General features: G+C 34.8%; 7 protein-coding genes and 2 non-coding genes across 9 annotated transcripts; 3 read left to right on the top strand and 6 right to left on the bottom strand.

The window, feature by feature from the left end:
• Positions 1-6,922: 6,922 nt before the first annotated feature.
• On the bottom strand, positions 6,923-15,480 carry LOC146141537 (centrosomal protein of 85 kDa-like). Its single transcript, XM_083389642.1, has 7 exons — positions 14,165-15,480; positions 13,404-13,487; positions 12,335-12,844; positions 11,935-12,138; positions 11,369-11,443; positions 10,567-10,677; positions 6,923-9,604 (listed from the first exon to the last, which is right to left on the bottom strand). The coding sequence occupies exons 1-7, from the start codon at positions 15,239-15,241 to the stop codon at positions 9,335-9,337; spliced, it is 2,331 nt and encodes a 776-aa protein (XP_083245768.1). The 5' UTR covers positions 15,242-15,480; the 3' UTR covers positions 6,923-9,334.
• A 3,038-nt stretch (positions 15,481-18,518) lies between these two features.
• Positions 18,519-21,276, bottom strand: LOC146141536 (palmitoyltransferase ZDHHC6-like). The gene has a single exon (XM_083389425.1). The coding sequence runs from the start codon at positions 20,102-20,104 to the stop codon at positions 18,926-18,928; it is 1,179 nt and encodes a 392-aa protein (XP_083245551.1). The 5' UTR covers positions 20,105-21,276; the 3' UTR covers positions 18,519-18,925.
• Positions 21,277-21,653: 377 nt separating this feature from the next.
• LOC146141535 (kelch-like protein 10) lies at positions 21,654-38,519 on the bottom strand. The gene is made up of 13 exons (XM_083390171.1): positions 38,332-38,519; positions 34,754-34,862; positions 34,107-34,249; positions 33,278-33,457; positions 31,396-31,502; positions 30,537-30,691; positions 28,746-28,848; positions 26,243-26,406; positions 25,617-25,708; positions 24,540-24,645; positions 23,263-23,403; positions 22,432-22,649; positions 21,654-21,924 (listed from the first exon to the last, which is right to left on the bottom strand). Exons 1-13 carry the CDS (start codon positions 38,517-38,519, stop codon positions 21,654-21,656), a joined length of 1,977 nt encoding a protein of 658 aa, XP_083246297.1.
• A 2,082-nt stretch (positions 38,520-40,601) lies between these two features.
• LOC146141533 (cilia- and flagella-associated protein 221-like) lies at positions 40,602-68,427 on the top strand. The gene is made up of 21 exons (XM_083389747.1): positions 40,602-40,767; positions 41,066-41,253; positions 42,070-42,165; positions 43,612-43,822; positions 45,761-45,929; positions 46,623-46,726; positions 47,455-47,571; positions 49,766-49,910; positions 51,951-52,131; positions 53,937-54,108; positions 55,178-55,242; positions 56,150-56,281; positions 58,362-58,550; positions 59,380-59,595; positions 60,387-60,472; positions 61,313-61,355; positions 61,989-62,089; positions 64,045-64,140; positions 66,284-66,409; positions 67,075-67,143; positions 68,071-68,427. The coding sequence occupies exons 1-21, from the start codon at positions 40,650-40,652 to the stop codon at positions 68,174-68,176; spliced, it is 2,730 nt and encodes a 909-aa protein (XP_083245873.1). The 5' UTR covers positions 40,602-40,649; the 3' UTR covers positions 68,177-68,427.
• On the bottom strand, positions 55,870-55,943 carry Trnat-ggu (transfer RNA threonine (anticodon GGU)). Its single transcript has one exon. It is a non-coding gene; the product is annotated as a tRNA-Thr (tRNA).
• Positions 68,428-92,151: 23,724 nt separating the features above from the next.
• Positions 92,152-109,903, bottom strand: LOC146141532 (CTD small phosphatase-like protein 2). The gene is made up of 12 exons (XM_083389578.1): positions 109,625-109,903; positions 108,447-108,568; positions 107,258-107,334; positions 106,616-106,705; positions 104,149-104,301; positions 102,450-102,629; positions 101,501-101,640; positions 99,612-99,674; positions 98,669-98,748; positions 97,576-97,702; positions 96,741-96,836; positions 92,152-94,541 (listed from the first exon to the last, which is right to left on the bottom strand). The coding sequence occupies exons 1-12, from the start codon at positions 109,775-109,777 to the stop codon at positions 94,470-94,472; spliced, it is 1,353 nt and encodes a 450-aa protein (XP_083245704.1). The 5' UTR covers positions 109,778-109,903; the 3' UTR covers positions 92,152-94,469.
• Positions 109,904-112,593: 2,690 nt separating this feature from the next.
• Positions 112,594-122,802, bottom strand: LOC146141530 (all trans-polyprenyl-diphosphate synthase PDSS1-like). The gene is made up of 8 exons (XM_083389832.1): positions 122,533-122,802; positions 121,585-121,715; positions 121,166-121,307; positions 120,224-120,335; positions 119,562-119,659; positions 117,025-117,219; positions 114,850-114,930; positions 112,594-113,509 (listed from the first exon to the last, which is right to left on the bottom strand). The coding sequence occupies exons 1-8, from the start codon at positions 122,632-122,634 to the stop codon at positions 113,369-113,371; spliced, it is 1,002 nt and encodes a 333-aa protein (XP_083245958.1). The 5' UTR covers positions 122,635-122,802; the 3' UTR covers positions 112,594-113,368.
• Trnai-gau (transfer RNA isoleucine (anticodon GAU)) lies at positions 114,277-114,350 on the top strand. The gene has a single exon. It is a non-coding gene; the product is annotated as a tRNA-Ile (tRNA).
• A 3,962-nt stretch (positions 122,803-126,764) lies between the features above and the next one.
• LOC146141529 (vimentin-1/2-like) lies at positions 126,765-137,465 on the top strand. Its single transcript, XM_083390169.1, has 10 exons — positions 126,765-126,838; positions 127,851-128,052; positions 129,736-129,833; positions 131,154-131,214; positions 132,510-132,605; positions 133,331-133,501; positions 134,569-134,694; positions 135,606-135,719; positions 136,286-136,392; positions 137,333-137,465. Exons 1-10 carry the CDS (start codon positions 126,765-126,767, stop codon positions 137,463-137,465), a joined length of 1,182 nt encoding a protein of 393 aa, XP_083246295.1.
• The last annotated feature ends 6,714 nt before the right edge of the window (positions 137,466-144,179 follow it).

Here is a 144,179-nt window from a genome sequence, read left to right as displayed (position 1 = left end):
ATTCTATTTACAACATCTTTATTTAAGTACGTCATTTCGATAAAATATTAACAGGGTAAATAACACTGGATAACAAATTTTAATTTTTTGTTTCTATTTTTGATGTCTCTTAAAAGACTTTGAACGAAAAATTACTTTCGTTTGTTCGAATTATCAGCCGTTTTTAAGTAATTTGAGAATTTAGATTTTGCGAACAATGATTTTTGTAATAAAACATTAAGTTCCGGCAAAACATTAAGTTCTTTACTTCTGAAAGTGTTTTAGCTCATTTTAAATTAAGTTTGACTTAAGATAGATGTAGGAACTAATTCTATTTACAACGTCTTTATTTAAGTACGTCATTTCGATAAAATATTAACAGGGTAAATAACACTGGATAACAAATTTTAATTTTTTGTTTCTATTTTTGATGTCTCTTGAAAGACTTTGCACGAAAAATGACTTTCGTTTGTTCGTATTGTCAGCCGTTTTTAAGTAATTCACGAATTTAGATTTTGCGAACAATGATTTTAGTAATAAAACATTAAGTTCCGCCGAAACATTAAGTTCTTTACTTCTGAAAGTGTTTTAGCTCATTTTAAATTAAGTTTGACTTAAGATGGGTGTAGGAACTAATTCTATTTACAACGTCTTTATTTAAGTACGTCATTTCGATAAAATATTAACAGGATAAATAACACTGGATAACAAATTTTATTTTTTCTGTTTTTGATGTCTCTTAAAAGATATTGCACGAAAAATGACTTTCGTTTGTTCGAATTATCAGCCGTTTTTAAGTAATTTGAGAATTTAGATTTTGCGAATAATGATTTTTGTAATAAAACGATACCCTTAAAATCGTTGCCAATTTATGAGAGCTGCGCACACAATGCAATAAAACAAGGGGAACGGCTTAACACATCAGTTATACACAGCGCTGTGTGTTATAGCTAGGGCTGTCCGATACTTGACATTTATTCCGATACCCGATACCCGATATTTTGGACAGATATGACGTCAAATACTATTCTCAAATAATACCGATATCCGATATTTTGGACGAAAAAGTATCACGATCTATACCAAATAACGTCTTTACAAGCAAGGTCTTATTCTTTTGTTTTTTTTTGGTGTAGGTCTTATTCTTTTTATATGCTTTTTTGATGTCTTTTAAAGGATTTTTGTGGCGTTGAGCCTGAAAATGACTTTCGTTTGTTCGCATTGTCAGTCGTTTTTAGGTGATCCACCAATTTAGATTTAGCGAACAATGATTTTTGTAATAAATCACTTAGTTCCGACAATTTATACAGCGTCCATCGGCCAATTCGATACCCTTAAAACCGTTACCAACTTATTACAGCTGTACGTACAGAAATACGGTGAAACAAGGGGAACGGGTTAACACAACATTTACACACAATAATAATAAAAAAAATAATAATAATATAAAAATAAAATGCTAAAAATGAGCGTAAGACTGTAAGAAATGTTCAACCAAGCGATGTTGTTTTATTACGACATCTTAACGGCCTAACAGCAGCCTAACAATAAAACACGTTTGGCAGCAACTCTCAGCGACGTTTTAGAATGCTATACCTGCTCAGTCGCTGCTACAACAATTAAACTGCATCTAAATGAGGCCTGATTAAAAGCAAATGAGCTTCCTGTATGTGATACAAAACGATTTATTCCTAACTTCATTTAAATTTAGCATATTACAGGCATTTAATACACGTGAAGGTGAAATCCATTATAATCTTGGCCACCCCTAAACTATGTTATTTTCCCTTTTTGAAACCGTAAATGCAAAAAAATCGTGCGGTGTCTTATTCTTTTATTTGGCCAAAAGGCGTCGTTAACCCTTAAAAATGGAAGTTTTGGCAACTTAGTCAATATAGGGATGTTTTTTACTTTGCGCAAATCAATAACATTTTTGTAATATACATTTTGTATTAAAAGTACCACCTACCCAACCTAATACTTAACAAAACAAGCTAACTGTGTAGTGCTCTTCACTTCTTTATGACGTCACGTTATGACGTAGCTTTGTGACGTCATCTCTGAACAAATTTGCATACACCCCAAACAAAAGCTACCAAGATAACTTCTTCATAATGTCATGTTTAAATGTAGCCTTGTGACGTCATGTTTTGATGTAACTTTGTGACGTCATAAAAAAATTATGTTCCCCAAAACAAAAATTTTAAATCCGCGCCTAAACAAGAGTTATCAGCTTTCTGCATTGTCCGATAAAGACTGGTATAGGCACGTAAAAGGATCATGTGCCTTAATAGCTTTATTGTGTTTTATGACATTGTTGTTAAGATTGGGGCTATATAGCACCACTGCCCACCAATGATATAGTTATAACTACTTTAAAAATAAATTTGAAAGCCAAATAGGTCAAGTTAAACGACATCATCTCAATAAAGACGATACGCACTTGTATCATTTATTAGTTAATGTCTTTAGTGCGGAATTTATAAGGTTTTAAATTTATTTTTAAGCCATAGGCCTACATTAAAAATTCATGCATCACCTAAGTATATATTAACATTAAATCTGATTCCATTCGAATAAATGAACTGACGATCTCAGTATAGGCGAAATGTTTTTTCCTTTAAAAAATGTCTGATCACGGTTTCATTCGGGTTTATAAACTTAAAATACGCGTCAGCGGAACAGTGATCGACAAGCAGAAACCTGCTGCCAATGGTTTTGGATTCCATAAAGGTACGCCCTGTTTTATAACTATAGGTTTATCTGTTTTTCGATTTGCCCTATAAAATTCCTTCTGTGTGAAACTACGCATGTTACAAGTCCTTAACCAGCATAACAGAGATTTAAAATTGTCCTGAGGGACGAAACAAATCTGGATATACGTATCAAACGTCGATTAATAAAAATGTCCGGTGCTTTGTCCACAAAAACGCTTTGCGTAATGCGGTGATAAGATTGCCGAAGCAATGCAAAAACATGACACATATTAAATAAGTTAGCACTACTAAGAATAATGTTGTAAGTTTTGTTCGCTTACAAAAGTTCTGTGAAGATATTTGCGTCACCAAAATCAAACCCTTTTGAAGTGTGAAACTACACGTGTTACAACGCTTAGATAAGTGGTTCTCAACCGGGGTGCTGTGGCACTCTAGGGTGCCATTTTTAACGCTCAAGGGTGCCGAGAGATATTTCAAATTCTTTACAAATCCAATTTTTGCCCTAATGGTAAGCTTCTTAGTACAATTTTTTGTGTACGATAATGTGCAAAAAAAGTTTAACCTTGTTGCACATGTAATGTGCTACTTCATCTCGTTTATGGTAACGCTACAGTTAACCACTCAGCAAAAATTCGAGCAAGGGTGCCGCGAACTATTTATAATTTCTGTAGGATGCCGCAAGCCAAAAAAGGTTGCGAAACGCTTAGATCAACAAAACTAAGATACAAAATTGTTGCCGTATCCAATCTCAATTATTAAAACTATTTCGGTGTTTTGTCCACACAACTCTTCGCGTAATGCGGTTGAGTAAATTCCAGCCTCAAACAAAAGGCATCAATCAGCTGTAAAATGATACGCCCCGAGTCCCGCCCGTTCTGTAGTGCTTTGTGGTCGGTTTGGTCGAAGGCGGTCACTCCAATATGTCTACAAGTATGCCAAACAAGCGAACACAACACCTCTTACTGGGAAACAATACGATTCCTTGTTGTAGTATTACAGCCTCGGAATGGCGATCTAGTAATGGGCGTGTTTAGGCAACACGCCACGTTTCACGCCGGTATGAATTTTGTTGCAAAATGCCAGTGTTGTAAATAAGTTATTTTGAAATGACTTAAGTCCCAGTCAAGTCATTTGTACAATAATTTCTGTCCAAGTCAAGTCATTTGTGAAATAACTTAAGTTCAAGTCATGTATTTTTGAATAAATAACAAGTCAATTCCAAGTCAAGTCCGTGTCATAAAAAATAAATGTTAAACTATTAAAATTGATAAACTCGTTAGACGATAAGCAATAACTTTATGTGAACAAAATGAAATCAAAGACCCGATTTAAAAGTTAATGCATACACAGCTTATTTCAACCGAAGTCATTTGTCAAAAAGACTTGATCGAGTCAGGTCGTTTGAAAACGTCCATTGCATCCAATACCAAACTAGGTCATTACTAGCCTATGCTTAAACAAACAAAATAAATGAAATAAAAAAGAAGTTTTCTACCAGGTTACTATGCAAAAATTGCTTTAGAATTGATTTGTTTAGTAACCTCTAGTTGTTAATGGGTGGTATCGATACTGTTCAGATACCAAATTAATACAAGAATTTCAGCCATGATTTGCGATCCTTTAAAATGCAAACAGTAAAATTTTACAAAAATATAGCAATTGGAGATAACTAAACTTTTTTTCAATTTGCCTATTTTGATTGTTTCAAGCATAATAGTGAATTCATCAGAATAAAATGTCAAGTATCAGACATCCCTATAGTCCAGGAACCTTTTTAGGTGATGGAGCCATAAAGGTCAAATTTTCTTGGTTGTATTTCCATGAGAGCCATATAACACGTTTTTAACATCTTGTTAAAGGTTGGCAAAAAACAATAAATTAAGCAGGGCCGTTTTATTTTGTTTTCATTAAAAGGGCAAAACATAATAAGCACCAAAAATGGATTAGCCAAGTTTGCACAACTTTGATTACGGAGTTCCGTTAAAGGAACCGGGTCTTTTGGATATTAAGAGATTCCTTCAAACAGGATAACAGTCTAAAAAACAAACAGGATTCGCGCGAAGCGCCGAAAATTTGCTACTATATGTAATAAAAAGGAAATACAAGGTTAGGAATGCGGCCATTGCCACGTGCAGTTTTATTTGAAATCAGGCTGCGAAATGATAGCTTAGATTTTTCTGCAAGCAAGATTCTTTCATTAAAAGAGCCATATGGCGTCACAAAAGAGCCATATATGGCTCGTGAGCCATAGGTGTCCGACCCTGCTATAGTCAAACTCAAAACTGCTGGTAGAACCTAAAACGGACCACGGGTTGTGGTCAGCAATATATTACATTGGTCATCGAGTATTGGTGGCGACAGATAAGTTTCCTGTTGAGAAAAGCTTTTCTAACCGGATGGTGGGCGTTATAAAAAGAACAGTGGGCGTAATATATTAAACGTTGAAAGGCGTACAATGCGAACGACGTCAGATATAGAGACGCGTTGCTGGTAATTTTCGGGCTAGGGGGCGGCGTTGTCAATACAACACAGTCGAAATCAGGAACTGTACAGGAACGCCACAGAAACAGCAGCCTTTGATGCGAAATCTGCTGCGAAAATGAAAGATACACAGGGCGGGTGCTGACGGACAAGTGTTTGGTTAGGCAAACTTTAATCACGGCGTATTTATTTTGCTAAGCCCCCCGTATTAATTCACAATGAAACTGGTTCAATTCGCAATCCTCTAACTGTCGCCAAATGAATGGAAGATGCCTCAATGTCGCGATTTGGACGCCGTCGTGCAAACTCAAGTCAAATGGGGATTACTGAGGTGTTATTCTGTCAACACGAACCAGTTCTATTATATCCATCATAATTTTAGCGTAGTGATGTGTTGACACTTTACAACGCGCAAACTTGGAAATGCCCCTTTAGGAATTTTTTCCAGGAACTCAATATAGTTTTGTCCCATTTTCTCCGTTTTAAGACATCTTTTACAAGTCGACGCCCTTTTTCCAAACGTTTTTAATCGATTTTGAAAAACTGTACGAAAAAAGCGAGAACGTTAAATAACAATGCCAGAAAAACACAGTAGGAGTTCTATGAGTATTTTGAGATATTGAAATGGCCCTTTGCTAGCACAACTTTGGAAATAGTAGCTGAAACTATAAATGCTGAGATTAGGTAAGGTTTTTTCCAAACTGAGTTTTATACAAAGCCCTACTTTTTATCCAAATTGCCTTCAATTATTTATTTTTACTGCATTTTGATTATTTTAACCTCGTTTTTATATATTTTCTTATTCCGTTTTTGATCGATTTTCCGACATAAAAAGTAACACTACGTTATTTAGTTCGATTTAGTTTTACGTTTTCGTTCTTCCCGTAAAAAAAAATTCCTTCCCCTTTTGAGGCCGTATTCTTCTCAGTAAGAATATCAAAGACCATATATAGAAGTAGACAGAATTTTTAACGTTTCAAAGATCTCTGCAACGACATTCCATACCAAAGAAGTTTTGGTCTAAATCCGCGCATAGGCGTAGCCAGGGGGGGCTGAGGGGCCATGGCCTCCCACAAAATTTACAAATATTTTACTTTTAATCATTTGTTTTGTAGCATTTATGAGCCGTATCACAGGCATGCCACACCTTCAATTGCTGTGCATTGTTACGTCACGAACGGTGTAGTTAATATAACGTTTGTTATACAATAATGTAGTTTTACTACTTTTTGTCAGTTTTTGCTCTTTGAGTGTTTTTTGTTTATTACGTTAACACTCGGTCAGTTGCTGCTCGAAACGGTTTCCTAGCATTCTTATTTGTGTTCGTTACGGCATTTAATACAATGACAAATGCTAAACAAAAAATTCCAACTTTTTTGTATTTTTCTAAATATATCAGATTCAGTAAATAAGAACCGCTGAAAATCCTAATTCAACTTGTGAATAGGTGAGCCGTTCAAATAAAAAAACGGTGCTGTTGAGGTTGTGACATTTTTAACCTTTGAACTAATCGTGTAATACTGCTACAAAACGACAGAACATAAAAACATTTAGTTGCACTGCTGAAAACCGTGATTAAATCGAATTTTAGAAAATCCCAATTTAGACAAACTTGTCTATAGGTTGAGCCTTTTAGTAAAAAAACAAACGCTGTTTTTAAGGTAGTGAAATTTTTCAACCTCCAAACTTACCGTGTAATACAAAACGACAGCACACATATTTCAACAACATTGCTTTTATTCTTTTGTAGCGAGAATGACAACAACAATAAAAAAGCAAACAAAGGGATAGACAAGGAGGGCAAGGCCTGAATACGCAAAAACCACTATTATAAGTTTAATATCTGGAAACAAGCGCTAAAAGGGTAAATAAAGATTTTAGATGTATGTGTTGTAACGCAGTTAAAAAATCTGCAAAAACACTCGAGTATAATGATATATTTAACGAGAAAGAAAATGCAGCAACAAACATTTTCACTGATCATATTCAAACAGAGTAAAAAAGTCTGTTGACTAAATATGTCTCACTGTTTAAAGCCTCTGTCTTTTAAAAATGTCTTATTGTTATAAAGGCAATTGAAATGCGATATATATCTTCATAAAAGCAGAATCAGTGTGAAACGACATTTAAGTTTGAATTAGAATGAATATATAAGTCCATACAGAAGAAGGAATCGTTTTGAACGTTTCGAATAAATTTTAAGATATTGGTTGATGGTTTTAGTAAGACGTAGTAAGAATATCAAAGCCTATACAGAAGAAAGTGGCATAAAACATTCCCGAATCATTTCAGCATAAATCCAATAAAGACTTATTCGAAATGTTCGTAAAGTGCTACCTACTTCTGTAAAGGCTTTGATATTCTTTTAACGTCTAACTACAACCTCCAGTCATTATGCAAATTCTTTTAAGTAACACACTTTGCCGTTTTACTATCACAGCACAAAAAAATAAATAAATAAAACAGTTGGCAACGAAGAGTAGTTCTCACTTCTTATACTGAAGTAAGGCTTAAAAAAAAAACAGCGGAAAAAACGAATGGAAAACGCCTTACCTAGATGGTCATGGGTTGACTATAGGTGCTATGGAATCAGACGAAATGCAATATCAATGCAAAGACAAATTCGATACGCGAAAGGGTGCAAACTGGTGAGGGAAAAAGGGCACGACAATACAGCTTACTGGCACAGCGGAAAAAATGAACAAAAAAAGCGAAATAATCGTTAAACAGCCATGCCGGAAAAACACAGAAGGAAAATTTTAGATGTGCTTAAATGACCCTTCGCTAACGTAACCTTGAAAATAGTAGCTGAACATAAACTTTTACTTACATGGGTTACATCGGGAAAATAACCATGCCAAAATACGTAGGACCTAGGAGCATTTTGGATGCTTAAATGACCATTTGCTATCACAACCCTGAAAATAGTAGCTGAACGTACAAATGCTTAGATAATCCTTTTTTTGTAATTTTATACTCCAAATTAAGTAACGTTTCTTTAAAACCTGGTTTTACCCAATGACCCATTTTTAACAAAATTGCGTTAAAAAAAAACTGATTTTTACTGCATTTGTTTATTTTAAACTCGTTTTATATCCTTATTCCATTGAAAACAACTTAATTTATAATTGTTTGAAACCTGGAAGTATTTTGAATTCGGCGCAAAAAAATACTAAAGTCCAATATCATAAACCAGCATTGGAAATACAAAAATCAGTTTTTAAAAGTAAAAAAATTCCAGTTTTAGAGGAATCTAAAATTTCGAATCACCCTTAGAAGCAAAATAAGACCAAAAAATCCTCATTTCTTAACTTAACTGGATCGATACCCCTAAACTAGGAACAAGGTTTGTAATGTCGGTATGGAAAAAAGTGACATTAAATGCACAAGCTCAGTACAATTTTGTTTGTCTTATACTTTTGTTAGGCCTTTAACTAACGAGAATAATATATTTTTGCTACAGAAAACATTCAGGTATTATCAGGGATGCCACACAGTTTTATGGAAAAATTCAAGACCGTTTTGAAGAAAATTTATAGATTTTCCACGACCTAATTTTTTTATGAACTAATTCGAAACAAAACAGTATTAACGCCATGGTTAACATAATAAAAAAAATATTTTTTAACCATACTTAACTTTAAGCTGCACATAAAATAAATTCAAAGATTTTTGGAAAAACATAGGGTTTTTCAAAAACTATTTAATATACAAATTATTTCAAAAGAGTTTTAAAGATTCGAAGAGTTTGTGGCAGCCCTGGTTATACATAAAAAAGTGGTTTTGTTACTATGCAGATAAAATTTTCAAAATACCTTCATTCAATATTTAGTAATTTAAAAAAATAATATAAAAAATTGTTGCTTTCATATTTTGATATATTTTTGACAATCCATATTTTGAACTCCGCCCAAAAGCAACATATCATTCTAACCGTGCCAAAAAAAAATCAAAGAAAAAAAAGCAAGCATAAAATAATACCTTTATTCAATATTTAGTATCTTTAAAAAAATCCACTTGTTTTCATAATTTGTTTCTTTTTTTGACAAAGCACATTTTTAACACCGCCGAAAACAACATTCCATTCGAACCGTACGGCTTGCCACCAGAAACTCAAAAAAACAACAAGAATACGCGCAAAATGGCGTCGTCGTGGGTCACTGCGTTGTGCAATTTTCGCCAATATTCTCGGCGTACCGATTCGTTATCATTGTCCTTAGTTGATCAAGGTCTTTACGCAAGTTACGAACCTCGCCAATGCTCTTATTGGTTCGTTCCAGCGAGAATGGATCTTCAAAATCGCCGGCTTCAGGGCCATTTAGCTTGGTGGGCGATTTGCTGTCTTCACTTACACTGAGAAGATCGCCCCTTACGCCCAAAAGGGCGGAAAGATTGGGGTCTGTTCCCTCGGCCGTTTGAAGAAGTACCTAGAAATTACATGTGGCGTTGAGATTAGGACAACAAGTGTGACCCAACTTTTCAATTGTAAGTGCTAAAATAAAGGCAATAATTTGCACTTAGCATGCTACACCGCCGTTTTAAGCTCATGTTGTTCATTCAGTACAGCCTATTTTAAAGTCCTCAAAGATTGGCTGTATTAAATAGAACAAGACCTAGAAATCATTTTGGCGTTGAGATTAGGACAACTTGCTCCCCTCTTGAGCATGTGTAGCTTAGTTGGTTGGTCGGTAGAGTAACGGTCCCGGTATAACCGAGTTTGTGAGTTCGAACCTCATCAAAGACTAGTTTTGCGAACAGGATGCAGCAGGCCACGGTGCTATGGTTGATTCTCAACCTTAAGCCTGAGAAGGATATTAGCCTGGTATAGCAAACGTTATGGGGTCAACGTCAGCGAATGTAAGTTTTTTTTAAGGATGCCAAAGGGTAATGGTTCTATGGTTAGTTCTCAATTTGCTTTCCTACTGAGCATAGATCGACCTATATCAGTTTTTTGAACCAATGCCGATAACCGATTTTTTATGTTTTTGCCAATTGATACCCGTACCTGATATACTTGTTATAACATTATTTATTTGAGCAGATGGACTTCAGGTTATATCTTCCTATTTAAATATACAACTCCCATATTGACTGTGCATGGAGACCCACTAAACCAAACTTAATGTTAAATCAGTCAGTAAAAAAAATAAGATCGAAGGACAAATTTGACTAAAATTAGAAAATTTGTTTGTTTTTAAAGAAACACGAAATAAATTTCACACTAAAATGTCGAAATATTGGCTGATAATATCATTCTCTCTACCACTGAGCCTGCAATTGGCTCAGCAGTGTACATCGTGCCTAATTTAATGAGTTTGAATCCTATGGCATGGCTTTGTTAAGGTTGTTTTATTTATTAGTATAACTGACCATTTATAAATAAGGTTACCTGCGTTACAGCTTTTAGTTCCTGTACGGCTGAGTGTGTTTCGCGGTGTAACCTCTTGTAAGCTTGAGATTCACTCTCAATAGCAGACTGAGACTTTTCCATCTTTTTAACCTTATATAATGGCAGAAAAAATATTTCAATAAAATATTAAAGTAAATAGTATATAATTTTTTTTTCAATTTTTTGAATATGATGGCTTTATTATTTGTTTCTTACCTGTAGGAGTGTTACCATTTCGACATAGAATGAACATCAAAGCCCATACAGAAGTAGGTAACATTTTGTGAATGTTTCAAATATATCTCTTTATTCATTATATATATATTTTTTTTTCGATGTTGTAAATTGCCTACTTCTGTATGGGCTTTGATATTCTTACCTCGTCTAAATACTAATACTTGCACAATTAAGAAACAAATAATGAAGCTATAAGCCTATAACACTCAATAAAGTCGACATTTCGTTGTTAGCAAACCTTTTGACAATATCTCATGCCACCAGTGTAAAAAGTGAACATAAAAGTGATAAAGCACAAAAAACGAAAAAGAACAAAAGTAATAGGAAAAGAAGACGATGTATCAGTCAGTAAGTAGTACCAAAATATGTTGCTAAAAAGATACGAAACGTTTGTAAACAATGAAATGTCGATTTTATAGAATATTATGGCTTTATTTCTTTTTTACTTAAAAAACCTGTGCTTTGTGTTACTAAGAAACAAAAATAGTAAACATTTGCGTATTTCTTTGATTTGTGTAAAATTTAATATGCTATAAAATATCTATATAATAACAAGAATACACACCTTTTCCTGAAGAGTCAACTTTTGTTCCATTAATTGTTGGTTTTGCGAGGAAAGGTTCATCATTGCTGTGTGCACCTAACAAATTAAACCGGCCATGTAAGACATAATATGCGTAAAACACAATTTAACCCAGCGTTAACTTTACATTTAATGTCTAGCAATCACACATATATATATATATATATAGCTGGTAGGATTGACAATTGTAGGTACATAAAAACTGTTGTGTTACAGGGTTACCAAACATTTTTTTGAGATTAGTTAAAAAGAAAACAATCACACATATAGTTGTAAGATTAAAAATTCTAGGCACATAAAACTGTTGTGCTACAGGTTTGAAGTTTAAAAATACTTTGGAGAGAAAATTTATTAATTTTTTCAGGAATAATAGGTCACTTAATGTGTGTTCAAATATAATTAAGAAAATATTTAAATACCATGTTCACCGCAATAAAAAATAGTTTAAAAAATTGACAAATCTCGCACTGCAGTTTTATACCAACACAAGTTTTACATTATTTTAAACTGCAATGCAAAAAAGATATATAATGTTGATTAGTGTTCACCTTATTTGCGGTTTGTTGTTTCAAAAATTGCTCTCTTCTCATATTTTCGTTTGTTTCTTCTGCGTCATTTAGTTTTTGTTTGAAAACAGAGATTTCCTCGGCGTGCCGTTCTTGGTGTTGCTTCATTCTACGATCGCAGGCCGCCACCATTTTGGTTGCGTTTTCCTGTTCCCTTCGTAAGCGGTCATTTTCAAATTTGAGGTCCTAAGAAAAAAAATTAGGATATTGGTAAAAAAAAAGGGATAAGTTTAGTATTTTAACTTTGGTTGAAATTAAAAAATTGTGAAACAAAGGTTTTAACTTATTTATACAACTAACAACAAAACCTTTTCGAGAAAGGACAAAGCATTGTTTATAGATTTGAGATGTTAAATCAACTTTTTTCCTATATGTTACTCACATCAAATTCATCCCTTTCTGTAGCACCCAGTTCTTGTTTGGATTTTTCAACAGCCGACAATCTATTTTCCAGTGTTTCAACTTGTTCGCGAAGTTGTTTTTCTTTCGAGACATGCTGCTCAATTAGAAATTCCTTTTCCTTAAGCGATTTAACTTTTTCTTCAAGTTTTTGTTTAAGCGTTGTGACTTGTTCCAGCAACGAACCTCTTTCTTCTCCGAGCATTCCTGCTTCTGTCTTCAGTTTTTTGCTTTCTTCTAAAGTCGGCAAATCGCCGAGGTAGCGTTCAAGGCTCTCGACCCTTTTTTTGTATTTTTCCACCCGTTCCAGGTTTTGCTTGTACTTTTTCTTGGTTTCGGCGAAAGTCTGGTCTTTGCTTTTTAGCGTGCTTTCCAGGGTTTTGATTTTGTCGTCGGAGCTCTTGCGATCTTGGAATTGCTTTGATTGCAATTCTGAGAGCTGGTATTCGGCCTTGCCCAACATTTCTTCGAGGTTGTGAATCTTCTTACGAAACTAAAAGTTTGAGAAAATAAAATTATAAATAAAACTTAACTGTATCATATTTTGCAACATATTTTTACGCTACATAATTAACTGAATCAATAAAGATTGTCAACAACTAAGTATTGGAATAAAAAATTTTTTCAAGTGTAAAAGTAAAGATCATTATTCTATCTAGACAAACATAATGTCAGGGTTGCCACACAATTTTATGTAAACAGACATTGAATACTTTTCAAAAGAAATTGTTTCTTTTAAAGACCTAAATTTTGGTTTTTAAAGACCTAAATTTTGGTTTTTAAAGACCTAAATTTTGGAGTGTCCTATTTTTTTTAAATACAATACGAACACAAAACAGTTAAAAAAATGAATTGTTTTTACAGTATTATTAAAACACATAACTTAAGCTGGACATGAATGACTTTTCAATAGGTATTAGGTAAATTAACTCAAAGAAATTTAAAGACTTTCTGGCAAACCAAATATACATAAAACATAACACCATTCTATGTAATGTGTGGATAACAAGCTATAAATAAAGCAGAAGTCAGTTTTGGACAATTTAGCGTACCGCAATATCTGTTGCTGGATTCTGCACACCACTACTGCTGTGTATTGTAACCACATTGGGTGGAATATTCTTTGCTTGTATGACCTGAAAAATACGTTTTCAATTTAAAAATAATATGTTTACATAATTAAATGACTGTGTTTCTTTTTAATATAAAACAATTATTTTACATACTTATAATATACTATGAAACATGTACACACATACGAGTGTTAACAACTGAGATCTAGACCTTCTGAAGCTGCTTTTTGACCAACGATTACGGCTTACTTATATATGGACATAGTTACAATAGAAATCTAAAACAGTTTATTCTGACTGCGTTTCTTTGTAATTGTGTACAAATTTGGGTATACTAAAATTTGCAATAATATAAAAACACATTAAAAATATACTGGAATAATAATATTGACAATGGACAGTGAAAAATAGTAATATAGGAATCTAAAACAATTTATTTTGACTGTGTTTTTTTGTTATTCATTGATACTGAAAACTGAAATTAAAAAAAAAGTTTTATTTTCAAACAATTTTTTTTAATTTATAAAATAATCATAAATTTTACATACCTACATATAATATTTGGAAAAGTTATATGGAAATCTAAAACAATTTATTCTAACTGCGTTTCTTTGTAATTCTATATGAATTTGGTTATACTGGAATTTGCATTAAAACATTAAAGTACAAAAAAATGTATACTGACATAAAATATGCATATATACTATATATATATATATATTAAAACAATTTATTTTTACCTGTCTAAGGGCCGTTTCCCCTTCTTGTACTTGATGCTGCAAAGATGATAACTCTAATCTGAGCTTCAAAATAACTGCTTCTTTTTCTTGCAGCATTGCGTCTTTGACTTTGAGTATGGCATCGTATTTCGAAGGCTGCGAACTGACTTGAAATTGATCAGAAGTAACGGGATTGTAAAACGCGGAGGTCATCATTTGAACGCCGTTCATTTTGGCAGAAGGGTCTCTGTATACTCCAGCAGAAGCATAAATACTATCTGCATTACCAAGGTAGGCAGAATTTCCTGTTATATTCTGCCTGTGAATCTGTTCCAGCGACTTTTTCAGCTGCAAATGGGTAAGGTCGGTGAATTTCATATCCATGGCCTCTTTGCATGACCCTTCTTGAACAACCGAACGCTTCTGGCTCTTGGAAACAGGCAAGCTACTTTTATAAGGAGCTCCCGCCGACAAACCTGATGCTCCTGACTGATCGTCTGGCCGTGCTGACAGCCCGTTTTCCTTTCCATTGATTGGCAGCCGAGCATACAGTCCTTGAGATGGGTAATTGTAATTGTCTGAAACAGGATCCACTTTAGCATTGTACTGGAAATTATCGGCCTGGGCAAATTTACCACCTGTGGATTTTTTCTTGTGACCTGCTGTTTTACCAATGTGCACTCTAGAGATGGCTGTGGCCATGTGACCGGGTGGTGTACAGTAGGAAAAACTTTCCTGCATCCTTAAAGTGTTTGGACTTTGCTTGGCACTTCTCTTTGATTGTCTTTTGTTGTCTGATTTTTCGAAGGACGGCGAGCTGGAGTCATGGTCGGGGCTTTCGGTTAGGCAATTGCCGCTGTCAAAGTCACTGTCAAGCGACAAAACGTCCGGTCGGCTACATGACGAGGAACCGTCGTTGTCATTGGCGTAAAAAAGATTACTCTGCTCTTTTTGGTGGCCGGTTGCCACCGACGCGTTACTATGCCAGTCTATATTCTTCTTCGCCATGTCAATGTTTTCACAAACCGGCGCATTGGTTTGAAATCTTTGTTTGTAAGGTGATAATTCCCCTCTTTGTCTGCAATTCCTTGTGGTCATAATAAATCAAACTTAAAAGTCGAGTCGAAAACTTTTCACAGGTATGCTCTATCATTGGCACTCTCTGAAAGAACTAGGCACATTAGAGCATCGTTTTTATTCTATGGATTAAACAAAATCCACAAGCAGGTCGTTTCAAAGGAACCCTTTTTGAGTCTACCCACAATAAGTGCCAAGCTTGGCTGGCAAATGGATTATCAAGGTACACTTTTTAGTGATTTTAAAACAACAGGATTAAGAAAGAGTATCAGTTCCTGACTGTGGGGATAAATGAGTGGCTATGCGTGAATGAAAAGGATAGCAATAAGTGTCCAGCATTCGTATTGAATTACAGGTTATGCCTGTGAAAAATCAACCAGGAAACAAAAATACTTGTTCTCACACTAAAACAACCATTTCTATGTATATTTAGCCCTATATTTTAAAACTAGTTGTACATGGTAATAAAATATTATATACAAAAATATAACAAAAAGCTATTTAAAAAAACTAAATGAAACTGATTAAATCAAGTTTTGGGGCATTTATATTGGTTGGAGGTTTTTGGAAGATTTAGTTGGATTTTAAAAGTTCATATAGAAGTAGGCAACATTTTGAAAATGTTTAATCAATTTATCTTTTTATTCATTTTTATCATGGTTAGAAGGCAACAAATTATAAGAAATGTAGTAAGTACACAAAGTTACTTATACAAAAAGGCAAATATTATGTACAGCCAAATCAAAACAATGATTTATTACATTTGAATATCTAATGCTTTTTCTAATAATATCCATAATACCACATTTATAAATCATCAAAATGGCCAACATTTTGGCTAATTGTGCCTTTAAATAAATTATTTGTAGGATATCAAAGATGTTTCCAACAATTAGACATCTTTAAGTAGTATAAAACACTTATTACCTAATAAAAATACTATATTTAAGACAAAATTCCATTAGAAATGTTTACTTTTGGATGCTGTAAAATCAAATCTAACAGATATGAGAGAATTTTCCACAACTAATAAGCTATACTAAAGATTTAATACCACACATGTTTTATCTTTACTAAAGAGGTAGTTACCTAAATAGATGTAGTAATAATATCAAAGCCCATACAGAGGCAGGAAGCATTTTGAAAGTGTAGAATAAAAATTTACCCATATTCAATATATGCTCAAAATGATACCCACTTCTGTACGGGCTTTTAATAGTCTTACTAGAACCAAAGAGATTTAAACCACCCCACTTTGCTCCAACCATTATGGTCCTAAATATATGTGTGATATATTGGGCAATAGTTTTACGTGTGGTATGCTTGTCTGCAAACCTATTTGTAATAAAACTAAGTTTCAAAAATATTCCCAAATAAAAAGTTATGCAGCCCCAATGGTAATCCAAGACACACAGTTTTCAAACACCACCGATCTACATACTCGCAAAAGTGTCACACTTTATAGTGAACTTTATTAACGACTAAAATATTTATATAAATGTTTAATCTATGTACAGAACTTAGTAAACCGAAAATCAGTTTGTTTGGATGTTCATCAATATATTTCGCTACTAAAAGCATCATCAGTATCTTAATTCGAATGAATCAAGCTATACTAAACTATCTAACAGACAACGTTTTGCTGTGAAAAGGTTAGGGTAAATTATACGAGTGTTGCTTTCCCGTGCTAGAAAATTTGGAGAGCTAGAAACAGTTTGCGACTACTTAAAGATGTGCTATCTCGTTACAAGCTTATTATCAGCGTTTACCCTCAAGACACTATATTTACTTATCGGCTACTACAGCAAGCTATCAACATGCCGTTGTTTGCTTTTCGAAGCACACTTACGACTGGAATAGAGATAAGATAATGAACACAATGTCAGTTAAAACATCCCCCTAACATGTTGTTGCTGTTAAATTTCGAGTTGATTAGGCGTAGTATTCTAACAACACTAGCACCAAGGTAATCTCGTTATAACAAGCGCAAACCGACGAAATCGTATAAACAAAACATCGTCACTTAACCGCAACGATAAACACTCAGTTCAAATCCGAAAACCGCTAGGAAATAAAACAACCCTAACCCTTAATTTATTACCTGTAACAGTTTAATACCTTTTATAGGGTTCATAAAATAAATATGGTGCATGTTCGCGCGTATTTTTTTTATTCAGCGATGTAAATATGTTAAAAAGGCCAAGTTGAAATATTTTAAATCGTGTCGTTTACTCTTTGTCCCCACCTGGTGGGCCGTTGTTTTTTCGAGCGCCAACGTAAAATCTTTTGTCACGAGTTTCCTGTAATTTCCTCAACCTGCGGTCATTTTGGGGAAGTTTTTATAAATTACAAAGGAAACATTTATCAAATTTGATCCTGTGTAAAAATGTAACCCGCAATTACCCCGAAAAACCTGCTATATATTGACACACAAACCAATTACCATTTTCCTTTTATAACCCGACCTAATTCACCACATGTTAACGGTTTAATCTCGTTTTGTGTGTAACTTGACCTATTTTTCTTTCCGTATACAAACGAAACATTTAAAGGCGCTGGTATACAATTCAACGACTTTTTTGCAGTAACGAAACTAGTTGTTGGAATCAAAATTGTCAAGAAAAAATAAACACAAGAGAATACATATATTAATAGTGGTTGACCCACCCGAATTCAAACGAGAACTAGTACCTTAACCCAAATAATGTTAGCAATATAAACCCAAAACGAAACTGGTAGGATTCTAAACCAGTGCCCATTTAAATTTAATGTACCTGTACTAAGTGGTTCTCAAACTATTTCAACTTGTGGCGCACCAAGCAAATAAAAAATGTTGGCGTCACACTTTTCCCATAACAAAACGTTTTATCTTTACTAAAGAGGTAGTTACCTAAATAGATGTAGTAATAATTTCAAAGCCCATACAGAGGCAGGAAGCATTTTGAAAGTGTAGAATAAAATTATATATTCAATATATGCACATATTCAATATATGCTCAAAATGATACCCACTTCTGTACGGGCTTTTAATATTCTTACTACAACCAAAGAGATTTAAACCACTTCACTTTGCTCCAACCATTATGGTCCTAAATATATGTGTGATATATTGGGCAATAGTTTTAAGTGTGGTATGCTTGTCTGCCAACCTCTTTGTAATAAAACTAAGTTTCAAAAATATTCCCAAATAAAAAGTTATGCAGCCCCAACGGTAATCCAAGACACACAGTTTTCAAACACCACTGATCTACATACTCGCAAAAGTGTCACACTTTATAGTGAACTTTATTAACGACTAAAATATTTATATAAATGTTTAATCAATGACCTGTCTATATTAAAAGTACAAATAATCACAGGAAATTTAATAAGTGTCCGACAATTTTGTGTTGGTCACTCTAACTGCACAGATCACTCATCAAATAAATTTTAAGTAAACGCATAATAAACAAATAAGCCACAATAATCTAAAAAAAATGATTAATGTGTATGAAATGTACCCTGATTGATTAACTAAAAGCCCAAGAATTAAAAAAAATCTATTGAAGTAATAAAAAACATCTATACATAATATAGGCACTCACAGAAAAATATAACATGATTTAACAAACAATTTACTACTTCTTGCATATCAGATATACTTCAATTACTCAATATAAACATTCAAACATAAAATTTGTGATATATAAAAGGTAAAGCAAGTCACTATGATATTTTCTCTTTATGGTTGTTGTAGTAATGTATATCTTCAGTAGATTGATGCTGTCTTGTTGAACAGTTTCTCGGAAACCAACCTCGAACACGAATACCCGATTTAACCTGCTCGGCAGTCAAAACCTTGTCACCGTAGAGCCAGTATTTCTGGCCCCTTGATACAATCACAGTATCGCCCGCTTTCAAAGAAATGCGTGGCTCGTCTGTGCAAGGGATTCTAAGGCAGGTACAGCAGCCGTGGGTAATAGGAAACCATCTCCCAGAATAATTTCTGTGTACTTGGTAAGGCACCATCCGGTCGCGCTTTAGGATTTTTTGTCGTATCTGTTCGATTGTCAAAGTGTATTGATGACAGCCTTCCACTACTGGCCAGGTGTAGCCGTCACCGTAAGGAGCACAGGATAGGTTAATCACTTGGAGAATATTGTTCTTTTTCCCTAAATCATATGGGTAAATAAATGTCGCATCTGGGAATGCGGCACAGCGGTCCTCAGCTTTGTCTACAATCCATTGTTCAATCCCAGTGCAATTGGATATCACAGACTTTAGTTGGTAATAGAACAGAACTCCAACAGCGACTGTAGTGCCAAGAGCGAGACCCATTGCAAACAGGTTCATAAGCAGGGCGTTTATTGAGAAATGAACTGGCATGGTAGCGATGCGCAAGTAGTGGTCTCGATGAAACAATTGGTACCATACAGTCATCACAAAAACTATAAAAGCGTGCATGCAGCCGACAGGCGCAAAGAAGACAAAGCCGACAAAATTTGTGTGGTTAAAATGCCCGGTGCAGTTGTTTATCCACGGACAGTGATGGTCCATCTTCAAAACACACCTCTGGCATGTCCGGCAATGGTGCGCTCTGGGGGGCTTGTACCCTTGACAGATTTGACAGTATTGCATGAATTTTTCATCGCTCTTTTTCGCAGGTCTCCAATTCAACGGAACGTAGCCGGGGCCTTTTAGAACGGCGCGAAAAAAGTTGCCCAAAATCAGTGTCAGCCACAATGTGAGAACAACAAGATTGATTTTCCCTTTTATTGAGGCGTGGGGCGGGGAGAGCCATACCATGCTGTCGATTATGGATACCGTGTAGCAAATAAACACAATTGTCAAAGCAATTATCGGCCCAGGGTGAAATATTCGCCATAAGGAGTTGTACCAGGCCATGGCTGACTGCACAAAAATCAACCTGTTTTAAGGTATTGTTGATGCTGGTTAGTCTACCTACATATGGGTATGAAATAAACATTAACTTGTTATTATACTTCGTAAATTGTGCAGGTATTCCACTTTGCCAAATAGCTTGCTATATCTCTTATTAGGTGAAAATGCTTGACACAGGCTTTCATTTAACTGTAAACAACTTAATCTGGATATAATAGTTGTTTATTGGCCAACCCCAACCTAAATCACTTTTTTAAATTAATTACTTATTTCTAATGTTTTCTCCAACGAATATCTAATACCATTTTTATATAAAAATCAGGAGGTACAGTTGTAGCTTTATTTAATTTTAATTGTAATGTGACTTACATTAGGTTTACCTTCCTATTTATCACTGTGGAAAGTATGGCAATTGTCAAGTGCATCCGCGATTTTTTTACACACGCAACCTGCACTCATAACATGAAATATGCATTCTGATTTGCTATACATTCCACCAGTTTCTCAACGTTTTATGGCCCTCAGAAATAATAAATAGTTTACGGCACCCCCACAAGATTTTTCCGTAGGTAATTCGCTAAAATGTCGCAATAAATAGAACTGGAACAACACACATCAACTCTGCCCAACATAGGAAGTTATAATTGGATTTATATGCACCTTTGAGCATTAGAAATGTCACCCCGGTTGAGAACCACTGCGTTATACTAACAGGGTGCACTTTTGACATTTGGGCAAGCATGCGAAATTTAAATGCACATTACTGTTGGTAAATTAATAGGGTGTATTTTTATAGAATCCAAAACCATCGGCGGCAGGTTTTAGCCAGTTGATCACTGCTCCGCTAACGTGTATCAACAAGTAAAACTCATTGTTAAAAAAGGATCAGACGTTTTGTTTTGAAGGAAAATATATTTCGTGGAATCACCAGTTCCTTAATGCGGATGAATTTTTTTAATTAATGAGTCGGTTAGTGTTTGGGTGAATCAAGTATTATTATATTTATTATTTAATAATATCGCTTAAACTAGTGTGACCCAAACCCAGCACCTTAACTCAAATAATGTTCGTTGTGGTAGGTTTTTAGACGAGCGCCTAAACTGTTATTATTAATGCGGGTTAGGTTATATGAACTCTTACTTTTACCTTTAACAGTAAATACAAGTACATTTGTATATCTAAAGGCCAAAAAACTTTTATGCCCCTATAAAATTTAAAGGTTGTTGAAAAAACTTACGACCTAACAAAAATTTTCAACTAGTGAACCGTATCAAAAGCAAGCACTTTAACACCTACATTGGTTTGTGAATTTATAACAAATTTTATTCGAATTTTTATTTTGGGAATGAAATGAAAACGCAAAATTCAAACACTGTTTTTATTAAAATCAAAAGCTGATATCTCAAGGTTTTCAGAAGATAAGACACAAACCACAGTTATATTTCGCTTTGCAACTGAAGAGAGATAAAAAGGATATTTATTTTTGGACGAAACTGTGAAAGTATATTTTTTTGTTGATTTCAAGCCAAACGTTTTTTTTTTCAATTATGTCTCATTCAATTTCCAGCATAGGCTCTTCGTTTGAATTTTCGTTTTCTACGTCTGCCGGTCGCTCTTCAATTTCATCGTCGGTAGTAATGCCGCTTCGCTCCGACAAAACGCTGTCGTCGGCATTTATCGACGAGGACGCGTCATCACGCTGTTCGCTTTCGCCCGGCAAATCGCGCGGCACGCAGTACTTCTTTATGACGTTGTACTGCAGGGAATTGATGACGCAACAGCTCAGCGCACTGCGGTTGATGTTCATGTCCTTAATCTCGAACCTAACAGAAAAAGGCTCAAGTTACTATTAAGAAACACCCCATTTCTGGAAAGCTGCTATTCCTATTTGATCTCAATAAGTTATATACTTGTTATGGGGAAACTGGTTCGGTTGGCAAAAACTAGTAAACTGAACAGGGCCGTTTATTTTGTTCTCATTTAAAGGACAGAACATAATAAGCACCAAAAATTAATTAGCGAAGTTTGCACCACTTTGATTACGGAGTTCCGTTGAAAGATTTGGGACTTTTGGATATAGAGAAATGCGCGCGAAGCGCCGAAAATTTGCTACTATGTGTAATAAAAAAGGAAATATAAATTCGGGATAGCGGTCGTGGCCGCTTGCAATTTTAGTCACATCATGCTGTGAAACGATAGATAAAGATTTATCTGCAAACAAGATTTTTTCATCAAAAGAGCAATATGGCGTCAAAAAAAGAGCCATATATGGCTAGCGAGCCATAGGTTCCCGACCCCTGGTCTAAGCCATGTCTGAAAATTATATGCACCATTCGTTGGCTGCGTCGTCGTAAGCTTCAACGTCCGACGAAGTTTGATGTCCGTTGTAGCCTCCAACCACAACCAGCTGATCGTCTATGACCTCGATACCGAAGTTGGACCTTGGCTTGTTCATGTTCGACGTGTTTCGCCAAGTGTTGGTGGCCGGGCAGTAGGCCTCAGCGTGCTTCAGTCGGTTAACCCCGTCGAATCCGCCCACCGCGTAAACCTATAGATGCAACAGACACAAAAAGCAGTGTTGCAATGACTTTTGAGGTCAGTAACTTGACTCAATAACTTGACTTGAGCTTAAAGTCTTAAAGCACTGTACTTTATTGCCTTCATTTTATTGATTTTATTCGTCGAATCCGCCCACCGCGCATACCTATAGATGCAACACACACAAAAGCAGCGTTGCAATGATTTTTTAGGTCAGTAACTTGACTTGAATGAGCTTAAAGCATTGTATTTTATTGACCTTCACTTGTGGGCAAAATTACTGTAATTGATTTAAGTCTTTTGGACGAATTACTTGGGTCGAAATGAAGTGTTTTCTTTAAGCATTTTCACTGACTTCAAACTTTCTGACTTTTCAGTTGAAAACACTGTACCGGTACTTTCTATTGGGCACTTAGTTATCGCGCTGTTTGGTTCCCAAGCATAACTGCTACAAACACCATTTATACTTACTCAATTCAGCTCGGGGGGGTTTAACTGAACTTAAACCAAGCTTTTAAATACGCCTTGGGATTCTTTCACAAACTACCCATAAATTTTAACCCTAAGCGGGCCCAAAAATGGCGTCCAAAAGTCGCGGCTGAACAACAAATTTCTCATCTGACCAATCCGTGGAAGCTAGTTATGGAGACTCCCGATCTTCTGCTGCGCATTGGGGTTACTCTCGTCCAAACAGCTGTTTCTGGGTCGTAGAACTCGGCGGTGAAGAGGCACTCCTGTCCGTTAAACCCTCCTGCTATATAAACCTGCCTCGAGACAAAACAGCCTGAACGTGCAATTTAAACAGCAGAATACACCAGCCATTCATCACACTTAACTATAGGGTAAACGAGTAACTTTAAAACATTTTTCGTTCTCGTTTTAAATCGTTTTACGTTCTCTTGTTCAAATTTGGCCACAGTAGCATTTTGACAAGCGTAATATAGGATATGGTTTTGTCAACTTTATGTAATGTATAGGGGTCTTGTAATGACTTAAGTCAATGACTTTGACTTGACTTAAGCCAACTTGGAAAATTGACTTGACTTGACTTAACTCTTTGGAAAAATGACTTGACTTGAACTTAAGCCATTGAGGAAAATGACTTGGGGTGAAATTAAGTGTTTTCATATACCATTTTACTATAAAGTTTTGCACATAACGATTAGATTGCTCCACGTTGTATTTTTGTTATTTTTTAGTTGAATTATTGTTATAATCGGACAAGTTTACCTATTTTAATGGTTTATCGCGTTATTATTACTTTGGTGGTTTGACTTGGAGATGACTTGCTATAATAATGACTTGACTGAGACCTGACTTGAGCAATCGATGACTTGGGCTGGAACTTGACTCGCTTTATTTTTTAACACGATTTGGCTTGGACTTTAGTTATTTCACAAATGACTTGACTGGGACTCAAGTTGTTTTAAAATGGCTTGTTTACAACACTGGTGTATAGTCAATACCAGGGCTGCGGAGTCGGTCAAAAATAACCCGTGTCCGACTCCGGTCAAATGTGCGACTTCGTCGAATCCCGAGTCCGGCCCTGACTCTACAGCCTGTATTCCGCTAATTTACGTAACTAAAATAACGTGGATATTCAGCAATCCACTTATAGGGGTGTCATATAATTCATTCACTCACAATATATCGCTGGAAAACGTTCCACAATGTGCTGTTCTACCGTTACAATTACCAGTTGGCGGCAATATCAGTTTAAAAATTTTGTACTGCGCATGCACATGTCGGACTCGGGACTCGGGTAGTTTTACGTGGTCTTACTCGAATCCCGAGTCCGACTCCGACTCCGCAGCCCTGGTCAATACCTTTTCAGTTTTTTCTCAAAATTAACAGAAAAGTGTCGCTATACAAGTAAATGAAAGCACTATACTAGAAATACCCTTCCGTCGAGTGAAGTAGCGCTGGCGTCGCTTCGGTTCTCGTTCATGTCGGGAAGAGAGACCCAGGTCTTTTGCTCGGGATCGTAACACTCGCCCGAGTTCAACCTAACGTAAAATACGGTCTGTAAAGGAAGACTTTCTGTACAGAAGCACAATACACATCACAAAATTGTAGGCTACTCTTTTACGAAAAAAATAAAGAAAGAATAACACCAAAAATCCGAATATATTATGTCCTACGTTTTGTTCTGGAAATCTTATAAAACCAGATTGACCAGTTTTGCGATTGAAATGCGAGTTTGGTTAAGTTTACTAATTTGCCTAGGCTTTCAAATGGTCCTAGGTTTTACACACTGTAGTTAAACAAAGGTAGTTGTTTATTCTGCCCCGATAACAAAAGTGCTTTGCGATGCTCCTAACTCGGCAGAGTTTAACTGGAGAACAAAAACTATATAGTGGATCCTATTCGATGGTGATTTCTAACACCAATGTTTTGGAGAGATTGCTGATGTATTCCAAGATCTATATTATCTGAGAACTTTTGTGAATATCTCATGTCTCGTTTCGAAATCAATTCGATCAAATAATAGTACGATTAAGACAATAATTTGGGTTGAAGTGAGATTTCATAATAAAGTTGAGCTATTTATATCAAGTTTTGCGCATAAAACAATTATAAGTTTAGCTGTTTTAATGGTTTATCGTTTTATTTTGATATCAGTGATTTGACAAGGAGATGACTTGCTCTAATAATGACTTGACTTGGTCAACTGATGACTTAATTGGGACATGGCTTGTTATTCTTTTAAAAGACTCAAGTTATTTCACAAGTGACTTGACTTGGACTTGAGTCATTTTAAAGTTTGTTTTCAACTCTGGTATCAGAAGAGTATCGATACTGGCATCAGGTATCGGCCAAATCCTAATTTTAATGCTTGCTATAGTAATGTAACATAGCGAGCTACAAAACTTGGTTTAAAGTCATATTCATCGTCGTTTTGTGGCATGCCTGAAAAGAAAAACACACTTCTATGTACATCACTGTTTTCCCAAACCCATAAAATATCGCAAATGACCTCATTTCTCCGTTCATTCCTCCAAGAGCGTAGACCTTTCTATCCAGGACTGCTACGCTTATGTAACATCGCTTTTGTTGCATTGACGGTTCCTGCAAACAAATACAATTTCATTTGTCAGGGGCTATACACCTACAGGTTTACACCTTGAAACTAGTGTTGGGACAGGCTTAGATCTAAGTATAAACCATAAAAATAATAGTAGCGTAATATTCAGTGCTGTAATGACTTAAGGCAATGAATGGACTTAACTGCACACAAGTCACTGTTTTTGCATGAATTGACTCAAGATTTTTTGACAAATGACTTGACTAGTCATTTGAACAAATAACTTAAATTGAATAGAAGTGTTTTCGTTAAAGCATTTTTTTTATAAAAATGGGGCTATATATGATTTTGAATTGTTGGATACAAAAATCAGTTTGCTTGCTAGGCCTATAGGTTGCAAAGGAATTGACTTGAAGTTGACTGCTCTAATTATAACGTGACTTTGGCAACCATTGACTTGGACTGGTAATAATCTTTTATTTATACGAATGACTTGACTGGGACTTAAATCATTTAAATTGACTTGTGTACAAACACTGGTATTATTATTAGTTTATCAACTAATTTTTTTCGTATACCTGAAACCATTCAAACGACGCCACATTGAACTTCCTAACTGTGTTGAAATAATTGACGCCATCAAAGCCGCCTATGACGTAGACAAAGCCGTTTACGTAGGCGACACCGTGGTAAGCTCTCGGGATGTCTGCCAAGGCCCTGTAACCACTTTCACTGTTGATATCTGAAATGTAAGACATTCAATAATTTTAACATCTTAAAACCAGTGTTGTAATGACGAGTCCATAACGTGACCTAAGTACAATGGTTTAAAATTGTTTTACACCAGGGAGTCGAACCGTTTGACTTTTCCGGTTCAGGTTCGGTTCGGGTTCAAGGATTTTTTCGGAATCCGGTTCAGTTCCGGTTTCCGTTCGGAGGAATTTAAAAGTTCCGGTTCAGCTCCGGTTCAACCATCGTTATTTTAAAACCGGTTCATAAAGTTCCGGTTCAGATACAGTATAATTTGCGTTAAATCTCAAAATGTGTGTCTTTGAATTGTAAGTCATTTAATTTAAGTTACGTGACTTATTAAAAAAACAGCAACTCATTATTGAAATACCTAAAAAATAAAAATCAACGATTTTTTCATTCAATAATCATATTTTTTTCTTAAAATATCGAACATGGCGTAACTTGACTCTGCAAAATAGAAGTTGTGACGTCATGCAGGAGCGAACCGCTTTTGTTTACAGGTTCGGGTTCGGTTAAGGTTCATGTTCTTTCAAATTATTCGGTTCAGTTCCGGTTCGGTTCCTTAAAATCTTATAAAAACCGGTTCAGGTTTGGTTACGGTTCGGAAAATATTGACCCAAAACAGGTTCATAAAGTTCCGGTTCGGTTCCGGTTCGACTCCCTGTTTTGCACTGTTTTTAAATGACTTGACACAAATCTTTTGTGCTTAATGACTTGACATGACTTAAGTCTTTTGGACAAATAACTTAAATTGACTTTAGTCGTTTTGGAAAACCACTTTTGCTGTTAGCATCGGAAATGCAAGACATCCAAGAATGTTGAAAGTTTGAAACCAGTGTTGTAATGACTTGAGTCAATAAGTTGACTTGACCTAAGTGAACTCAAGTCTTGTTTTAAGTGACTTGACTTGGCTTACGACTTTCGGGCAATATGACTTGACTTGGTTCAAGTGTTTGGAACAACTGTATTGGCTTAGACTTAAGTGACGTAGGTTTAGAATTGGTTGGTCACTTTAAATTCAAAGCAATCTTTCGAAATAATAAACTAGGCTGTTTTTACAAATGCTGATAGTGTGAGGTTTGGTGCACCAAAACCAGTCAAACTGCTTCTACACTTTCGTGCTATGTCGTCTTTGTTATCTAACTTGAATTCGAACACACTGTTTACATCGCCCCTGTTTCACATTTTACCACTTTTTGATTTGGTTTTATAAGTGGCCAGACGCTATACATTGAATCTTAACTGGACCATAAAGAACCTTCTGTATTCTCGACTCACGTACTGCTAAACATGAGATACTTTGTGAGTAGCATCTTCTATATACCTACTTGCTACAATGGTATAGTTCGCAAGTTAGGCACGCAACCTGAGTTATTCGACTCGGGAGTCTAGAGCAGCGGTTCTCAACCAGTAGGCAATGAAAATATTTTTAGGTGGACTATAGACCAATTTAAAACCGCTAGATTTATTGAAGAATTTAGTTTCATTTGTGTTAATATACCTAATTTTACAGAAATTTGCTGTCATAAAAACTATTTAGCCACCGATGTTTTGTGCAGTAAAAATAGGCCACGAAAGAAAAAAAGGTAGAGAACCACTGGTTCAAAGAAAGCGTCTATTAGAACAGTGCTTCTTAAACTTCTATCTCCAGATTTAATTCACCTTTTGTCCCATGATAGGATAAAACTATCCCGCCAATATATAACAGCACAAAATGATTTAGGTTGTTTCGATTTTTGTTAAGATCAACTCAAGCTAAGTTTTACCATTGCAACAATTTCAAACCCAGAACAATTTCTACAATTTCGAAACCAGAGATATAAAGCCATATGTACTTATACACTCAGTGCAAACCCAACTTCACCATTACAATAAGCGAAAAAACATCAAAAATCAACAGTTCAGTAGTCGATTTATTGTAGAAAATTGTTTACTAGTAGTGGCTAGGATGCTCCTAAACTGCCGTTCACGCTTATCACTCCTTTTGTTTGGTTCACCCCCGCAAACATTTTATTTACACTGGGGTGAACCATTCACCTGTTTAAGAAACAGCTGTATTAGAACGCCCTCCTATCAAACAAACTATATAGGTTCAACTAGGGCTTAACGAGCCTTTTTCCTGAAAGCATTGGCGTCCGTCCGTCAAGGTCAAAAGCAGTACAACTTCTCGCCTTTTCCCTTTACGAAAAACTTTCAATACTAAAGGGAGTTTTACTCGTCAAAGCATTGCGAGATAAAAATCACGCCACTGCTTGACCCATTGCGGCGTAACAAGCGCGCTTCAGGTCAAACTGTTGCTGTTGTTGAACAAGCGTTTTTTGCTCTTACCTCTTATGGTGCTGACGTTCAGCCAAGTTTCAGCCCTCGGATCGTAAGCCTCGATTGCGTTTGTTGGGCTTCCCCCACTCCAGCCGCCGATGGCGAGTAACACCTTGAGGGAAAAATAAACGATAAGTCGATAGGAGGTTACAGATGTAGGGTCTTTTTCGGACGAGGTTTTTGCATTTGCCACACAGTGTTGTAAACAAGTCATTTTGAAATGACTGAAATCCCAGTCGGGTCATTCGTTAAGTAACTTAAGACCCAGTCAAGTTATTTGTGAAATATCTTAAGTCAAAGTCAAGTCATTTAAAAATAACTTAAGTCCAAGTCAAGTCATTCGTGAAATAACTTAAGTCCAAGTCAAGTATTTTAAAAAGCTAAAAAGTTCGATTTATTCCTTGCCAAGTCCTAGTTATTAGTCACCCATGTCAATTCCCAGTCAAGTCATTATTAGAGCAAGGTACCTCCAGGGCAAATCACTGATATAATATTAACACGATAACCTATTACAATTGTTAAACTGGTCCGATTATTATTATAAATTATTCAAGTAAAAATAACACAAACACCATAGCAGTTTAATCGTTTTACGTGCAAAACTTAAGATAAAAAGCTCATTTTTACATTAAAATGTGTCAAATAAAAACACTTAATTTTTAACCGATTGTGTGCTTAGAAGGTTTATGACTTAAATGCGTCGAAATAAAGTTTTACCCGGAAACAAAAAACAAGCAAGGCTTTATAGGGCGCAGAATACAATCACCATTCCAATGTGAACCAATAATAACTGCGCCTTAGGGACGCTAGCGAAATTGCAACGCGAGCAACGCGTGCATAAGTCGTGCATGGTGGTAGACCCTTCAGAGAAGCCTTTCTTAACCTTTTTTACCGCGGACCCCTAAAATTTTCCTTTACCTCGCGTGGACCACTGTAGGCAAAAACATTCAAACATGACGTCATAAATTATAGTCACAGTCAGAGGCGTAGCTAGGGGGGTGCGGTGGGCTACATATGTCCCCGGGCGCCAAGGTACAGGGGCGCCAAAATAAGGATGCTGCTTCTTTAAATACAATGTTGTATTAAAATTTGAATTGTTTTTCCGTACAAAGTAAGGTATATTATGTTAATGTAATAGAAAATGTAATTAAACATGGAGGAGGGAGCGCCAATTTTATAATTTGTCCCGGGCGCAAAATAGACTGGCTACGCATCTGGTCACAGTGCAAATAGACTTCATAAATTTGCTGATTGTGGTATGAAAGTGTGGAAGTGGAATGGAGTCTAAATGCATTTAGCGCAAAACCTTTATTTTTAATTAATTGTTTTCATTAATAAATTGATTACTTCTTAAATATACACTAATTTTCAATTTAGAGGCCTCCATGCACTGAATGTATTTAGACTTCATTTTACCAATTTTTCAAGGCCTTCATGGACCCCCTAAAACTAGTTCGCGTACCCCAAAGGGTCCATGGAACCCAGTTTAAGAATCCCTACTTTAGAGTAAGACAACAAAACACAAGGTACGATATTAAAAACAACAACACAGTGGTCGAACTTTATGACACAACCCAATTCATTTGACTCAGTCCAAGTCGAGTCATTTGTCTAAAAGATTTAAGTCAAGTCAATTTTTTTTAGCAAAACAAGTGAAAAATTTTGTTCGCTGACGTCATCACCAAATCGATGACGTCACGTTGAAATGCATTTTTATGAAAGAAAAACACTTTTTAATACAGTTTTATTTTTTTTAAGTCTTCAAAGTTAATTAAAAAATAAATAATACTTCTTTCGCACCTCGTTTGGGAGCCTTGGTCTAAGCAGGGAGTTGAAGAGGCTTTCTTGCGTGGCGATGTACCTGCTGTCATGGGAATGCAGATCACAAACAACCTTCATCGCCTCCTTAATAAGTACTCGGCATTCCGGCATGCATTCCATTACCAAGTCACTACCTACAGGAGATTTAAAGAGCTATAGATTAGCGTGGAGAAGCAGTGGACATCCTATGTCAGTGGTTCTTAGCCAGGATTCAATCGAACGCTTGGGTTCGACGCAGCTCTTTCAAGAGGTCACGTCCTTTGAAATATAAATGCTGTTATTTCAAGCTAAATTCGAATTTATTTTATGCAAGGAGTCATGTAACGTTATAAATTAAAAGTTTGGCCAATTTAACCTATATAAAAGCAAGTTTATATGTTTGTAATTTTATAACGTACCGTACTAACTGTTAATTCTAAATTTCATGCTTTGGAAAAAGATTCTTTCGGAAGCGTTTTATAATTTGATTTTAACACATTAAACTAGTTCAGCACCACATTCAAACTTGCTTCCTTATTGCGTATAGTTTTCAATACTATTTTTTGCTTATACCATAGGCCAGTGTTTGTAATGGAGTCGATGACTTATTGACTACCAATGCTGTGACTTGAAATTAACTTACGCCACAAATGAATCACTGGGACTTGGCTGGGTATTCATTGAAAATCATTTGAATACGACTTCATTTCGAAATGACTTGTTTACAACACTGCCAAATTCGCAAAAAGGGCAAAGGAGCGAAACATTCATTGCTTTAATGATACCAGCCGTTAACAGTTCGATAGAATTACGATTATTGTTTCAGTTTATGGCAAAATTATGTGTAGGTCTCGTATACCTTTAACTTTTGTCATGAAATACTCTGGATCCAACAAGCCCATTCTTATTCCCTTCAGTAAAACGTTGAGATGAATGATTCGCGACAACTTGTCGTGTCTGACCCACCTACAATTCAAACATAAACAAATGTTAAGTCAAAACAAAACAATTCCTATAGCAGGGAGTCGGTTCAACCAAACCGAGTCTAACTCTATTAAAAATAAACTCGAGTCCGAGTCCAAATTTGTCGATTCCGTCGAATCCCGAGTCCGACTGTTTAGCCTGTACTTCACCCACTTACTGAACTCAAAACTGAATGGGTATGTGCAACAATTCACTCTAATGGGGCATATAATTCTTCCAGTCACATTACATGGTTTGAACCTATCCACCGTATACTATTTCACCTTTACAATTTCCAGTTTTCGGCCTTATTGGTTTCGAAATGGTACTGCGCATGCGCACTTCGGACTCGGGACTCGGTTAGTCTTACGTAGTCCTACTCGATTCCCAAGTCCCGAGTTCGACTCCCGCTCAACGGCATTTAAAGTAAAACAATTTTTTGTAAATAATACATTGCCAAAACTTCAATATCAACAAAACCTATACACCGAAAGCAAGGCAGGTTGAAAAAAAAAACTAGCCTGCAGTGAGGTTCGAACTCACGACGTTGAGCTCTACCAACAGAGCTACAGCGACGGTCCCGGTATGACTGGCTGCAAAGGCTCAGAGAGGAGCGAGTCGAGAAATATATAGTCAACAAAACCTAATCCGCTATTTGTCGTAACTAGAAGTGTCCAATAATCTCGGATCGCTGTCGATACTCGATGTCAAGTGGTAGTACATGTACTCGTCCGATACTAGGGTGTTATCAGAACCGATCCGACAACAAAGCTCTTATGGCAAATGATGTACGGCAAAAACGCATCGATTTATTCCTTGCATTTTTAGCTTAAATAAATGAACGAACTCTAAGTTTTTGTAGCCCTGTAATCTATCGTATATGGCCTGCTAACAAAACGCAGAACTTTAAATGGCCCCTAAGATTGAAAATTTGGACCACTGTTAGCCAGATGACCAAATATGATAATTTTCAGGGGTGAAACAGTTTTTATAACCTCCCTGCAAAATATTTTATTGCCGTTGTATTTTAGGCAGAAGCCTGCTGCAACTGTGTGCACTGGACCGTGACGAGGCTGGGGCACTTTATCTTGCAAAACGGAGCAAATCTTAACAATCTGGGCTTTTACGTGAGTTTAAAGCTGTAAATACTTGGTGATTTATTGCGATTTCGCATCGATTTATTCCTTTAAAAGTATCAAAAATAGTAAGTTAACAACGAACAACTAAACTTCTTAACCGAAGCAAATTTAGACCTAATACCGTTGAAACACTTGCATTTAATCGTGTCTATCTCATCTATATCGCCTTTTTGAGAATAGTTATGACGTCATATGGTACCGGATGGGATTACGACACTATTAGTCCAAAATATCGTGTATCGGACATTATCTAGTAGAACGTTTATAATTAATAAAGTTTAATTTTGTGATTTTATAAACATGATTTGGAAAATTATATAAAGCAAGGGTCAAATTGGGGTACGTCGCCCTTTGGGGTACGTGGACTACTTTTAAAGGGGTAAATGAAGGCCTGATTTAAATATTAGTGTAAGCGCCTTATCCATGATTTCTGTTTCACACTTGTTGGAGCGAAAACAACATGTTTCTTTAGACTACAGGTACTTGTTTTGTGACGTCATTTCTATGAACTCCACGCCGATCCTGGCTCACGAGAGACAAAAATAATTTATATGGGGCGGCGTTAAAATAAAGTTTATATAGCCTACTTGAACATTCCGAATTTCAGCACAACCTATTATTTCAAAGTGATTTTCTTACCGGAAAACAGCCTCACAAACCGACTCCTCGAGACGAACATTCAGTCGGTCGTCGGTTATCATTTGATTAAAGTCGCTGAACGACATGAAAAGGAACTCTTCGCTTTTACGTGAAATCTCTTCAAAGTTATAGAGAATGTAGGTGGTGGCGGCATCCACTAGACGTGTGCAGAAATAGGACCTTAAAAAACAAACGACAAACAGTGTTGTAATGAATTGTCTTAAGTGTACTCAAGTTCCTATTTTAAAATGACTTTGCTACTTGAGTATTTTGGGCAAAATGACATGGCTTGACTTAAGACTTTTGAAAAATATGATTTGACTTGACTTAAGTCTTTTGGCCAAAGTGGCCTGATTTGATTTAAGTTATTTGGGCAAAATAACTTGGCTAAACTTAAGTCTTTTGGGCAAATGTCTTGACTTGATTAAGTCATTTGGACAAATGACTTGACTTGGATTTTAGTCAATAGTCCCAATGATTTGAAATCGAGTTTTATTCAATATGTTTTAATAAAATTGGGCTGTTAATTTCAATCTCCCACGTAAACCAATTTGCGTGCTACGTTTTTGTTAATTTATTAGACAAGTTTACCGATTTTAATAGTTTAACATTTTATTTTTATCTTAATGAATTTATTTAAATTTGACTTAAATAATATTGACTTAGGCAATTAATGACTTGGACTTAACTTGTTACTTTTGCAAAAGACTTGACTAATTGGTCGTAAGTTATTTCAAAATGAATTTTGTTTTAGAGCACTGCTACAGAATCACACGTCTTATATGGCTGGTTAAAATAATCAGGCTACTTGTAAAGGAATAAATCTTACCTGGCGTATTGTCGAATCCCTATACAGTTAGTCGGAGTGAATTGTTTCTTCAGAAAGGCACAGCATTTGTCTTTAACGTATTTTACTAGAAATTGGTCGGCGGCTGGAAGCAGCTCTTCCACGTTTAATGACGTAACAACCACCTAATATAGATTTTATTTGATAAAAACTTGCTGTTTTGGCGGGTAGTTTAACTCAGTGCTTTTCAACCTTTTTTGGTTTGATGAACCCTTAAAGTTGTTGTGACGAACTCATGCACCCTGTTTACTTAAAAGGTAAACTGAGGTGAAAAGCGATATGAAAAAGCATTATGCATAATAATATCATCATGTCAACTACACCGAGCAGAGCTGCCAATGTTTTACACACTGTCAGTGATATTTCGATTATGACGGCAGGCTGCTTGCATATGTCATAAACCATCATTTAAACTTTACACAAAAAACAGGAATACAACTTGTACCACGACAGTCAGGCAAAAAAGAACAGTGATTGATAGAAATCACTGGAAAACACGATGTAATATTAATGGTTCATGAAAAGTTGGGGATGCACCCTTGCATACCTTTTCGTAGTAGTCCACCCCACGCATTTTTGCACCCTATAGGCACCGTGTACACCGGTTGAAGAGCACTGGTTTAACTAACCTGTCCTGTGTAGGCAAAGTTTAATATCGAAGCCATCATTTCCGGTGAAATACCGGGAATTTCTATTTCTTCCTTGTCCGCACTTTTCCATCCTCCCAAAAACAGAGACCTGGCAAATTATGGAATTTATAACCTACAATCCATAGCTTTTTTTTTATAGTAAATAGCAAAGTTAACGATTATCGGATGCAACATGTTCGCCCGGTCGGTCGCTGGCATGCGATTTTAATCCGGTGGACAAGGAGCGGCGACGTCAAGTGCGCTCGCTTCTCCACGGGCGCGCGTTCAATCTATTCAAACTCCTAACGTAACCGCACAAAACTTTTTTTCAAGCGCAATTACCTGCGTGGACATAAAAATCAAATTCGGTATATTGCCTTAATACAAATAAATTTGTTGTTTCCAAAAATGTTATTTGTTTAAGAACTTCTTGATGTCTGTTACCGCGTAAAACTTAGTTAGTTCGCAAAATATCGCATTTAAAGCGGCGGTTTTAGTAATAACTAATTTTCAGTTTCAGACGACATTTTAGTCAACGAAATTTATCTATAGTCTTTTTAATTTTACTTTTTAGTATATAAGATGGCTAACGCACTCTCGTTTTAATTATTAACCCTGATGAGGTCAGCTGGTATCTGCTGCCGAAACGTCGGTTTATACTTCGTTTACACCAGAAGAGCGATTTCTATCTATTGATATGTTTCCTCGTAGAGCTAACTAACTCTATTTTTGAGATTTTACTTACGTTGGACGCAGTATGGTACCGGGATTACATATTTGCTTGAATATCACGCAATGCGAACAATGGCGGCTACATTCTATAACTTAAGGTTTTGCGTTTGTGGGTGGTTCCCTATTTAATAGGTTTGCGTTACGTAAAATATGTTTGGCGTGCTTAGTCGTTGTTATTTAGTCGTCCTATTTCAAATAAACACACAATACTGCAGTTTGGCTGCATGTTACAGTTTTAACAAAATGTAAAATTTACAGAAATTTTAGTACGTTTACCAGTTACGTTTACCAGTCATAAAGCTGCCAAACGTGACGTATTTTTTTTTATCAAAACGACGGAAAACACTTGCGTCATGCGTGCAACGTGAAAATGGCTTTGCACAGTTTAAGTTGCCAAACGGCGCAATAGGGCTATTCCGATTTCAATAACACTGTCTACGACATTATTAGTTTCGGAAATTTCTTTTTTAAAGCAAGTATGTTGAAACGGTAGGTGTAACCGTATGTCCGATTGGTAGGTCCAAAAAGGCTATATCGTGGAGGGGGCCAGGTGCGCCGCGAAGAAATGAAAAAATGATACAAAAATTCTATATTAGTTTTAGAATTAGCAACTGAAAGTGAATTCCAGCAATAAGTAATTGAAATAACATTCACGTCGAAATAAAACACAGTTCGAAATAGCTAAAAGCCGGAATAAGATCTAAACCAGTGGTCGCAAAACTTTTTCTGTCGCAGCCCAAAGTACTCTTTTCAAAGCTATTGAAGGCCCACTACAAAAACAGTGGCGGATTCCGGATATATGGTTTTAAGGTGAAATATTTCATGGCTCCCTGATGGCCAAAACACTGCCATGCCACAATTCAAAACATTATACAAAAGAAGAATGTACGCGCGAAAAATTGGTAAAATATATAGTTCGGCATGCTTTCAGGACCACATTTGGCACGAGGGCCATTTCAAGCTGAGCCGATTTAAAAATTCTATGCCACACCAAGTTTTAAAATAAAGTGCAATGATTGTACGGCTATCACGCGGCCCACAACTACATGATAATACTAAGCTATTCAAAAGTAACTCGCGGCCCACTAAAAATGGCTCTGCGGCCCACATTTGGGCCACAGTTTTACTGATCTAAACCGCCAAAATAGGACTTAAACAATGTTTCACATAAACTCAAAGCCCCCATAACGTCACCACTTACTCCCCCCCAAATCCACACTGAACCAAAATTCGACCCATACCCTACCCAAACCTCTATCGAGGGCAAACAGTCCCGTGTCAAAATAGCGTCCCCAAATGCCACCGTTTAAAACATGGAGCATATAGGCCCACATCAACACAATAACAGCCAAGGTGGCGGCGCCTAATCGTCTCATACCGATTCCCTGCGGATTTGGATGTTATTTAGGCCACATAGATGTTATAGGCTACCGAAAATGTATTGGGTTTATTAGGCCGTTAGTGTTATTAATATGGTATGATTTAACCTTAGAAACGTTTTAAATCTAAATTCTGGAATTTAAAATTGAAATATTGAAATAACTTGTTCCAACACTTGAATAGTTTAAAGTTGTTAACGCAAAATAAAAATGAAAACATTCTTTCATTCACAGCTAAATTTAAAGCTTTTCTTAATAAATAGGAATTTGGAGAAGGAAGGTTGAATTAGGCTGCTTGGAGATGATTATGTAATCTAAACTGACCATCGAGATTTACATTTTTTTAATAAAGGACCTCGACTGGAAATAAACTTGACTTACTGTTTTCTATCAATAAACAATGACCAATATGACTAGATTCGAATAGCCCTTTCATTGAAATCCTATTGCCTGAGGAAGAGGAATAGTAATAGCCAACCTATCTAGCGGGATCCAGCCATAGGACCAAAATTAGAACAACATTAATGTCGGCATAAAAATAGGTCTTATACCTAATGGTCGTAATAACGTTTGAATCGAAGTTCGTCGGAACAAGACCCGAATTGCCAGAATAAGGTCTTTGCAACCTTTTACCCAACCCAGAACCTCACTCCTAACTTCATCACAAACTATCCTAATAATTCCAACGTTAACGCGAATTCAAATTCCAACAATACCCGCGCCTAGCCCCAAACAGAGGCGATAAACCCCGGCGCCAAAACAGCGGCGCTTTTTAAACTATGGCTCCCACATGTCGACACCAAAACGGCCGATGCCGGAAAGTGTGTGTTTTCATAATTTAAAATACTAAAGGCCTAATTTATTATTTTTCTGTTCTTATTCGGCTTATTTTATCGAGCATACGGTAATTTATGGATAATTAAATATTTCGCTCGCCAGGTGCGCCGCCACGTTTTTAAAGGTTTACAAGTGCGCCCTGGAGTAAAAAATTTAAAAAAACACTGGGTTATAGTCTTGTTTGTCTAGGTTTTTCATCATTTAGTATAAAAATGAATAAACATACTACTGGTTAATCGTTAACTAAAACTAAATTAAATAGAACGCAATACGCAAAATCTATTTTTTAAAGCGAAAAAAATAATTTAAAGATATTAAACACAGTCGTGTGTGACATAATAATTACAAGCATTGCACGCACAAGTTACGTCCTGTGAATACAAAGCTACAGTATTTACCAAACAGAACAAAAATTTGAATAACTTTTGTAGCTACAATTATCGCTTTCGACATTAAGAATAAATTGGCGGTATATTTTATACAGTACGGTCAAATCCCGGACATCAAAGCAGATTGTGTCATATCTCCCTGACGCAGATTTCAACACTAAATTCCTTGACATGTAAGGGAAAATCCTGACGTATGGCAACCCTAGTCTAGTAACCTATGTTGCGTTTGTTTTAGACTTACCTGAAATAATCGCTACATGCGCATAAAACCATTCGGTGAACAGGAAATCTAGCTTCCTGAACTTTCAAAACCACATCGCAAAAAGTTCCCTGCTGTCTTAAATCGTTGAAAAGCAGCCAACCAGCGTAGAAAGGCAAGCATGAGTTGGACACCATTGAGCAGGTTGACGTACTTTGGCTCAGAGCCATCTGGCTATTTTTTTGATCAGGCATCCATCGACGAATGGAAATCGCCTGTGTTTAATAAAATTTAGGAAAAATTGCGTAATTAAAAACGTGAATGACATCCCAAGGCTAAAACAATTGTGCATTCTTACGAAATAATCGGTGCATAGTTTTGTAACAATGTTATTATTTGGTGAAATTTTCCATATTATTGATCCATTTTTAAGCTTAAAAATTATTCCTATCATAAACAAATATATTTAGGTGCTACTAGTTAGTTATAAAGTAACTTATAATAATCTGTTATGTGCCATCCCTTTTTAAAAATAAAAAAACTCGCAACTTGTACTGTATTCTTTCCTCTAGCGGCGCTAAACGTTCGAGTTGCTATGAAACAGAATTTGGCGTGACTTCAAGTTTATCAAATAAATAAAAGGTTTTTATTAAAATGTATTGCTATTGGCAGTAATTTAGTTGGCGCTGTTCTAAAACTCTATTACGCGTTCAAATAAGGTCGCTGGTCTAGAATCCTACCACAATTATTAAATCCACGCACAACATTTCGGTTAGGGTGCGAGTTAGCGTTTGTGTGGTTGGGTGTTGGGTCAAGTATTATTATATTTATTATTTAATATTAATACTTGACCCAGCCTAACCCAAAACGCTAACCCGCAGACTTTAAGTTTATCAAATAAATAAAACGTTTTTATAAAAAAGTATTGCTTTTGGCAGTAATTTATTCGGCCCTGGTCTAAAATCTTACCACGCGTTCCAATAAATATTAAATTAACGCGTATTATTTGGGTTGGGGTGCGGGTTGGCGTTTGGGTTCGAATGAGTTAAGTATTATTAAATTTTTTCGGACTCTTTTTATTTGGCATGTCAAAAGTAATGCAAAAAATGGTCTACAAATACCGCAACGCACATTATTTGGGTTAGGGTGTCGGTTAGCGTTTTGGTTTGGGTGGGTCAAGCATTAATATTTTCAATTTTGTGGATTGGTTTCGTTGCTGTACCTAAAAAAAGTTAAATTCCATATTTTCTTCTGTGGGTTCTATTGCTCACATTATTTGGTTTAAGGTTTTTGGAAGTATTTTTATATTTCTAAGGAAGTGGCCATTCGACTAGATCGCTCTTTTGTGCTTGCACCTATACGCGAAATTGTTTATTTATGGTTGGGGTTTGGTTTTGGATGATGGCAGTATTAAATTTAATTTTTTGAGTTTTGCATAATTTTTCATCAATTGATTTAAATTAACCAGGTAAATAGCCTCATGAAGTTATTATAAGCCCACCACTTTTTACAGTAAAGGAACGATTTGTTGATATTAAAATTGCAAGGAAGAAATAAATGTGTGATATTAAATATAATAATAATACTTGACCCACCTAAATCCAAATGCTAACCCGCACCATAACCCAAATAATGTTAGCAATAATAATGCCAGACAAAAAATGTGGTAGGATTCTAGACCAGAGCCTGTTTTTAAGTAGTAAACTATTTTTAGATGATTCTTAACAGACTTGTCAATTTTGTTTACTGTTTTTTGCCATTAGATTATTTCATTTTTAAAGAACCTTCAATAGATGTGTCTTTAAGTTTATTAAATAAATAAAACTTTTTAATAGAAGTCTACTGTTTTGGGGGTATTAAGTATTTTCTTTCTTGGTAGATCTACTTATAACTTATTCAAATGTTTTTGGAAAAGTGATAAGTTGTTTTTAAATGTGATAGATATAACTTGATAATGAATCTCAAAGCATAAACGGTTGAGTAAATTAATATCATATTGATAAAGACCTTTTGATAAATAATTGTATCATCAGTTAATTTAAATATGACTGAAATAAATCCACACCTCACTTATAAAAGGTGGAACGCAATTTTAAAGCCACAAAGGTCTCGAAAGTAAATTGACATCATATTGATAACAATGTTTTGTTATGCACTTGTATCGTCCTCAGTGAATCAAGATGATGTCTCAACTTTTAGACTTTGAGATTCATTAATTATTAGCAATCATATCCGTTGATAATATTCCTAAGACTAAGTTTAAAAACTTTTCTACTAAAGCATTTAATCTTCATCTGTATTTTGACAGTAATACGCTTAAGAATGGCTTAAGGCCAGTGTTAGCCGATAAACGTATCAAAATGGCAGCTATCAAAGCTATGCCACCAGGCTTTGAAGCAAAGAAAAAAATAAAAATGCTAAACGATTTGGTCGAGCCGAGAAAACAGCTGGATGTTCCCAATCACATTTTGGACACACGTAAGTCGATGATTGCAAGATCCTTGATTTAGTAAAGTGCATAATATTGTTGCTGCCATAGGTGGTTTATGTAACAAGGGGGATATCAAAGTTTGCTATTTACTTGCAAGGGCAAAGGCAAAGGCAGTCTAATTTAATAAACATTTGATTGGCCATGCAGCAACATGTTTTTAAGTGTTATTAAGTAAGAACAAAAATAACGTGCGTAATAACTAACAATTGTTAGCATTTCAACCAAACTTATATCCTGCTTACAATTTTACGAATTCAAGATCAAATAATTTCTTGATTTTTACAGAAATTTTCAACAAGCTTGCCCAAAACTCGCTGGTCAAAATTCAACCTAGCGTGGTTCACTTTGGTGGATACAACCTAAACAAGGCGGTGAAAAGAACATTCAAAATATGCAACGCATCAGCTGAAAGACAAAATGTGCACATCATTCCTCCAGCGACCAAGTTCTTCAAAATCAGCTATTCAAAACCTGTAAGTTAACAAGAAAAAAAACAGAAATAAAAAGGTGTTTGGGAACACACAATAAGACCTACAAGGCAACAATATCTAAAGCAGAATAATGTATAATACCATAGCATTGAGGCGAACAACATAATAAAGCCAAATACATAGTAATATTTAGGACAGAATAATATATAAATCGTCTGATTAAGACCTAAATCTGTAAGAATTAATTCGACATAACAATCGGAATAAGTCCTAAATTCTTTGAAATAAGTCCTAAATTGCCAAAATACCGCTTGAAACTGTAGGTAGACAGAAGATCATTATGCTGAGGACGCTTGGGCACCCTAGTTTGACCGGCGCTGTTAGGGTTGGATTGTTTGCCCACGGTTGGGGTTATTTGGGGGTAATGGTGGGGCGTAAAAATCTGACCTGATAAAGCACGATTGTCTAAGGCTTGTTATAAATGAGACTTACTTATGAGAATATGGAAATAATACATTAAAAAAATATTTAAATCATGTGCTAAACAGTGAGCCTGAATTTTGGTATCTTTGTATTTCGTAATACTTCATTGAAAGTTGACCAAACTTTTATCAGAATTGTTTGTTTTGTTTATTACCTAACAGTTGTTAATACTTAATTTCACTAGGAATTAAAAAGATTTTTTTTCTAGGATTGTACCAGAATTGTTTGTTGTTTTTTGTGAAAAGTTGATATTAAATGATTTTTAACAAATTGAAAAAAATTGTTTTTAAGGATTGTATCACAGTTGTTTATTGTTTTTAACAAAAGTTGATAATAATTAATTTTACCACAAATTAAAAAATATTATTTTTCTAGGATCGTTTTGTTCCCGGCTTTACAATTGATGTCACAGTTTACTTTACGGCAGATGAATGGAGGTATTACTACGACTGCATCAGAATACACTCAAAGGTGAAATATTTTTTAAAACATAAACAAAAATGGAATATATAATATCTACATCAGGGGCCACCAAACTTTTTATGAAGGATGGATAACTGTAATGATTAATAATCGCATACCGGATTCAATTTTTTTCAACTTATTTATTGTTAGACGGAGGAAAAATAAATAACTATGCTTTAAAAACTGTAGTAAGCCTTAATAAATTGTCGTACAGTGTAAAATTTTATCCAAGTTTATTTTGATATCTGCATTAAGGGATTAAGTTGCAGGCCACATTAATTAACCCTGGGGACCGGATTTGGCCTGTGGATCGTAGTTTGTGAATGAAAAATGTTGAAAAGGTTTTATCAGCGATAAAATGTTCTTAAAATCCATAAATTTCTAACAGCGTAATATACGCTTTGCTTATGATATCTTATGAGTTTAATACTCTTTAGTTATGTATTTTTTACCTTTTATTTAAATCATAAGTTGAGTAATTTCCATTTGCCTTTTTTATGTTTTTTGCTAAATAACATTTTCTTTATAGGGTTGTAATATGCTGACTATGTTTTAGATAAACCTAATTTTTTTACTATATTATGTATATACCTCAAAGATGCAATATTTAGCAAAGTACATAAATATTGTCTAATTAATAAAATAATTACCTATTGAATAGTTGTCCCAAAGGTGAAATGCTGTCAAAGTCAATAAATGTATAACAGTAGAATGTACTGTTATACCTATGTTATGTTAACTTAGTAGGCTTAACATATGTTATTGTTTTCCGTCTTTATTAAAATGATGTCGACCTACTCGATTTGGCTTTGAAATTTATTTTCAAGCTAGATTACAGATCCAGTCAGACTTGAACAACTAAATTTATTTGAGCTGTTTAAAATTAGATTAAAACTAAAATTAGATTATTTATTTTTTTTCCAAATTCGATTAGAATTCAAATTAGAATTACTGAAATCTTATAAAAAACAAATGTCAACTAGAGTTTAAACTAGAATAACATTTAATTATTCACAATCAATTTAATTTAAATCACAAATTATTCTAATAATATTGTGAATGGTAAATATGTGTATGCTAATTTTATGCCTTTTATGCTTTTAAACTGTAATAATTACATACAAGTTGTTCCAACTTCACATCAAATTCCAGTTTCACATCAAATTCTTTTTTTCGACTGACATACTTAAAATGCCATTGGACAAAGTAGGTTTTTTTAGTAAAACCCGAATTAGATTAGAACTAGCATTAGAGCAAACAAGCAATTCACAAATTAGGTGAGAATTAGAATTAGACGCATTTTGCTCTTAATTCATTTAACTAAAAAAAAAACTAGAATTATCTAGTTGTCCAAGGATCCAGGCATATATATTTGCACAATAACAGTGTCTGCATGGTGCTCTATTTTGCAACATACTTTTGGTCATAAAAACTTAATATTTTTTACATCAGGGAAATGAAAACATCATCGTTCCGCTTCACGCGTTTCCCGTCATGGACACTTCCAAATTTCCCCGAAAACTTTTATTCCCTCCCTCGAGTGTCAGTCTTGGTGGGAGCTGCTCGAAAATCCTTCCTCTCTACTCAAGCTGTCCGATCGATTTTGAGTTCCAGATAACCGTTACACAACCGCATCCCGCTATAACAGTATCACCAAAGTCAGGTAAAAAAAGTACATTATTGTAAGATATATATACATGTTCAACAACTGTGGTCTATCCTTCTAGAATTGCTTATAACAAACCCATTGTAATTTTATTATTATACAACTAACTTATAACACAGTGTAGTGAGTTCTGATGTTATTGTTCTGCTCAGCTAAAGTCCTGTCTAAACTGATAACTTAATATAAAACTGTATTATAAATTTGTATATTTTACGGCCAACCAAACTACTTAGCGAATAAACTTGCAGGCAACATAACAGTGCGGTACAGTAGCTTCGAAGTTACGTAGTTGAGTATAGTTTCAAAGTAATGCTATGTTTGGCACAGTGCAATTTCCAGGCTTTTTGTAAAGCGCGATTGCCTTTGGACCAAGTCATTTGCAGAATCGCAAAACGTATAGAGAAACGTGGCTGGCGGACGTTAGAACATGTCCACGCGCACAACACTTTATGACTTTTAAAAATGGCATGAGAAATGGGCAATATTTTAACTGATTTCCATTTTACAATGTGGCGTTAATAATGCTGAAAAAAAAACGCTACACACAGTAACAAAATACCAAAATGTGAGTTAGTTTGCATTTAACTGAGCGAAGATATAAATTACAGTAATGTATTTTCTGTGTCTCATTCAGCATCCCCACACCCCCAAGGAGCAGTTATTGCACCCCTGTTAAAGAAACTCTGCCGCAGACTTTTTTGTCATAATTAAAGTCAATCATTTGTAAGGTGATGATTTTAAAGAAATTTTATGCGAGCTAGAAAATGGCCTTATTCCAGTTTTTTTGTATGAAGAACCAATAATATTTTGACAAATAATGTTAAGACGCAGAAAAGTACTTGTAAATATAATAAAATTATATTTTTATTTATAATTTATCATTTCACATCTGTTTACTATCATTATAATTTTGGACTAAATAAATATTAGGATTTTAACAATTTTTAATTTCTTGGTTTCTAGAGATTTATTTAACGTGAAATCTTTTGAGGAATGTTAATTAATTTATTGATTGTTGAACTGTACTTCATATGTGTTAACCTCATGTTAAAAAAAAGTAGTTAGACTTTATTGTTGTAATCAAAGTCAGTTTTATAGTTTGATGATTTTAAAACAAATTATGAAAAAAAAAAAAAAGTTGTCCTAATTGCTAGTGTTGTATTTTTACAAAATAGCAATAATTTATTTTGTCATTTAGTTATAGAGCAGCGGTTCCCAAACTGGGGTCCGTACAGCAGTTTCCGAGGGTCCGCAAAGGGAATAAGTCTATAAATTTTTCATAATTGGGCTTTAGCGAAACTTTTTAAACATTAGTCTATGTTTTAAACGTTATCTGTTGTCATTATTGTCTTTAGTTATGCTCTATTATTTAATCATATAGCGTGTTTATGATGTCTTTTGTTACATCACAAAGCATCTATTAGGCTGTACTACCTGTTATCAGCGAATCCTTCGTATTAGTTAGAAAGTTGTTATATTCAAAGAATTGTTACTGCACTAGTGTACTACAAGAAACATGGGTCAACTAACCCTTGAATTTTTATAGGGCCGCGAAATATTAAAATAATTGCAAAGGGTCCACCAGGCAAAATTTTTATAAAAATTTGGGAACCGCTGTTATAGAGTTTGTAAAAGTTTATGTTTAGCATCAAATAACATTGTAAAACTGATACAAATGAACACATTTAAATGGTAATTTTATTTATTATTCAATATCTAACATCTGTACATTACGGGTGCACATTTAGACCAAAGAAATGTTGATATTTCACCATACATTTTTAATTGCACTTTGTCATGAGTATAAATTTAGACAAAACAAATATTCATATTCAACACTAGAATTTTAAATGCTCTTTTTGTCTGAAGATTTATCGAGCAATAGAAGGTTTAAAATTGATAGCAATTTCCTGATTGTTGATCTTTTCTTTCTAGGTATTGTGCCTGGCGAAGGCGAAAAAGACATTGTTGTCACCTATACACCAACCGAATATGTGACGGCAAACATGACTATACAACTGGTTATTTCTCAGTTCAACACTGAGCCTCTGTATTGCCATATCACGGCTAGCTGTAACCCTGTGTCTAAGTCAATAACAAGCAGGTATGTTGGAAATTCGTTTGTGTTTTTAGGAACTTATTTGCCTAAAGTTCACAAAACACTTGTCTATAACATAGCACACTATCGCTAAACGTGCAAAATTTTGTAAAAATTTTAATTTCAAAGTTTATACAATTTTAACGTGGACCGTTTTTTTTTTATACTTTTTTTAATCATTTATTGGTATATTTCAAACTGCATATATGCCTCATAAGTTTTGTTTATAATTTATATCATTTACAATACAATTTTAACTAGCAAACGTTGTTGGCAATTTTATTAAAGTGATTACCCTGTATTAGTCCATTATCTCACTTAGTTTATTTTAGAAATAGTGAAAAAAGCAATTTTAATTTAAATAGACAAAATCAACTTCAAATCAATACACTGACATATAAATAAAATTTTAAACTAATAAAATTGAAAAACTCGTCTGTATACTCGCCTATAACTCGACAAAAATATTAAAAACGCAACAAATCGCAAATAAATTGTTTTGCGTGAAAAAATTGGTAAAATACCCCAATTTAAAAATATTTATTGAAAACACTTCATTTGTCCGAAAGACTTCAAATTGAAGTGATTTAACTCAAAATACTCAAGTCAAATCAAGTCTGTAATAACAGTTACTTAAGTGCACTTCATTACAACACTTTTAAAATGGCACTGTTGTTAATTTTTGTGCATTTTTTACAGATCTGTGAAAGACTCGGATGAGCTTTACAAGCAAACCAAAGTGTTCGACCCCCGCTGCATTTCTCCAATGACTCGACGGAGACAAAAGGTTCTTATCAAAAAAGGTGAATTTATTTTAAGTTACTTAAAAATTTAAACATTTTTAAAAACGTAACTGAAACATACATTACACAATGTGTATTCTGTGATCAAGCCCTTCTGGAGTCACACTGACCAACATGAGTACAAAAGATACCTTTAAAGAATAAAAGTAATATTTGAATAAGATAATCGTAAAGCCCATATAGAGGTAACTGAAACTTACATATACACAATGTGTATTCTGTAATCAAGCCCTTCTGGAGTCGTGCTGGCCACGGTAATAATGGCACATATTATATAGTACACTAGATACCTTCGTAAAGCCTTACTGTAGACATCCAGTTTTTACGAAAAGTAATCATATTTTTAAAAACACAAAAATACACTGTTTTTGTTTTTGTCATTTTTTTAGTTTGAAATTTATAAACTTGACAATACGAAAAATTACAGTTTTTTTAACTAGCTAAAATTGACTGCAATTTCATTTATACTGATAACTCTGTATTAATCCATTATGGCACTTATACTTTTTCTACAGTTTTCTGAAAACTAACGCAACTTTGTTAAACTGATAACTCAGTATTAATCCATTATGGTATTTAATTTGTTTTAAGAATAATATTAGAGTAAAAAGTGATATGAAATGGGTTAAAACATCTGTGCATCTTATAGGAAAACATGGTCACTGTTTTTGTGGTACCTTTATTTAGATGTACAGTTTTTTTAATCGTTTTTCGATATTTTTATCCAGATCAGGAAATTGTGTACGACGGTTTTCAGTTTCCTACAAAGCTCAACACACAACACGCAGTTAATAGCGTTCTCATGCAAGAAAAGGGGAAGCTAAAAGTGAAGGACCTCAGGGAAGGTAAACGTTTACAACCCTGATCTATTTTTAAAAGGCTGTTTGTAGAGCAACGGTTTAAAACAGGGGCTGCGGAGTCAGAGTCGGGCTCCCGACTTCAGTAAGTAAAGCTATCCGAGCCTGAGTCCGACGTGCCCAGTACCAAATTTTGAAACTGATATGGCCGCCAACTGTAAATTGTAAAGGCAGAATTGTGAGATAGATAGATGTCATTTTTTTGGAACCGAAACAACTAGAACGCAATACAAAGTTACAAGGAAAATTGCAGTTGTTTGTTTCAGGATGCAGTGAAAGACCGTAAGGTACATCGAGTCAACTGCACCCTGTTTGTACAAATGTTCATTAGGAAAAACAAAAGAAACATATACCCAACACAAAACTAATTGACAATAAATATAAGATAGCAAACGAAAAGTCATTAACGAAAACGCAAGTTTACTGTCGGAATGACAAGGACGCAATGATACATTTACACTACAGCTTAAATAAAATAATACAAATACTCATACCAAAGGTTCAGGAGATTGAGGCAAAATAACTTACAATAACAGCAAAAAAGCGCATTTTTTTTTTACATTTTCCGGACTCGGGACTCGACCAAATCGAACATTTGGTCAGATTCGTACTCGGGACCCGGGTTAATTTTTTGGGCCGGTGTTTGACTCGGATTTTTTAACCATCTCCGTAGCCCTGGTTTAAAATGGAATATTTTTCGCAAATATAAAAAAATTAAAAAAAAAATCGACGTGGCCCAGGACTGCCATTCCCATATAATACTGTACTGAAAACAATGTATCAGTTGTTGATTTTTCTTTTCAGGTAACTTTTTTTTATATTCAACCTACCTCTTTCGAAAGTAACCATTTACATCCAACTTGTAAAGTCAGTTCTGTTACAAAATCAAGTCGTAGAGTAAGGGTTTTTAAACCGGGGTCGATGGACCCCTTGGGGTTACGTAGACCAGTTTTAGGGGCCCGTGTAGATGTAGGCCTAAGAGAATTTACGGGGTCCATGTAGGCCTTAGTAAATAATTTAAAGCTAAATGATTTAAAAAACACTTTGGCGCCTCTTTCTTGAATGTATTTAGGACCCATTTGTTGTGCTGAAAGTAGCAGTTTTCTTAGGTCGACTTGTTTTATGACGTTATTAATGACGTCATTCCTACAAAATTTTAAGCTAGTCCTGGCTCCTGTGGACCAGAAAAATAATTTAGTGTCCGCCTTAAAAGAAGTTCAAGTTTCCCTCTAGCAGAGGTTCTTTTCAAGATGAGTTTTCGCTTTATCAGCTGTCATCGTATATTTTACGTCCCTATCAGAATTTCACATCGGACTCGAGACTCGGTTGTCCCCTGTAAAATAATCCATCGAGTTCAGAGTCCAAATAACACATGGAAAGCATCGTATAGTTGCTCAGGCCATATGTTGTGCAGTATTCAAACTACACCTTCAAAAAAACCTACCCTCTTTTTAAACCTACCTCTTTCGAAAGTAACTATTTATTCCCAACTTGTTAGAGTCGGTAGTGTTACAAAACCAAGTAGAATAGAGATTCTTTTCAGGGTGTCTTATAACTAGGGCGATTATTTTTGACCTAAAAAATAATAAATTTTACCCTAAAAAATTAAAATTTGGACAAATTTTGACCTAAAAATATATTTTTTTTGACAAAATTTTGACCTTTCAGAAATACATTAAATTAAACAAGATTTTGTTGTTTGAAGTACTGCTTTAGTGTTTTGGCGTCGTCCACCACACCTTTTTCCTAGTTATCGAACTAGGAAATGAGATAATTGCAAATCACAAGCGAAAAAGACAGCAACACTGTTTAATGCATGTCCAAATCAGAGATACAAAAACGCCAAAACGAAGTTTGAGGTTATCTTATGCGATTAACTAGGCCTGGGTGGATAATTTTGCCAGCTCGCTATACCGTGTTTAAATTATATTCTAATGAAGATTGAAGATATAAGATATAATACACGAAAAATGTACTTGTTTTGATAAAATTTAACCAAACGACAATTTAAAAAAATAGGACTATAGTTTTTGTTTTAATTTTGTAAACGATTTATGTGCATTTTAAATCGATTTTGACTGGAAACAATTTTGACAAATTTTGACTTAACGTGTAAATTTTGACAGAATTTTGAATTTTTTTAACAATTTAACAATAATCCCCTTACTTATAAACTTTTCAGCTGTCATCGCCAAGCAACAGAGCAATGAGTCTTCTGGCTCTGAAGCGCTGACATCCCTTGGTAGTACGAGGCAAATGAAAGAAGCGGCCTTCGACAAGATTGTCAGGCAAGATGTGGTCGAGGAAAGAGCCAATCAACTCAGATGGTGGGTCTGAATGTTGCTGAATTAAATGTTTATTTTTGTCGTGGTGTTACGTGTTTTTATTTGTCAAACTTTAGTTCACTTGGAAAAGTTAAACTTTTATTTCATTTTTTCGTCAGAGCTAAATGCATTGTTTTGGTATACGTTTCTGATTCAATTTAAAACAGTAGTATAGTATTGTAGCGATAGGCGCCGAACTTTTATAATTCAGGTCGTATTTTTAAATCGGTACAAAATGCTTACTTATCAGTAATTAGTACACCGAAAGCCATTGCAGACTCTACACTCAATCTGTCGATCAATGATGCAAGCAGGGCAGACTAGAAAAACAACTAGCCTGCAGTGAGGTTCGAACTCACGTCCTCCGGTCAAGCCGGGACCGTCGCTCTACCAACTGAGCTATACAGGCTCAGAAGGGAACGAGTCGAGAAACAACCATACGCCAATGCTTGCTCAATCTGTTAGTACAAGCAACTTCAATTGAAGGGGAATCACAGTACCATATCATTATGCAATGAAACATGAACACACATGTGTGTTTACAACTTAAATCTAGCCCTTCTGAAGCTGCTTTTTGACCAACGATTACGGCTTACATATCATTAGTACACCGAAAAGCCATTGCAGACTCTACACCGAATCTGTCGATCAATGATGCAAGCAGGGCAGACTAGAAAAACAATTAGCCTGCAGTGAGGTTCGAACTCACGACCTCCGGTCAAGCTTTATCAGTAATTACCAACAAAATGTAACAGCACTTTGGGAAACCGATTAGCGCTTCTGTTTCATCATTGAAACAATGTGTTGTGTCTCTCGTAATTTTGTCGTAACAAATTGCAAATGCGCTCTAAAACCATGAAGGACGACATATAGTGGATCTACTTGTTGATAACAAAGAAATGACCTGAGCGCTGTCTGTCAGAGAACAATATAATACTTCCTTCCTCGATACACGATTATCATTTACAATATTATAAACTTCCTCGATACACGATTATTATTACAACTAACGGCGTTTCTTTGTTATTTTTTAAAGGGAATTTACACACTAATTGCAAGTGTAACTTGGTCAAATTCCAGGGGTTTTTACTCCCTCCAAGAAATTCAGGGCGCCTGAAAACGCTCCACACACCCACGTTCGGCGCCTATGTTTTGTAGCTATTGCATCTTTATTGTAGCAATTTCAATTGGTCGTTTCTTTTACTCAAGCCAAAACGCTCTGCACGCCCACGTTTTACGCATATTCATTGTAGCTATTAAATGTAGCTTTGGCTTCTATACCAGTTGTTCCCAAACTTTTTTGGCTCGCGGCACATTAAACAAATCTTAACTATTTCGCGGCACACTTTTAACAGAACAACAATAGAGTAGTTTTACAATCGCCCTTAACACACGACAAACTTTATGTGTTAATATTATTAATTTGTACTGAATAGTGCGTATTTAAGTCTAAAATGCTTGCGTGAATGCATATTGTATTGGTAATAGAAATAACTTATTTTCCAAAATTACAAAAAGTTTTGCGGCACACTTTTAACAAAACAACAATACAGTCATTTTACAATCGCCCTTAACACACGACAAACAATATGTAAATGTCTCGGCATTATGCACAGTGCGCATTGAAGTCAAAAATGCTTGCGTGTATGCATATTATATTGAAAGATGAAAGACACACACAAACATATGTGTTTAATAACAACTGTGATCTAGCCCCTCGGAAGTTGCTTTATAACCAACGATTACGGCTTCCGTATCAATAGTACACCGAAAAGCCATCGCAGACTCGCCGAATCTGTCGATCTATGCGCATGGTTGTTTCTCGACTCGCTCCTCTCTGAGCCTGCATAGCTCAGTTGGTAGAGCGACGGTCCCGGCTTGACCGGAGGTCGTGAGTTCGAACCTCACTGCAGGCCAGTTGTTTTTCTGGCTTGCTCTGCTTGCATCATAGATCGACAGATTCGGCGAGTCTGCGATGGCTTTTCGGTGTACATATTGTATTGGTAATCAAACAATTTTAATTGGTCGTTGTTTCCCCACAAGGCAAGTCCATCTGGGAAACGAACCGATATCTGACGAAGCCAGGATGGCTGTACAAGAACAGAGGAAAAATGCGGCTTACACTTACAAGTACAACAATCGCAAAGAACCGTTCGTCGACTCCGAGCTGGTTCGACCGGTCTGTGAGACTACGTTCAGACGATCAATACGTAAAGCCAATCAAGTAAGTTTGGTTCTCTTTCGGAAGATAAATTAAACGTAGGTCTACAAAAAAAATTAGGCCCAAACCGGGAATTTTATACTGTGTAAATCAGTGGTCTTCAACGTTTCATGGCTTGCTGCACCCCTTTAGAAACAATAAATAGCTTTCAGGACCCCTACAAGATTTATCCGTAGGTCACAATACACCAGAATGTCACAATAAACTACTCCGAAATTTGTAAGAGTTGAGCAAAAATCAGATTCTTAAAGATTATCAAATATCTTTGGGCACCCTTTGGCATTAGACCCCAGGATGTATTAGAAATTGGCACCCCAGAAAGGGTTATACATTTTCTTTAAATTGTCTTTGAATATCTAAAAGTCTTAAAATGTTTTTTAAAAATCATTTTTTTATGTTTAGCGTAATTTATGTGTTTTAAAGTGCTTTTAAAAACAAATAAAATAGTTTTTTTAAATATGGTGATCGTGGCATTAATATTGTTTTTTTTTTTAAAGAAAAACAGTCTTTAAGTGTTTTTCAAAAGTCAATTTATTATATGTCAAGCTTAAGTTATGTGTTTCGAAAGTGCCGTTAAAGAAATAAAAATGTGTTGATTTAATTGTGTTGACCATTGAATTTAAACTGTTTTATTTTTGAATTAAATTAAAAAATCCTTGGGTTATCTAATTTTTATTTTAAACCTGCAAGCAATTTTTCTGTAAAACGTCTTTGAATCTCTTTAAAAAAAAATTTCGTTAAGTTGTGTTACATCCCTGTCAATACAAGTCTGTGCCAAGAGAAACAAAAATGGTGGAATATTCTTCAGGTTTGGGTCATATTCAGACGATTAAGTTCTTATTTTTTTGCGGATATCACTGCGAATTTGGCTCTATTATGTCGTTGGTCTTAATACTGCGATATGATTGACAATTCTGCTTTAGATATTGTTGCTTTGTAGGTCTTACTGTGTATTCGCCTTAAAGGGTCGAGAAAAGTTTTAATATATTAAAATAGGCAGCATGCCAGACCGACAGCCCCCAATCGTCCCATACCATCTCTACAGGTTCAAGCGTTGTTTTGACCATTTAGGTTTTACTAGGAATGATTTTAGACTTCTTCCTACACGTTTCGAGGTCTTAATTAGACGATTTAGATCTTATTCTGTCTTGTTTCAGATTTCAGATTCAATTTATTTTTGTGCATGTTTGCAAACATCGAAAAAACAAAATAACATAAATAATAACACAAGGACAGCGAAAGGACCATTCGGTCATCGAGTCGAGCTGCCCCTCAAAAATAAATAAATTTAGTGGCAATATTGAAAGTTACAATAATTGGAAACAAAAAGTGCGTAGTTAAAAAGTATGTAGATTTTAACGGTTTTAAATAAATTTTTGAAATAAGAAATAGATACGAAAAAGCAATGTAAAACTAGCAAAAAACGATAAGGTCAGAAGGTACTATACAACGGTTTCTTGGTTATTACTGCGAATTTGGCTTTATTATGTCGTTGGGCTTAATACTTTGGTATTATAGACTTTTCTGCTTTAGATATTGTTGCTTGAGTAGGTCTAATCGTTTCGCCCCGATTGGTAGACGTAAAAATTTGGGTTCAAGTTCAAATCTGTAAATATTTTGCAGTGACCTGGTGTCACTGCTTGTTTCAACTTGTAGAAAAACAACTCGTGGTCTGTCTATTTGACTTATATTTAAAAAAAATTTTTAAAGTAATACAAAAAAAAAAATTTTTTTTTTTTTTTCAAGTATTACAAACTGTTTTTTTTTTTTTGAAACTTTGTATTACAAAATGGTGGAATATTTCTCAGGTACCAGTTGTCACTGCTTGTTTCGACCTGTACAAAAACAACTCGTGGTCAGTTCGGCACCGGGCCATGGCCCGCTTCCAACAGGCCGCCCGCACCGTGCTCATCCGACGAAGAGCCGACAAGAAAGTGGTGATGCTGAAGAAAATGGTAGAGGATTTTAAATCGGGAAAAGGTAAGTTTTCGATGGAGTGCCCCAGATTCTAAAATGCTACGATATTCTGGTAATTTACATTAACTGTTGTATATAGGTAATGCATTTGAATGTAATATTTTCCTAAATATTGTGTAGTAAGTATCCACACGTAAGGTTTAATTGTAGACGACCTAACTGTCAATTACCCAAAAAAATATGTCCATTTATGTACATTGGGCGGTTTCTATTGTTAAACACAACTGCCTGACTCATTTCGTAAAACTAATGTTAACCCATTTTTAAATAGCAGCTCACCAAATGTGCTTAACACTTACGCCTTGATAGAAGGTAATTTAAACGTCTATAGTGTCCAGGCCTAAGCCATTTAAACTAAATAAAGTTATACACAAAGAAAAAGTGGAATTAAAATGCTAATAAGGTTTATAGTCTTTTTGAAGACAACTTTTTTTATCATTGTTATTATTGAAGAAGAGTCTGTAATAATAATGAGTTGCAAAGCCAAAAAGGTCGAGTAAATCGCCATCATCTTGATTAAGATGTTTAGATACGAGTTTGTATCATTTTCAGTTAATGTGGATCTGCAATTCATTAACAAGATACATTACAGAATCGTCCATAGCGTACCCAGATGCTGTATTTATTTTAAAATGTAAAATGTAAAATTATAAGTTTCTTTTTTGATGCGAAGGCGGATATGTGCTATATTTTAACTAATTTTTATTTGCAACAATTTCATTAAATTTATAGAAAAAGAAATATAATTTTGATGTAATCTGATATTAAGCACACGCATTGTTAAAGAAACTTTTAGAACAATATTAAACTTGTTGTTTTATCTGACGTTTCAGCTACCTATACAGGATGCTTTCATCAGGGAATGTAACACACAAAAAATATGTCGTTTTACTTTGCGTTGTGTTCAGCTTAACTTATCTAACTGGTGTTGTTACATTCCCTGATGAAGGCATCCTGGATAGGAAAACCAAACGTCGGGTGAAACAAATAAGTCTTGGAAAAACTTCTTTACAATAATATACTATGCCCGGTAGCAACAGCATATTTTATTTAACTTTTTTTTTTACTATAGTGCCTGACCAATTTCCAGTTGTCACAAGTACTGATGATCTGAAGACAGGGATGTCACCTTTCCAGGCAAGTTGCATTGAATTGTTAGCGTTAAAATGTTTGCTCGTTGAAATACTATTTTATATTCATATATAAAAAATATGTCATTATAGGGTTGATTTGTGTACTGAGCGTCAATCTTCATAAAAAAATATTTAAGCTTTTAATTGTGAAGAAACGAATCATATTCTACAAACTCAAATTTCAAAAACAATAATATTTTTTGTGTGCTAGATGATATCATCCCGAGTGTGTAAAAATTACATTCCAAGTGCATAAATATAAATACATTAGTAAGGTGTCTTCGAAAAAGTTACCGAAATTAGTTAGCCTGGTCAGATTTATAGTTCAAGCTAGACAGGCTAGAATAAAATAATAGCCTATTTTAAGGTTTGAACTCACGACCTCGGTCATACCAGAACCGTTGCTCTGCCAACCGAGCTACACAGGCCCAGAGTCGAGTAATCGAGAAACAACCATAGTACTGTTGCCTGTTGCCTCATCTTCGTGAAACTAGACTGTGGTGAGATTCGAACTCACAACCTCGGTTATACCGGGACAGTCTCTCCACCAACTGAGCTAAACAGGCTCAGAGGGGAGCGAGTAGAGAAACAACCATAACACCATTGCCTGCTGCATCCGGTTCGTAAAACTAGTCTGTGGTGAGGTTCGAACTCACGACGTCGGCCATACCAGAACCGTTGCTCTACCAACCGAGCTACACAGGCTTAGAGTCGAGTAATCGAGAAACAACCATAAGACCGTTGTGTATTGCATCCTGTTCACAGATACAACCTCAATTAAAGGGGATCACCAGCCCGTATTATTATCAACTGAAACGTACATACAACACACAATGTGTTTGCTGTGATCTTCGAGTAGATATGATTACCATTATTCCTATTAATAGTCGATTTTTTGTTATGTTTAACAGGTTGATATTCACGGGCACAACGGCATTTCCGGAAAAGATCCCTTGGAAGTTTTACGATCGACCTTCACGTACATGAAGGTCAAACCGTTCACCTTCCCCGTGTACGTTTCGCCGGATACAAAAGAAGACATTGTAAGTAAAATAAATCCAGTACTTAAGCAGTGGTTCTCAATCAGGGTGCAGCGGCGGCACTAGAGTGCTTTCAAATTCTTTGGCATTCCAATTTTTGCTCTATTGGTAAGCGTATTGATACAATTTTTTACGTACGAAAATAAAAATAAAAAGTTTTTTTTTTTCAATTTAAAAGTTTTGCGCAGGTAAAGGGTCTTTAAGGGTTTCTTATCTGATATACTAGTAATCAATTTAGAGAAAATTCGAAAATTAAGGGTTTAACTTAGCTTAACACCTTCTTATGATCTAATACCAGTAATAAATTCACTAGAAATTCCGGGTTTTATTGCTCAGCATTGTCACCCTATACGTACCGGTAGTCAACTAAAAGAATAGTCAATAGTACAGTCTTAAAAACGACATCATTTTTAACACTCAAGGGTGCCGAGAGATATTTTAAATTACTTATACTTCCAATTTTAGCTCTCTTGGTAAGCTTTTTGATACAATTTTAATTAAAAAGGGGTATTATTAAAATAATTACAAAAGTTTCTTCAAACTTGTGTTGATGTTCTGTTTCAATCTCGTTTATTGTAACGTTACAGTTAACCACTCAGCAAAAATACAAGCAAGGGTGCCGCAAACTATTTATAATTTCTGTAGGGTGCCGCAAGCCAAAAAAGGTTGCGAAACACTGTCTTAAGGTTTACGTAAATGCAATAAATTGCCTATTAGGGATGTCAAATATCATAGGATCGAAGCCAATACTCGATGCAAAGTGTTAGTTTTGGGACTCCGATACCAAACTGATACCAAACTGTAGTAAGCGTTTCACCTTTAAAGTTGCAATAAAATGTAGCGTTACATCCCTTTAAAGCTGTGTTTGTTAACCTTTTATACTTCAGAGATCACCTGTAGAGATATATAAAAGCGAAGCGTCCCCCCTAGGGCTTTCCGATACCCGAGATTTCGGACACAAAGTTTCGCGATGCAATCAGGGCTTTGGAGCCGAAGCTTTGGTGCCGTGCATTTTTAACGGAGCTGGAGCTCGAGCCAGCTACGTGAAATTTAAATGAAGCTGGAGCAGTTGTTTAAAAATAGCTCCGGCTCCGATGTATTTCATAAGATGCTATGCTACTAGCCTTCCACTAATAGCTGAATTCACATAATTTAACAGCAACCCTTCACAAAATTAAGAATTATTGTCTCTTTGGCGCACCTTTTCTAACTAACCATTGTGGTGCTTTGTTTGTGAATATTTTAAAACGCTAGATATTGCAAATTAAGCGTTCAGCCTTAAACCTCAGTTTTTGTCGTAATGGAGCCGGATCTGGAGCCGGAGCAATTAATTATTTACGGCTGCTCCAAAGCCCTGGATGCAATCCTATACAATATAATGTCATTACGATTAGAGATGTTCGATACTTGTCATTTTATTCCAATACCGATACCCGATATTTTGGACAAATATGACGTCAAATATTATTCTCAAATAATACCGATACCCGATATTTTAATTACGAAAACAAATAGTTACGGAATAATCTTATAAAAACATTACAAACGAAAAAATTTATTTCTTTTTTTAACTTGTCCGGATTTCACTGGAATATTGCAACTGGTCAAAAAATCGGGCCAAAAATTTGCAAAATTTATAGCTGTAACGACAAAATAATGTTATAACAATTTAGGAAAACAATAGTATTTATATATTTTTTAATTTTTCACTGCAATATTAACAGCAGGTCAAAATATTTGCCAATTTTTTTTCGATTTACTCGACATTTTTGGGCTTCTACATTTATTATTCAGCTACATTCTACTAAATATTGGTAATTAAACTAGTGTAGAAATAGTAACGACAAAGTAATCTTATAAAAAAAGTTACGAAAATAATATTATAATTAAAAAAAAAAAATTGGTAAAATAATTGAAAAAATAGGTTGGGTAAAAAATTTGAAAAAAAAAATTGGGTAAAAATTAATAAAAAAAGATTGGGGAAAAAATTAACAAAAAAAAATTGGGTGAAAAAAGGACTAAAAAGATAGGGTAAAAAAATTAAAAAAATACGGTAAAAAAATGTAAAAAATTATTTCCAAAGGCGCCAGACGCTTTGGGGGAAGTCCCTTGCAAGGGAACAGACGTGACGGCCAAGAGAAACGTTCCTTTTCACGACCTCGTGGTGCCCAAGTACTACGAGCTTGCCGGTTACGTCAGACATGACGTGTACGAGTCGCTCAACAGCTACGTCACACCTGGCCTGGTTCGACAACTGAGGGTTGGAGCTGAGGTAATGAGAATCTTTTATTAATAATAATTTTTACAATAGTTTTATGTTAAAAGTGCGTTGGGTCACTGTTTTCAAATACATTGACTTGTACTTAAGTCATTGTGTCAAATTACTTGGGTAAGTGCACTTATGAACTTTTTTTTGATTTTCTCTAGTTTTATGTTAAACGCTCTTTTTGCTTTCTTTCTTAAACCAAACAATTTACATGTATTTTCGAAATTACTAATGTTTTTATTAATTTAGAGAAGCGTTGTGATGGCATATTAACTGAAGTGCACCAAAGCCACTGTTTTTAAATACATTGACTTGACTTAAGTATTCTAATAATGACTTGACTTGGAAAACTGGTGACTTTGAATGTTTTATTTTATTTGTCATCATTTTTTAAGTCATTTCAAAAAATAACATCTCAACGTCTAAGTCGTCAGTTTCCCAAGTGTAGTCCCAGTCAAATAATGATTAGCGCAAATCAACTCTAAGCCATCTCATTAAAACAAAACTTTAAACTATTAAAATTTGGCGAACTCTTATGAGAAATAACTTTAAAAAAATGACAAACAAACACCATCTAGCAACCTAATTGTTTTACGTACAAAATTGGATAAATAACAAAAATTTTAAATAAAATAGAAACACTTAAATTTCCTACTCTTTGACTCATAGACTTAAGTCCAAGTCAAGTATTTTTTTGTCGAAAACGACTTTTAAGTCAAGGAAATACATTTAAAAACAGTGACTTAGGTGCACTAAAGTTACTAATTTCAAATCACTTGACTTGAGTCCACTTAGGTCATTACACCACTGCACCTAACTCCTTTTATGTACCAAGGACGAGATCATCAAGGGAACATTCGCCAACCAAGAATTTGACGACAAGTCGCAATTGGAAGAAATTCAAAGCGTTGAACAGAAAGGAGGGAGGGACAGCGTTGTTAAGAGTTTGAGTGAGAGTTCAAGTCACTCCGCAGAAAAGCAATCCTCTTCCGGCCTTATTCCACCAACTGGCTTGTTCAAGAACGCCGAGAAACACAGACTGTACATATTTGTAAGTGTTAACAATAAGCGAAAGTTTCCTACATTTTGAGAAAAAAGTTTTTTTTCGATTCATCTTTTTTACAGTTATCATAAATGACCGTTGTTATTATTTTAAAATATATTTATGTTTTTAATTTAATATATATATATATGTATTTTTAATACTAAATTTTTAGATTGGATTAAAATTTTTTTGGTAAACTGTTATCGTCAACGAAAGACTTTTATTGTTGTATGAAAAATTCTAAAATTTACTAGAATTGGCTGAAAAACTCGAATATGGTCATTACATTCTGTTATTTTTACAGTTAGCATCAACGACGGATGTTCTTATTTTAAATGAATAAAATACTAAATTTTGCTGATAAATTTTTCGAGTTGGACTTAATTATTGCAAAATGACTTCTTCACAACACTGCCTTTCACTGCATTTTTTATAAAGTTAATTTTTTTCTTATTATACACTAGTTCTATTTTTTCCAATTATATTATTATTATTTTTTTTAGAACCGCTCTTATTTTTTTAAATGTAATGTAATTCATTTATTTTCCACGAGTTTGCAAAACAAACAAACCAACTTGTGCACAAAAAAGATTACACAAAATGAGAAGTCCGGTGGTAGGAGCCAGCCAATAGCTAAAGAGTGGCCACCTAGTCAGCTGACACCTTAAGGTTTAGAAATTTTATGGCGTCACAGTAAAAATAGTACAACAAAACAAACAGATTAAGGTTTAGTTTTGAGTAGTAAAAAGAATTAATTTGGACTTAAGTTATGTTGTATTATGTTTTCTTGTTTTTAGAACCGCTCACCTGGAGTTGTACATCATTACCTCCCAATTGAATACAGTGAAATCGACCCAGACTTCCACCTTTGTCCCATTCCAAGGTAAGATAAGAGCCCCCAATTTTATATTAATTTTGCTGCTGTTTATCTTTGAAATAATAATTTATTGTGGTAAAAATAAGTCCATACACAAGTAGGTAGCGTTTTGAACGTTTCGAATAAATCTTAAGATAATGGCTGGAGGTTGTAGTTAGACGTAGAATGGATATTAAAGCCCATACAGAAGTAGAAAGCATTTTCAACGTTTCTTCATTTGATTTTACCATTTTCAATAGATGTTGAAAATGAATAAAGATATATTCGAAAAATAAATAAAGAGATATTCAAAACGTTTAAAATGCAACCTACTTCTGTATGAGCTTTGATATTCTTATTACGTCGTTATGCTCCAAAAAATAATGTATTGAGTTTGTTAATTAGTAACAAAACCACACAATAAAATATTACCTTTTTTGCACACAAGTACACCAAACCTTATCACATATTGACCAACCATATATTAATCGCCCTAAAAGAGGACAATTTAGTCAAACAGAGCCGTTTTTCTTTAAATAATAAATAACAGCAAATAAGACACAAAAGGAGGGCTAATTTATTTGGCAGATTCACACGTTGAAAATTATTTCAATAGGAAACGTTAACACGAAAAATGATGATTAGAGTTTTATCTGTCGCTGAAACGTCATTTAACTTAAATTAGGTGTCATTATCAAAAGTTCACAAGATAAGCAAGAAAACATAAAAACGCACAAAAGGAAACATTTAGGCATTTTTATGTGTTTTTTAAGAGGGCAATTCACGTAAAAGAAAATGTTTAGTAGCCCTAATCATATAAAGCTAATCTTATTAATCTAATTTAATGTAATTTCTTGCCTTTTTTAGATATACGATTCTTCCGAATGCAAAGAAGTTTCTGCATAGACAGGTATATTTTATTTTTTTCAAGTGCGTATTGTTTAAAATCAGTACATGCCCTTTGATAAATTTTCATGTCATTTTAATCGAATTTTTTTATTCCTATTTTCAATATGAAAAATATATGATGTGTTTAGGGCAAACATTTTTAGCCTGTTGCAAACGAATTAATTTCACTTTGCAAATAGTTTCGTTTAAAGTCATAAACCACATCACAAAAAATCTGCCGATCTATATGTCCTGAATGCGTTATATAATCGGAAATCCTCATTTTATATAAGTACCCAATATTTAGGTATCATTCCATAATCGGAAATCTTAAACTCTAGCACAGAAAATCCTAAGCAATTCTGTTATATATAAACAATAAATATATACAGAGTTGGCCAAAAGTAAATTTACAGTTATAAAAAGTAGGGTTTGGGTCTAAAAGTAAGTTTATTGTTCTGGGGTTCTTCTCATACACCTTGTTCTTTACAACACCCCCCCAAAAAGAGATCCATTGGTGTCAGGTCAGGTGAACATGCTACCTCTTCTTCCAAGCCAACGCTGTGGAATAACTGTAACTGGCATACTTTTAGCCCACCCTGTAGTTTAAAAAAGGATTTTTTATTGTAAATCCGTCATCTGTTTGTTCCTTAAGGATGTTATCAAAGGAACAATGCAATGGAAGAAGTTCTCTTCTCATGGACTCAGTTCTTTGACACAATCACCAACCATTTCCAACGTTTGGTTGCCACGATGGTAAGTTTGAAAGCACTTTTTTAATCTAAAGTTGCAATTTTTTATTAGTGTTTTTTTAATTTTCTCTATAGTTTCACGTTTCCGTGAAATACTGTATATATTACTTTGTGTGTAGTTGGATGCAAAAACATATGTTTTCTTCCAATTTTGAGTTTCTTAGTCCTTTGATTCAGTGTTGTGACGACTTAAGTCAACGATTTGACTTAAGTGCATTTAAATGACTTGACTTGACTTAAGTCTTTTTAAAGCAACTTGTTTGTAACACTGCGGTTATTTCAAGGCTGCCACTAAGTCGTTAAATCTTTTTAAGTCTTCCAATTTATTTGCATCCAAGTTTTTTTTAATTAGTTTTAAATTTATTTTATGTGCAGCTAAAGCTATGTGTTTTAAAACTGGCTTTACAAAACAATTTTTCTAACCCTTTTTTATGTGTTGACCATGGCATTTATACTGCTTTGATTTTAATTTGTAATCAAAACACGTGGAGTTAACTAATTTTAGGTTTTGAAAAGCTGTAAATTTGGTTGCATAGTCTTAGAATGGCTTTTAATTCATTTTATAAAAGTATGTGACAAGCCTAGTTGTCGTTTACCTATTGTCCATCTATTTACCTAATGTGTATTTGCAACTGAAATGTACGTTCCAAAAGTTTTGTTGTTATTTGCTAGAGACCAGTGGCGTATCCAGGGGGGGTTCGGACCCCCCCCCCCTTTTTGTAAGTGACATTATCGTTTTTTGTGCGTTTTTGTCAGGGTTTTACACACCGTTCTAAGCGGCAATGTTTTCAATGTAATTGGGTCACGCGTCTTAAGCTAATGCGAAATTAAAATCAAAGGAAAAACGCCGTTTTTCGTCTTTCGAGTTAGGCGGTGCTGATGTTTCTCGCTGTTTGCTGTCTGCGTTAATATCAAATGTCAGTGTGAGACATGGGTCGGCAACCTACGGCCTGCGGGCCGGATCGCCCACCGCCTCTTTGACAAACTATACATAAGTCCATTTCAAACACTTTTTGGCCATTTAACTACGAAAGTGCAAAAAATTTTTCGAATGATCTTCCTACGTCCGCTTTGTTTACGTTTTGACGGTGTCTTTGGAAATAGATCAGCGCTTCTTTACCGTTGCGCCATGAAAGGAATATGACGTCATTACAATCGCTATTTCATGACGTCATATCCGTCGCTATATTATGACGTCATTAACGTCAAACGGGGAATTCCCTAAGTTGAAAATTCGAAACCCCCCCTTTTTGGATTTCTGGATACGCCCCTGCTAGAGACTGATGATATCTTATTTTGTTGCGAAATATATTTCTCTTAAGAACTTATAAATGACTGACTTTGATTAAGCCAGGAAAGTCTAAAGAATATTTCCATTTTTGTAGTGTTTTATCTCAAGTCTGTAACACATTATTATTTTAGGAACGATTGAGGTCGTGAGTTCGAACCTCACCACAGGCTATGAGTTTTATTTTCCGATCCTTGCTTGTCCTATACAGTTCTATAATCCTGATCGATTTGACCATATTGTGTACTTTTGTTTAAAACAACGTTATCTCTGGAACACAATACATTTTTTTATTAATTTCAATAAAAATATTAAAGCCATTATATTCGATAAAATCGTCACGGCATGACAGATACCGTCTAACAACGCAAACCAGAGCCAAACATCGAAACAACCTCGACATCTTTGTATTTTTTAACACCTAGTGGTACTTACTGACATATATACCGCTCTCTTTTCCTGTTATTTTTGTCCTTTTGTGCTTTTTTAGCGTTTTTATCTTCACTTGTATTTTTACACTGATGATGGCATGAGGTTTTGCCGAAAGGTTTGTAAACAACAAAATGCCGATTTTATCGAAAATAATGGCTTTAATATTTTTATTGCACTTTATCTCAATTTCCAATTTTTCTAGTGTTTTATTTTAAGTTTTTAACACAATAATTTTGCAGGAGCGATTGTTTCAGTCAAGCACTTATCCCACAGATTACTCCTGATCTATTGACTGATCTGCCCGAAGAAGATAAATCAAATCTACTTTTAGAGGGGTAAGTTTTTTATATGCACTCTCACAAAAAAAAAACAGTTGCGTTAACTGTATATGAGTATAAATATTTTTAGCATCTTGCGTGTGATATTCTCCAGCTTATTCTTTTTCTCTAATTAAAATATAATACATAGCTGAAAATAGTTATCTTATTTCCTTTGAGTATTGGCTGTTATACTTACACTTACCGTTTGGGCCGCCTAGAAAAAAGGTTGCAAAAACACTGCTTCGTACCTTTAAGATAAAACGATAGAATGGTAATAAAATTATAGACTAATGACGTAGTAAGAATGTCTAATCCCATGCAGAAGTAGGTACCATTTTGAATGTTTCAATATCTATTTATTCATGTTCAACCTTTTTTCTCCATAGTGGATGACAATAATCTCTGGAGCATAATGATTGGAGGTTGAAATAAACGGATAAAAAATGTTCGAAACGTTCACAAAATGCTACCTACTTCTGTATGGGCTTTGCTATTTTCTAATACGTGTAACTACAGCCTCCAACCATTCTATAATTTTGTTGCTATTCTATTCTTTATCTGGAATGTATAAAACAGTGTTTCTCAACTTTTTTCGCGGCGACCCAAATGGTAAGCGTAAGTATAACGGCAAAGCTTTGGAGACCAATTCTCTTCATTTATCGTGTTGAAAGCTTAAAGTGAACAAAATACAAATAAGAAAATATCATAAATGTTATTAGTATGAGGCAGAAAAATCTTGCCCAGAACGCGATCTCAATGAATCTAAAAACTATAATGCAAACAAAATATAAGACACATGGTGTAAAAAAAAATTTAATTTAAAGATATGAGCCAAGCCTTCGCATTGCTTTCGCAATTATGCTAAATGGTTGGAGAAATCTTTCTCAGAACCAATCTCAAAAAATGTAACCATGTTCACTACTTCATTGGGCAAACCAAACAAAATCATCCGGCGAGCCAAATTTGGTTTGAGACCCATAGGTTAAGAACCGTATTTGTATGATTCTAAATGGAGATCAGGTTACACTATATAGCAGTGGTTGTCAAACTTTTTCAAAAAAATTATGCAACGGCCCCTCAGCAACTTTTTAAATTGCTCACGGTCCCTCGAAAATATACACAAAATAACATTTATTTTTAATGGTATCAATGGGTCGGGTGCACTTGCTTCTTTGCTATCAGCTCGGCTTTGTTAACCTCTAACGAATCACTTTATTTAAGTAAAGCAATTTCGAACAGTTTTAAAACCGTAACTGACCGAGTGACCGTATAGCCCACAGTGTCATCGCAGCAAGCTGTGAAAACGCAATTCTCATTAGCACAACGCAACACTATGACGTCACAATGGACAAATCAACTCGAGGCGTACAATAACTTTAATGAACAACTATATTCAGCTTTGTTTTGAAAAGTAAGTTGCCTGAAAATTTTATTGCACAAAAAGTTTTCTTCATCAGGAGCTTCGTGTCGATTTTTTGTTAGGTACTTCGCGGTCCCCGAAAATTGTCTCGCGGACCCCAAAAGGACCGCGGACCCATTGAATTTTCGACAAGCTTTCGCACAACCGTGCTTCATCTGGTCAAAGTAGAAACCCGGTTTCTATTCCGTTATTTAGGTTTCTAGTTTAACCTGGTAATGCACGGTTGTGCGAAAGCTTGTCGAGATTTCAATACAATTTGTCTTTATATTTTATGCCACCTGATTACCCTGGTTTAAACAATTTTTAAATATTAACTTTCGCTTATTTTCATCCTTTAAAACAATGACTTAAGACAAATCATTTTACCAACACAATTATGCCATCAAGTCAAGTCCAGTTATTTGAAAACAGTGACTTAAGTCAAGTCAAGTTATTTGAAAACAGTGACATAAGTACACTCAAGTCAAGTCAAGTCAATCGGAAACAGTGACATAAGTGCACTTAGGTCAAGTTATTTGGAAACAGTGACTAAAGTGCACTCAAGTCAAGTTATTTTGATTTGCAAACAATGACTTAAGTGCACTAAGGACAAGTCATGTCAAGTAATTTTATGACAGTGACATAAGTGCACTCAAGTCAAGTCAATCGGAAACAGTGACATAAGTGCACTTAAGTTAAGTCATAGACTAGATTTGGAAACAGTGACATAAACTTTCGCTTATTTGACAATTGTTTCAGATCGCAGAACGTTAAGTTTCCCTTGCTTACACCTGAGATGGTTATGTCCAACTTCCCAATGGAAAAAGAACTACAGAACGAATTCAATAATCCCCAGACAGACGAGATCACCTCACCGAAAAAAGAGTGGGTTTTTGTTGGCAAAATAGAATAACCTCTGTAATCAATTGCGAAGCCAAAAAGGTCGACTAGATGGACATCATCTTGATTAAGACGATTCGATACGAACTTGTATCTTCTTCAGTTAATGTGACTGACAAGTAAATCAAAGCACCACTTGTCTGAATCAAGATTACGTCGATCTACTCGACCTTTTGGCTTTGCAATTCATTACCAAGCTACATTACAGATCCGTACATATTGTACCCAAAAAAAATCCATCTTTAAACATTTAGTTTTCCATTGGTCATACGAAAATATGTCCTTTATAACCTGAGAATACATGCAACCTGTTTTTATGTTTGCATTTTTTTTGTTCACTTCTGAAGACTGAAGATGCCTTTTTTTTTAATTAGTAACAATGATTACGACAAAAAGAAAAAAGGAGATTAACCGCAAACTATATTTCATTGGTTAACTTTTCTTCTTTAGCTTTAAGTGTAAAACTGCAAAAAAAAGAATATTATTTTTTTTTTTATATTTTTTCGGGAATGAGACAATCTCAACTAAAATGTGTATGCTTTTTGTTTCATACAAAAAATAAACACTTGGAACATTGTATAGATAGTCACTTCATCTGACGCATTAATAATATCGAGTTTTTTAGCTAAAAGCAATAAATATTTTCGCAGGGAGCCGTTTTCAACTTCACGATTTCCAAATCCGAGTACAAAAACTGCAAAACTTGGCTCAACAATGAGGTAAACTTATTAACAAGAAATGTTTTACAAACACGCAATAATAGTGTTTTACTTTGGTGCTAACGTATAAAATAAAAGGGCGGATCCCCCTCAAAAAATATAATAAAATAAAAATAAAATAAAACGATTTTTTTTGCATATTTTAACTACGTAAATTTGCCATTTGCGAGAATCTGTAAAATGTTTCTAAACCTATTTTGGAAACGATTTTAGCCCAGGGGTGTATTTTTAGTCGCGGACCAAAAACAAACTCGAAAGGTTTCTGTGGGTCGCTAAAATTTTAACTGTATCTTATTATAACAATCGCAACGACTGTTAATCACGTATAAAAGGGATAAAACTGGTTTGAAATTAAAGGGTCTAACTATAAGCGCCAAAAAATGCTTGAACATAGTTGAAATAGCCAAAAAATTCAGATGAATGGCCTCGTGCCCAGTTCGAAATATGATCGCGGGCCGGATGCTTTACGTTGGTGGGCCGGTTATGGTTGCCCACCCCTGTTTTAGCCCATAGGCGTCCTGCGTCACATTTCACCATCGAAAATTTAAAATGTTTTTTCGCTTTGCGCGAATCGATGATATCTTTGTAATGTACCTTTTGGATTAAAAGTAGCGCCTCTCCAACCTAAAACTTAAACAACATAAAAAAAAATGTGCGGAGTTCCTAAGGTTTTTTTTTATGACGTCACCTTAAGATGGCGTCACGTTTTGACGTCACAAGTTACGTCACGAACGAACTAATTCATGCCCCCAAACAAAAATCTTAGATAGTTTGCTTGTTTGGCATAGCAATGACGTCATTTGGTATAGGATCGGATAATCTTTGTCCAAAATATCGGTTATCGGAATACGATATCGAGTATCGGACATCCATATAGCTGTTATTTACCGTTTTGCTTCGGTGACAGTATTAAATTTACTTTTTTAGTGAGGAAAAAGAGCAACTTGAACTTACAACCAAACTGACGTACAACAAACTGGGAAGAACATCCAACGCTCTGACGAAATTGTGTGATTTCGAAATTGACGAATAAAAACCAACTTCGCAACACTAAACTTCGCATTTCGTGTACAACCAAATCAAATTTTCACTAACCATTTCTTAGCTGCTTTTCGCTAACCAATAGTAATTGATTTTGAAAACAAGCTAGTTTGTGGTGACGTTTTTATCAGGTAAGGCTCTTGTTGATACTAACATGCTGTTTTTTCGTACTCGTATCACTTTTTGCTTTTGTATTTTGATAACAGATTTTATTGATGTAATAAAAGCTATTTTTTGCTACAATTGTGCATTTTTGCTGGCAATGTGAAATCACTTACTGCTCTACAATCTCCGAAACCTAAAATTACCAAACTTTCTAAGAACTTTATTTTAAAGGACTTTATTTACTCCTACACTGACAAGTGTTTGTTTAATTTTAACCAAATTATATGTACCGGTAGTAATTATCTGATGCAGTTGTGGGCAAACTTTTTTGTCGCAGCCAAAAATGCCATTTCAAAAGCTATCGAAGGCCTTCTACGTGGAACAACTACGACAGCAGGGACAGTTTCAGGATTTTTACTTTGGGGGGGGCACGAAAATTTATGACGTCACAAAGCTACGTCAACAACTAAACTTTAACACCTGCACTAAAACAATATCATATCATTAAATAGAAATTAGACTTTGTATCGTTTATAAGTCACGCGGCACAACCCAGGACAGATTAAGGGTACTGTAGTCCTAACGCTTTTTACTAGAGAAGGGCCTAATTCTCATAACTTCCATACGCTTATAGCCCTAGATCTGATTAAAAAAACACTCTAGCCCAGGGGTCGGCAACCTTTTACTAGTCGCGGGCCAAACATGACTCAGCAAGTTTTCGGCGGGCCGTTCTAAATTTCCGCTAACAATTTTGTTATAGAAACGTGTGACTTTAAAGCACTCTTTAACCAGAGTAGGACCTAAAAGTTTTATGTCATTAAATTTAAATGTCCATGTTGTACAAAAAAAAGAAGCAACGCGCTAAGTACGAAAAAAATTGCGTTGGTTTGGTTTAAATTGGCAAACCTTTTAATTTACAAGCAGGCGTTAAGTTACGCATTGCGCACACACAAAATAAAATATGAACTGAATTATGTTAACCTTTTGGTTAATGTTTATCATGAAAGGCGGAAGACATCAGAGAAAAGATGATATAGGTTAAGTTGGAGAAAGCTTTGCGCGAAGCGCGAAAATTTTTTGTATTTTCGTATGGTTAAAATAGTCCACGTGTCCAGTTTGAAAAAAAGGTCGCGGGCCGGATGATTTTCACTGGCGGGCCGGATCCAGCCCGCGGGCCGTAGGTTGCCAACCCCTGATCTAGCCTGACAATTAACACGCAAAAGCAATTTTCATTCTAATTAGACTAGCGAAGATATAAATCAAGTCTGCTATGTCGTAAAAGAAAAAAGGGAGTAGGCCTACAATAATTTAATGATGATGCGACTATGTGCCAGGTTGCCAAAACTAATTCGCAAGATTAGCTTTGTAATGGTGACATCAGACGCCACAACTGTATTGAATTCTAACTATTGAATACCAAAAAAAAATTAAATGAAAACTTTTCGAGGGCCTAAGGCTATAGCCTTAGTAGCCGAATGGTTTAAATCCGGCACTGGGCATAACATGAATAGAGCCTTTGGGTTGAATAGATTTAACCAAAACTGATAAAATTTAGCGCAAAGAACAAAAAAAATGTTTTTACACAGTTACTAAGGTAAGGGTGGGTTTTAGCCTGGTGGGCGGTGGCCCTATGGTGCCACAATGAGCAAAGATAAAAACCATTAGCCACACCATTTTTAAATGCAGTACAGCAGTGCTCTTCAATCTGTGGTTTGGTGAACCCTTAAAGTTGTTTTGAAGAAGTCATGCACCCTGTTTACTTAAAAGGTAAACTGAGGTCAAAAAAGCGATATGAAAAATCATTATGCTTCACAATATTATCATGTTAATTAAACCGAGCGCAGCTGCCGAAGTTTTACACACTGTCGTTGAGAGTAGGATTGCAGGCTGCTTGCGAGTACTAGTGCATTTCATAAAACGCCATTCAAACAAACTAGATAAAATAGGAAAGAGACTATGTAACGACTGTTTTGTCATTAAAAATCTCAAATATTTTTAATGGTTCATTAAAAGTTTGTGATGCACCCTTGTATACCTTTTCGTACTGGCCCACCCCATACATATTTTGGAGCACCCTAGGGTGCACCGTGCACACCTGTTGAAGAACACTGCAGTACAGTGAATGTACGGCGTAGGTATCATGACCCACTAAATATGACTACAAGGACTTGCTGACAACTGATCTATCGACTAGATTAGATGACCTTTCTTAATATTGTTTATCGATTAAATTTCCAATATTATGTGAAAACAGATTTATATATTGTGCAAATAAAACGATTGTACACCTAAATATCGACAATTGTAAATAATCTCAAGGCACAGTGAAAAAAAAAAGTGAAAAAAATTAGAAACTGACATGATTCAACTACAATTAAAGACACAAACAAAGTAAAAAAGTGTGTAAAGAAAACTATCATCAAAAACTTTTTAATGGACTGTTTTGTTTGCACTAGAAATAATCTTCTTTACTTTAAATTTCTTTTTTCTTACTTTCACCTTTTTGCTAGCCACCGAACGTGTATTTGAAATGTTAACAGAAATTAATTGGGAATTTTGTTGGGTCTGGTCTATTACAACTCCACCCAATACTGGTTTTTGGTCAGCAACTTGATTTTCTTTTGGCATATCAACAAGATCCAAATTGTCATCAGACAAGTTACGTGTTGGCGTACTGGGAATTTTAGGTGTATTCACATTTTCTACGTTTTTATCCTCAATATGTTCATTTATATCCAAATTTTTTTCTGAGTTTGCCTGTAGTTCCAAAACTTGTTTTTCCGGGTTAGTTTTATCCACAGAATCAGTTGTTTCTGTGCTTGGTCCATCAGTTGTGACATCTGTCGTTATATTTTCCGAAGAAATGTTATCAATTTGTTTTATAACAACTGCTTCCTTTATAATCCGGTGTAAGTTTTTGTCTTCTTTCTCAATAGAATTATCTGCTTTAAGCTGAGATTCATTTTCAAGGTTAAAGAGTGGACTTTTTGCAGATTTCTGGTCGATATATTCTGTCCCATCTAATACTGTAGGTTGAGCTTCAAAACTAACAGTCACTTGACCGTTGACAGCACTTTCTTTGGCGTCAGAACTTTGGCTATTTCGGTTTGGTTGGTTTGTTTCATAGTCGCTGTTATCGGAGGTGAAATCATCATCGGTGTAAGGATTACTATTCTTGGCCATAAGCAGTTGCCTTCTCTCTGAAATTTAAAGTAACGGTGTTTTAGTATTAGTTAAATGACTGGGACTTCCATTTCAAAATTACTTGTTTACAACACTGCTATTTAATTTTACCATTACCCTTTCTCCTCTTTATACCAGTAATCAGGGCTGCGGATTCTGTTAAAAATAACCCGACTCCGGCCAAATGTGCGATTTTGTCAAGACCCGAGTCCGGCTCCAACTCTACCGGCTGCATTTAACCCATTTACGCAACTAAACTAGGGTGGATATCGGATATACAGCAAAACACTTATAGGGGTGTCATATAATTCATTCACTCACAATACACGGTTGGAAAATATTCCACCATTTGTTATTCCACCTTTACAATTTAGAGTTGGCGGTTTTATCAGTTTCGAAATTTGGTACTGCGCATGCGCACATCAGGATTTGGGTAATTTTACTCGAGTACGACTCCAACTCCGCATCCCTGATTTAAATTAACGAAAGATTACGTTGGTATTACAGCCAGACTTTCAAGAATATAGATAGGAGTATTTTTGTATGTTACGCATTGATATTTAGGGGTGGCCACCAAGTCAATTACCAATAGCCGCATTTCTATTTTGTTTTTCCTCAAAGTCACACCTTACACATAGACGGAAAATATTTTATTTTGTTCTTATTTATACATTTACCTTGCTCAGCTAGATTTATTGCAAAAACCAGCACACTAGAAAAGTATCGAGTAGGTAAAATAAATGTGAATCATTAAATAAAGCCGTCAAACTGTGCAAACCGAATATTTGAAAAAGAAGATATCTCCTCGCCCTAATGCACGTTAGTGACGACAATGACTTCGAATGGTAGCAAAACAGTATAGACTTTCTTGTCTCAGTCAAAATCAGTCACTATAGGTTCAAACTGTGTTAAGGTTTTACTGTACACCGAAAGCCATCGCAGACTCACCGAATCTGTTTATTTATGATGCAAGCAGAGCAGACTAGAAAAACAACTAGCCTGCAGTGAGGTTCGAACTCACGACCTCCAGTCAAGCCGGGACCGTCGCTCTACCAACTGAGCTATGCAGGTTCAGAAGGAAACGAGTCGAGAAACAACCATACGCCAATGCTTGCTCAATCTGTTAGTACAAGCAACCTCATAGAAGGGGATCCACAGTACCATATCATCGTTTTACCTGCTATTGAATTGATGCTACAAAAGTATGAGGACCTGACTCAGTACCGGCTAAACTCGGTAATTAGAGTGAACGGAATGGATATTGGATACTGGACACTCAAAAACCCATAGACATCCTAAATGAACCGAATAAAACCTCTTTACCATTTTAAAAAGAAGCACATTAGTCGGATATTTTGTTGTATTTCTGGTAAAAATTTGATGGATTTTTTCCAGTTTTAACCAAAACGTTATATTCTTAGGCTATGATATCTAACGAAATATGAAAACCAAACAAATTAGTTAAGCCGCTAGTTGGCCAACCCTGGGTTATGTTTTTCAAGTATACAATTGTATATTAGTTGAGATTAAAATAATGAAAATTTATTTTATTTTAACATAAAAAAGTTTACTTTCTCTCTGTTCCCTTCTGAGTTGAATCTTTTGTTCAACCTTTTGCCGTTTTTCCTTTGCAAGTTTGAATTCCTTCTGTACAGCTTGAAGTTGTATTGATTCTTTGCGCAGCAACCATCTGTTGAACGCCCAGGCCGCCTTTTTCTCCCTGTCTTTGTGTGCCCACTCTTCAACAAACTTTACAGCAGCTGTTTGGGCATAGTCAATTTCGCTTAGTCTGCAAACAAACGAAAGCTATCTTCACAAAGGTTGAAAGCTAAAAATTTTATATGATTTACAGCAGGGGTCGGCAACCCACGGCCCGCGTGATCCAGCCCGTCAGTGTAATTCATCCGGCCCGCCGCCTGTTTGACAAATTAGACACGAGTCCATTTCACATACTTTTTGACTATTTTAAATACGTAAGTGCAAAAAATTTTAGCGCTTCGCGCGAATGATCTTTTTACGTCAGGTTTGTTTACGTTTTGATGCTGTGTTTTTACCTAGATCAGCGATTTTTTACCATTGCACCGTGGAAGGATGCCAAGTTCGTCACGGAAAAACGGAAAACGCATATTCAAAATGTTGGACATATATTGTTAAACAATTTTTTTTATTTTCGGCAATGTATAAAAACTTGCAAGAAATTTAAAAGTCTACCAATAAAAATCGCTCTCGCTTCGCTCGTTAGGTGATACCCAACTTGAAAAGGCTAACAAACACTAAACTAGATTAACTTTAGATGTTATCGCGTTCCCTCAAATTAGTTTTATTACACTTTTCATTATTATTATGTATGACGACGTGTGAACTCGAATTTTAAACCAAACAAACGCCTTTTTGTGGTTTGCGCCAACACTTTACAGTTTACTGCCTCCTTAAACGTAATTAAACACGTCTTAAGTGCAAAAACGATCCGAGGCCCGGCTGATCCACAGTTGTTCTAATACAAAAATAACACAATTCTTAGTTAACATTTTGTGCGGCTCGCAGAGATCTTTTTGAGTTTGGCCCGCGACTTGAAAAAGGTTGCCGACTCCTCCTTTACATATACGTTAGGTTAAAAACTTAGCTTTCATTTTTTATATGCGATTATTTTAAACCAAATTGTCAGCGTTTTGACAACGTATTATTTTTATACAAATCAACACTTTTAAGATCCTGTGTTGTTTATGAAATAACATCGTATTATTTCTGCATAAATCAACACTTTTAAGTAGAGATAGACCGATATATCGGTTAACCGATAATATCGGCCGATTATTGGCTTCTACCGATATATCGGTATCGCTAAATGTAGGTCGATACTTTGGCCGATATTTTAGTACGAAAATATGATACAATTTTCTTGTACAACAACAAACAGCTTACCCATTTTTGATGAATAAATATTGGGTTTTAGCATTACACCAAGTTAATATGCAAAACAATAGTTTAATAATTAATAAAGGGATTTTATTCTCAATTAATTCACATTTTGAACATCTCCCAGGTATATAAAAAAATCGGGTATCGGTATCGGTTCAAAAAATATTACACATTGTTTATATGTATGTCCCGGTTAACCGTTTTAGTATATTAAATTAAAAGATAATTTTAGGCAGGTTTTAAATAAAAAAACCGGTTTAACTTTCACCTTTAATCGTTTTTTTTTCAAAGAATACACATTGTGTAAATGTATTTTCCAGTTAACTGTTTTAGTATATTAAACTTAAAGGTACTTTTATGCAAGTCTAAAACTTACAAAACCGGTTTAACGTTTACCTTCTGTCGTTCTTTTTCTTTTCTCTCCACTCGTCAAATGACATCACCCTCGGCTTTGATTTCCACTGGACGTAATCTTGTTGCATCTCAACCAGTTTCTGCTGCTCCACGACTTCTGTATTTCTCCTTTCCATTCGAGCCGATTCCATCTTTCGCTTTTTCCAAAGTTCGAACTTTCTCTCTCGCATTTCGGCCCTTTACAATTCGAAAATAAAGGTTTTCTTTTTGTAATCAGGTGGCACGTGGCACTATATAAAGACATGTTGTATTGGATTCCCGGCAAGCTTTCGCACAACCGTGCTTCATCTGGTTAAAGTAGAAAATCCATTTCTATTTTTTTTTGTATCTCTACTTTGACCTGATAAAGCACGGTTGTGTAAAAGCCTGTCGAGATTATAATACATTTTGTCTTTATATAGTGCCACCATATTTAGAATTTACAACCATTTAAAGCACCAGTTTTTTGAAGAAAAATAGTGAATAATTAAAACAACCAAAAAGGTCCTTTTACAGTTAAGCTTGTCATTTGCTAAAAAACACTCTCCACAAGTGTTTTTATTCCAATCATAAGGATTCGGTTGGATTACAACTTTATACAAATACATCATCAATCCAATTGATTTTACATAAGGCAAAGCGTTTAACGTAGCATATTGAGGTTGTAGTTGGACGTTGTAATAATATCAAAGCCCATACAGAAGTAGGTTGCACTTTTAACGTTTCGGATAGTTTTTATTCATTTTCAATATAGTTTATGTTGTTGAAAATTAGTAACAAGTTATTTGAAACGTTCAAATGATACCTTCCTCTGTATGGGCTTTGATATTCTTGCAAAGCTTTCATAATTCTGTTTTATTGCAGAAATTTACTATGGAAGTTATTTGTACAGAAAGTAATCTTCAATATATGTGTAGATTTTGGTCTAAAATATGATACTTATTTACTGGGTGAAGGCTGGCAGATAAATCAGCTGGCGTATTTAGGGAAAAATTGTAAATCGGCCGTGGCAACGGAATGATTTCCTAGGCCTTTCATTTACCAGACGGAAAAAAGCCTTTTAACTAGCATCGGAAGTAACAGCTTTTTACATTAGTTAATGTGTATTTTAAGTGCTTTGCTCTTACTAGGCTCCACGCGGTGCATTAATACATTTTTATTAACCGCTAGGTGTGCCCAAGGACGAATTAAAAAAATGGAATTAATCGTTTTATGTAACCCTCCCTTACCGACTGAGCTATGTAGGCATCTTGTTCAGTACACTGAAAAAAAATTCTTCCGGTATTAGAAACGTCTTATACCATTTTGATTAAATAGTTTTGGTCCAAATGCCCTATCGAAACATTGAAAATAAAAGTTTTGGCAACTTAAACGATATAAAGGCGTTTTTGCGCGAGAATCGATTACATCGCTGTATCTTTTGCATTGAAAGTAAAACCTGTCCAATTTCAAACTTTATCCAAATAAACGAACTGTGTGGTGTTCTTGAGGTTACATTTTATAACGTCAAGTTTACATATAGCTATGTGACGTCACATTTTCACGCAATCTTATGACGTCACGGCATGACATAACTATGTGACATCATATTTTCACGTAACCTTATGACGTCATCAAAAAATCGTCATGGCCCCCTAAAGCTTGTGCCAGCGTTTCGGCCACCTAAATGTAGAATGCCTTCATCGGGATGCAACAAAGGGGGAAAAACGGCGTCGCTTTTTATTTAGTTCGTTGGTTAGCGTATTTTCATCTCCTTTTTTGTGTTGTTTTAACTTTTGGATAACATTTTCTGTTTAAAAGAAAAAGTGACGCATCAAGCCAGGGTTCGGCAACCTACGGCCCGCCGATGTGATTCATCCGGCCCGCCGCCACTTTGACAAATACGAGTCCATTTTACATACTTTTTGACTTTTTTAACTGTTTTAACTACGAACCAGCATTCTACGTCCGCTTTATTTACGTTTTAATGCTGCGTTTTCAACTAGATAAAAAACAATCGAGCTCGTTTGCTCGCCAAGTGAGCCTTGTCTTAAAAGCTTAACAAACACTGAGCTAGATATTAACATTAAAAGTTGTCGCGTTCCCTCAAAGCAGTTCCATTACACTTTTTATTAGTAGTATGGATGACGACGTTTGAACTCGAATTTTAAACCAAACAAACGCCCTTTTTCGCACTTTTCGCCACCACATTACTGCCTCTTTAAATGTAATAAAATAGGTTTTAAAGTGCAAAATCGATCCGAGGCCTGGCTGATTTACAGTTATTTTAACATGAAAATAACGCAATTCTTAGTTATCATTTTGTGCGGCCCGCAGATATATTTCTGAGTTTCGTTTTGGCCCGCGACTAGAAAAAGGTTGCCGACCTTTGCATTAGGCACTTACAGATATGCTCAACACAAAATCCAATAGTATGCTCAGCGGCTTAATTCGCGCAAAGCGCAAGAACGTTTTTCGTTTATGTCATTAAAACAGACAAAATTTAGGTCTTAAAGGACGAGCATGGCCTGGTACATCCTGGATATGCCCATGCAGACATGCACTGTCATACCTGTCTATTGAAATAGCGACTATCGTGGTAGCTTTTTTAAGTCAATACACTGGTCAAGCCAAAAGTAAAACTGAAACAAGAAATGAAGTATTTTTTCAATAATTTAAACAGTGGCACAACCAACCAATTGTAGTGCGTAATGTTTCTACATATTAGGAATTTTAAAATTATATGCGATTTAATATGTGTGGAAACAAGCTATAATTTTTTTTTTGGTGGAATCGAGTTTTTTTTTAATTAATTTTTTTTTAGATTTTGGCACCAATTTTTTTGGTTTTCTGGCTGATTCTTCGGTCGACATAGTCGTCAAGTCGCCAGCATTTTACCTTCCTGTGTATAGGTAGCCGAAACATCATATACAACAAAGTACCGAAAGATCTTATTTTCAGTATGTTCTATGTCTGGTAGCAACATATATTTTATATTTGTATTAATCTTATTCAGTATTGACTATACAGAAAGTACTAACAATTTTTCGTCATCTTCAATATTCGGTTCGCTTTGGCTTCGCTGGTTCCTGGCAGCTTCTTGTTTTTTCTCTTTCGTCCATTCGTCGAAGGTTTTACCTCTGGTCAATTTCCGCGTGACCATTTTGTTGTCTTCGTTACTCTCTAAATATATATAATATTACAAAGTCTACACCAGTGATCCCAGTGCCTCGAGAGATTGTCAATTGTGCCGCGGAACTTTTTGTAATTTTGGAAAATAAGTTATTTGTGTTAAAAATAGCATACACGCAAGCATTTCAGGCTTAAATACGCACTATCCATCACAAATTAATAAGATTGAGACATTAACATATAGTATATTATTTAAAAAAAAATTTAGTGTGTCGCGAGCCAAAAAAGTTTGGGAACCACTGGTCTACACCCTAATATTACAGAGTCTACACCCTATCGCAGACTCACCGAATCTTTCGATCAATTATAAGCAAGGTCATGCTAGAAAAACAACTAGCCAAAATAAAAAAAAGTATTTTATTTTTAAATTTCTAAACTTTTAACATAATCTGTGCTGCTTTCAAATGTTTTTTACTTTATTATTGATTTCATTACTTTGCTATGCCTATGTACTTTATTTATAGGAACTGTCTAGAAAAACAACTAGCCAAAATTAAAAAAAAAGGTCTTTCGTTTCTAAACTTTTAACATAATCTGTGCTGCTTTCAAATGCTTTTTACTTTTTTATTAGTTTTAATAATACTTTGCTGTTTATACGCATTTTACTTTACTCATTATACGAACTGGCGTTGCGAGTGTAGAGGCGAAATATTTATAGCTTTAAGAGACGAATGATCCTGGTTCAACTCGCGCTTTCAAACTAAGTTTTATTGTCAAACCTACGGGTCAGCGGAACAGTGATCGACAAGCAGAAACCTGACGACAATGGTTTTGGATTTCATAAAAATATACCCTTTTAATGATGAAAAAATCAATAACGGTTAACCAGCTCTGTACTACCTTGAATATGGGTAGACGTCTTTTTTTTGCTTTCCAACCATTCATCAAAACTAATTCCCCACATTTTCGGAGTAGTTGGTGATGCCTGTTAAAATTTTTTGGTGTATTTTAAGAAATTTTTACAATTTTTTTTATTTTTTTTTGAGTAGGGATGCCAGATAGTATCGGATCGGAGCCGATACCCGATGCCAAGTGGAAGTATCGGTACATGTCCGATAATATAAATAATATCGGAGCCGATACTCGATGCCAAGTGGAAGTATCGGTACTCGTCCGATACTAGGGTGGTATCGGCGCCGATCCGATACCCAATAAAGTTTGCAATATAAAGTAGTTTCTTTTGCTCTGAAAGTAAATTTATTAGAAAATTTTACAATGAAAATCGACAAATAAGCCTCATAATGATATAGAAAGTTTTTGCTTAACAACGCATAAAACAGCTTTGCGCGTTTTATTTGAAAATTTTTACCTATTTGAGCATAATAATGACGTAATTTGGTATCGGATCGGAGAAATTCTTACGGTAAGTCATATGAATGCGATCACGAACACTAATATACTGTAAACGTTATCACGAATGATCATGTGAATATAATCACAAACAATAATATACTGTACAACTGACAATATAAATTAGAATCACGACTGATCATATGAATTAGAAACACGACTGACCATATGAATATAATCACGACTGCTGTAATCAATATAGTCAAAACACATCATATGAAAAATATCACAAATAATAAATATAAAAGCATAAGTAATTTATTCATATAAACATTGGCATAATTATATGCATGTGATTTACGCAAAAAAAAATACAACTTATCACATGATCAGAATTACGACTAATGCTTTAAGTGTCTTTAAAACAGTGTTTCTCAGCCTTTTATGGCTAGCGTCCCCCTCAGAAATAATAAATAGATTGCGGCACCCCACAAGATTTTCTGTACGTAATTAACTGTAATGTCGCAATAAATGGAGCAACACACATATACTATATACAACCTAAGAAGTTATAATTGGATTTATTCCGCTCTAATCTTACACAAAAATTTGTACGAGTTGAACAAAAATCAGACTCTTAAAGATTCCTAAATATCTCTTGGCACCCTTGGGCATTAAAAATGGCCCCCCGGTTGAGAACCACTGCTTTAAAACACAAACATCGGGTATTGATATCAGAGTAAAAAACTAAGTATCAGTACCTGGGTATAATATTTACTGTCGCCAGCAGACTCCAGAATCTCCGACTTTCTTTTTGCGATCTTTTCCCTTTGTTTGGTCTCCAGCCATTTCTGATAGGCCTCTTCGCTTTTTCTGTGTTGCTCTTCTTGTCTATATATATATATAAACAAACAAATAATAAGCTAGAACAACTTTATAATTTAAGGGTTGCATCTTATATAGGATTGTCCGATAATATCGGATCGGAGTCGATACCCGATACCAAATGGTAGTAACGGTATTTGTCTGATACTAGGGTGGTATCGGTGCCGATTCGATACTTAATTGACATTGGGATTTCATCCAAACGCAGCGATTTCCAACTTGAAAGGGTAATTTATCAAAAAATCGCACATTAACCACTGGAGGTAACTCATTTTTTTGCAAAATTACTTGTGAATGTTCAATTTCAGCTATTTTGCTTATTTGAGAAACGTAATGGCATCATCTGGTAAAGATTTAGATTGGGATATTTTATTTCGAGAATATCGGAATATCTAATATATTTTTATAGAATTTAGATATCGGTATCACAATAAAATGTCACGCATCCCTATTTTAGCATAATGGTAATAAGGAGGGCGATTATTTTTTGACTTTTTAAAAAAAGTCAAAATTTTGTCAAAATTTACACGTTAGGTCAGAATTTGTCAAATATTTTTTGAAGTTAAAATCGAATAAAAATGCACATAAATCGCTTAAAGAATAGAAAAAAAAAATAAAGTCAGCTTTTTAAAATTGGTCGTTCAGTTATTTTGAAATTCTATGAAAAAAATTTAGTTTTGATATATGTTAAAGTCATTTTAACCGTATTATATCTTTATTAGAGCAATATACGGTATAAAAAACGCGTGATTAACGACGCCTAGGTTATTTAAATCAATGTATTTCTAACAGGTCAAAATTTTGTCAAAATAAATTATTTTCAGGTCAAAATTTCCTATTTTTTAAGTCAAAAAATAATCGCCCTAGTAATAAGTTTTAGTAAGAACAAGAATGTAAGCAATCCCTAATCCTATATATTTGTTCTATGATGTAGATGTGCTAACAAAACATAACATACTTGTGTCGGTAATAGTATTTGTGTATATAAAATGGAAACCTCAAAAGCGAAGTAGTTACCATAGTAATAAGACATACCCGATAATATCGGATCGGAGCCGATTCGCGATACCAAGTGTTAGTATCGGCACTTGTCCGATACTCGAGTGGTATCGGTGCCAATGAGAAACCAATTTATTACGTACATTTAAGCTATGGTTTGGGATCGAGCGCCACGTATTTTACCCTGAAAGATATTTCAAATAATTAAAGTTGGCAAAAATATAGTTCGACAAGCTCTCACGACCACATTTGACCCTAGGGTCTAAACCACGCTGAGACAATATAAAAATTCTTAGCCACACGAACTTTTAAAATAAAGTGAAATGAAGGTACGGCCACAACTACATGTTAACACTAAGCTATTCAAAACTAACAAGCGACCCAATAAAAATGGCTCTGTGGCCCACCTTTGGGCCGCGGCCCACAGTTTGCCGACCACTCTGTTAAGAGGTACCTTTTAAGCAGTTCTTCTTCTTTTATCTTGTCATCTTTCAGAGTGCTGTTTTTTACAGTTTGTCTTTTCATTGAATTCGGCTGCACGCCGGAATGCCTGGGTCGTTCTTTCGTTTTAACAGTTGTCGTATTTTCCCAAAGCGAAGTAGGTCTTGATAACATAGAATGGTTGACGTTTTTTAAAGGTAAAGTATCAGTTGAGACAGCGCTATTGGGTTGTTCACTTTTGACTTTAACATCTGTTTTTCTGTGTGTAAAAATACGACCATTAAGTTTCGGCGCTGCAGGAAATCAGCAAATGAACTTACCTTATAGATGGGGTTTCCGGTAACTTTTTGTGGTTGTTTAAAAACGCTTCGATGATGTCATTTCCTTTATTTGCTGACTTTATTTCGCTTTTCTTTTCTGGTAACACAGTAGGGCTTTTTGGCGGTAAATGCACGTCTTCGAATTTTTCACTGCTACAAAAAATACTTTTCTTATATGTTAATTGCTAAAATTCTAGCTGAAATAAGTTTGAGGCAGTTCTATTCAATAAATTCCCGACTTTAAAATTATGTTTTTAAAATACTTTTGAAATATCAGTAACAGCTTTTCCGTCGTTGGTATTATAGACCCTGCTAATGAGAGGTATAGCGCGTCTTGTGCTATTCTACATATTTAAATTGTCTCTTGCCTGTTATTTTTGTCGTTTTCTAATGTCGGTTTGCACATCAAGATTTCAGCCAAATCTCCCGTTCTGAAATCTCCCGGAGATACTAATTTTTAACATTTTTCAATACTGATAACCTTTTTTTTTACTTTTTATAAAAAAAATATGAATACCTCTGGCCGTGGAGTTGGAAAACTTCCCTGCTATTTGGAATATTGTTGACAATCTTCGAAGGTTCTTGTTTTACTGGCCTGTTCGGTTTGGCAGATTTCGGAGGTGAATCTATGATAAACGCTGAAATAAAAACACTATCAATCAATCGAACTTAATTAATTTGCGTGTCGAAATAACATATTTACTTTGTGGTAATTACAATCAGGGCTGCGGAGTCGGACTTGGGACTCGAGTAAGATAACGTAGGACTCTACCTTAGTCCCGAGTCCGACGTGTGTATGTGCAGTACCAGATTTTGAAACTAATAAGGCCGCAAACTGTGAATTTTTAAGGTGGAAAATGCTTCAACCACCTATTATGCCCCTATAGATGGATAGCTGAATATCCGCCTTGTTTTACTTTCGTAAAGTGGTGAAACAAAGGCTGTAGAGTCGCAGCGGGCTCGGACTTCGCAGCCCTGGTTACTAGTATAAATAAGATAAAGGGTAATTTAAAAATTAAACAAGTTTTGTAAAAAAAATATTTTGAAATGAAAGTCCCAGTTAAGCCTTTTGAAAAAAAAATTTAGTCTAAGTCACATATTTTGCAAAACTTCAAGTCATGTCATTGGCATAAAAATAAAACAATCAACTTAAAAACAACAAAAACGCAACGCTAGCAAAACATTTCTATATGTGGGCTTTGAAATAAATAACCCGAACTTTAAAAAATGAAAAAGCTAATTTTATATTATTTTACACCATGAATTAGGCATTTTTCCAAAAGACTTGCGGTAAGTCAAGTAATTTTGCCCAAAATTCTGGCTAAATTATTTGAAAACAGTGTTGAGTCATTACAACACTGTTAAATAGTATTTTGATTGACGTTAATTATAAACCCAAATTGAAAACTCAATTCAAAAGAATGAAAGACACACACACACGTATGAGTTTAATGACAACTGTGATCTAGCCCCTCGAAAGCTGCTTTCTTTTCTGACCAATGATTACCGCTTAAGTATCAAACTACACTGAAAGCCATCGCAGACTCGAGTCTGTAGATCAATGATACAAGCAGGGCAGGCTAGAGAAACAACTAGCCTGTAGTGAGGTTTAAACTCACGACCTCCGGTAATTGTCTGTGTATCTTTTATTAATTCTTATGGTACTAGAGATCCCCTTCAATATGAAGTTGCTTGTACTAAAACATAATGTGCCAAGCATTGGCGTATGGTTGTTTTATGACTCGCTTCCCTATGAGCCTGTGTAGCTGTTGGTAGAGCGACGGTCCCGGCTTGACCGGAGGTCGTGAGTTCGAACCTCACTGCAGGCTAGTTGTTTTTCTAGCCTGCTCTGCTTGCATGATAGATCGACAGATTCGGCGAGTCTGGGATGGCTTTTCAGTGTACTACCATTTAAAAGAACTTACATCTCTCCGGTTTGCGCACAGGTTTGTCAAAATCGTGCAAATGATGAGGTTTTCCGAGAACGCCAACGTCAGATTGCTCCCTATACCGACACTCGTACTTGGACGGTATCGACTGTTCCCTTTTAAGGAAAGCGGTCATTTCGGGGTAAAACTTTGGCAGCGTCGGATGTTTATGGTCATTTATCATTGCAGATTTCGGCCTTGGAAATTTGGGCGACGTAGATAAGCGCAACGGTGACGCAGTCTTCGGACGTTTGTTTTTCAAAGGGTCAACACTGTTGTTAAAACTGGTAGGCTTAGATTGTTGCTTTGACAGTTTGTTCAGATTAGAAGGTGGCAGTTTAGAGAGGAAACCGTTGGGCGTAGATTTATGTTTTGTACCCTTGGTGTGTTCAGTGGAAATATCATTTCCGGATCTAATTATACTGATGGACCACTGGTGTAGCCAGAGCCATTTTGCACACTCCACGAATCCAGCTGATATCGCTATGTCCATCGACGACTTGCCGAGAATATTTCTTGCTCTGCAAAAATAATGAAATGCGTCCATGAAGGATAGTAATAAATAAGCCAACTTTTTTTCCGGGAGACTCAAATATTAAGGGTAAGTATAACCGCCAAGCTTTGGCGACCCAGTTTTTGACTGAACTGAACATGTTATAAGTAACATACCATAAAAAATAAATAATTCGACCAAAGGTTGAGTCCAAGGCAGGATAAGGTATAACTTATTGCTTAATGCAGCTCCTCGCAACGATAACAAAATAATTTAAAACAAATTATGGATTTTTAGTCATTTATTGAATTGGAGAATAAATATAATAATCCTTGACCCACCCCAACACAAATGCTAACTAACCCATTAACCCAAATAAACAGCTGCATTAAGCTTTAAGACATCCTGCCTTGGATATGCCTTACCTTGTATAACAAAGTATGTTCCAGTATAAATACGCTTTAACTTGTATCAAAAAAATTAACTGTTTTTATTTTAAAGTTGGACCTATAATTACAAGTCAAATCAAGCTGGGGGTTAATTGTGACAGGATCAATATAACGTTATAGACCAGGGGTTCTTAAACTTTTTTTAGCGCGGACCCATAAAAAAAAACTCAGAAATTGTTGTTTTCGGTCCGAAAAATGTGAAATGAAATAGACTTTAAGTATATTTAGTGCAAAAACGTTTTATTTTTAACTATAGCATATATTTTCTTTGAAAAATATATTGCTTGAATATACACTAATAGTTCAATTAGGCCTTTATGGACCCCCTAAAACTGGTTCACGTACCCGCAAGGGGTCGATGGACCCCAGGTTAAGAACCCCTGTTATAGACGCAATGAACTTGAATTGGCTTAACATTACCTCTTTAGATAAACCTGGTTATGTTTTAGCAATGGGTGATGTTGCTAACTGTAAGTAGGAGCTGGTCCTTAAGGCGAGGGCAGGCGGCTGCCTAAGTCTCTTACACGTTATTTGTTACACCTGACTCCAAGGAGCAGGCCGCTGAAACTACTTGTCCTTAAAACCTCTTGAAAACTAGACAGAGTCACTTCACTCAGTTGACATTGCTCGTTGAGCATATTGGCAGTTAAATCTCAGTACACACGATAACGTGATGTGGTGATTCGAGCCGCTAGTATGTAGCCAAATGAATTAGAATGGCGTCAAGTCCAATAGGATCGCAAATAGAACCACTCACACCAGTCACATGCATTCTGGCACCAGTCACATGCAGGTTTTTTTAAGGTTTGGTTTGGGTGACCGCTAAGTAGTTTAAAGATACCGCAAGTGTTTCATTTAAATACCAAAAAGTTGCAAGTCCAAAATTTGGGAAACCGCTGGAGAAATTTGGGGGACCGTTTCCGTCCCCCAAAACACCTTAAAAAAACACTGGTCACATGCATTATATTTGGCGGAAAAACAAATCATTTTGAAATGACTTAAGTCCAAGTAAGGTCATTTAAAAAAAATTTAAGTCTGAGTCAAGTCCCACTCAAGTATTAATTAGAGCAAGTTTAGTTAAGTCCTTATCATAAAAGTTAAACACTTAACTATTAATATATTTAAACTAGCTGTAATTATGAGCGATAACTCAACTAAAATTCACTACAAAACACAACATATGACAAGTAAATTGTTTCATGTGCGGAATTTAAAATTTATAACCCAATTTGATAATAAAAATGCTTAATAATTTACAAAAGTCATTTGTCCATAGAAAGTAATTTTGCCCAAAATAATTAAGTCAAGTTAAGTCAATTGAAAACAGCGACTTAAGTGCACTTAAGTCAAGATATTGACTTGAATCATTACACCACTGCTAGGCCGTACAGTGGTGTAACATTTAGCGAATATTAAGTGAACTTGTTAAAATATCTAAACGAAAATTTACCTGACATTAGCTCCGTATGCCACCAAAATCTGTAATATATCAAGATGTCCTTTAAATGCAGCACAGTGTAGACAACTGTTTCCGAATACTGTTGAATAACTTGGATCAACATCTATAAAATATTTATTTAATAAATTAGCTATTGTGTCAATATATTATGAGCACAATATTATTTACTTTAATTAAGCCTGTAATATAGTATTTATCCAGTAGCTTAAGCGCAAATACAGCTTCGAACAAAATAAGCCAGCAAGGTTTTAAAACTTATATTATTAAATATTATAAATTTCCCCAAGTAAAATATATTTCAATCCCACCTTTATATAGATATATTAGATTTTTTTAAACATATTTTAAAATATTTCGTTTCTTCATCTACATTTTGTTTTTAGTTTACAATTTAAGAAGTAAATGGCATCATCAGTTCAACTATGCAAACAGATCATAAACGATTTTCAAAATGTAAAACAAATAGATAAAATACACAAAAAAACTTGGGGCAATGATACGGCTACCAATAAAAACACATAGTATAATTAAAATAATATTTTCTTCAATTGAGTCTGTAATATAATATTTATTCACAATATAATGTTTATCCAATAGCTAAAGAAGCATAACAGCTTTGAACAAAAATCAGCCAGGTTTTAAAACCTTATATTATTAAATATTATACATTTTCCCAAGTAAATGGCATCATCAGTTCATGTTGGCAAAGAAATCATAATTTTTTTTTTTAATTTAAAATAAATATATAAAATACACTTTAAAACTAACATGAACTAAGACAACCTGAATGTAATGCCAACATTAAAGAAAACTTTTGACAATGATACATAACTATCGAGCGCTACCGATAAAAACACAGCCCAAAGGAAAGCGGTATGTGAATCAGTGACGTAACGAAAAACTCTGCCGGATAAGAAAATCAGAAGAAAAAAAAATTGAAATTTTATCATCAGCAGTTTTTGAAATTTTATCATTGGCATCATGTGTTCTGTTGGAGGGTAAGATTTCTTGTGGAAAAACATACTAAGCTAATATTTATCCAACAAACATTGATTTTCAAATAAACTAAACTATTACTAGCAGCTTGGTTGATGCTAATATAATTATTAGTTAGTTAATTCGAGACTATTATTGACAGTAAATTAATATTAAGGGTGGGCTATGGTTTTTACTAGAGATAGACCGATATATCGGTTTAGCGATAATATAGGCCGATATTTGGCTTCTACCGATATATTGGTATCGGTAAATGTAAGCCGATACTTTGGCCAATATGTTATTACGAAAATATGATATAATTTTTTCCTGTACAACAAACAACTTACCCATTTTTTGATCAAAAAAATTAAATTAATTGCAAAGTAATAGAGTAATATTTATTAAATGTTTATAAACTAAAACGTTATTTGGATTTTACTTTCAATTAATTTAAGTTTTGAACATTTCTCAGGTATATATATAAAAAAATTGGTATCAGTCCAAAAAATGATATCGGTCGATCTCTAGCTTTTACATTTATACATTTTCAAGAAAAAGACCCTTCTAAAGCCAGTCTAACCCATTATTAAATTTACCAACCATTTAATAGAAGAACTTTGCAAATTGGTAAATTTCCTTGGGATGACGCAACTAGTAAGGCTAACGAAGCCAATTCCCTTTCTTGTGGCGTTACAGAGTCGGATTTGTTTTGTTTCTGCTTGCTAATATAAATCTGAAGGTGATTTGTAACTTCTTTTAGATTTTCTTTCCAAATGGACCGCACCACATTTTCCCATGGCTGTTTGATTTTCATGCTGAAAAAAAAACAGAATTTTAACGAAAATTGGATACTATGATTTATAACAATGAGATTCATAGGTAAATTTCACTTATTGAAAAAATATTTTAGAGCAGTTGTAGTAGTAGTAGTAAGACGAAGAAAATTAAATCCCATACGGAAGTAGGTAGCATTTTAAATGCTTGGAACATCTTTTATTCATTTTAAACATAAAAAAATATTAATTGCTAATAAATGCACATTTAAATCACTCATGTAGGTTAAATAGTTAAATTAAATTACAATGCTATTATATTTGAAAGGTAGTTGTAATTTCACACAATATTGTAAAAAAAAAATTAATAAGAAAATAAATCCAGTTTTAAACCATTCATGTTGTAGGTTATTATAAACTAGTTAAATTTATTCACAATGGTATTCCGTTTATAAATTATTAATAAATTTAAAACTAAATTATAAAAAAAGAATAAATAAGTAAATATATGCCTTTTTATACTACTTATGTGACTATATTATAAACAGATAGATTTACAGTTAAAAACTTATTCACAATGTTATTCCATTGATAAAGTATTTGTTAATTTAACAAAGCATTTAAAAAAAATTAAATTGATATGCATTAAACTTAAAACAAGATTTTTATTGAAATTAAATCAGAAAGGTAAATTGTTTGAAATATACATTTAAATTTTACATAATTATAAAAAAAATATTTAATAAGCAAATAAAAACATTTAGTCACCCATTTAGGTGTAAAGTACATTCAACTGAAAATAGGTAGATTTATATCAAAATTAAATTATTAAGCAATTATGCTTGAAATATATTTCTAAATTTACACTCTTTTTTAATGCTTTCTATAAGCAATTTTGCAATTCATACTCAATTAGGATGAAAGTGAATTGTTATGGAATTGATTTGTATCTGGATTTATAAATAAAAATAACTACAACTTAGTATATAGCCATGTTAAAGGTTGGGAACTGGTCTAGAATCCTACCAATTTTATTTAAAAAGTAACAAAACAAGTTGCCCAAAATGAAATTGCAATTAAGAAATAAATATGGGGATTAAATATAATTTAATGCTTGACCCACACAAACCCAAACTCGCATTTTAACCTAAATAATGTCAGCACTATAACAGCCCAGACGAAAATGTGGTAGGAATAGTGCACAAATTTGCAATTCATTCAAAATTAAGTTAAAAGTCTTTTTTTTATAAAAATAGTCTGTATCTAGATTTAAAATGAAAAAAACATACTGTTAAAGAATGTCTTAAAATCGATACAATCTATTAGCAAGTACTCGCTACAGCCTTACTGCAAAGTGCTTCCATGTTTAATATTTGTTCCTAACGTCAAGGAGGTGTCATCGGAAACGATTTTATCATCGAAGGTAAATAGAGACTGGACGTGCGCTGGGATACCAGCCGATAACTCCAGCAGTTGTTTGATTTTGTACAACTCGATATTGTTTCTAAGCCGGCGTAACGTACAGATCTCTGAAACTGTAAAATATAAAGAAATGGGGTTAAATTTTAAAAGATATATAGGTCTTAATTGTTTTACGTTAAACGCTTGTGTTTAAAAGTTTTTTTTCATATTAATGATATTTAAATTGTTCATTAAATGTTCAAAGGCGCAAATTTAGTAAAAAACGAAGTTTAAAGTGACAAAATAAGTTTTATATTATTTGAAGTTTTGCTAAAATTCTCATTTTGTACTTCACAAGATTTTGTTTTGGTTTTCCAAACGGGCAATACCCTTCGGTGTATCACCAACGTGAAAATATTTTTTAAAACACTTTACCGGGATTTAAACTAAATACATTTTTTCATGTCACCGTATTTATCAAGTTCAATATGATTTACTACCAAAACCATATATATATATATATTTTTTTTTTAAAGAAAGGGTAAAAAGAAAAAAGAAGGAAAGGTATTTTCTCCTTGGAGCATATTGGTTAGGGGTTGTATAATAGGCTACTAAGACGTAGTAAGAATATCAAAGCCCATATAGAAATAAATATCATTTGAACGTTCGGAATATCTCTTTATTCATTTTCAACATAGCCATCGACTATGTATCGCCCTTATAAGCCTTACCACCGTTGGGCGATTTCCAATCTGGCAGCCGAACAAAAAGCACAAACGACTTGTTGGTTTTTGGGATATCTTCTGAGTTGGATAAGCCGCTTATAACAGAACTGCTGTCAGAAATTACCCTCGGGGACTGCGCACTATGCAGCTGGCTTCTTATCCACGGTATTGAGAATTCCACAGCCATTAGAAATAATTATGTACAAAGGCACATCTTGCAAATCAAAGTCCTCGTTTTAGACCCTAATGCTATCACATAATTTTGACTAATTCAGTAACACTTTAAATACGGTTCATAATCTTTCAATTTTACCATTTGGGGTCCGTATAGTCCAGCTATAATAAACGTTGACTGCAAAGTCCATTGCAATGCTTGAGCTATCTATAAGTATAACACGGCATATAGATCCATAAAAAAATCTACGTGGCAACGGTTAACAACTGTTTACTAAAGTCTACCAGCATAGATCAGCAATGGAGTAAAATACTATTAAAACCTGTCGATTTCTTGTTATTTTACGTTTCTACACCTTTCTTTTCGATTTTCGATGGCAAATCTTCTAAACAGGCGTTCAGTTTAATTACTACTCAACCTGGCGACATCTCCAAATGAAAATGTGTGTTCCACCGCAATATTGAACCTGATTTCCTAGGCTACGGCGCTCGCTATCTATTCTTTGTCGTAACCAAGCCATCCAATATTTGCTCAGCACACAGCAACGGCCCACGATGCCATCCCTGCGCAATTTCGAAGCTTTTCCTGGTTAAACATATGATTAACGGCTTGCCCGGGCTATAGACGACAATAGGACTGACAGGCTGGCCACACCAAGGCGTAAATGTCAGGCTAAATATTTGGGGATGACTATGGTGTTAAAAGCCTACAAGCTTCCATTGATGTGATTCCAGAGCTACTAAGGTTAATTTTTGTGGCATAGGCTTACCCTGCGTGATGTTTCCCGAAAAAGTTTCAAATAGACCAAATGTGTATTGTATTTTGATTGTGTTATTCAAACTATAGGTGTTTTCACAGATGTAGGCCTACCCCGTTCATTTTTATGACATATGTGATGTTTTCCTAATAGTGTAAAACAGACCAATGTGTGTTGTATTTCGACTGTGGTATTCAAAAGATAATTAGGCATTCTTTCACATTTTTACATCTTTTTTATACATAACGTTAAAGAGAATTCTTTTTGAATAAAATCTACTGACGATGCCTTTACTGGACAAATATATATATAGGCCTATATACTATATATTTAAGATATTTTAAATGGGTCTGACTCGAATTTCTAGTCTAATATGTGTAATAAATTTCGACTGTGTTTTAAAAAGTTAACTAGGCGTTTTTTATTATTAAAAAGAGGTGATCTTTACAAAAGAAAGAAGAAAGAAATTCGTCAGTGCTACGCAATTTATTGTAGAGCTAATTAAAGTAGTTATTTTAATCCGCCAATTTCAAATGATAAGCGTAAAAACACTAAAACGTCTATGTCGTTTAAAGCACTTTATAGGTGCTAAAGTGACGCGTTAAGAAAATTAATACAATGACTTAAACTAAAGAATGTCCGATACTGGGCAGCTTAAACCGATACACGATATTTTAAATAAAAAGTATCGAGAATTGATTCGATACCAATGACGTTATTACTATGCTCAAACAAACAAAAAAAAAAAAAAAAATTAAATTGTTAATATCGTAATTCCAACGTTATTAGGTTATTAGGTCAAAATTCGCTTAAAGTTAAAAAAAAGAGTTGTAAAACTACTTTTAATTACTTTTAGAAATTACTACATTGGATGGTAATTCATGGCTAAAATAACTCTATTAATTCGGTATCGGATCGGTACCGATACCATCCTAGTATCGGACGAGTACCGATACTACTACCACTTGGTATCGACTCCGATATTATCGGACGAGTACCGATACTACCACCTGGCATCGAGTATCGGCTCCGAACCGATATTATCAACATTTTAACATGTTTCAGTTTGACAAGGATTGCGAAATCCAGATAAAAGTTCACTCTTTCAGAATGTATGTACAAAAGCGTTTATTCCTTTGCAAAATTTCAACTCTTAAAAAGCGAACATAAAAATCTGTAAAAATTTCAAACAACTTTTAAAAGAGTACTGCGTAGTAGTAGTAGGATAGGACACTATATAGACTTACTGATAAAAATACGGGGGTTAACATTTTTGCTTATCTTGTCTAAGACAAACGCAAAGCATTATAAATGATTGCAGAAAAGTCATCAAGGCCAATGGGCTTGTCTTGTAAGAGTTGTATATGAACAGAATCAATACACAAATGTACAGTTTTACACCTTCCGTAGTTTTGCAGCAATCAAATTCTAATGCAACTTAATAAAACGCATACTTTACTATCGCACAAATGGAATATAAATGTACGCTTTTTGCTCTACACGTGAATTAAAGGATTTATCGCAAAAAAATGTTCAACCCATTGTTATGGGGCATCAGATTTGGGCGGCCATATTGTGTCTCAATCCTTTTTTGCGATATAAAGCAATTTTTCTGTTTTAAAAGAAATTTCGACATTGACTAATAATTGCGGAATGGCAATTGTATAACGTTGCAGGAATATCACAGCCCATACAGAAGTAGGGATCATTTTGAACGTTTTTAGTAACTCTTTATTTTCAACATCATGAAAAATGAATAAAGTTGAAAATGAATTAAGGTATATTCGTAACGTTTACAAAATGCTACCTACTTATGTATGGGCTTTGATATTCTTAGTACGTCTTACTACAATCTCCAAACTTCACGCTCCAAAGGCAAATATATAGGGTTGTAATAACAATACAGCTTGTTGGCGAATTTGCGAATGGGGTTTTGAAAAGCGTGTATAACGCTTATCAGTCATTTCGCACACCATATTTAAACACTTGGGTTGTTCAAAAAAACACTTTTTTGTCAAATTTCAGTGGTGACCCCCTGGAATTGTTAGGTTGCGACTAAAAACCCCACAAACCAAACCTAAGCAATTTTGGTTCAGTATTGACCGTGCTACGTCAATTTGAAAATTCAGATTTAGGCTAAAATTCTTGAAAAAAAATAAATTATCCTCCCCCTGAAAAAAAAATCTTTTTTTGCATTGCTTTGCAATTGAATAGCAACCTGTTTTGCAGTAAAAAAGTGAGTATTCATGGTACAACTGTCACATTTCAACAATATTTGTTAGGCTGTTTTACCACTGAAATTTGACAAAAAAGTGTTTTTTTGAACAACTCTATTAAACACACATTTCACAATAAAAATCACTAAAATTCAACCTTAAAAAATGTTGTTTGATAGCAACAGCGGCCAAAGCAATGGACTGTCAACTATATATCTGGAGTTAGGGCGAAAACAACATGCGAATTGTAAAAAAATAGGAACATTGTTATTGGTACGACAAACGATAGTTTCCACAAAAAATTAAATTTTGTAAAAACGTCAAACCTCGAACCACCAACGAGGATTTAGTCTGTATTTAAAGGTAGCACAATACTGGCTAAAACGATTAACACGTTATAGCTATAAACATAACAATACTTATACGTTTAAAAATATTAGAGTCCATACAGAGTAGGTAAAACATTCATAAAATGCTATCTACATCTGTATGGGGTTTGATATTTATTCTATACGTCTCTTTGCAATCTCAGTCCATAGTGCTCCGTTTGTCATGCTAAAACGATTAACAAGGTATAGCTAGAAACATGACAATACTTAGACGTTGAACAATATCAAAAGCCGTACAGAACTGGGTAGCATTTTAAAACATTCACAAAACGCTCCCTACTTCTGTACGGGCTTTGATATTTATTCTACGTCCAACTACAACCTCCGGCCATAGTGCTTCAAAATGACAACTTTTAACTTCGATATTATACGTAGCGACAATTTCCAACGCATTTTGGTAAGCCAACCATAAAAAACGGCAGAAACGTGGCCTTGCTACTACATTTGTGGGGCTCAGGAAAGATAAATCGATTTGGTTTAAAAAGCCAAGGAGTACAGTGTTGTTTTGCCGCCCAAAAACTGTACTAAAAAGTGGTCATAACGTGTGAGGATAAAGGAGGCAGTGAAAAAAAGGTACCACCTTGGAAAACGGCGCAGTTTCGAAACGGAAAAATGATAAAAAAAAAAAACCTTTTAAACTATCTTAAGGCGGCTAAAAAAAGTAAACAACAAAAACATAATCGAATAGACGAAGAAAAAAGTGGCATTTGCAGCGCGTTACGGGGAAAAAAATACGACAAGCGAGTAATATATATTTACACATTTCTTGTTTGGCAATGATAAACGAAATACGAAAGCAAACAGGTTAACGCATACAAATCTGCCTTTCTTTTCACTTACACAGGATCGCTGGGCAGCAAATCGTGCATCTGATATTTCTTCTCAAGTAATGGACGAACATCACCGCTCTATTAAAAAAGTAAAGCCAAGTTGAACACGTGCAGCTCTATTTAAGGTTAGCATGTGTTCAACAACAGAATCTTGCCCACCAACGGAACACATGATGCCGACGATAAAAGTTTGTTTCTAAAGTTTATATGAGCTTGAGAAGCGCACCGCTTCGAACAAATTTAAGTCAACAAGTAGCTTTCTCTTCATTGTAGAGAAAATATAGTTGCAACTCTTAGTTCGTAGTTATTGTTTTAATCTTGTGGGAGTAAGGGATGTCCTATGATATCAGATCGGTGCCGATACCCAATGCTAAGTGTTAGTATCGGTACTCGTCCGATAATATAAATAATATCGGAGCCGATACCCAATGCTAAGTGTTAGTATCGGTACTCGTCCGATAATATAAATAATATCGGAGCCTATACCCGATGTCAAGTGGTAGTATCGGTACTCGTCCGATAATATAAATAATATCGTAGCCGATACCCGATGTCAAGTGGTAGTATCGGTACTCGTCCGATAATATAAATAATATCGTAGCCGATACCCGATGTCAAGTGGTAGTATATGGGTTGTCGGTACTCGTCCGATATTAGGGTGGTATCGAAGGTAATAATGACAACCCATATACTACCACTTGACATCGGGTATCGGCTCCGATATTATTTATATTATCGGACGAGTACCGATACTTCCACTTGGTATCGGGTATCGGCTGCGATCCGATAAAATCTGACATCCCTAATTGGGACTTGACTGTTCAATTGCGTCCTATCGAACACTATAGAAAATCTAAGGATTACTTAGAATCTTTACACAGATGTTTAGGTACACCACTATGTACGGATCTGTAATATAGTTAGGTACACCACTATGTACGGATCTGTAATATAGTTTGAAAATTAATCTCAAAGCCACAAAGGTCGAGCAAATTGACATTATATATATTAATAAAGACGTTTCAATACGAATTTGCATCACATTAGTTGATGATAATACAGGTGCGTACCGAAACTTTTTTAACAATATGGTGTCGATTTACTCGACCTTTTTGGCTTTTAGAATCATTTTCAAGCAACACAGAGTTTTTTTGGTGAAAATTATTATTCAAACGTTTGATGTGACGTACTGTCCTACTATTGTGTCTTTGCTCGTAAATATATTGTATGTCGTAGTTGCTATGCACCTGTTTCGTCAGACGCACACTCGCAGGTGGCTTACACCTCGCTTCTGCGCACCTTTTTATCTATCGTTTTTGCGACGCTTGTTTCGCACCTTTTTATCATTCCTTTGTGCGACTAAAGTGTATATAAACGGGTGTAACTGATGTGGCCTTCATATCACTGATGATGGCATGAGCATTTGCCGAAACGTTTAAACAATAAAGCATGTCGCTTTTTATGTCTATTTGGGCCGTTATTTTCACCATTAAGCTTATGAACAGATCCGTATATAAGTGTTCCACAGAGGTTTTTTTTATCAAATTTTGAACAAGAATTACTTCAAATGACTGCATTTTTTATATAATATGTAATGCAGTGGTTTTCAACCTTTTATGGCTTGTAGCACCCCCAGAATAAATTTCAGTAGTTCATTATAATGTCTCAACAGAACTAGAAGAACACACATTAACTGTATATACGCATTGTAGGAAAATCGCGCACAAAGAATGTAAGAGGATTACCAATTGAGCGGAATCAGATTTTCAAAGATTCGCCAATATCTCACGGCAATCTGAACTCCATTATAAAATGTATCCCGGGATAAGAACCACTGAGCAGACTTGGACAACTAAATTTGTTTCAGCTTTACAAAATTTAGATTAGAATTAGATCATTTTAGTTTTCTTAAATTAGATTAGAATTAAAATTAACGAATTATTGAAAACTCACCAGAATTTGAACTAGAATTACATTTAATTTTTCACAATTAATCTAAATTAAATCGCAATTTATTCGTTAGAATGTGAACAGTAAATATTTGTGTGCTACTTTTTATATGTTTTAGCATAGCCTGTGCTTTTCCGAATGTAAAATCACCTACAAGTCGTTTCGACTAAATAGTATTATTTCAACTCTTTCAGACATTAGATTTGAATTAGAATTAACCGCATTTTGGTCTAATTCACTGAAGTAGAAAACTAGAATTATTTAGTTGTCCAAGTCTGCCACTGAGTACTGCTTAATAAAACACCAGTTGATAGTTTTGCTATTTACCTGAGTTGCAATGAACTCTAGGAAAGGAATAAGCTTGAGCAGTTCACAATCGTCCTTATCAGAAAACCAACTCTCTATTGGAATTCCGTTGGAAAGCTGCATTAAAAAACAGAACATGAATAAATTAGGTATCAGTGTTGTAAACAAGCTTCATTTTAAGATATTTGAGTTTCTGAATAGGGACGGAATATATTCTAGCAGAGATTGGCCGATATCACTTTTTCGATATTTCTTTTTTTATCACGTTTTTGCCACCAGAAAACTGGTCAATTTTAATTAAATAAAATCCACATAACACTTTAGTTTATCTAGCTATATTTGTCAAACTCTTATTCTGCAGATTACCTTGCCATGACGTTACACCAAATTAAAAAAATATGGGAAATTTTTTTGTTTTTCAGACACAACTATAACATAATAAGAATATCAAAGCCCATACAGTAGTAGGTAGCATTTTTAACTTTTAAAATAACTCTTAATTATTTTCAACATAGTGGGAAGACACTGATATAGTTCATCTCACTATGTTGAAAAAACATCTCACCATGTTCAACATGAATAAAGTGCTATTCGAAAAGTTTAAAATAATACCTACTTCTGTATGGGCTTTGATAATTATTGCTACGTCTTGCCAACAACATCCAACCATTATATATCATTTTCCGCAGTAAAATATCGAAAATATCGGCCAGAATTTACCGATACTGATATATTATATCGGTAGAAGCGAAATATTAGTCTATCTCTATTTACACACCTGCACGCACAGATTTAAACATAAGGGCCTTAGACCACAGTTTCCGCACTTAAATATAATTAAAACATCTGAACAAACCTGGTAAGCGAAGGCTTGCGGGGAGTTGTCCACAATCACGGTCTTGGTAAGGTCCCTTCCCAGTATGTTGAGGTCCTTTATGTAGTTGCCCTGAACGCACACACAATGCTCTCTGAACAGACGGTGCCTGTAAGGTACAAAACATAAATTAATTTTAAAATAAATTAAACAAGCGGATTGATAAACAACAGTGCTGCAAACAAGTCATTTTGAAATGACTTAAGTCCCAGTCAAGTCATTCCTAAAATAACTTAAGTCTAAGTCAAGAAAAATAACAAGTTAAGTCCCATTAAAGTCATTCATGAAATAACTTGAGTCCAAGTCAAGTCTTTTAGAAAAATAACAAGTCAACTCCCAGTCATGTCATTTGTGAAAGAACTCAAGTCTAAGTCAAGTTTTAAAAAAAATAAAAAGTGAAGTCCTAGTCAAGTCATTATTACAGCAAGTCATCTCCAAATCAAACCACTAATATAATAATAAAACAATAAACCATAAAAATAGGTAAACTCGTCCAATTATAAGCAATAATTTAAGTAAAACTAAGAAAAAACAACATGTACCTATCTATTCGTTTTAAGTGCAAAACTTATGGTTTTTGACAAATATATTACCAGAAGAACTTATTTTGTTGGACTATGCCTGGTAGCCACAGAATATTTATAGATAAATATTGGGATAAATACCCAAATTTAAAAAAAGTCTAATGAAAACACCTTATTTTCAACAAAGTCATTTGTCCCAAAAAAAAAAATTATTCAAGTTATTTTCCCCAAATTGACTTAAACAATTACAACACTGATAAACAATATTAGCCATTTTTTAACTGCTTTTTATTGCTAGAAGGAGTGCAACCAGTTTAGTTGGTTGAAACAGAATTAGTTGCTCAGTAATACAAAATCATAAATCAGTGTTTTAATGACTTGACTTTATTGCACTTAAGTCACTGTTTTCAAATGACTTGACTTGAATTAAGTTTATATTGGAATATAAAAAGCATAAAAAATAAGCCAAAAATTAAAAAAATGACAAAAAAGAGTTGTTGTAAAAAATAGGTTAGAATTCAGAAAAAAACAACGTTGACTGAGAAACCTACTTTACAAATTGCTTTCCACCGTCGAGCATGTTTAGGAGTTTGTCAGCATAGACCTTCTTCGATGCAGTGAACAGAATGATCTAAACAAAATATATGTATAAAAAGTGATAGCGGATTATAAAAGGTAAACCATAAAAAGACAAACAAGTAAAATAAGCATTTCTTACATTGTAGGAATGCATGTTATTTAATTCAATTGTGACATTTAAGTGACAAAACGAACATGCTAGCAGGCATTGATAACTCAAATTTAGACAAGAATTAGAGCTTTTTATTTTTCTCAAATTAGAATAAAATTAGAATTTGAACCGGGATTACATTTAATTATTCACAATCAATTTAAGTTAAACACAATTTATTTTCGTGAGAATGTGAATGGTAAATATTTTGTATGCTAATTTTTAAATGGAAAAAAAATCATCTACAAGTCATTCTGACCAAAGTCAATTAATTTGAATTCTTTCAAATGAGAGACTAAAAATGTCGTTGGACAAATTAGTATTTTTGGTTAAATCGAAATTAGACTAGAACTAGAATTAAAGCAGAAGTAAATCACAAATTAATAATGAATATGTCACATTTTGCTTAAATTCATTGAATTAGAAAACAAGAATTATCTAGTTGTCCAAGTCTGCATGCTAGTAAGTTGATGCATTTTATTTATATTTCTAGTGTCTTTTGTGAATCACTAACTTACACATTGCTATTAGGAAATCACAAGAACATTAATAACCAAATACAGCAATTGTGAATGCGCGAAAAATGTGCATATCAACCATTTCAGTCTTTGTATTGCTTATAACATTTTAGTTGAACTCTGGTGTGCTAATGTAACATGGCCAGCCTTGTATTTTGTGCAGTAGGTTAAACTGCCTCTGGGGTTTCTTTAGTTTGGCCGATGTGTTGAGAGAAGACGGTACAGAATAGGAACAATTCTCCCTACCTCGTAATACTTGGACATCCTCTCCAAAAACTCAAGATAGTTTGGTCTAGTTCTCACGAAAACCTAAGAGCAATTAAGTTAAAATAAATATTTAAATAGAAAAACATCAAAAGAGTAAAACTAATTATCAAATTATTTATGTTCGGTGGTTAAAAATGAAATGTAGTGCCTGTTTGGTGAAATGTTAAAATATACAAGGCGTAAATAACACAAAAATGTAAATACTAAAACATATATGTATCATATTAGGTGCAAAAAGCAAACAAATAAATTAATATGGCAAAATACTGACTGTTTATTTTATTTCAGCTTAGGTAGATCAGGGATCACCTAACTATGGCCCACAATAAAAAATTCCTTAAAACAAGGTTATTAATTGCTTTTCAACAGTGATGTTCGTCCGATGCAAAATTAGGCTAAATTTTGATGAAATTTCATCTTGAACAACAATTTGAAAAGCTTATTTGGCTTACTATACATTAGCGACCCTAAAGATTTGCAGTTATCCAACCATTTTTGGGCACCCCCTGATTTAGAGTCACATAGAAATTGATGCTGAAGTATTATATATGGCTTCCGTTATATTTTATTTGGTAAAGAGATGCACAATTAAGCATTTTGATGAAATTTCAAACTTAACATTTCATAGAACTTAGTATATATTTTATTATTGATGTTTCTTTTGTTTAATGATAATTAAGTCAAATGAGATCAATGCGAAATGTTTTATTTTTAGGCGGTCCACAATTTTAATTTTCACAGTTATATGGTCTTTTATGAAATAAGATAGGGGACTTAAAAAAGACTATTATAGGGGACTTAAAAAAAACTATATAGTTCTAAACTATTTTCAGTTTCGTTTTACAAAAGTCATGTCAAACAAAGTTATTCAGAAATGTTAGATTAGGTCGGTGATCTTCAGTTTTTACAGAACTCAATCCAACCCTTTATAACAGGGGTGAGCAACCTACAGCCTGCGGTACAAATGTGGTGACTTTGTTTTAAACTATTATTATCGGTTTCATTTAACGAAATTCATGCCATATAAAGGTGTTACAAATTGGTATAAATCGTCTGCGATCTTCGGTTTTTACAGGTATCCAATTCTTTATAACAGAGGTGGGCAACCTACGACCGCCACCTCTTTTACTAAATTGAAAAGAGGCAATTCCTCATACTTTTTTGTCTATTCGAACTAGGTAAATGCGAAAAATGTTTAGCCAAAAAGCGTAATGCCTACTCTGGATTGGAACTATCAATAAAAGGAAGTTTGACAACTTATTGTATCTGAATGAATTATTGTCAGTTAAAATTTATAACGGCAAGCAGTTCCTCACTGAGTTTGGCTTTGGTCAGTGAATAGGAAAGGATGTCCAATCCTGCTTTATAAAAAGTTTGGTGACTTGTTTTCAACTATTAACAGTTTCGTTTTATAAAAATCATGTCAAATAAAGTTATTCCGAAATGTTTTATCTGGTCCGCGACTTTAGTTTTTACAGTTATCCAACGCTTTGTAACAAATGGGCACAAACTACCACTCACAAGCGAAATCTGGCCTGTCAATGAATATCATCCGGCCCACCACCCCTTTCATGACCTGGGTAAGAGGCAATTTCTCATATTTTTTGGTTATTTCAACTTGGTGTATTTAAAAAAAGGCTATTGGATCTACGAAAAAAAAATCAGCCCTCAGGCGTAATGTTGACGCTGGATTGGAAACTATCAACAATCAAAGTTTCGCCAACTTTTCACATCTGGATGTATAATGGTAAGTTAAAATTTATTACGACCTACAAAGACTTTAGTTTGGGCCTGCGACTAAGAAAAGGCAGCCCATCCCGGCTTTATAAAAAGTTTGGTGAACCCGATCTAGATGTCTGTGTGCTTACTTGATAAATAACATCTTGGAATAGAACGGGAAAGGTCAAATCAGCATCCTGGAGTTCGTTCAAACTGCAGTGGACTAAGGTCTCGTCCAAATCAAGAACGAGCGAAAATTCAGGGGAACTCCGCGTCTTTAGGGGAAGTGCTGTAAAGTGTAAAAACTTTTGTTAGTAGAAGTTTAAAAATGCTAGTTCAGTTTAACTATGGAAATTTAGCTTTCGACTTTTAATGCTTTTTAGCACAAAAATAAATTGATGCATATTTTATCATTGCAAGTTTAGCTGATGGCGGGAATAAAGTAGTTCAATTATTTCAAAAAGACAAACAGCACCTTAACATATATAAAAAAATATTTTTAGGTAAAAAAACAGCCGAAGCCAAAGCATAAAAAACACCAAATTTTTCTCCGATTTAAATTCTGATACTTATATATGAATCAAAAACAGCAATTTTAACAGAATTGACTGCATTTTTTGAAATATTAAAATGACTAAAAACTGAATTTAATCAGGTTATTTAATTTATTGCAAATTTACACAAAAAAGGAAGGAATTTTTATCTGCTTGTATAGAGTTTTGTTTTCAAGTCAGACAAGTTATCTGAAGACTCTTTTATCAAAATGTTGGCGATTTACCCGATTTTTTTTGTTTTAAAATTCATTATTAAGCAACATTACATATCCATGCATAATGTATCAATTTCTTGAGGTAATTTAAAGAATCAGATTTTTTACTCAACTTGAAACATTAAATGACAAGAATTGCGTTCTACCTTAGTCGCCATAGGTCACCATAAGTGAGGTTTGAATAGATTTCAGTCACATTACCTTATGATAACAAGTACATATCAAAACGTCTTTAAATATCAAGATGATGTCGACCTAGTCAGCCTATTTTGCTTTGACATTTTTTTCTGATTTTTGGTGGTAATTTACAAAAGAGAAAGATTTTTTACCTGGCTGTCTACATCGCTGCTCGTCAGTGAGAGGCGGCAGATGTTTAATGAAGTAGAAAGGGTCAAACACTTCCCACTCGTCGTCTTGGATCGCTGCGACGCACGTCGATGTCGGTTCTTCGTCTTCTTCGGATTGGACATCGACTAAAGCGGTCGCGAAAGTCGAAAGAGTTATAGACTCTGCGCAAAAATTGAGACTTTATTCGATATATCCGCTAATACTAGAGATTGATCGGAACTTTTTTTCAGACTGATAACGGTTCTGATTTTCCTGTTTTTGCAAACGGATACCAAATGTTTTTTTACATACTTTGAAAATAGTTAAAATTTGAAATAGATGAAAATATAACATTTCAGTTTACTTACCTATTTTTGATAAACTTTTGCATATTGCTCAAAAAAAAAAATTGCCAAAAAGTGGTTGCAAGTGCCGATAGAGTTATCGACTCTGCACAAAAATTGACACTTTATTCAATATATCCTTAATACTCAGAGAGATTGACCAGTTCATACTAGAGATTTGACCGGTCACTTTTTCGATCCGATAGTAGCACAGCTAGGCTTTTAAAATTGTTGTTTAGTGGAAAATTTGATAAAAAATTGCCATAGCTTTGCATCTGCAAATATTACTGTTAATACTCTTTTTTAGGAAGAAGAAATAAACCGGCAGCTTGAATTTCGCCAAGCATTTTCCTTTACTATCAAAGCCACCTTATTTACCTGCATGCAACTAAAAACTTACATAAAGCAGCACAGACCAGTTTTCAAACTAGGAAAAGTTATTCTGAGTAATTATCGGTTTTACTAAGCATAAATATTAGACTGAACTAGCTGAGTCATATTCATATAGAAATTGGTAAAATAGTTGAGTTTATTAATAAGTTTTGAACACTTGTCTGTGTTAGCTAGTAAATCTTAAAACATAACTCATTCCGGAAATGCGCACAAAGCATACTTAAGTTGGCAAGTTTCGATAAAGACCTGTGGAACTTTAAATGTAGCTATGTACCAAACGGCAGCATGCGGGCCAAATAATTTGGCCCCTGGCATATTTTCTTATTACAGATAAAATACAGTTAAAATTATTCTCGATTGCAATTCAAAACTCAACTTTAAACTGAATGACAACTTATCAGGACTCACTACAGGTTTATTGCATAGTTTATATAAGTAAACAAAGATTGGTCCTGCTGCACAAAGCGATTACTGGCCGTGACATACAAATTACAAGTAGTTAGAAATGCCTGCTGACCATCAAAATATTGCTTTCATTTCTACTTTGACCAGATGAAGCATGGTTGTGCGAAAGCTCATCGAAAATGCAATACAATATGTCAGGGTTTCTTAAACTTTTTTTTTGCCTCGCGTGGACCACGGTAGGCAAAGAATTTCAAAAATTTGTGTCACATTGCAAATAGACTTTATGAGTCTACTGATTTCCGTCCAAAAATATGAAAGTTAAATGAAGTCTAAATGCACTCAGTGCAAAACCGTTTTATTTTTAACTATCTTTGATAAATTGATTACTTCTTAAATATACACTAATATTTCAATTGGGCTTTCATGGACCCCCTAAAACTAGTTCACAGACTTTTAAGGGGTCCATGGACCCCAGTTTAAGAACCCCTGCAATGTCTTTATAGTGCCACCTAATTAGCCTATTTAGAATTCGACAAGTACAGCCAATTACAAAAATTACCATCAAAAGCTGCATCGTTCTGATCTGCAGTTAGCGCAGCATCGGTTCCCATGTCCACGTTAGTTGTGGAAGAAACCTCTGCGACTTGTTCGTCCAGAACAGCAGGTTGTTCCTCTGTGCTGGTCGTTGACTCGCTACTACTGCCTTCCTCATCTACACATAGGAGAACAAACTCTGTCGGCGTTCTTTAATGATATCAGTTAAACAACTATATTGAAAGCCATAGAACGAATATTACAGCCCATATAGAAGTAGGTAGAATTTTGTGAATGTTTTGAATAAGTCTTAATGGTTGGACCGCTGAAGGTTGTACATAGACGCAGTAAAATACCAAAGCTCATACAGAAGTAGGTAGCATTTTCAACATTCGAATAATTCTTTAATATTTTCAACATATAATGTCAATACGTCTTACTACAACCTACAACCATTATGTGTAAAAATACATTAAAATTTTAAAGCAGTATTTTAAAGGAATAGAGGAACACACAATAATACAGGTCTGCAGAGCAGCATTATCTAAAGCAGAATAACCTTAAATAACACAGTATTAAGACAGTATAACAAAGCCAAAGCAATAAATACATAAATAACCTGCCGGAATGGGACCTAAAGTTATAGGAAGACCTTAATAGACCAAAAATTGCCTGAAACTGTAGGGAAAGGGTCTGACATTGACAGTTTTGGAGTCCTAGTTTAAATGGCAGCATTGGAGGGTCTGATTTGGCACCGGTTTGTTTGTCCCTGTTTGAGGATAGGGACACCATTTCGTACAACCAGTCTGTTTTAAGATTCAAACTCACTAATTTTGGCCATACCAGAACCGTCACACTACCAACTGAGTTATACAGACTTGGATAGGAGCAGAGAAACAACCATGACGCTATTGCTTGCTGCATCCTGTTCACTCAAACGACTCCATATAGAAGGGGAGGGGATCTACAGCACCACGACTCCAGAAGGAGTCAGATTACAGGGTTTGTACAAGTATGTGTATGCATCTTTCACTATGCTCTAACCCAATTCGCCACTTGTATTACAGCAAATAAATTCATAAGAAAAAAAAATGTTTTTAGAAAATTTGTAGGTTGTTTAAGACCTAAAAATGGATTTAATTCGAAAACAAATAATTAATGACTTTTTTAACACTCAATTAAAATTAGTTTTTTATACTGGCATTTTCTACCCACACAACCTCGGCTGCAATACACACTGCACATAACAAATTCAGAGATTAAAACAAGGATTTTTCTAAAGATTTTTAAACATGCAAATCAATTCAAATACTTGGTGGAAACCTTGTATTACTTAACAATTAACAGTTTATATTAAACTATAAATTATGCTAAATAATAGTAATTTATGATATAACGATAGATTAGAAGTAACTACGACAGTGCTTATCAACCTTTTTGCTGAAGTGGAACCCGATAGAAACATTTCACTGGCTCGAGGAACCCCAGTGCAATAATTCCACTGACTCGAGGAACCCCAGTGTAATCAACACACCTCAATTAGCTAAACAATTTAGAAACTGCGAAACCCCAAGTCTGTACTAGCGGAACCCTGGTCGAAAACCACTGAACTATGAATTGGGCAAGTGTTACAAAACAAAGTTATAAAAAAGTGTTAGGTCAGAACATTAGCTGTGCATTAAATCAACGAAAATGAGATACTCTTTGTCTTATGGTTAGGGAAAAATATAGAAAAGCATTGGCAATTGTTATCTCTCGTGGTTTTAGAAATGTCAATCACTTCCTATCCTAGCAAAGGTTTGTTTCCAAACCGCAATTCCTACATTAAGCCCACTGTATCCTGGTAGTTGGTGAGTAGCATATGCCCAAACAATGGACAAGTTGTGTAATGAAAGCATACATAAGTTTCAGGAAGCTATGTGTACGCCAGTGGTTCCCAAACTTTTTTGTATCGCGGCACACTACAAAAATCTTAAATCTCACTTTTAACAGAAAACAAGAGTAGTTTTACAATCGCCCTTAACACACGACAAACTACATATATGCAAATGTCTCAATATTAATAATTTGTAATGGATTGTGTGTGTTTAAGTCGAAGTGCTTGCGTGACTGCGTTTATACCTATTGATACTATTAATTTAAACACTCCAATTTGAGAAATTACAAAAGGTTTTGCCGCACAGTTCGCAATCTCTCGAGGCACACAGTTTGCAAATCACTAGTGTAACCAGTTTTAAAAAAGATGTTCTACACGCTGACATACTGCGATAGACTTCCTAACATTAAAAAAGCAAACACTTGTTTTAAACAGTGTCTTTTCATATTTAAAGAACCTTAGGATAGGAGTTTGCTGCAAATGACATTGGCCATCAATGTAATATAGCTTGTATTAAGGATGCTTAGTAATAGATTTGAAGAACCATGTTTATTTTTCTATTTTTGCCCAGAATGTGGCTATTTTTAACTAGAACGAGCAGAAATTATGATCTTACCACTCGGTTGGCCAAAAAAAGTTTTGTAGACCGGCGAAAATATACTTCCAAGAAGAGATTTGTTCGACGCTGATTTCTTTCTTCCTCTACCTGCATTATAGTTAGAAGTTTGTGTCAATGTTTGTTATGTTTAGTCCTTTTGATTAGAGGTTTCCAATGCACTGTGAAACTTGGCAAATTTCAATAAATATACCGTCATTTGGTGGCTTAAAATAATGATTTTAAGAAGTTTTAGAAGTATACGAAAATACAAGTGACCTTAAATTTATAAACACCAATTTAAAAAACAGTGATTTTTCGCTTTTAAGATAGATATGATTAACATAAAAAACTAGCAAAAAATGTAAAAAAATTTCAGAGCTAATAATATAAGTTACCCAAAATAACTTTTTCCAAAGTACTAAACACATTATGACTTAATAGCCCCTTCAGAATTAGCGCCATGCAGTGTTTTTTAACAGGTTTGAATATTTAATGTATCGCAAAGAACTGAAATCCTCAATCTTTGTTGAGCAAAAAACGAGTTCTCCAATGTTAATTTTCAAAACCAAACATCTAAAACTGGTTTAAAAAGTTGTCTTGGTTGAAAAACACATGCAGATATGGTGGTTCAGCCCGAATATGTTTAGATAACAAGCTTACCTTTTCTCTTTCTTCCTTTTTTGGCAGGTGTGCGCTTCACAGAAGAAGGTGCAACTTGGGAGCTGTCTGTAGAGGTTCTACGATAGAAGAACAAGGTAAAACTACATGTATCAATTAGAGATAGACCTATATATCGTTTTACCGATAATATCGGCCGATATTTGGCTTCTACCTACATATCGGTATCGGTAAATGTAAGCCGATACTTTTGCCGATATTTTAGTACCAAAATATGATATCGTTTTTCCTGTGCAACAAACAACTTATCAATTTTTTTATTAAAAAAATTTTGGTTTTCGCATGGGGTCAAGTTAACATGCAAAATAATAGTTTAATAATTAATAAAGGTATATAAACTAAATCATTATTACGAATTTTTATTTTAGTTAATTGAAGTTTTTAACATTTCTAAGGTATATTAAAAAATCGGTATCGGGTATCGGTTGTAAAATGTAAAAAAACGGGTATCGGTAAAAGAAAATGGATATCGGTCGATCTCTAGTATTAATTATATATAATAGATAACAGGGATGTGAGGTAATATCGCACAGTCAATGCCCGATGTAGGTACTAGGGTTGTATTGGTGCCATTCTGGTAGTCTGGTACCAACATACAGAATATTCGGGAATGATTTGCGATTTAACCCAGCAATTCTACCTTAAAAGGTAGATTTATCAATAAATAGTAGGTTAACAGCTGTGGCTAAACTTATTACTGATGACATTATTTTGGTAAGAGTAGAATATGGCCCAATATAATCAGTTAACCGAAATATATCGGCCCATCCATAGGCGTTGAACTTTTAAAATTCCAGGGCGTATTTTCTCGACAGTGCAAAATTACTTATTAATTACACATAACAATAATTCCTGAACAAAATGCATAAAACATCAAAAACATAGTTTAGGGATTCTACGGCATCATGTCTATGTGGTAATTGAGGTTAAGTTTTTAACTAGGACTCTTGCAACATAAATTATTTTGCAAATCTATTGCCAACTTGGCCAAATTCCAGGGCGTTTTGACGCCTTAAGAAAAATCCAGGGTATCAAAAAAGGCTCTGCATACCCACATTCTGCGCCTATGGGCCTATCTCTAGTTTTAACCAATAATTTTTACGACCTTGTGTTTTACTAAAAACTTTAAGAATCCTTCGTGAATAAACAACACACAAGTATTGATACTTACACAGCTTTTGCATTTGGTGTCGCCGAGTGTATGAAGGGAGCGTCGGCGTCTTCGCTCACCGCACATTGCCTCCTCCGTTTAATTCGGTTGGCCCTTTCCAGTTGAGGCGTTCTTGGCTCGGTCTAAAGACGCAAAATAATTTTTAATTTTTAGACTTTGTATGTTTGCTTATTATATTTTAGGCAGTACTGCATAGTGGTCTTAAAAAAACAAAATAAGCTATTAGGGATGTCCAATAATATCTGACAAGGATAGTAACCGTCTAATACTAGGGTGGCATCACATATCAAGTTAATATAAGGATTTTCAGCCAAAGTGCTTTGACCTTTGGCCATAATCTTGCTAAAAATTGCGAAAATTAGACATTATATACTACAACACATCGGCAAATTAGTATACACCTAATGTTTCAAAAACACAAGTTTTGAACAGACAACTAATGAAAATCAGTGCAAAAACTTAGGTTTGATTTGCAGGCAAGCCACGAAATGAAATTCGTTTTAAGGACAGTATTAAGGATAACATAGTAGTACAGTTTTAAAAATTACTTAAATCAAGGTTTTAAAACACTAGAATTGACACAGGTCGTTTGGACAAATAACTTGATTTGGCCTAAAGTCAAAATGACTTGCGAGTCCAGTGATTTTGTGAAATAACCATTATTTTTGAATAAAAATATTTGAATTATCTAAATTTTTGCACGTAAAACAAATTGTGGCGCTGGTCTAGAATCCTACCACATTATTAAAACAACGCAAAATATTTGAGTTAGGGTGTCGGTTAGTGTTTGGGTAAGGGTGGGTCATTATTAATATATTCATTATTTAATAATATTACTTGACCCACCCTAACCCAAACGCTAACCCCGCACCCTAACCCAAATAATTTGAATTGTGGTAGGATTCTAGACCAACGCCCAAATTGCTTGCTTTAGCTACTTTTCAGTTTAGAAATAATAATAGTTTACCATTTTATATTACAATATTAACAGTTTACCATTTTATATTTATTTCAATAACTTGACTTAAAGTTGAATTGCTCTGATACTGAGTTGACTTATACTTAAGTTATTTCGCAACTAACTTGACTTGAACTTTGAGAATGACTTGTTTACAACACTACTAGTAAAACGTACATTTTCAGTCTCATATCACACTTAAGGTTTAACATTAACCTACCTCATTATTTGTGCCCGAAATGAAGCGTTTTAAAGAGGTTAAAATACTGGTCGGGGTAATGGCAGCATCTTCGCTTTCCAGCTTTCTTTTTGACAGTTTTGAAGGCCCTTGGTTGGCTTTTGGCGAAGAAGCTTGTTTTTTTCTCAACTTCATGGCTTCTTTTCAACCTTTTCGGCGGTTTTCTAAGTTGTTCGGAATGGATTTGTGCGAAAGTAAATCACAGTTGCCCGATAAACATGCTTTGCAAAACAATTCAGGTCAATTATATAAGTTTCAACAACAAACCTAAACTGCACGCAAAACATTTATTTAAGTTAAAATCCAAATAAAACGGCGGCAAAACCATTTAAAGGTAAACTGATACAGTTTCAGTCTCTCAACTAAAGATGTACATTCGCCCGGCCTCAAAAACTGAATAATATGGATTAAATACTTTCAAAGTTGCCAAATTTCGTCTTTCGCGCTCGAAAAAAACCTGTTTGGCGACCAAAACAAGAGATTTAAAGGCGAAATAAGAGCGCCAAGAACCGTCGAATAAGTAAACAAGGCCTTCCGTGAAATGTCCCGGATGACAACAAGCGTGAAAATTCGACCATAGTGACCCCGTCGACCATAGTGCTATCTCCGTCATGCATGGCTTCAGTGTTTTTCTCAACCAGACTTGGACAAGTAGATAAATTCTAGTGAGCAAAATGCGGCTAATTCTAATTCCAATCTTATTTGTAAAGTGCTTGTGTGCTCTAGTTCTAATCTAATTTGGATTTTACCAAATATGTTACTTTGTCCAAAGGCATTTTAGTCTCTTAGGACTTCATAACAAAGAATTTGAATTCAAACTCTTTGGTTGGAACGTAATTTACACAGTCTGAAAAGCATATGTTATTCTAAAAGACTTCAAAATTAGCACAAATATATTTACCATTTACATTCTTATTAGAATACTTCTCGATTTAAATAAAATTGATGGTCAATAATCAAATTTAATTCTAGTTCAACTTCGTTTTTTTTACGAATTCGCTAATTCAAATTCTAATTTAATTCGAAAAAACTCAAAATGATCTACTTCTAATCTAATTTGGAAAAACTGAAATGCTCTAATTTTAATTTTAATCTAATTTTGAAAAGCTTAAATAAATCTAGTTGGTCAAGTCTATTCTCAACCGTCAACCTATGGGTCGCGACCAAATATTGTGCCGCCGTTTGATTTGGTTGGGTCGCCTACTGCAGGTTCACATAGTTGTTAATCGAGTTTGGTTCTGAACAAGATTTCCTCTTAATTTAAGAAACAAACAGGAGCAATACGGATACATGGCTCTTCATAATTTAAGTCGAACTTTTTAAAGTTTTGTTAGCTTACAAAGAATTCAATGATTAGTAGAGAGGCACCAAAGCGTCGCTGTTACTTTAACTAACCCCAAACCCCACCCCTAAGTACATCACTAACTCCCCTAATAATTTCAACACTAACCCATTTTCTAACTCCACCCATTACCCACCAATAACCCCAAACAGGACCAAAAATCCGTTGCCAAAACAGTGACGCCGGTCAGACTATGGCGTCCAAACATTGGCAACAAAACGGCCGAAGCCAGACCGATGGCCCCCGATCGTCCCATACCCTCTACCCACAGGTTCTGGCGTTATTATGGCCATTTAGGTCTTCTTCCGATGAATTTAGGACTTATTCCGATGAATTTAGGACTTATTCCAATGAATGTAGGCCTCACTCCGATGAACTTATTCTTTATTCCGATGAATTTAGGATTAATTCCGACGAATTTAGGCCATATTCCGATAAATTTAGGACTAATTCAAATGAATTTAGGCCTTATTCAGACGATTTTGATCTTATACTGTACGGGATATTACTGTGTATTTGGCTGTATTATGTCGTTGGTCTTAATACTATGGTTTTATAGATTTTTCTGCTTTACGTATTTTTGCTTTTTAGGTCCTATTGTGTGTTCCCTTACGCTTAGTTATGGTTAGCCGCGGAAAAAATTGAGAAACACGTATGTATTACACTGTCTGGTGCGGTTCTTCTGATAGGAATAAAACCGTTTCGAATATCTTGTTAATTTTGCTGGTAAAAAGTGGCCTGTTCAGCTTTAAAACGATTTTCGCAAGGCAGCAAACTGCTTATGATTCTTTATTATTTGAAATCTAAAATAGTTAAACGTTGTAAGAATATCAAACGCCATGCAAAAGTAGGTTGCATTTTAAAAGTTTCGAATATCTCTTCATACATGTTTAACAATGAATATCAAAGGCCATATAATAGCAAACTAAACCGTTTCGAATATCTGGTTATTTTGCTGGAGAAATGGCCTGTTACATTGTGAAACTATGTACATTCGACGCTGGGCAGCAAAATGCCTATGTATTAGTCAAGTAATCTGAAAAATGACTCAAGTCCATGTCGAGTATTTTGCAAAAATAACAAGTCAAGTCCCAGTCCAAGACATCGGTTGCCCAAGTCATTAGGAGAGCAAGTCAATTTCAAGTCACGTCATAGACATAAATGTAAACTGTAAAATTTTTAAAATTGGTAAACTTGTCCGATTACAAGCAACACTTTAACTAAATAAAATCACATAAACGCAATAAAAGTGCTTAATGTGCAAAACATGAGATGCATTTTAATGAAAAAGACTTCAATCTAAATTTAATCCCAAGTTATTTGACAAAATGAAAGTCCAAGTCAAGTCATTTATTTAAAGGACTTAAGTCAAGTCAATTCATTTAGAAAAACAAGCAATTAAGTGCACTTGAGTAAAGTAAAAAATTAAGTCATTACAACACTGGTGTTCAGAGATGGTCTTTATCTAACACAAAATACCACCACTTTGTTATTTTAGCAATTTTTAAGACAGATCTCAGGTGCATTCATAATTGAAAATACCAGATATAAGTACACTCTAGCAGCATTAGGCGAACAAAACACATTACAGTTTATATAATATCTCCAATAGTCTTTATTTATTTTAATAAATATGCCTACGAATACAGGCAAGAGCATGTTATGCGACAAAACAACACTTGCATACAGCTCAAATTTGTCTAAAACATTTGCACGAATCAAAATACGTTCTAGTACAGAGAGGAACCGTTCAGAGAAAATAATCTCGTAAAAGTTTTTATGCCTAAGCAACGTGCAAGTACAGGCGTAATGACAAAACTGCCATACAAGAGATTTGTACCTAAATGATAACCTTTTCCGCAGAAGCAACGAGTTTTCGTTTTTGAGCAAGGCACTGAACACTTTAATAATTTAAGGAAACTATTTAAAACTAGCGAGGTTAAAAATCCAAAAAGCAAATGCTGACTGGTAATATTTTCATACTTAAAACGTTTAGATCAAGGGGTTCTTAAACTGGGTCACATGGCCCCTCTTGTGGGTACGTGGGCTAGTTTTGGGGATCCAAGAAGGATTATTGGAATCTCAGTGTATAATTTAAAATCGAATGATTTTTTTTAAAGAAAAGAAATGATAAAAAGAGCGCTCCTTGAGCGTATTAAGTCTCCATTTAGGTTTAATTTTAGAAGTACAGCCGGTTTCTTAAGTCTACTTGAATAATGACGTCATCACTCATCTCTGAAAACTCCCTAGTCCACGCAAACCAAAATTTTCATTTAGGGTCTTGTTATAAGAAAATGTTTAAGAACCCCTAGTTTATGGCATCCGTGAAACGAGGTATTTTTCAATGTTGAACAAATTCGGAAAAAAAGTCTAAACAGTGTTATTCATTTCGTCCTTGTTAAAACAACATCTGTCGCTTTTATCAAAGCAGTCTTTTCAGGCGACGGTTTTAGGTGATCCAAGCATCGAATTGCATCTTCGCAATAGTTTTGAGCCAACAGCCTCGTTTCTTCAATGGCTCCACTCTACAAATTGAAGAAAATGTAAGAAGGCATATTTTACATTCAATGAAAGATACACACAAATTTGTGTTCAAAGATTTTAGTTCAGCCGTTCTGAAGCTTTTTTACCAACGATTTTTGCCAACGAAAAAGAACGGCTTTAAGAAGGGCTAGATCACAGTTATTGAACAGATATACTTGTGTATCTTTCATTTTGATTATATGGTACTAGTCAGTGTTGTAATGACTTAAGTCACTGTTTTCAAATGACTTGACTTGACTGAAGTCTTTTGACCAAAATGACTTGACTTGACTTAAGTCTTTTGGACAAATGACTTGACTTGGACTTAAGTCATTCAAATAACTTGGGATTAAATTGGGTGTTTTTCATTAAAATTTATTTTAAGTTTTGCACATTAAACACTTTAAGTGCTGTATTTGTGTTAGTTTTTTAGTTAAATTGTTGCTTATGATCGGACAATTTTACCAATTTCAGTAGTTCAACAATTTACTTTTATGTCAATGACATGACTTGAAATTGACTTGCTCTCATAATGACTTGACTTGGACTTGACTTGCGCAACCGATAACTTGGACTTGGACTTGACTTGTTATTTTCGCAAAATACTTGACTTGGACTTAAGTTATTTTTCAAATGACTTGACTGGGACTTAAGTTATTTCAAAATGACTTGTTTACAACACTGGACTACTAGTATAGATCCCCTTCAATTACTAACAGAATGTAGCAAGCATTGGTGTATGGTTGTTTATCGACTTGCTCCTCTCTGAGCATGTGTAGCTCAGTTGGTAGAGCGACGGTCCCGATATGACCGAGGTCGTGAGTTCGAACCTCACCACAGGCTAGTTGTTTTTCTATCCTGCCTTGCTTGCGTCATTGACCGACAGATTCGGTTGGTCTGCGATGGCTTACGGTACTATAGGGCATATTTTAATGATTAATTATCGTATTTTGACGCAACTTTTACAACTATTGACCAACAACTGTTTGGAGTCGCACTTCAAAAGCAAAACATAAAAAAAAACAAAAAACTTTTAAACCAAGTGTTTTACAGGAATAATGGCTTGGGGGAGGAATTGAAAAGGAATGTAAATTTATTGTTCAGCAGCAAGTATCTCATAATGCACGGTTGAATAAATAACCTGTTTTTATATATTAACCGCTCTTTTTTGTTCTAAACGTTGTTTATAATTTGTTCTTTTATAAAAAAATATTGGGCCACAGAATTTTTGTGCAACAAAAATGGGCCACGAAAGAAAAAAGGTTGAGAACCACGGCCTTAGAACTTTTATGAAAAAAGTTGGATGGAACCTGGTGTAGTTTAAAACTACTAGAGTACTTACGTTTGCAACCAACTTTAAGGCCTGTTCAACATCTCCATTTCTTCTAAACCGCCGAAGGATCATATCTTGTAATTGCGAATGCTGGAGAAAAAAGAATTGCAATCAAATACTACCGAAAAAGGCACTGAGAAATCATAATTAAGTTAAGCGCAGAAAGATTATCAAAGTCCATGTAGAAGAAGGTATCATTTTAAACGTTTCGAATAACTCTTTTTCATTTGCAACATCGAAATGAGTTATTTTTTTGGTTGAAAATGTTATTTAGATATTTGTTGAAAGGGAATAAAGAGTTAATCGAAACGTTCAAAGTGACATCGACTTCTGTATGGTCTTAGATAGAGAAACATTGTTTTCTAATAACATTTAATTTTGAAATGTGTCACTTTTAAAAGGACAAGTCAAACTTTACACTTAAGCAAGGGCTTTCTAATCTTAGTTTTAAGAGCCATTTGTTTTAAATATTTACGGTAACACGAAAAAGAAAAACGTCACTACACAAAGAACGATGCCAACCAAAACCAAAATATAAAAATAACTAGTATATTACTACTTTTCTTGATGCATTGCACTTAACTACTTTAAAATGGAATCAGGGCAGAAGCTCTTTTATTGGTATACATCCTGGTTCCTGAAATGTCATTACTATGGTATAAAATACAAAATTTATCAAAATGCAGTTGTGATGATTTTCAGGGCGTCAGGCCAAAATTTGCTTTCTGTTAATTTTTTTTAGAAATATGCATTTGAAACTAAATATCTCTTCGCCGTAATGCACAAAATAATCAGATTGGCACCGATAGCTCTCTTTAGTGCCGAACTGATCCTACCATTTGGCATTGGGTATCGGCTCCGATTTGATATTACCATAATATTGAGACATATAGTAATTTATTCCTAATAGGCCAGGGGTTCTTAAACTTTTTTTACCGCAGACCCCTAAAAAATATTTTTGTTTTGTGTGGACCAGTTTAGGCAAGGAATTGGAGAGATGACGTCATACATTAATGTCACAATATAAATATACTTCAAAAATCTGCTGTTTCTGGTCCGAAAAATGTGAAAGTGCAATAGTCTAAATCAGGGGTGTTCAAATGATTTCTGCCATGATCCACCACAGCCAAACCTGACAACATGATGATCCACCAAATGCGAATCGTAAACATATTGGACACGCTTTAATTTTTATGGTGCTTTATTTATGTAAATGCACCCTAAAACATATTGATACCTTTGTAAAAGTCAAAAGTGAAGTGTGCTACAGCAGCAAGATTGTTTCAGTGAGAAAAATGGTGAGTTGGTTTAGACCAGGGGTCGGCAACCTTTTTCTAGTCGCGGGCCAACACTTAACTCAGAAAGGATTTTGTGGGCGCACAAAATGTTAGAACAACTTTTAATCAGGCGGATCTCGGATCTTTTTTTCACTTAAAAGCGTGTTTAATTACATTTAAGGAGGCAGTAAAGTGTTGGCGCAAACCGCAAAAAGGCGTTTGTTTGGTTTAAAATTCGAGTCCAAACGTCGTCATCCATAGTATTAATGAAAAGTGCAATAAAACTACTTTGAAGAAACGCGATAACTTTGATAGTTAATCTTGTTTAGATTTTGTTAAGCTTTCTAAGTGAGGGCGCACGTGGCAAGCGAAGCGAGCGCGACTTTTTTTTAGGTATACCAGCATTTCTTTTGAATTTCTTTTAATCTTTATTACATTGCCGAAAATAAAAAAATGTTAAAAAATATATGACCAATATTTTTGAATACGTTTTCCGTTAACGGCAACGAAGCGCTGATCTAGTTGAAAAGACAGCATTAAAACGTAAACAAGTTGGACGTAGAAATAGCATCCGCGCGAATTTTTCGCACTTACGTATAGTTAAAATAGTCAAACAGTAAGTATTTTATTTTTTCAAGACTACATTGGAAGATCCGCACAAAACGTTGAAAAGATCCGGAACCGGATCGCGATCCGCCATTTGAACATGACCGGTCAAAATATTCATTTAGTGCAAAACGTTTTATTTTTTTGACAATTTTCTTTGAAAAAATGATTACTTTTCAAACATAAACTAATATTTTAATTAGGGCTTCATGAAGCCCTTAAATCTAGTTCACATACCACCAAGTCCAAGGGGTCCATGGACCCCAGTTTAAGAACCCCTGTAATAGACTAAATAAAATACCGTTTCGCTTGCAAAAAGCACGGGCGCTGTCGCAAGTCCAAGTTTCATATCGACGGCAGCCGGTTTTCCAAGTGCATCGGACGAAGCAACAAAATCGAGCAGGTCGTCGATCAGCTGGAAAGCTATTCCGATGTTTCGGCCGAATTGGTAGGCAGCCTCGATGTCTTTGTCACTTTCGGAGGACAATTGGACGGCCTGCGGTTATTAAAAAAAATATTTTCCTATTGCTATTATAGGGAACACACAATAAGACCTATACTAGGCAACAATATCTAGAGCAGAATAATGTATATATATATATAAATGTCATAGTATTAAGACCAACAACACAATAAAGTCAAATACGCAGTAATATCTATAACAGAATAATATCTAATTTGTTTGTATAGTATCTAATTTGTCTGAATAGGTCTAAATGGCCCAAATAACGCCTGAAACTGTAGGTTGAGGGTATAGGACAGACCAGGGCAACATACGACCCGCGGGCCGGATTCGGCCCGCCAAGCTGTTTAATCCGGCCCGCGGCTTATTTTCCTTAAAATACATAGGCTAAGTGAAAATAAGGACGAGTGTCGACATTTTGTTATGTCGTAAACACTCTTTCCAGGGACGGATCATAGTCATATAATCGCCAAATTCGATTTTTAGCCTGTTTTAAATGCTAAAACGGGAATTGTTTTCTTTTCTGTCTTTCTCGTAAATTTTCGGCAACTTTACAGACAAAATAGCGTTCTCTGCACTGTGGCACTCTCTCCAACGAAAGTTGAACAACCTTAGCCTAAATACTTATATTTTTTACGCATCGAAAGACTTATATATTTTTAGCGCTTCGAAAGTATTCCGTCTTTGAAATATGAGCGAAATACCGACCGTTTTCTAAACTCTGAAATATACCGATTCATATTTTGTTAAAGTTAGTTAATGCCATGTCCGATTTGTATCCTATTTGTAATATGGCCGCTGTACCGTAACGCATCAGTAACTTAAAGCTTTAAAAAGCCAAAAACACATAGCAAGGAATTTTGTATGAATTTTTCGTATTTTGATCGTAACTTTTGGGTCAACGCGCCCCACAACCAGTAAGTTTCTTCTACTTGTTTTGTGACGTCAAAAAACCAACAACAGAATAAAGTCAAATACGCAGTAATATGCACAACAGAATAATTATCTAATTTGTCTGAATAAGCTTGGGGAGCCGGGAGTGGAGCTATTTTTAAACTTTGAGAGCTTAAGTTTGAAATTTTTATCAGCCCTAGCTCGGAAGAATTTTAAATGCTAAAAAAAACTAGAAAAAAGTTTAGTGAGACAACTACAACTTGTATTATCCTGTTCTGAAGCAACTGAAATATCCTGTTCTGAAGCAACAGAAAAAAATACTACTAATGAAGTCATTTAATGTGTTTGGTGGCTTCGAGCCATTGGTTATGTGTTTAATGCAGGGGTTCTTAAACTGGGGTCCATGAACCCCTTGGGGGTCTGTGAACTAGTTTTAGGGGGTCCATGAAGGCCCAATTGGAATGTTAGTGCATAATGAGATGTAACTAATTTTTCAAAGAAAACAGTTTAATGAAAAATAAAACGGTTTTGAACTGAGTGTATTTAGACTTTATTTCTCTTTCACATTTCTTGGACCGAAATCAGCAGCTTTCTGAGGTCTAATTGTATTGGGACGTCAATTTTGGACGTCACTCCTCATAATTCCTTGCCTAACGTGGTCCATGCGGAGCTAAAAAAAATTAGGGGTCCGCGGTAAAAAAAGTTTAAGAACCCTGGTTTAATGGCTCTGGAGCTTGAGCATTGGATATATATTTGTTGGTTCCGCAGCTGGACCCGAAGCTATTAAATATGTGTTTTAGTGTAGCCGAAACTAGAGATAGACCGATATATTGGTTTGCCAATAATATCGGCCGATATTTGGCTTCTACCGATATATCGGTATCGGTAAATGTAGGCCGATACTTTTGCTGATATTTTAAAATGAAAATATAATATAATTTTTCCTGTACAACAAACAACTTACCCATTTTTTTGTCAAAAAAATTTGGGTTTCAGCATCATGTCAAGGCATTATGCAAAATTGTAGTTTAATAATTAATATAGGAATATAAACTAAAACGTTATTTAAATTTTATTTTCAATTAATTCAAGTTTCAAACATTTTCCAGGTTTATAAAAAAATCGTTATCGGCAGTTTTTTTTTAAGGTGTTTTGGACCGAAACGGTCCCCCAAATTTCTCCAGCGGTTTCCCAAATTTTTGACTTGCAACTTTTTGGTATTTAAATGAAACACTTGCGGTCTCTCAAAACTACTTAGCGGTCACCCAAACCAAACCTTAAACAAAACCCTGGTTATCGGTATCGGGTATTGGTTGACAAAATTGTAAAACATCAGGTATCGGTATCAGTCAAAAAAAGAGATATCGGTCGATCTCTAGCCGAAACCGAAGTTATTTTACTGTAGCTCCCCAGCCCTGGTTAAAAACGTTTGGTCGTTAGTTAGTTTGTGTTGCTAGAGAAGTAGGAATCGAAAAACTCACAGCTTTGCAGCAATTTGCCAGCAGACTTGCGGTTTTCTTGTAAGTTTTCTTCAGGTAGTGGTCGAAGGTGCTCAAATTGTCTTGTTGCATAAACTCGCCTTTAAAAATAGAAGCATAGTTCATAAAAAACATTAGTGAAGGATTGGCATCTTCTTTACTGAAACTGCAATACAGTTTTACTTTTTCATAATACAAAATGCATTTGTTCAGAGTTTTACACAAAATGATCCTAGCTTAGAAGCAATAGTGGGTTTTTAATGCCACAGGAAAAAAATAGAAATCTAATGGTAATTGTATTTAAAGTGTAGAAACAATCAAAGCATGCTAGTTATTTTGCTATAAATACAGTAACTACCACGAAGAGTAAACTTACTGTGGAGCAAGTGTAGGTGCTTTTATAGTGTACTACATATGGTTAAATTGTGTATTTAGGATTGTGATTGCTACATACTACAGGAATTGCACAATACAATAAGCATCCAATGAAACATGAACACACAAATGTGTTTTTATAACTGAAATCTAGCCCGCCTGAAGCTGCTTTTTGACCAACGATTACGGCTTACATATCATAAGTACTATACAATAAGCATATTATAAGTACTTCTCGCTTGAAAAAAAAAGTCTAAATCTAAATGAGTTTGTTTAAAAATGACTTTTACCTCTTACAATATCTTCAATGATCTGCGATATAGTAACAGTCACGTCTGGTCTGCATATGGTTGACATTAGGCATGAGGCATTTGACACAACATAATTTCCTGTCATGACAGCCTGCAAGAAAGCAAAGAAAGATGGTTAACGAACCAATCAAAAGGTATAAGAACACTTGACAGGTTATATACCCTACTTTAATATAAAATTGCTTTTACTGCTAATACCATGATTACAATTACAACAGACGCCATTTTTTTTAGCAGAAACTAAGGGTGCCCAGTCCCCCTAAATAATTCCTGTAAAATACTGTATATTTTGTTTGATGGTCATATTTGGGACTTTGACAATTAGCCACTAGTAATTCAGCAAAATTCCCGCCTAGCAAATAAACCAAAGTTTGGGTTATGAATCTGAATATTTACAAAACAAAACCGATTGGACCAGAGCATTCCCTACAATGCAATCACATTTTGAATCACATTTTGAATCGCATTTATGGAGCAATGAAAGTATTTGTCATGGAGTTTGACCATTCTACTAATTTCCTGTTTTTGTTGTTGTCGGACTCTAAGAGTCTACTGCCCTGCAGCAGTGTAGCATGCAAACCTGAAGCACGCATTGGTATTTCGCTAGCGCCCCTGAGGTGCAGTAATTATTGGTTTACGTTGGAATGGTAATTGCAACCCTAATAACCGTGTATGTTTTTCGTTTTTTCATTCTACTTCACTTCTACGCCCATGAGCAATAAACCTTCTTTGAAAAAAATATCACAGTATTAAATACCAAAAGTAAAATATGTCTTACTCCACATACCAATTTATACTTTTGGTGGGTATTTAGTGATGTCATATTTAGCAGAAGATTTTAAGCACCCTTGTGAAAAAGTCGGCAATTGACAATTACACAGTACTTTAAAATAAGATTGGCAAGTCTATGAGTAAAATTACATTTCTGTCACCGCATAAGGAATTAACTGACATCTTTCCTCGTCGAACGTCAGAAAAGTCGACGACGTCATCGTGAATTAAACTCCCGACGTGGATCATTTCAGCAATCAAAGCAACTTTTCTTTGATTTTCACTGACAAAGCTGTTATGAATGAGATACAAAAATAATTACTATAGTACTAGGTATGACCAATACAGACATGCCCTTTTTTGAAGAAAAACGTAAAATTTTAGACAAAATGTTCAGTTTGAAAAAAAAAACGTAAAATTTAAGACAAAATGTACAGTGGTCTGATCTAAACATAAAACGATATGTTAGTTCACAGATAATACCAGACAATATTTTGTTTTTAGGGAGATATATGTATAAGTTAATTTTAGGCAAAATTTACTACTAAAAGCCCATTCTAATTTATCACCTTTTGTCGTGAATGTGAATATTGTAAGCGCGAGAAATAAGAAAAACAACTTTCGGTCGAAAACTTTTTCCTTCCCCATCAAAGTAGTAGTTGCACATTCTGTTCAGGTTTGCCGTATTTGTATAAAGGATCTGTAAATGAACCACACAATACATTTTTAAAAATTTTAATTCTTTGTTTTAATTTGCAAAACATCGACCATTCTTAGCTTTGGGGAATATTTTTCTTTTTTAAATTAACACAAATATGTTAATCTTGCTGTTATAATTTTGTGCGGATATTTTGATGTTGGCTAGCTCCAAGTTTAACAACCCATGAGAATCTGTTGACTGATCAATCAAAAAAGTCATCAGGTTTTGTGATCAGTGTTGTAAATAAGTCATTTTGAAATGACTCAAGTGTTAGTCAAGTCATTTGTAAAACAATTCAAGTCCCAGTTAAGTATTTTTAAAATACTTCAAGGCAAGTCATTATTAGAGCAAGTTAACTACAGGTCATGTCAAGTTTTTGAAAAAAAAATCAACATTAAACTTTTAAAATACATAAACTTGTATGATTATTGGCAATAGCAGAACTATAAAATACCAACTAGCAAGTTAATTGTTTTATGTGGACTATAAACACAATTTTATTAAAAAAAACAATGAAAACACTTAATTTCAACCAAAGTTATTTGAAACAATGACTCAAGTCAAGCCATTGACTTTAGTCATCAAAACACTGTTAATTACACTAAACTAATAGCACATTAAAGTTTTTGGTAAAAAGTGGCACCGGAAAAAGTTTCATAAATTGAAGCTTACATATTATAATATTTTTTTTTAAATAAACCCTCTATATTGACAGATAAGTAAGAATCCACATAAGCACACTATGATTTTTTGAAACCCATAAAATAATTTTTTTAAAGCATACAAATACATGTAAATTGTTATCACATTACAGTACCTGGTTTATTTCTTTATGGAGGAATCTCAAATCATTTTGGACGACTTCGTCTTTAAAAGAGGGTTTACTTTCAATTTTGACTTTTGCACGTTTTGACGGCATACATAGCGACAGTGATGTACGAAAGAATCTCTTATGGCATGTGTGAGGTAAAAATTTGCCATGCGAGCAGAAAATTGGTTGCTTGAAAGCAAAAGAGTTTGCACAGTTCAAAGTGAAATTTAAGTTGTTATTAACCAAACATTTAAACAAGACATGTTTTGTGCAACTCATCCTGAATGAAAAAATGTAAAAAGAAGAAAGATTAACATTTAGGAATTATCCTTTATACCAGGGGCGGGAAACTTTTCCAGTCGACCCTGTTAGGGGTAACTGGTGGGTAATATGTGGGGTTAGGGTTAAAATTATCAGGGGAGTTAGTGATGTACTTAGGAGTGGGGCTTAAGGCTAGGTAAAATGTTTTATAGGCCTGATTCTGTTGCTAACATTATTTGGAGTGGAGACCTTGCAAGTTTAGTCTTTGATTGGGTCTTGTTCTATTATTATATAACATAACCGGTAATACTAATTTTCGGAATGATGAATGGTCGGAACTCGGAATGCTCACTAATTTAAGTGTTACCCCGTTAAAACAATTATTAAAGCAACTCACAATATTTGGGTTAGGGTGGGGGTTAGCGTTTGGGTGAAGGTAGGTCAAGTGTTATTATATTTAATAATAATACTGTGAGCGTTCCGACCATTCATCATTCCGTAAATGAGTGTTACCCAACATAACCCGGTCTTACCGGTAAGAGAAGAAAAAAGCTACAAAAATCTTGGCACTGGTCTAGAGTCCTATCACAATGCACATTATTTTGGTGCAGGTTAGCGAATGAGTTAGGGAGGGTTATGCAATAGTATGAAATATCAATAATTGAACCAGGTAATTTAATAACTGTGGGAGGATTTAGATCAGCGTCAAAATCTTTGCTTAATTAGCAATATGACAAAAATAAAGGATAAATTGGCTTGTAGGACCTAAAAACTGCTTTTAAACACAATAACTTCGTTTTTAATAATCAAAGTCAAAAAGCACCCCAAGGACACGAAAAAAGTAAACATCTTGAAATAAATGCCGGGGATTCCCCAATAGTAGCGAAAGTCACCGAAAATATAATTCTGATTAGTTTAAAAGTTCATTCACTTCAAATCGCTCTTTTTTCTGCTGAAAAGCCTCCGCACACGAACAAATAATTACTATGTATTATATTGAAAAAGTCATATCGGTTGTTTGATTTCATCCCATACATTGGTCCGTCTATATTCTATACTCTATAGCAGGGGTGGGCAATTATTTTTAACTGCGGGCCACACGAAAATTTTTAAATGTTGTACCGGGTTCGGGTTAGATGCAAACATTTATTAAGATTCAGAGTTCAGAGAGGGTCGTAAAGCATTGAGCACAGAGAAAAAAGTACACTGCTTGATATAATGGCGTTTGTCAAGTTGTGGGGAGCGTTGACTCAAAAGTTAAGATTAAAAACTTGGCATTAACTAAATTAGGTTGACAAAAGGTGAATCAGTATACTTTAGAGTTTAGAAAACGGTCACTAATTAGTTCATATTTTAAAGACGGAATACTTTCGACGCGCAAAAATAAACAAATATTATGCTAAGTTTGTTAAACTTTCGTTGGAGAGAGTGCCACAATGCAGAGGACGCTATTTGTCTTTAAAGTTTTCAAAAATTGCATGAAACATACGAGGAAGACAGAAGAGATTCGCGCTACGCGCGAAAACAGGCAAAATATCGAATTTGGCGAGGTCACGACTAGATCCGTCTCTGGAAAAACTGCCTACGATAAAACCAAGCATGTAGAAACTTGCCCTTGTATTCGCTTAGACTACATATTTTAAGGAAAATAAGCCGCGGGCCGGATTATACTGTGTAGCGGACGGCTATTGACCGACTAAGAGATTTTGTGTTGATTGTGCAATTTACGCTGTAACGGCTTATGCCCCAGATTTATATTGTCTACTCGCACCAAAGTGTAAATGCTAAATGTGCTGTTCCGCGATTATCTCGGCGGTCAGCAGTTCGATTGTCTGTGGCTAGTTAAGGCTGCTATCCGCTTGTAAACAGGACCTCTTCTCAGTTAACGTGTTGTGCGGTTGACAGCGCTGTGCTGTTCACAGCGCTGTGTTGTTAACAGTGTTGATTGTCCGCCTTCTATAGTTTCAACTGGGTGTTTCGCTTATTAGATAATACAATTAATAATCACCAGAGGTATTGTGGTTGGCTAACGAGTTATACGCATGCAACCTTCAAGCAACCTTAAAACGAGAGTCAGAAGCTTCAACCATAAACTAATCTCGTGCCCCACATCTGCTTGGCGGGCCACGGGTTGGACATCCCTGCTTTACACCAAACTTTTCTCTTAAATAACTGTTAAGTTAAAAAGATCACAGACTGGAAAACAAATTTTGCATTGATCTCAAATAATTTAATCTTATAACAGGAATATAACAACATATTTTTCAAAATGTATTGTATAGTGAGCTTATGAAAATGTCAGTTAGTTTAAAATCCTTTCGATACCAAACTGAGTTTTTCATCCGACATACATTTCCATTAATATTCCATTAATGACCTATTTTATCTTAGGGCAACATGTCCAACCCATAGCCTATGTTGCCCAGGTCTGATCTATAGGCTATGTCAGTGCCTTTCAATCCGTGGGATAGTACGCACTTGTGTGACTAAAAAAATTGTAACGCGGATGACTAACGTCGTGCGGATAAAAATGGTGCATATTATTATTTTTCATTAGGTGTAATACAGTACACCAATAAACTGGTGCGCCCACTTATGCATTACAGGTGTTTTACACAAATCCTTTCATTAATGTTTTATAAATAGGAAGACTAAAGGTTGCAAACTTACTGTGCTTGATTCGTGCGGTAGAAAATTTACAAAATAACAAAGTGCGAACGGTTCTTTTAAACGTTGAAAAGCACTGGGCTATGTTAAATTATTCTTACTTGGCAAAGTGATTTAACAACCGCAAAGAAACGTTCAGTTATTTCTATAGTTTTAATGCTACTGTACACTATTACAATAACATTACTGTTTAAAACTTTTTTACAAGTTTTGAAACAGGTTAAAAAAAAACTTTTTATCTTCGTGTAAATTGTAGGGCACAGCTGTCAATCTATCATATTCTATTTAAATAAATATATTCCTGTCGTTTTCAAAATACAACTGATGATATCACACCGGTACGGAAGTCAAAATATAGCCATGAAATAAGCGTTGCGCGAAATACCACTGGCTTGTTCTTAACTTCCGTTTCAACTGTTTCACACGTTCGGCAAAAGTCCTAGTTAAGCGGCAAAAGTCCTGGAAGTAAAATAACTCAAGCCCAACTTGAGCATTTTGTTAAATCTTAAGTCACGTCCCAGTCACGTTATTAATAGAGCAAGCCATCTCCATGTCAAGTAGGCCTACTTGATTTAAAAATAACACAATAAAACATTAAAATTGGTAAACATGTCTGATGACAAGCAACAATTGAACTAAAAAAAATAAAAAAATAAACATATACAGGTTTAGTGTTTCACGTTTGCAAATTTATAAAAATAACACCAAAAAAACAAAACAACAACAAAAACAAACAAAAAACTGAGCGTTGCACAAAATACGACTGGCTTGTTCTTAACTTCCGTTTTAACTGTTTCGCACGTTCAGCAACAGTCCTAGTCAAGCCTAAGTAAAAAAACTCAAGCCCAACTTGAGTATCTTTTTTAATATTAAGTCAATTAAGTCCCATTTCAAGTCATCTGCTTTTCAATTCAAAGTCAAGAAGTTTTTATTAGAGCAAGTTATCTTCAATTGATTTAAAAACAATTTAATTTGTAGACTCGTCCAAACATGAGCTATAACTCAATTAAAAATTACAAAACTCAATATACCGGCACCGGTTTAGTAATAAGTTTTTTGTTATAGGTTTACAAATTTATATAAATAACACCAAAAAGGGCCACAACCAAGCTTTGTACGAACATTGACTGATGGTTTGTTCTCAACTTCCGTTTAAACTGTTTCACACGTTCAGCAAAAAGAAAGAAGCGCAATTCGAATGTAGGCCATGATTGTTGGATGTGAGCAGGGCGTAACATTGCACGTATTCTAACAGCACCTTGGCAGGGACTGTACAGTTATAAAAGTTGTTATTGCCAGATTTTTTTACCATGTTTCGACCGTCTGCCTACAGGTCTCACTTCTACAGCGTTTCGGATCCAGTGGACTATGTTTCTGTTTCAACGTAAGTATATAAACTGCAGTGTACTAACAGGTCATTTTAAAAACACATAAGTGTAAAAAAAGGATTCGAAATAAATCTGTATTACACATACCTAATATACAAAGTGGGATTCGTTTTAAAAGAAAGTGAATATAGCACTGTTTTGACAAACTAGTAAATTTATGACTTCGTTGAAAATAAAATTTAGAGATATTTAAACCATATAAATATATATATAAAGAGATACTTGAAACGTTCAAAATGCTACCTATACTTCAGCATGGGCTTTGATATTTCTACTGTGTCTGAGTACAACATCCAGTCATTTATTTAACTTTGATGCAAACGTTTACAAAATGCTACCTAATTCTGTATGGGCTGTTATATTCCTATTTACGTGTTATTACAACCTGCAACCATAGGCGTAGCCAGGGGGGCCTGAGGGGCCATGGCCCCTCAAAATTTACAAAAATTTTACTCTTAATAATTTGTTTTTTAGCATTTATGAGCAGCACCACAAAAGTCGATCACTGGCATACAACACCTTTAATTGTCATGCATTGTTACGTCACAAACGATGTAGTTAATATTACGTTTACTATACATTAAGGTAGTTTTACTACTTTTAGACAGTTTTTGCTCTTTAAATGGTTTTGAGTATTGCGTTTAACACTCAGTCAGTTGATGCTCTAAAGGTTTTACTAGCATTGTTTTTGTGTTCGTCACGGCAGTTAATACAATGACAAAAGCTAAACAAAAAAGTCCAAATTTTTTGGCCCCCCCAAAAATTTTCGGCTGGCTACGCCACTGCCTGCAACCATTATGATTAAAATTAAATTTAAACTATTGGCTACGGGCTACTTGTTGTTTTCCTTCAGTAAACAATAAGGGCAAAACCTTATCGATGTTTTTTGTCATTTCTGATTTTTTAATGCGACTCGCGTGTTGTGACTATAAACAATGACAATTGGCTGTATAACAAAATTAACTTTTTGACAATTGGCTGTATTTTTGGGCGGCATTTTTTTTACAGAGAAACCGAACAGAACAAGGAAGCCGAAAAGGACAAAATGGTGAAGCTCAACAACCGCCTGGTGAATTACGTCGACCGGGTGCATGACCTTGAACTGGCAAATAAGTCCTTGACCGCCGAAAACGCGCGTCTTCAGTCGCTGAAACAAAACAACGAAGACGACGATGACGATTACTTGGCCGTGTACAAAGCTGAACTCAAGGTTTGTCTGTATTTCAGAGTTGGATCAATTGTAATTTGCAATGTAATTGAAGTAATTAATTACAGGTTTTAATGTAATTGTAATTTAATTAAAGTAATTAATTCTATTTTTTTAATTGTAATTCTACCGTAATCGTAATTAAGGCATTTCTTTTTGTGCAATCCTAATTGTAAGTGTAATTTGCTAAATTTTGGCCCAATACATTGATATTTAAAAAAAATGAAGTTTCAATGCCAAAAATTGTAATTGATGTAATTAAATACAGTTTTTAGTGTAATTGAAACACTTAAGGGAGTAATTGTAGTTAAACTGATCTAATGTAATTGATCCAATACTAGTCTGTATGTATATAACTCACGTTATTGACGAATTAAGATTGTAGCATACTCGTTGAAGGTTGTTTTAAGACGGTAGTAAGAATATCAAAGCCCATGAATTTGTAACGTTTCGAATATCTTTGAATATAGAGCTACCTACTTCTTGTTCATTATTTAATACAAATGATGTCTACTTCTGTATGGGCTTAGATATTCTTACTACGTCTTACTGCAACCTCCATCCATCATCTTAGAATTTATTCAAAACGTTCACAAAATGCTACCTACTTCGGTATGGGCTTTGATATTCTTTCTACGTCTAAGTACAACCTTCAGCCATTACGGAAAGATTTATTCAAAACGTTCACAAAATATACCTACATCTCTATGGGTTTTGAAATTACTACTACGAATTAAGATTGTGTTGAGTAGGAATTTCAGTGGCAGTAAGATTGTAATTTTTCATTATTTCTTGTCTAAAATTTGAATAACAAACGGGATAATTTTCAAGGTGTGCTCAAAGCTTTGACTTTGCAACTTGTAACCAGTGGTGGGATCGAAATTTATTGTCAGCCGGTTCTATCACAAAAGTCATATTTTTCAACCGGATCTGTTACTTTCGGCAAATAAACTAAATATTTTTTTAAATATACGGCAAATATCCCATTACTGATCCCATAGCAACTGCTAACAGTCACACCAAAAAGCAGCAGTCGTCTAATCACTTGTATACCTATGACGCAACAATTCATTTTTCAGACAAACAATCACAAAAGAAAAATGACTAAAATTATAAGAGTTAACACAATGTAAAACTGATACGTGCGAACTTGACCATTGCACCTTAACAAAACAAAAAACACGTAATCTACTAGAATCTCAAAAATCCATTGACAGTAACCAGTAATACTAAACGGTTCGCTGATCTCATGAAACTTCGTGGGACGATTCTATAGAACCGGTGCGAACCGGCTGAATCCCACCACTGCTTGTAATCAGGGCCGGAAGTCCGACTCAGTATTCTCGGGATTAGAGTAAGACTGCGTAAGACATACTGAGCCCCGAGTCTTATGTGCGCATTCGCGGTACCAAATTTCGAAACCGACCAGGCGCCAAACTGTAAATTGTAAAGGTGTAATAAAAAAGAGCTTAATAAAAACACTTTATTACAACCCGGTCATTTGTTCAAGCGACTCAAGTCAAGTAAATTCATTTCGCCCAAAGGACTTAGGTCAAGTCATTTGAAAACAGTGACTTAAGTTCATCAAGTCATCTGATTTGAAATCAATGACTTAAGTGCATTTAATTCAGGTCATTGGCTTGAGTTATTACAACACTGGCATTTTATATTTTTATGTATTTTTAGCGTCTCAGAAGTAAGGTTGAGTTGGTGGAAGGTCACAACACCAAGTTGGAGATAGACCTCGACAACCGCATGCATCAGTACAAGGAACTCGAAGAAAAGTATTTCTAAATCTTTACCTTTTAAATATTACCCACTTCTTTTATCTTGTTTCGCCTTACCACAACCTCCAACCTAACAACCCAAAGTATTTCTGTTGTCAATGAAACTTATGCACATTGTTCGTACAAATCAGTGTTTCCAAAACATTTTTGGTGGCGACACAAAAGTAGTACAGCAAAGCTTTGGCGAGCCCAATTTTTTTAACTAAAATTTTGAGAGCCTCAAGTAAACAAAACATAAATACGACGATACTATGCATGCGTTCGGATTTAATTCATATGATCCATGTCTTAATCGTATTGCTTCCGCAAATTTCTGATAATTTGGAAAAATATTGCTTAGAGCCAATTTCAATAAATCTCACCATATGACGATAGAAAACAGAACCAAACAACCTCCCAAGTTAGCCGCGGGGTTAATAAACACTGAAATCTCGAATTTTCAGCAAACCGCTTGCACAGTAGTTTAGCTGGACAGACATATATATTTTCTTACAGGAACAGGCTGTATATCTTCATGTAAATGTAATACTGATGTCACTTCTTGTAAATATGCTGTTGATACCAGCATAGCATATACTGAAAAAAGGTTCTTCTCTGGTATTTATTTGTTAATCCGACTTTTCGGCTACCTATCCAGGATAACTTCATCAGGGAATGTAACAACACCACGCCGAACAACACGCAAAGTAAATAATGAGGGCTTCCTGGATTAATAGCCAAAACGTTCGACAAAGTAATAAATCCAAAAGAACTTATTTTCAGTATAGGCCACTGTTTATTTGTAGCATCTTAAAACATAGAATGATTTGCTGGACAATTCTGTTGCAAACATTTTATTGAAGTTGACGTGCTCGTATTATAACTTGACTGGACCTTGACTTGAGCAACGATGACTTGGACTGGGACTTGACTTGTTACAGACCTAACTTTGACTTGTTTGCAAATTAATTGTTTACAACAGTGCTTTCCAACCAGTGGGTCGCGACCCATTGATGGGTCACAAAGCTATTTCAGGTGGATCGCGAAGCATTTCTAAATGCTACAGTTTTCTATTAAATCGGTGAAATTATTGCGTTATCATTACGTAGCATTTATGCAACAATGTAACAAATGCGTAACAATCCAATATGCAAGCTCAAGTTTCGCACTATTTCTATTAGTAGCCTAAATTGCATGTTTCTTTTCTCATTAATTTGTTTTTCATTTGGACATACTCATATCTCATTGTGGGTCGCACAAAAAAAATGGGTCGCGAACTGAAAAAGGTTGGGAAGCACAGCTTAACACTTCCCTGTGAGATTTTATTTAATTAACCAGGATGTCGCTTGAAGTTAAACGTGCGGCCTCGTTGGATTTGGAAGTGGCCAACTTGCGAAAGGTTTGATTTGTTTGTTTTTAGCAAAAGGTTCAATTTTATTAGTTTACCAGGACTCATTTACTTACAAAAATATACTGCAGAAGTGCTTTAAATTAAAGTAAGTATACTCCAGCTCGAAAAGATAAAACAAGTATTTTTTTGCAAACAATTTTTTCCAATTTGAAATGTATTTTTTTAGAAAATACGATATTAACACTTAATATAGCTCAGTTTCCGTTTACAAAATCAATTCTTCCAGGCGTTAATAGTTTGATTTGTTTGTTTTTTAGCAAAACTTCACTTTTACTGAGCAACCAGGACTCGAACTGTCGATAAGTTTTAATGTGGCTAATTTTACTTAAAAAATACTTCTTTTATCTTTTCCAGCCTGGAGTATACTTACTTTAATTTAAAACACTTCTATAGTATGGTGTCCTCATAATAAAAATTATATAAAAGTTATACTATATCAACGCATAACTTATTTACGTTCATTATGTTGTCTATACTGGCTGTTCAAAGGTTTTGCTTGTAGCTTACCTAAAAAATCATCAACAAAATTCTTTGTTAAACTTAGAAATGTGTATTTTGGTTGTAGCGTTGGTAATATTGACTGCATTTATCCCACAGGTGATAGACTTTCCTTTCTTATTAATAATAGTATATATTTTCATCTTAAAAATTGTTTAAAAAATGAATTTAGGGTGTTGAATGAACGCTTAAATGTTGTAATATTGACTGCATAGTGTACATTATTACCTCGTCTAAATATTCCCTTTTAGAATGTTTAAACTCCTCCGAAGCATAGGGCTTGTAGTAAATATTGTACTTTAAACTGAGGAGATTAGTATGTGCCAGTTTAGTTTTATATACAATATTAGTGTCTGGACTATTCAAAGCCTTAGTCTTTACTTCAATTTAGTAGTATATACTCATTCTTTAAATGGGGTTGAAGACGTACGTTATACTTAGGACATGTGCACGATTTTAAGCTTCAGATATGATGTCAGTGTCTCGTTTACTGGAAACATTCTCGCTTATCGCTTAGTCTTGACTGTACAATTTTACTATTACATACTCATCCCTAAAATAAAGTTTAAAGCAGGACTTAAACTTACGGTATGAATGATTTAAGCTTTATATACGATGTTAGGGTCTCGCCTATTGAAAGCCTTCTCACATAGTCATTACTGTACAAAAATAAGTAGTTAATCTATATACTCATCCTTTAAATAAATGGAGTATAAGTCCTACTTGTTTAAGTCGTAATTCCTTTAAAACCTTTAAATGGAGTTTAAGTCGTACTTTAAACTTAGGACATGGAAGATGCCGCCATTGACCGACGACGTTATGAGAGTAGGATTGAAAGTTTGCAGGACGCAATGAAACTTGAGAAGCAAGTGCATGCAACTGTAAGTGAACTTGATTTTGTCTAAGCCAGTGGATCTCAACCTTTTTCTTTCGTGGCCCGCTTCCCTTGCACAAAAACTCGTGGCCCACTACATTTTTATGAAAGAAAAAACTGTAAAATAGGTTTCGAAAAAAAAAAATAGTAGAACATGTTTCAAAAGAGATTATATTTATTCAACCGTGCATTAGGAAGATACTTGCTGCTGAACACTAAATTTACATTCCTTTTTAATTCCTCCCAAGCCATTTCTTCCTGTAAAATTAGGCATAGTGACAGAAATGAAACTAAATTATTTAAAAAATATAACTTTTTTAAATTGGTATGTTACTCACCTTTAAATGTTATAATGGCCGGTAGAGAACCGCTGGCCTAAGCAGAGTTTCTCTACCATTTTTAGCAGCCATCAAATACTAACGTAAGCATAACGCAGACAAGGTTTTGCGACCCGCTGCTCTTGACTTAACTTTTTGTAAGCAAATAAAACATTAGACAAATAGCAAAAATAATAAGCCCATTAAAACTTAAATTATATGAGCCATGTCTTAAAGAAAATTCAAGACAACAGCATTATTAAGTTCCAATTTAATTATTACGCTGACGTCACGCTATGACGTAGCTTTGCGACTTGGATGACCAGCTAGCTCTCGTGACTGTTTGGAAGCGTCCAAATTTTAAGCTTCAAAACTATGCATAACCTATTAATTACCTTCCTCAATAATCTTTCAGGAAATGGAGAATCTGCAGGAACAGATTCAGCCACTAGATGCGCCATTGCTCATGGCTTCCGAAGGTTCGATTGTCCCGGATTTGAATGATGCAATTTTAAGTGTTCGCAAACAATACGACGACTTCAATAGCAAGTCGCTGGCCGACCTGGATGCGTTTTACAAGGAAAAGGTAGCAGTAACTTATTAAAACAAGATGTTTGAGCTAAGGGATTTTTGTTTGGGGTTGGGGACCAGATTTGGATCAATAACACCAATTCAGTTCAAATACAATTACTCACTTTATTGTTTCAATTACATTACAACTACTTTTAAAAGTGTGATTAATTAAATCAATTACATTTTTTGGCATTAAAACTTCAATATTGTTTGCGGGTGGGGATTTTTTTGTTTGGGAATGGGATCCAGAGATGGATCAATTACATCATATCAGTTCAATTATAATTACTCCTTTTAATGTTTCAATTACATTACAATTACATTAAAAACTGCAATTAATTACATCAATTATAATTTTCGACATTAAAACTTCAATTATCTCAATATTAATATATTGGGCCAAAGTTTTAGCAAATTACAATTACAATAAGAATTACACAAATAGAAAATGCCTCAATTACCTTACAATTACATTAAAAACTTTTAATAATTACATCAATAACAATTTCGGCATTAAAACTTCAATTTTCTCAATATTAATATATTGAGTCAAAATTTTAGCAAATTACAATTACAATTAGAATTACACAAATAGAAAATGCCTCAATTACCTTACAATTACATCAAAAACTTTTAATAATTACATCAATTACAATTACAAATTATCCAACTCTGCTGGGGACATGACAAGTTTTTTAGAGATGACATAAATTTAAGTTAAGTCGAAACATGAAGTCACAAAGTTACATACAAACGAAAAACGCTTGCATTTAAGTAGTTCAAGTAAGGGGGGAAATATAGTCTTGGAAAGATTGAGATGTTCTCAAACTTTCATATTTAAGAAAAACAAAAAAATATATAATGTTACATCAGTGTAACTGTAAAGTTGAAACGGCGTGCTTAATTGTTGACGGTTAAATTAAACATATTCCACTAAATAACCTTAAACTTGTGCGTTCGTTATTTTTCCTTTGTTATTTTGCACTTTCCCCTTCTTACTTGATAATCATGATTTGCATCTGTTTTTGTTGGTCCCTAGTTGACAATAAATTCAAACCTTTTTAATCCGGTGCACCACAGGTTGAAGGTCTGACGAAACAATGGAAAAACTCGCTGGAAGATTCGCGAAATCTTCGCGTGGAAATCATTGAGAAGAAAAGGGCATTTAGACAACTCGAAGTGGAAATCGAGAATCTAAAGCTTCAGGTAGGAATCGAACACTCGACCCTGGGAACTTTGCTACCTTACCTATAAGGCTTTTATAACAGATAATGCCAGTGTTGTGATGACTTAAGTCTTTGACTTGACATAAGTGTTCTTAAGTCACCGTTCTCAAACGACTTGACTTGGTCTAATTTTTTTCGGTAATACAACTTAATTGGATTAATTCTTTTTGCCTATTGACTTGACATATACCTAAGATGTTGTTTTAGTGGATATTTTTTGTTTGAATTAGTACACTTTATATCAAGCCAAGTCAATTGTCCAAAATACTTAAGCCAAGTCAAGTCGTTTTTACCTAAACACTTAAGTGAAGTCATTTTTATTTCGTGTTTTTCGTATTTTTAGTCAGTCATTGGCTTCAGTTATCACAATACTGAACGACGCATTATGACGGCATATTGGGCAACGCAGTGGCTTAATGTTGGGCAATATTGATACAGTGTTGTATGACTTAAGTCAATGACTTGACTTAAATGCACTTAATTCACTCATTTTTAAAGACTTTACTTGACTAAAGTCTTTTGAGCAAATGATTGGATTGAAATAAATGTTTTTATTGAGCAATTTTTTTTATAAAATTGGGTAAAAAACAATTTGCTTTGCTATATGTTGCGTTTTTGTTGTTTTTTAGTCACATTATTACTCATAATAACCGAACGAATTTACCAATTTTAGTACCTTAACGTTTAATTTTTATGACAAGGACCTAATTTGGAATTGACTTTCTCTAAAAATGACTTGACTTGACTGGGACTTGACTTAGTATTTAGTCAAACAGACTTGACTTGTTGTTTTACAAATGTCTTGACTGGAACTTAAGTAATTTCAAAATGACTTGTTCATAACACTGAACTTATAAGGATACATTTTTCATTGTAATGTATTTTGCAAAGGTTGACCGACACGAGCGAACCATTGAAGAGCTGAATGAGAGACTTGCCAGAGAGGATGAATCTAATCAGGCGTTAATTGTCCAAATTAATCAAGAACTGGACTCGACAAAACAGGTAAATGGGCAGAGAAAGCAGTGTTTACTTGTCCGCATTAACCAATAACTGGACTCGACAAAGTAGGTTAAGATTCAGACACTGTTCTTTAGTTGTGGAATTACCCGACAAATAATGTTGTAGGTCTAATTATTGTCCAAATCAGCGAGGAACTGGACTGACAAGCAGGTTTAATTGTGACATTAACTAAAAAATAGTAGTTCGACTTGATGTGTTTCATTTGTGACGTTACCTGCACCCAACTATAACTATATCTAACTTACAGCTAAGGACGTCCACTAATTTTGGATTAGATGTCGACGTTAATTTAGTGTGCAAATATAGATAATATTCTTATTATAGCCATAATATTAACACACTTGAGTTAATGGATTCAAACTATGTACATGACCTTAAAGACATTTGCGTACCACTATTGTGCTACAGATGTAGCACAGTTAAATAACCACTGGTCTAAAACTCTCAATGAAGTAAATGAAGTTCAATAAAAACACGGCAGAATTTTTAAACGTTAATATTATTTTAGAGATTTTTCTTGGTTTTAAATGTTCCATCTATGCTTGCAGGACCTCGGAAAATATCTCATCGACTATCAGCGGCTCAACAGTCTTAACTTGAGCCTGGAACAGGAAATAAGCATTTACCAGAAGGTTCTTAGTGGAGAAGAAGAAAGGTACGCGATGTTACGGGTTCATAATTTGGGTTGCTGGGGGTAAATAAGGCGTTGGCCCTTATGGCAAGGACAGGCGGCTGCCTTAGTGTCTTACACGTTCCTTGTTACAGCTCCAAGGAGCAGGTCATTAAATATACCTTAACTTCTGAACTTTAGACCGAATCGCTTCACTCAGTTGCTATTGCTCGTTGGGTATATATTCAGAAATCTCGTGACACACGACAACGTATCGCGGTGATTCAATTTCAAGCCGCTGGCATTTAGCCGGTTGGATTAGAATGGCGCCGGGTTGAACAGAAATATAGCAGAAATCGGTCGCTTTGGTCACAAGTCAATCGACGCAAGAAACGTGCATTGTAATGGGCAGCGCGCCACGTTTCAAAACCTTCGACTTAGTGAATATTACTTGCACTTTCTAAGTTGTAATACAGTTCTTGCTCTTGTTTTAATATTACAACATTGAGCCACTATAGCAACCAATGTAAAATTAAATTTAATAATACCACCTCCCAAACCTAAACGCGAACCCCAATTCTATCCCAAATCAATAAATAATTACGTATTGGTGCAAGCGTTAAAGAGCGATTCGTTTAAATAACCTATAGGCACCTTCTGAGACTATTTACCCGGCTAGCAAAGTATCCAAATCGATAAATATTCACGTTTTGGTGCAAGTGTAAAAGAGAGATCCGATCTAAAAGTCTATAATTAGGCACCTCCCGAGGCTATTCACCCGGCTTACAAAGTAATTTAAATCGATTTCCGAGAAAATCTTTGAAATTATACAAAACTAGGGAAATTAAATCTAATACTACCACCACCTAAACACCAACTCCAACCCTAAACCAAATCAATGAATAATCACATATTAGTGTCAAGCGAAAAAAAACGATCCGGTCAAATAGCCACTTCCATTTTAATTATGCCCTTATTTTGCAAGAATCTCTGAGTTTGACATCGGAACGGCTTCTACTATTTCGTCTCATTCCAAGATCGGAAACCGGAATCCAGACGCGGTTACCCCTCCCCAACCCGAATCTGCAAATTCGGATAGTGACCAAGATGAAACTTAAGGATCTTGTTGTCTGTAACCTTCTGTTTAACCAAGACTTACATTAGTAGCTTACACGGGAATGGAAATACACTCGATTACACGTTATGAGTATACAGTGTCTTGTTAATTGTCGATACTAATGATAGGATCTTGTTACATTTTGCAGCGAAAATATAGGAAGGCAAATTGGTTAGAAACGAGGTGTATAGAACAGTTAAAATAACAGGCATGCGAATTAAAATCATTTACATGAAACAGTTGAATAGAATTAGCCTTTCCTCAGGGTCAACCTAAAAGGGGTCTTTTCTAGCAAATTTTAGCCGTCAGTTTACATGGCCGTTTAGACAGAGTGAACGCTGTTCCCTGGTCGCGTCATGTACGCGAAAATGTTAGTATAAAAATTGATCTGATATATTATCGGTTGAAAGTATCGATACTCGTCCGATACTATAGGTTGGTGTCGGAGCCGTTAGTAATATGTAAACAGTATCGAAAAAAAGCATAAAATCTGACAATCTTGGATTGATACCTTATAAGAGTATAGATTAAATATGTCCGATAATATCGGATCGGTAAAATTCCGTTGCCAAGTGGTCGTATCGGTACTTGGCCGATACTAGGGTGTTATCGGTGCCGATCCGATACTAAATTAACATAGGTATTTTTAACATCGGTAGGATATATTCTTTAAAAAATCGTAAAATAAAAATTGATTTAAACTTCTTAAAACTAAAGGATTTTTTATCCCTAATAATACCAGCGCCTTTGATGTTTTACAGTAGGCTACACGTAAACGCAAAAATCACATCACATGTTATGAAATTAATTGTTACCAAACGTGTGCAATGTTCCAAGTAAGATTTAAACTTTTTGCAGTAAAAAAGTTTAACCACGAAAAATTTAGGCAGAGTTTCTTAATGCAGTTTAAACAGTAAGCAATTTAAATTTCAAACAGGTTTGTGGCGTTTAACCCTAAATATCATATTAAATTCGCCACATTTGCAGCTCAATCATAAAAACAAACAAGCTATTCCATTAATGCCGCTCTCACGCAGGCTGTAAGGCAGGGGTGGGCAACCTTTTTAACACAAGGGCCAGTTAGGGAACGTAATGCTTCCAGGAGGGCCGCACATCAAATAATCACTAATTCACATTTTCAGCTTTTACTAGAAAAATTAATGAGCTACTAGGCTGCAACTACTGCAGTTTTGTCAGCTGTCTACTTGTTGATTCGGAAAAAACCTTTCCTACAATTCCATTGACGCATTTCTCGTACGGATCGGCTCAGTACAATTTAATTAACAGCCTTAATTCAAAACCAGCTGTTAAACATTTCAGTCAATATGCGTGGCAAAAGCCTGTTACACCCTGACCGTACTAGACAAGTGTAATTGTTGCAAAACAATTCTTAATCATAACAATGTGACACAAGTAAAACTTTAGAAATAATCTTGTTTTGTAATAAATGCTTAACATTCGAGTTCAACTGCATTGGTGTAGTTTAGCCTATGGGTTACATCGCACTTCAAACAGGAAACTGATAGAGCAAAAGTCCCAACATGTTGCACCCCCATAGCCTTATTTAGGGAAAACTAGATCGAAGAAGGTGAAGGGCCGCACAAAAAAATGGATGCGGCCTGCGGGCCTCACGTTGCCCACCCCTGCTGTAAGGTGTTATTCAGATTGTGGGGCAGAATTAAGTTTACCGATTTCAGACACACTTAGCATCGAACAGATTAGGGAAGACCAGCGCCTTTGCTTTTAACAGTGTATCGGGCATAGTTATGACGTCATTGGTATAGCATGGCGATTACTTTTTGCCCAATATGAAGGTGCGTGTGTGTGTCTTTTTGTGAGTATTGGGAAACAGGTTCGATAAAAATTAAATAATTTCCTTGTTAAAGTTTTATTCCAGATGGCAAAAAACTAAAATACCAACATCAAAAAATTAAAAAACAGTTTAATGTCAAACCTGTGAACAATGCTTCCTACGTTTGAACGCAATCTACTTGCTTCCGGCAAATTACGTGTATTATCTTTTTCTGTTTTACGTGTTTCTTATTGATTTACTTTATAATTTCGTGCCGAGACGAACTTCCTCGACCTTTTCCATAAGCCCGAGCTGTAAAAGATAATAAAAGACGCTTGCTTGCGCGCGACGAAAAACGCCACAGGAACAACAGGTGTACTTCCGTGTGACGTTACGATGAACATCCTTCTTCGATAATTTTTTGAAGGAATCTTGGAGCATTGTTATTTTAAGATGTTGTTGACGTCTTACCAACGCAGAATAAATACATATAAGATATTCGCATTTGACTTTACCGTGTTTATTGTGAGGGGGATATTTGCAGAGGCAGGTTTTACGTTTTGTTTGTATGTTAATGACTTGACTGGGACTTTTCGAAATGACTTGTTAACAACAATGTTAGTTTCTATAAAAAAAAACGAAATTTCTCGCGAGGATCGTAAGGTTTGCGGAGGAATTTTAAGCCTAAATTTTACCTGGGTAAATCAATTGCATAATATTTCGCCAAACTTTTAAGTACATCTCGAAAACTTAAACCAATTCGAACAAACAAACTGCATTTCCGGATCAAGGGTTCTAAGATATTTAAAAAGACCTTCATATATTGCGCAGTTAACAAAAAAAAAGTTTTATTATATAAGCCCAACTCCGACTCCGCAGCCCTGTTTATTATTAATGGATTTTCTTTGTAATTTCGTGCCGAGACGAACCTTCTCGACCTTTTCCATAAGCCTACAATGATTAATTTACGTCACTGATATTGCAACATTTCTACCAAGTAAATAAAAGACGCTTGCTTGCGCGCGAAGCAAAACGCGACAGGAACAACAGGTGTTCTTCCGTGTGACGTCACAATGAACATCATTCTTCGATAATAATTTTCGAAGGAATCTTGGAGCATTGTTATTTTAAGATGTTGTTGACGTCTTACAAACGGAGAATAAATGCATAAGATATTCGCATTTGACTTTACCGTGTTTATTGTGAGGATAGTATTTGCAGAGGCAGGTTGGTCACATAAAGAAAAAGTTTGTCGTTTATTGTTAAAGGTTTTGTGTACTTGGTAAATTTATGCAGTTTGCATCCTTTTTGTGGTTCTCTTTTTATATGGCGATATTTTTTAAATAATTACAATTACTCTTAAAACAAATGTTTAAAAACAGTTTTACTTCTCAAAAAAGGATGCCGAGTGGTTTATTTGTAAATTGCAGCTTGTTAATCTAGTTATAATTTTGTAATGGAAGGATATTTCACCTGTGTTAACTTGAGATGGTAATTTTGGTGATATTTTTTTTCGTAATGAATTTTGGTTAGTTAAAGTATGAGGATTTGGTCCGTGGTCCTAACGACCCTTGCGGAGGCTTGTAAGAATATATGATGCCTTTTTAGGGGTTTAACGGTCTCTTCCCCGAGGGGTCTTTAGCTTGGGTAGAAACTCAAAACAAAATGTGACGTCATCGTATGTTTGGTTTTAGCTCGATACTCCCATCTAGCGGTTACAAAATCTCGGCTGCTGTTATCCAAATAGGAAAACTATCCAATATGGTGCTACCTAATAATATTAATCAAACATATAACTCTTCTGGTAGTTATAATTGTTGACCAACGTTTCGGCAACTTAGACAAATCGCCTATTCAGGGTGAATCTAACAGAATAATAATATTAATAATCAAAATTAGCTCATCAAATATAATTGTAAATTGTTAACCAACGTTTTCGCAACAAACGGTGTTATTTACCCACGATAAAAGGCGATTTAAAAAGGTAGTATTCCGCCAATTTGAGTAACTAAATATAATGGATTTTCATCAATCCCCTCATAAGGGTGTCACATATTTATCCGCTCACACTACATGGTTGGAAAATATCCACCATTTGCTATTACGCCTTTACAAGTTAAAGCTGTTCCAAAATTTGGTACTGCGCATGCGCACGTCGGACTCGGGACTTGGGACTCGGGTAGCTTTACGTGGTCTTACTCGAGTCCCTAGTCCAGAGTCCAACTCCGACTCCGCAGTCCTGTTTATTATTAATAGATTTTCTTTGTAATTTCGAGCCGAGACGAACCTCCTCGACCTTTTCCATAAGCCTGAGATAAATATTTTTACGTCACCGATATTGCAACATTTTTAGTAAGTAAATAAAAGACGTTTGCTTGCGCGCGACGCAAAACGCGACAGGAACAACAGGTGTACTTCCGTGTGACGTCACAATGAACATCATTCTTCGATAATAATTTTCGAAGGAATCTTGGAGCATTGTTATTTTAAGATGTTGTTGACGTCTTACAAACGGAGAATAAATGCATAAGATATTCGCATTTGACTTTACCATGTTAATTGTGAGGATAGTATTTGCAGAGGCAGGTTGGTCACATAAAGAAAAAGTTTGTCGTTTATTGATAAAGGTTCTGTGTACTTGGTAAATTTATACAGTTTGCATCATTTTTGTGGTTCTCTTTTTATATGGCGATTTTTTTTTAATAATTACAATTACTCTTAAAACAAATGTTCAAAAACAGTTTTACTTCTCAAAAAAAGATGCAGAGTTGTTAATTTGTAAATTGCAGCTTGTTAATCTAGTTATAATTTTGTGTTGGGCGGATGTTTCACCTGTGTTACCTTGAGATGGTAATTTCGGTGAAGTTTTAAATTATTTTTTCGAATGTATTGTGGTTAGTTAAATTATGAGGATTTGGTGCGTGGTCCTAAAGATCCTTGCGAAGGCTTGTAAGAATATATGATGCCATTTTAGGGGATAGGGGGTCTCTTCCCCGAGGGGTCTTTAGTTGGGGTAGAAAATCTAAACAAATGTGACGTCATCGTATGTTTGATTTGGGCTCGATACTTCCATCTAGCGGTTACAAAATAGCAAAACAGGACTTCGTTAAAAGGAAACCAGTTGTACAGGCAGTCGCGCGTTAAAATGTGCAAAAAGTGCACTGTCAAACAGAAAAACATATTATGGTCGTATATTCAGCTTTAAAATGCCAGGATACAGTATACCAACATATACAGACGAAAATTAAACGTCTCTACGACCATCAGATGTTATGTTGATAGCAGCCAAGCAGATTACGCTAAAGCAGTTTATTCTGTTTAAAACGTCAGTATGCCAACACATACTGCCGAAACTTGAACGTCGCCCTGGCCATCGCCTGTGTTTATCCAAATTATGAAAACTATCCAATATGTTTCCATGAGCCTTTACATTTGTGTTACAGCAGCTAAAAATCTATATCTATATAAACTGTCGCTACTAGAAATAATAATATTAAACAGAAATAGCTCCTCTTGTAAATATAATTTGTTAACCGAAGTTTTCGCAACAAACTGTGTTGTTTACCCGCGATGAAAGGCGATTTGAATAGGTTGCCGAAACGTTGATAACTTAATTTTATTGTTATTGCATGAAACAAACCGCAGTATAACCCTTTGATTTGTATCCCGTCACTTCAGAATTGTGTGCGCAATCTAATTTTATGCCATAATATAAACAAACACCTACAAGGTTTAATATGTTCGTATGGATTCAAAACTAAAGACCAACAGGCTCAACAAGAAAACTCAATCAAACGAAATTCGCAAAATATTTTTTATTAGATTGGCAAAACTTAATCGTCTAATATACAAGGAAATAAATAATGTTTAGGATTTTATCATGATCAGGTTTAAAGGAAAATTGATTTCAAGCTAAAAATACGACTTCTCATCGAATACGTCCATTAAATCATAGTTAGGCCTACGCACCTCCTAAGGGTGTCACATAATCATTAGGTCACAATAAACATTATATGGTTGGAAATATCCACCATGTGCTATTACGCCTTTACAAGTTAAAGTTGTTCCAAAATTTGGTACTGCGCATGCGCACGTCGGACACGGGATCGGTTTTTACGTGGTCTTACTCGAATCCTGAGTCTGAATCCGCAGTCCTGTTTGTTATTAATAGATTTTCTTTGTAATTTCGTGCCGAGACGAACCTCCTCGACCTTTTCCATAAGCATGAGATAAATATTTTTACGTCACCGATATTGCAACATTTCTAGCAAGTTAATAAAAGACGTTTGCTTGCGCGCGACGCAAAACGTGACAGGAACAACAGGTGTACTTCCGTGTGACGTCACACTGAACATCATTCTTCGATAATTTTCGAAGGAATCTCGGAGCATTGTTATTTTAAGATGTTGTTGACATCTTACAAACGCAGAACAAATGCATAAGATATTCGCATTTGACTTTACCGTGTTTATTGTAAGGATGATGTTTGCAGAGGCAGGTTGGTGATATAAATAATAAAAAGTTGGTCGTTTATTGTTAAAGGTTCTGTGTACTTGGTAAATTTATGCAGTTTGCATCACTTTTGTGGTTCTCATTTCAAAATGACTTGTTTACAACATTGTTAGTTTCTATCATAAAAAATCTAAATTTCTTGCAAGGATAGTAAGATTTGCGGAGGAATTTTAAGCCTAAATTTTACCTCGGTAAATCAATTGCATAATGTTTCGCCAAACTGTGAAATACATTTTGAAAACTTAAGCCATTTCGAACAAATAAAATGCATTTTGGGGAATCAAGGACCCTAAAGATATTTAAAAAGACCCTCATATATTGCGTAGTGAACAAAAAAATTGTCGAACACAGTCATTATTATATAAGGCGAAACATTCTGTAGTTTTATTGTTGCATTTTAGCATGGGGATT

Source organism: Ascidiella aspersa, chromosome 5 (genome assembly GCF_963924565.1).
Source record: "Ascidiella aspersa chromosome 5, kaAscAspe10.2, whole genome shotgun sequence".
Lineage (NCBI taxonomy): Eukaryota > Metazoa > Chordata > Ascidiacea > Phlebobranchia > Ascidiidae > Ascidiella > Ascidiella aspersa.
Note: the sequence above shows the minus strand (reverse complement) of the source record. Positions and strands in the feature narration are given on the sequence as shown.

Excerpts from the sequence above, each read along its gene's own strand:
- LOC146141537 (XM_083389642.1), bottom strand. The coding sequence starts at position 15,241 with ATGACCACAAGGAATTGCAGACAAAGAGGGGAATTATCACCTTACAAA. Across the intron at positions 12,139-12,334 it reads CAGAAAGGGATGAATTTGAT|GACCTCAAATTTGAAAATGA; the intron begins GTGAGTAACATA and ends TTTTTTTCTTAG. Across the intron at positions 9,605-10,566 it reads AACTAAAAGCTGTAACGCAG|GTACTTCTTCAAACGGCCGA; the intron begins GTAACCTTATTT and ends TGTAATTTCTAG.
- LOC146141536 (XM_083389425.1), bottom strand. The coding sequence starts at position 20,104 with ATGGCCTGGTACAACTCCTTATGGCGAATATTTCACCCTGGGCCGATA.
- LOC146141532 (XM_083389578.1), bottom strand. The coding sequence starts at position 109,777 with ATGAAGTTGAGAAAAAAACAAGCTTCTTCGCCAAAAGCCAACCAAGGG. Across the intron at positions 107,335-108,446 it reads ACACCAAATGCAAAAGCTGT|AACCTCTACAGACAGCTCCC; the intron begins GTAAGTATCAAT and ends CTTCTATCGTAG. Across the intron at positions 96,837-97,575 it reads CGCAAGCCTTCGCTTACCAG|CTTTCCAACGGAATTCCAAT; the intron begins GTTTGTTCAGAT and ends TTTTTAATGCAG.
- LOC146141533 (XM_083389747.1), top strand. The coding sequence starts at position 40,650 with ATGGCAGCTATCAAAGCTATGCCACCAGGCTTTGAAGCAAAGAAAAAA. Across the intron at positions 49,911-51,950 it reads AGAGCCAATCAACTCAGATG|GCAAGTCCATCTGGGAAACG; the intron begins GTGGGTCTGAAT and ends TTTCCCCACAAG. Across the intron at positions 66,410-67,074 it reads ATCACCTCACCGAAAAAAGA|GGAGCCGTTTTCAACTTCAC; the intron begins GTGGGTTTTTGT and ends ATATTTTCGCAG.
- LOC146141535 (XM_083390171.1), bottom strand. The coding sequence starts at position 38,519 with ATGGCTCTGAGCCAAAGTACGTCAACCTGCTCAATGGTGTCCAACTCA. Across the intron at positions 25,709-26,242 it reads CGTCGTTTGAATGGTTTCAG|GAACCGTCAATGCAACAAAA; the intron begins GTATACGAAAAA and ends ATTTGTTTGCAG. Across the intron at positions 22,650-23,262 it reads TAACTAGCTTCCACGGATTG|GTTTACGCGGTGGGCGGATT; the intron begins GTCAGATGAGAA and ends TTGCATCTATAG.
- LOC146141529 (XM_083390169.1), top strand. The coding sequence starts at position 126,765 with ATGTTTCGACCGTCTGCCTACAGGTCTCACTTCTACAGCGTTTCGGAT. Across the intron at positions 126,839-127,850 it reads GACTATGTTTCTGTTTCAAC|AGAAACCGAACAGAACAAGG; the intron begins GTAAGTATATAA and ends TTTTTTTTACAG. Across the intron at positions 134,695-135,605 it reads TCGAGAATCTAAAGCTTCAG|GTTGACCGACACGAGCGAAC; the intron begins GTAGGAATCGAA and ends TATTTTGCAAAG.
- LOC146141530 (XM_083389832.1), bottom strand. The coding sequence starts at position 122,634 with ATGCCGTCAAAACGTGCAAAAGTCAAAATTGAAAGTAAACCCTCTTTT. Across the intron at positions 121,308-121,584 it reads ATTCACATTCACGACAAAAG|CTTTGTCAGTGAAAATCAAA; the intron begins GTGATAAATTAG and ends CATTCATAACAG. Across the intron at positions 114,931-117,024 it reads TGCTTTTTGCAAGCGAAACG|CATTCGCAATTACAAGATAT; the intron begins GTATTTTATTTA and ends TTTTTTCTCCAG.